This window comes from Poromitra crassiceps, assembly GCF_964638095.1.
Source record: "Poromitra crassiceps genome assembly, chromosome: 16".
NCBI classification, from domain to species: Eukaryota; Metazoa; Chordata; class Actinopteri; order Beryciformes; family Melamphaidae; genus Poromitra; species Poromitra crassiceps.
In genome coordinates, this window is record NC_139645.1 from 21,857 (window position 1) to 166,035 (window position 144,179).

The 144,179-nt window shown below is 43.6% G+C and overlaps 4 protein-coding genes and 1 long non-coding RNA gene across 5 annotated transcripts in view; 2 read left to right on the forward strand and 3 right to left on the reverse strand.

Annotated features, from left to right (window-relative positions):
- Positions 1-21,709: 21,709 nt before the first annotated feature.
- Positions 21,710-41,733, forward strand: LOC310791153 (uncharacterized protein; the record flags this gene model as incomplete). The annotated part of the gene is made up of 8 exons (XM_083652846.1): positions 21,710-21,820; positions 22,658-22,746; positions 24,077-24,212; positions 25,380-25,576; positions 25,931-26,021; positions 27,113-27,255; positions 29,328-29,476; positions 41,705-41,733. 8 exons carry the CDS (start codon positions 21,710-21,712, stop codon positions 41,731-41,733), a joined length of 945 nt encoding a protein of 314 aa, XP_083508972.1.
- On the reverse strand, positions 41,297-44,230 carry LOC310791054 (uncharacterized protein). The gene is made up of 2 exons (XM_083652769.1): positions 44,125-44,230; positions 41,297-42,328 (listed from the first exon to the last, which is right to left on the reverse strand). The coding sequence occupies exon 2, from the start codon at positions 42,265-42,267 to the stop codon at positions 41,830-41,832; it is 438 nt and encodes a 145-aa protein (XP_083508895.1). The 5' UTR covers positions 42,268-42,328; positions 44,125-44,230; the 3' UTR covers positions 41,297-41,829.
- Positions 44,231-52,381: 8,151 nt separating this feature from the next.
- Positions 52,382-53,352, reverse strand: LOC310790928. The gene is made up of 3 exons (XR_014553407.1): positions 53,243-53,352; positions 52,985-53,133; positions 52,382-52,481 (listed from the first exon to the last, which is right to left on the reverse strand). It is a non-coding gene; the product is annotated as an uncharacterized lncRNA (long non-coding RNA).
- A 9,719-nt stretch (positions 53,353-63,071) lies between these two features.
- On the reverse strand, positions 63,072-115,511 carry LOC310791154 (troponin T, fast skeletal muscle-like; the record flags this gene model as incomplete). The annotated part of the gene is made up of 15 exons (XM_083652847.1): positions 63,072-63,286; positions 65,880-65,920; positions 67,057-67,147; positions 72,310-72,422; positions 78,798-78,908; positions 84,799-84,876; positions 94,113-94,229; positions 94,695-94,740; positions 94,847-94,865; positions 99,330-99,350; positions 101,195-101,212; positions 104,569-104,682; positions 108,578-108,591; positions 109,544-109,583; positions 115,370-115,511. The coding sequence occupies 15 exons, from the start codon at positions 115,509-115,511 to the stop codon at positions 63,247-63,249; spliced, it is 1,005 nt and encodes a 334-aa protein (XP_083508973.1). The 3' UTR covers positions 63,072-63,246.
- A 28,134-nt stretch (positions 115,512-143,645) lies between these two features.
- LOC310791155 (proline-rich protein 33-like) overlaps positions 143,646-144,179 on the forward strand; it is a gene marked incomplete at both ends in the record, with an annotated part of 549 nt that continues 15 nt past the window's right edge. The window contains one exon of the mRNA XM_083652848.1: positions 143,646-144,179. This exon is cut by the window's right edge and continues 15 nt beyond it. Within this exon, the coding sequence (XP_083508974.1) occupies positions 143,646-144,179 (534 nt within the window).

The following is a 144,179-nucleotide window of genomic DNA, read 5'->3' on the forward strand; positions in this document are numbered from 1 at the left end:
CCGAGGACAGAGGCTTCCGGCACATCTCCGTCAACCCTCCAGACGGGATCTGAGGAACAGGACGGAGGAAAGACCATATTAAGTCCCCTTGCTGATGATGTCATGATGATATGGTTGGCGGCCATAGTGGAGGTACTCATACAACACAACTCAGAGCTGCAAACTCTCACTCAAATGAGCCTCTTCTCACTCTCACACCACACCTCCTATTTCTCACTCCAAAGTTCTCTTTTGGGTCCCTGGATCAAAAGGTTTGGGAACCCCGGCCCGTATAGCCTACAGGCTTGAACGTTTATTTCCTGACTTAATCCAAGAGATTAGGTGGTGTAGAAATGCCAGCTTCCAAGTTTTATCCCTAATTTTAAAACATAGCAGGACGCCAATGCTTGTTCATATTTTATTGTATACATTTTCAACCATCATTTTCTCTGGTTCTGGGTCTATAAGATGATAATTTATTCAGCTCTATTTGGATAGACCTGAGAGACTAAATTGGGGAGTGCCGGATGATGGGAGTGACTTGGTGAGGAGCATAGATCTTTCTTTTTCGAAGTTCGCAGACAAATGTGTAATATCTGGAGTATATCTAAAATGCTACCAAACAAACACACATCAAGGATGCTAACTCCTGAAGAGTGAAGAAGGTGGCAGATCAGGGCAGAAACAAAACCACTCAGAAATCATTTGCTAAAGTGCCTTATTTTGGGATCAAAAAGGCCACAGAGAGGTCGAGTAGGTCTATTTACCATGAATAATGCTAATTTTAATATGAACAAAAACACGCGTTGCCGTCCCCGTCATTGTTACGCCTATATATAACTCTGCATTCTCCACTGGACCTCCATGTTGGCGCCAGCGGTGGTTGCTAGGAGATTTGTGACACAACCGCAAAGCCTCTCTTTCCCAGCCTGCATTATGTTTTATGGGAAAGCCTCATTAAGCTCATAAAAGTCTGGCTCTATGATTTTATAATTATCACCGTTCATACAGAAGAAGTAGCTGTGTTCATTTACAGCCATGCGGTGTTGTTTGTGGAGCTCCTTGACACGGAGCTGGTCCATGGTGGAGGCCACGTCCTTGAAGGGCTGCACCAGGTCCTGAGAGTATCGCTGCACCAGAGGCTGGGGGATCCCTCAGCAGCCATGCTGGAGGACGGGACGGATGGAGAGAAGAGAGAAAGAGTGATATGTAACACAGGTGAATTGAACATTCTGCCATATACACACTCACCTATCCACAGTCCTGTATAATGATTGGACAAGCAAAACTGTCAACTCAAACACCTGAGCCAATCGGCTGCAGGCTTTTCAGCCCTGCACCCGCCCCCTTTTCTTGGTCTGGGAGGAGGAAATCACTGCCTCACTCTCTCACTCCATGGCACCACTCACACCTGCTGAGAGCAGACCCCACACCTTGATGCAAGCAGGCCACAAACCTTGATGCAAGCAGGCCACAAACCTTGACTCATGTTCACCTTGACTGACATCGGACATTTGGAACCTGAATATTGGAAACTGGATGCAACACTGCTTTTTACACCACATGGTGTCTGATCTGAGGAACTGATGTCCTGCTGCTGTTGTGGGGGAAACCGTGGATGCGAATACTGGATGGGCTTCATAGCTGGAGCTAATGGATGGCGAGCTAAACCAGAAGAACCTTGAACTCTGGGCAGGCCTCAAGCCTAACTCACTCCTACCATAGGCCCCATTCCCCTTGGGTGGTAGAACTTTACACACTAGTCTTTAATCATTTTTTCTCTCCCCTTCTCCCGCATTGCACTCTACAGGTCATATGGGTTGTGCAATTATTGTCATAACAATTGTCAAACTTAAAGCACTTTAGTCACAATAGTCACTTTACAGTGTGAACTGAATTGAAGGCTTTATGGGATTGTGCAATTGCATAGTATTTATGACGGGGAAGAAGATGGGAATGAAATGAATAGAAATGTGATTATTTGACTCTATGAATTGATTTGAACATTGATGGACTGAACGGAAATCACCACTAGTAGTGCTACTTTACAGAAGGTGTAAACCCACTCTTTTTGTTATCTAAAAGGCCTCTTTATATTTACTTTATTTGTTATTTTTCTTGATTTATTTCAAGTGTTTTTTGTTATGCATTTTCATTTTGTTGATCTAATACAAACCGGTTCTTGCAGTTCTGTGTCGGTGTGCTCATTACTCTTCCACCAGCTCCATAGTCAAACCTGGAACTAGTCCATACTCTACTGTATACTTGATTATATATGTCTCCTATTTACACTTATTCCAGCATAAGTGCTACAGATACATTGGACATGACTACACAGAAAGACCAGTACAGTTGCATAAAATAAAACTAGTAAAAAAACTGGATATATCCACATTAAGGGAGATTGAGATCAAATGTCACAATATCAACACTGACTTTACCCATCCAAGACTATGAAGCCACAGACGATAACACAAAATGGATTCAAGACCCCCATTTAATATGGTCACAGAGTTAGTGGAGTCTGAATGAGGACCGCATGTTCCCGGCAACATGGATTGGGTTGATGTAAAGGAGCGTTTTGACTTTATATGCTCATTGTGGACAATATGAGGATGGAGAAGCTCTGATCTGGTTGTTTATGGGTGAATGAAGCAGACTAACGATGTCACATCACAGGGCAGGAGGAGCTGTGCTGGCTGGCTAATAAGCACAATCTCAAAGGGAGCCAGGGAGATATGAAGACGGTCATTAAAATGTCTGATTTAAGTGTAGGAGGTAGAATGAGAGGAAGGAAGAACGAAAGAAAGAAAGACCACATGTGCAACAAGTCAAAACATGATTAAAGACCTTGTGAGCAGTAAGAAGGAAAACGCTTGGCAGAAAACCCATGAACTAACTTTCTTTCTTTCTCTCTCTCTCCACTTCCCTTCCTCTCATTCTCTCTCTCTCTAGACACCTGGAGCGGAGGCGGCTCTCCAGCAAAGCCCGGTCAGGTCGGCCAAACTGGACCGGAGGTGCGAGGGATGATGGAGGAGAGGAGAGGAGGGAGGGAGAGCTGGCCATACAGCCCGGCAGCATCCTGTCTGAAGTAGTGTACACACTGCCAGGTCAGCAGGGCTCACAGGCAGCCAGCAGCCACACAGGTTCGATCAGATCTTTAGCGGTCGTCTATTTGACCTTTGGCAGTATCGACAAATTGGAGTAGTGTGATGATTGCATTCATATTATTGGGTAAATGTTGCTACAGCGCGCAGTGTGCCGGTGGTGTCTGTGCCACTCCACTTCTGACTAATAGGAATCCAGCAGAGCTGTGGTCTTGCACACTGTTTCACACCTCATCCCCTGATGCCTCTGTGTGTGTGCGCGTGTGCGTGCACGCGTGCACGTGTGTTTATCCTGGCAGCATCAGGGGGCACCACCATGTTAAAGGGGCTCAGCCTGGGGTCTGGCGAGTGGCAGAGTATTTTATAGTGTTCAAACAAACTGGCATAAGCCAGCAGCGAGCACACTCACCGGTGTTTTCAAAGTTTCGGTGCACGGCACAGGAGGTACTTAGTAGGAGAAAGAGCCAGCACACAAAAATGTCCTTTCGTTGAGTTTATTCCAGCACACCAGGTACAGCACACGGACGTTTCAGCCTAACGGCCTTCTTCACGCTGAAGACCTGGTGTGCTGGAATAAACTCAACGAAAGGACATTTTTGTGCGCTGGCTCTCTATCTCCTACTGAGTATTTTATAGGCCCGTCTGCCTTCAGTGACATTCAGCCCGTAAACTTAACAGTCTGAACCGCATCACAGTAATACTCAGCCCGCCGCTATCCCCCCTCATAGGCAGCTTCTTTATTATTTCATGCGCGCGCACACACACACACACACACACACACACACACACACCTACCTCAGCATCCTGGGACCGAGCGATGCAGGGTGAACCACATCCAACATTAATCTGGATGGATGGCCATGGGGCTAAAATAAATGTTGATGTGAAATTACATTAAATTATATGATTTTATGACACTTTACATTCAAAACCTTATGTGTATGTATGTGTCACTTACATTGCACCCCTGTCAGTTATGTATGCCCTATGTATGCACAAATTTTTCTATTTCTTCCTTTTAAACCTTTTTGTACCTCACCTGTCGAGGGACTATGGATGGAAATTAGCTAAGGCTATAATCCGGCACATTTACATGCAAATGTTCATTAATGTTGCACTGTCCCTGAAATAAATAAATAAATAAAATAAAATAAATAAAATCTAAAATAGGTCTTAGATTAAAGGAGAACTTACCTCCAAAACACTTTTTTTCAGCTTTTAACCAATATATATGACTTTGGGGGTGATGTGTGAAGAATTCTGGTCAGAATTTCCACATTTGACACCAAACTGTTGCCATTTTACCATTTGTATCATTTTTCAGCAGCATAACTGGCATAAGCGCCCTCTAAGGGTCAAACACTGCTTCTTTTTTTTTCTCAAATGAATGGGAGATTAGGGGCACACTGACGTCACAGTGCCCCCAAAGACTATGGGATTTCAAGATAATTACTCCCCTACCCCCCCTGTACCCTTTCGGCTCCTCAGAACTCCAAGCCTATTCTTATTGAAGTTTGCTCTTAAAATACTGAACCAAACGTCGTCAAAGTTGGCACATGTCTTAATTATAGTTAGTTTCCCGCTGAATGTGTCACTACTTTATTAATATCTTACCTGGATAAGCTCGAATGATGATGTATATATTATCAGTCCGAGTTGGAAGCAGCTGTCTCCAGCCCAGGCATGCGGGAGAGAGTCGTACTGTAAACCTCATGCACTAGCTCCAAGCTCCGTGGGCGCGCGCAGCAGAGCAGAGCTCTCTGTGCTCTGAGAGCAGAGAGAGCAGTCTGATATTTCCGCAAACAAATATGGTCGCAGTTTAGCGCACATGTAAAATATAACGCTATACTACGACGTGACAACGTGACAAAGCTTCTCTAAACACATCGGCTACTATCATATTTCCCTGCATCCCTCCTACTGAGATTATATCGGTAATGATTTTGGACAAACTGAATGCGCGGAGGAGGAGGAGGAGAGATCTGCAGCCGTGCCCTGAGTAGCCCTGAGAGACACTCGCCTCGCTCCGACTACTGTGCCTGTCTGTGAAAAGCGTCCTGTCCAGTCGCACCTTCGCAAACAGATGCGGGATTCCCTCAATCCTGTACCCAATCTCAGACTGTATTCTCTAAATCGCACACCAGCTATTTTTGTCTGTGTTTGTTTGTTGCTCCGTGAGGTTAGAGCGCCCCATGCATGCAGCAGGCTGTTTCGCCAGCCGGGGTCTGGCAGGAGGGAGGAGGCGCAGGCAGCCTGCACTGCGCTGAGAGGAAAACTTTTGCACAACTTTTAACAAGAATCACGAAAAGCCCCCAAACTAAAATGAAAAAGGGACTATATGGCAACTTGGACGAGGGAATGACGTAGAGAAATCTCGCATTGTGTTACCCCAGAACGGGGGGTTTGTTGTATTGTGCGGTGTGCTGCTGTAACGAGCCCACGTCACTTTGCTCTCGTAACGTAGTTTAACACACTGCCATAGAGATACATGCAGAAAAATAATTAAATTTCTAGTTCGCCACTGAATTACCAAATTGATATAACTATCAACCATTTTGAGCAAAGCTCTTTCCAAACAGGCCACCAGCGTTGGCTAGTTGTTGATATTTATAAAGATATGGCCCCTCTCAAATAAATTATTTTTGAGGCAGTAGGCAAACTGTAATGGCGTCGATTTCCGAAAAAGACTTCAACACAGCCAAAGAGTCCAGTATAGACAAGAGCATATGTCATTTCTTGGTTTTTTCCATAGGTATTTTCAAATCACTGTTCTAATACATATCTAGGGGGTAAGTCCTCCTTTAAGCAGTAAACGCACATCTCACCTTTAAGAACAGGGTTTCCACGCTTCTGTGTGTTTTGTAGAGTCGTGCCACGCCCTCTTCATTGGCCACTGAAAGGACATTCTGAAGGCCCTTTGCTACAGACAGAGGAGAGGGAGTCAGTCAGTCAGACAGAACAACCCCCTGGCCTGATACTATATGATAATCTGCTCATGATCAGCTATATATGCCATATATGCCATAAAGCCAAATGATCTCTCCCAACTCAGACATTTAGAAGCATGTCTGTTAGATATAAAAAAACTGGATGGGTTCAAATTTTTTGTTATTAACTCATTGAGTGCCAGCCACTTTTGGAGAACGGACGCTCCCAGTGCCAGAGTTTCAGAGTGTTTTCAGTGATTTCTCGAGGCCCACAGAATATTGTGTGATATTACTATGTAAACACCGAACACGCACAAAGAACGACGAGACTCTATTGTATCAGCAGCAAAAAAAAGTTTATTGATATCTTTTTCCGTTCTTTAGTTATCAGCCGGAGAAGATAGGTCAAAAACAGCAAAAACACGCGTTTCCATCTAGAAGCTGAGATATTGAACCTTTTGTGAAATTAAGCATTTCAAGCAAATCACTGACTCTGAAACTAATATTTTCTGACCTGAAACATCTGAACAGTAATTTCCTTCAATATAACAGCACCCCCACCCCCCTCTACTGCAAACTCCTCCTCCGTGGGTGTGTCTCTGGTGGCTTTGCTCGCTCTGCTGCTTGTCAGGCGAGTCTCTGCTGCTTGCGGATCCACGTTCGGATGGCCGCCGCTCGTCGGGGGAGTCTGGATCGGGCTCGCCTCGCTCGTTTCTGGGGTTTCGGTTGTGAGCTGGGATGAAGCTGCGTCCGATTCTGGGCTTTCTGGGCTTTCTGCTGCGCGTTTCAAAGTGTGCTGCACCCAGAGTCTATTTTCGGAGCCCCCCACCGTTGTGCGCCGGGCTCCCAGCGCGACAGCGAAAAGCATGAGAATGGTTTCATCACGGCTTTTTCTGCTGTTTTTACTCAACTTTCTCTAATCTGGAGAGCACTGTCGCCACCTAATGGGTCGGTAAAATAGGTTATACACATTCAACATGCCCCAAAATTTTACAGGAGATGGATCTGGCTTTGATCCACGTCCCACCGTCAAAAAACGCAATTGACGAACATACTCGTCCTTGGCACTCTACGTTACTAAACGAAATGACGAACATACTCGTCCTTGGCACTCAATGAGTTAAATGCCTCTAAAACAGAGTTATTAGTTATTAGATCTACTAAACATGAGAAATTGTTCCAGAATTTTTGTGTAAATATTGATGGCTGTATTGTCCCTGAAAGTCCTACTGTTAAAAACCTCGGAGTGATTTTTGATTCTAATTTATCGTTCCAGTCTCATATAGCAGCTATTACCAAGACATCATTTTTTCATCTTCGTAATGTTGCCAAAATCCACTCTATTTTATCTCTGCGCGACGCCGAAACTGTAATTCATGCATTAGTTTCCTCTAGACTTGATTACTGTAATGTCTTCTCTCTGGCCTCCCTAGTTGTGCTACGAGAAGTCTTCAGCTGGTACAGAATGCTGCAGCTAGAATATTGACTAAGACTAGAAAATGTAATCATATCACTCCCATTCTGGCCTCGCTTCACTGGTTACCAGTATATGCTAGAGCTGATGTTAAGGTTCTTCTTTTAACATATAAGGCTGGCTGTGCACCACCGTATTTATTAGAACTTCTTACACTTTATGTACCGGCACGCCCCCTCCGCTCTCTCCATGCTGGTCTTCTAGCCATTCCCGTGGTTAAGAAATCGGTTGGTTCGAGAGCCTTTGCTTACCGCGCCCCCTATCTGTGGAACAAACTTCCACTATATGTTAGGGAATCTAGTTCAGTTGACATTTTTAAATCAAGACTGAAAACACACCTTTTTTCTCTGCACTACGGCCTTCCCTAAAACTACGGTTGGGTTTGTCACATTTTAAAACACCCCTTTTATTTGGGATGTTTTTTTAATGTGGCTGTTTTACTGTTTTACTAGTTTTATTCATTTATTTATTTTATTTGTATTCGAACACCCCTTTTAACTTGTTGTTTTTTAATGTGGCCCTCACTTGTGTTTGTTTTGTTTGTAAACATCCTTTTAACATACATTTTTAGAGCATTGTTTGTTATACTTTGTCCTATGCTCTTTTTTAAGTGTAAAGTGTACTGGGACCATGCTTCATGGTGATTTTGCACTTTAAATAAAAATTGATTGATTGATCTGATGTATAGTTTGATGTATGTATAGTTTGATGTATAGTTACCAGAGGAGAAAGCTCATCCGAATGGAGGCACTGTGTCACCCAGGTTTCAGGAGATGTGCTCGTCCTGCCGGGCAGTGGTACCCCCTCCAGCAGAGAGGTCAGAGAGTATCTGGAGCAGGGATCTGAGGTCGAAGGGAGCAGAAGATTAATTCATGCTCATCTAATGTTGGATAAGCAGCAGCAACATTCATCACCGCACAGCATAGCTATAAGCATGCATTCATCCCCATGTTTCTGAGATGACAGGTGGCTCTCTAGGTTAGACAATGGTTAGATAGCAAGCTACAATCTGCAATGTTGTACACATGCATTTGGGTTTCTCGGAAAATAGGACCATCCGAGGAGCACCTGAATGCAACTAGGGATGTCGATGGTTAACCGTTAACCGTTTAACCGCCGACAACGTCATTGGTCGGTTAAGCATGTCGGTCAAACGGTTAATTTGCATATTAAATTGGCATACAACGTGTTGTCAATATGGTGTTTTTTTCCTCCTTCGCGGTAAGCAACAATGTTAACGTAGCCTAAGTAGTTACTGTAGCCGCATTATATAGGAATTAAAAGCTCCTGCCACTGCCAGAACAACATTCATTTAGAGAAAGGCTTTTCCAAATGCAAACACTGCCCCTCTCACTGTTCGCCTCTCCCCCCGCGTGCGAGATGTGCTCTGTGATAAACTCAGCTCCACACATGCGCCACACCCCTGCCTCCCCTCTGCTTTGACCAGACGGGAGAAGACGCCCTGCCCTGTGCAGCCTACAGCGAGCCTGTCAGTCATGCTCCTTCTGTGTTCCAGCCGCTGTCATGAAACCATGAGGTTACTTTCAATGACGTGTTTCAAAACAAGCTGCGTCTTCCACATCGATTCACTGAGGAATCCACACTTTTACCGTAAATTGAGTTCTCCCCGGGTCTGTCTGTCTCTCAGGTGTAATAATCCCACAACGATTACAGCAAGAGTGAGAATGCTCTTCTAAACACATCGGCTATTAATATATAATTATTTATCTGCATCTCATATTAGATCGGTAAAAAGTTTGGACAGACTGCTTTATTTCATTTGTTCATCCTCCCGAGTCCCGCAATGCTGACAGCTGTCAGTGTGCGGACTTGCTGCACTCGTCATGACGTGCAGCCGGACACACAGAGAGCATAATAGCCACCTACAGCCCTCGTCGCAGATAAAGAGAGAGAGGGAGAAGGGTGGAGAGAGAAGCAAACTATTTTTTGCAGATCTCAAAAGCAGGTAAACCACTGTTGAATTAGTGAGAATGTCAGAAGGAGGAGAGAGCAATAAGCGCTTCGTCAGTGCGCCCTGCAGCGTGGAGGCTTGGGGCAGTGTCGATGTGCTCTTCAAAGTGGAAATTCGTTCAATTAGCGACACGTTTCGTTCTGAGCTTTTAAAATTAGTTTCTGCTGGTTTTATTAGACTATTTCTGACACCTGCAGTAAGATAATTCATTTGAGAATTGTAAGCGTGAGTATGGGGTTTTTCCTCCGTATTTCCCCCTTCTGCAATGCGTGCAGCTCCTATCATAGCCTATCTCATAGCCTATCGGAGGAATGTTTTTGTTTAGTGTGCTGGAGGATTCAACTTGTCTTCTCGTTTTGTTAATGTGTTTTTTTTCGGGTGTTCAGTGTTGGACTGAGTGTGAGTGACAGACAGTGCTGCTATGTTTCAGTGTTCGGCTGAGTGTGAGTGACAGACAGTGCTGCTATGTTTCAGTGTTCGGCTGAGTGTGAGTGACAGACAGTGCTGCTGTGTTTCAGTGTTGGACTGAGTGTGAGTGACAGACAGTGCTGCTGTGTTTCAGTGTTGGACTGAGTGTGAGTGACAGACAGTGCTGCTATGTTTCAGTGTTGGACTGAGTGTGAGTGACAGACAGTGCTGCTGTGTTTCAGTGTTGGACTGAGTGTGAGTGACAGACAGTGCTGCTGTGTTTCAGTGTTGGACTGAGTGTGAGTGACAGACAGTGCTGCTGTGTTTCAGTGTTGGACTGAGTGTGAGTGACAGACAGTGCTGCTGTGTTTCAGTGTTGGACTGAGTGTGAGTGACAGACAGTGCTGCTGTGTTTCAGTGTTGGACTGAGTGTGAGTGACAGACAGTGCTGCTGTGTTTCAGTGTTGGACTGAGTGTGAGTGACAGACAGTGCTGCTGTGTTTCAGTGTTGGACTGAGTGTGAGTGACAGACAGTGCTGCTGTGTTTCAGTGTTGGACTGAGTGTGAGTGACAGACAGTGCTGCTGTGTTTCAGTGTTGGACTGAGTGTGAGTGACAGACAGTGCTGCTGTGTTTCAGTGTTGGACTGAGTGTGAGTGACAGACAGTGCTGCTGTGTTTCAGTGTTGGACTGAGTGTGAGTGACAGACAGTGCTGCTATGTTTCAGTGTTGGACTGAGTGTGAGTGACAGACAGTGCTGCTGTGTTTCAGTGTTGGACTGAGTGTGAGTGACAGACAGTGCTGATATGTTTCAGTGTTCGGCTGAGCAATCAAAAGAATACTGTCACTCATTTCAATATATATTTCAATATATTTAGTCCTGTGCACTGTTGTGTGAATGATCATCCAATAGCACAGTCAGAAGCAATAATTTAAGGATAAAAATTACACATCAGTGTTGGGCAAGTTACTTTCAAAATTTAATATACTACATATTACTAGTTACTTTCATTTGAAAGTAATAAGTTACGTTACAATATTACTGTCTGTGTAGAGTAACTCATTACTTATTGCACTACCTTTGCATTACTTTCACAAAAATAACTGCAGTAGCAGAATGACATCGCATCCCTGGGACCATCCCAAAAAACAATTTAAACTGTCTTGAAGTCAGTGTAAAGTTTTGTAAACTGTCCAAAATTCTAAATGTTATCCTTTTCCTTCCTGTTATTGTCATCCATAGTGGTTATTTGCATAAAACACACAATTTGATTAGTAAATGATTGTATCTTTATTATTATTTATGTGCTTTGATTTAAAAAAAAAACTCAATTTGTAACTTGTGTTACTTGACAAAGTAACTGGTATAATAATACTGAAATCCTATTGGTAACAACTGTTATATTACTGAGTTACTGCTAAAAGTAATATATTACATGTAATATGTTACTTTTGTAATGAGTTACCCCAACACTGCACATTATCTACACACACCTACGAATACATAGGAATTCTGGGTTGCTGTTTGAATGGTATTTGAAGTAGACATATTTTTCCTCTTGCTCAACAAAATCAAGGTAGCGGGAAGACTTCCACCTGGGAAAAGCACGTTTCTGCCATTTTGCATCTAAGCTTCCTCAGTACATGCCCATGTCAACTGAGAGGAACATTAATTGCGATGAAAAAAGTGGTATATCGCTTTTTGAAAACTCAACTTCAATTTGATATGAGTAACCATTTTTTATTTGTAACCAATTTTCTTACTGAAGTCAAAATAATTAATGATACTACTTGTTACTAAGAAAATAAATATACAGAGTTGGTTTCCACTTTATGTACACCTCCCCTTTTATGCACAGCCTCGACAGTGTGTTACCTATATGAATACATCATTAGTATAAAGCATGTAGTCAAGAGGTTCAATTGAATGGAACAGTGTGCAAGACATGTGATTTAAATTATTTTGAATATGGTATTATAGTTGAGGCCAGATGCGCTGGTTACAGCATTTCAGAAACAGACCCTGGGATTTTTGTGCAAAATAACTGTCTCAGTGTCTAAGCAGAAGGACCAGTGATGAGAAGGGCATCTCAGAGCATAGAGACACTGCATGAAATAGGCCACGCCCATCACGGGGGAAAAGCTCCGTTCATTTCCACACACCAGCGTCATTTTCCTTGAATTAAACATAGCTAAAAGCTGTTGTGTGGTGGGCTGCGCAGACAACAAATGTAAAAAATCGCCAGTTATAGTTTTTTTGTACTCCTGAGCAAAACAAGGAAGCCATTGAGAATTGGCGAGAAGAAAAATGTGGATCTAGCTGTCAGGAAGTAAGTTGGAGTGTTCATCTTCCGTATATACGATCTTTTTGTGCAACACGCAACCATGCACGTGACATAGGAGAACGCCAGGATTGGAGGGGGGGTTTGTGTTTTCCCCCGTCTTGGGCGTGGCTTCTGAATGATGATGCGTTATGCAGTGTCTCTATGTGAGGAGGTTGTCTCTATAACTTGTCTCAGTGTCTCAGCAGAAGGACCAATGATGAGAAGGGCATCTCAGAGCATAACTTGTCTCAGTGTCTTAAGCAGACGGGCCGCAGCGGCAGACCAGGTTGCACTTCTGTTGGCTAGGAACAAGAATGGTGAAAGAATGGAAAAACACTGCCTGGTCCATTTTGTGTGTGTGTGTGTGTGTGTGTGTGTGAGAGACATGCCAATAACACGCTTTGCCAGGGGTTTTGTAAGCAACATGAACCCATGGAGCATCCTTCCTGGTGTCAATAGTACAGCTTCCTGAATCCATGCTTTCCCCCCCCCCCTTTTTTTTTCCCTTTTTAAAATATATCTGTTGAAATTGATATGGGGGAGGTACCTTTATCAGCCATTTTTGGCTTCCAACCTCTCCTGCATAATGAGCAATTTTTTAAATGATTACTGTATGTTATGTATCTATGTGCAAATAAACATAAACATGCTGGAAGAATGGAGACTGTTCTGGAGGCAGAAGATCCTGCCCAGCAGGAGGTCCTGCCCAGCAGGAGGTCCTGCCCAGCAGGGGGCAGGAGGTCCTGCCCAGCAGGAGGTCCTGCCCAGCAGGGCTGCAACTAACCATTATTTTCCTTATCGATTAATCTGTCGATTATTTTCTCGACTAATCGATTAGTCGTTTGGTCTATAAAATGTCACAAAATGATGAAAAATGTCCCCAAAGCCCGAGATGACATCTCCAATGTCTTCTTTGGTCCTGACCAACAGTCCACAACACAAAGACAATCAGTTTACTATCATAGACTAAAGAAACCAGAAAATATTATAGATATATAGATAATTGTATTTTTTTTCTTCTTAAAAATGTCAACGATTAATCGATTATAAAAATAGGTGGTCGACTAACTGTTGCACCTCCACTGCCCAGTACTAGATAGGTACAGCATAGTACTAGATAGGTACAGTACTAGATCGTACAGTATACTGTATATGTACCTAAGAAAGTGGGTACTGAGTGTGTACCTTAATCTAGTAAACAATAAGATTTATTCTGATGGTGTACAATCATGCTCTCTCACTTTTCTACACTTGTTTCCATCTGAGCACGTCCTGGTGTCAGGGTTCTGCACATGTGAGCACGCCCTGGTGTCAGGGTTCTGCACGTCCTGGTGTCAGGGTTCTGCACGCCCTGGTGTCAGGGTTCTGCACGTCCTGGTGTCAGGGTTCTGCACTTCTGAGCACGTCCTGGTGTCAGGGTTCTGCACATCTGAGCACGCCCTGCTGTCAGGGTTCTGCACAAAGCCATGTGTCATTGTGCCCAGAGGTGTCAGGAGCATGCATTATACAGTAGATACAATGTAAATGAACCTACTGTAGCTCGCTGGCTAGATTTAAATCTAGAAAAGCCACCATTTGTGCGCAGGTATTTGCTGTTAAGTCAACAATCGCAAAATATAGGTAACGGATACCTAAATAAATTAAATTATAAATTCTATATTTCAGTTTGATTCAGGTATACTATTACAGCAATCTCCAGAGCAGTGCAGATGCATTCCCATGCCAGTCCAGTTTAGGTCTTTACCGGCTTCTAACAGAGTACAGTTCCATTCAGTTTGGTTTGCAGACAGGATTTATAGTAAAAGCACATAAAAATAACATAATAAAAACACAGCACAATAAAACATAAAAACACAACATTATTCCATACAGACATCAGCTGATATGACTGGACAGCGAGTCAGCAGCTCAAAATAGTGAAAAAAAAGTGAAAAAAAAACAGTTAAAATAAGAAATAAACTTCATGTTTTTTCTCCCGTCTGTCCGTCTCAAACGGATTTTGACAAAACTTTGTAGAAAGGTAGATCATGGACCAACTTAGAATTGATGAACATACCACGCCCAGTGACCAAAAGGGGGCGTGGCATCCAACTGACACCTGTTTTTGTGTGTATTTATTTTCCACTAGGAGGGAGGCCATTAACATGAACCTGCCACTCATGACTGAAGAACAGCGGCGGGCGTTTGGACAGTGGTACGTCCAGGCTATAGGCCCCCTCAACATAACCAGAGGTGGTCCATCAGTCATCAGCGACACCGGTAACCTGATCGTCTACCTGCCCTTCCACAACTTCCAACACCTCTCACCTGCTCAGGTATCAGCCCTCTGAGCTCTCCAACACCTGGCTGGGAAACCTGAGAAGTGGGCGCTCTTGTCAGTGCGATTAGCCCCGGGGCACAGCAGAGCTACTGTCACACACTGGTCAAAAGCAGAGAGCAGCCACCTCCATTGTGTCTTATTATGCTTGAGCTTGTAACTGACGTTCAATAAGTAAAGATACCAACACATGAATTAAGAATGGCGCAGGGATACAATGGTAACTGACGTGCTCACATATGAATACAAAAGAAGCTTTGAATGCATCATTCATATGATAACGCTCACGGGCGTGAAGCCGCAAACAGACGCATTATTTCTTATCTCATACATTTTTGATATCTGATCTCATACATTTTTATAATCTTATCCGATACATTTTGACCACCAACAAAATGTGTTCAATGTCACATTATATTTGAGTCACAAATAGGATCTGTGCCTCAGGATGATCTGATGTGTTTTGTGTTGTCATGTATCTCCAGCTGTTGCAGGGGCTGGACGTGCTGCAGATCAGCTCCCTGACTCACCTCCAGCAGCAGTTTGTAGCTCACAGCCTCATAGGCACCTACAAGAACCTGACAGCTGAGCACTTCACCAGGTCAGCAGCTCTGCAGACACCCCAAACTCAACACTTATAACCCATTAGCTCAATAGTGGATTTAACATTTCTGAGTACATTCTCAGTGTATGAGTTGAAATTGTTGTTATATACTACATAACGTTAGCATTTAGCATTTTGGAAGGAAAGCTGTGATCTGCAGCCAGGTGTGTGTTGTTGAACCTTTAGGCTGGGTAAAGTGAGCTGCCTGGCAGAGCCAGAGGACCTGCTGGTTTACAAAGACACTGAGGCCTTCTCAGTCATCCAGGAGAACATCATGGCCTGTGTCCGCCAGGGCTACAGCCTGCCCAGCCACATGGTAGGAGCAGCCAAGTCAATATGTGGTGTGTGTGTGTGTGTGTGTGTGTGTGTGTGTGCGCGCGCGCGCGCGTGCGTGTGCGTGCATTAGGGATGGGACAATATTGAAATTAAATATATTCTAATACAAAAACAAACGAAAAAAGAAAGAAATCATTATATTAGTCACATTTTTATTGTTATACTTGCTCATCACAATTTTAGTTCTCCATCAAAATGTAGTTCTCCATCAAAATTATTTGCACTTTTTTAATGACATTTTAAATTGTACATCATAGCAAGCCAATGCCACTCCTAGAAAGGCTAAGAAATTAAAAATAATTCCGCACAGACAGACTTTGTTTTCAATGAGCTTTTATTTTTTTAACTTCGTATCGTGGTTGTATCGAATCGTGAACCCCGTATTGCGTATCGAATTGTGTCGCAAGATATCCATATCGACCCATCCGTGATATACTGTATGCGTGTCGATGTCTTACGTGCTCTTCTCTCCGTGCTTGTTCCTACTCTCCTATGCAGATCTTCAGTTTGTTCCTGAACAACACAGAGTTCAAAGTTCCAGCCTCTGGGCACACCTCGGACCGGCTGGCCGAGCTGGCCCCTTTCCTGCCCTGGCTGGGTGTGCCTTTTCTGCAGGGGCTCAACCAGGCCCAGCTGCGCCCCGCCCTCCACGCCCTCTCCTCGGTGTCCTTCAGCCCCGCACAGGTACAGCATGTGATGGACCTAGTAGCTACATCACATGTAGCTACATCACATGTAGCTACTACCTACATGCACAACATAGGAATTAGCAAGCGCTAGCATCACCTAGCTCTCAGTAGGACCAGGTCCCATTGCCGACAATCTTATTGTCTATAGAGAGCCGCAGGAACGAGTCCGGAAATCATCGATGCTAACAGTCCTGGTTCTTCACTGTTTTCGCCTATGGGAGTTTTGAATGGGTTTTTGGCGCGATGCTTCTAATAATCTCTCTGGGCAACGCTGGCTTAATCAAACGTGAACCAGTGTTTAGTAATATCATCTTCACACACGAGGACCACTTTTATGAGTTTTGAAGCTTTTACGTGCCGTTAAAAGGGCGGCTAGCTAGCAAACGGCTAAATGAGACTACACTGTTGAGTCGATACGTCAATAACATCACCACTTCAAAGGACGAACACGGAAATTCTCTTTCCCTCACCTGGTTCAGCCCCGTTCAGCCCGGGGTAATCAGTGCACACATCAACAACAGTCCAGGTTGAGTGCTGACGTGACGTGGAAGCCTATGCGACAGTGTGTAGTTCTGGATTAGCTTAGCTCGAGCTTTTTACTTCTAGGGCTCGCATTTACGCTACAAAACTCATGAAAGTGGTCCTCATGTGTGAAGATTATCCGACTGAACTCTGGTTCGCGTTTGATTAAGCTTGCGTTGCCCAGAGACCGTATTTGAAGCATCGCGGCAAAAACCCATTCAAAAATCCCATAGACGGAAACAGTGAAGAACCAGGAAGTCCGGGACTTCCGCATTCTGACTACAAAAATACGTCATCCCTGCGGCTCTCTATTAGACAAGTTCATTATTATGACTCGGATTAGAAATGTCTGGTGTTACTAAGCTGCTCTAGTAGTTCATCCCTTTCACTGCATAAGACCTCATTTGTCCTGCATGGCTGAGTTTGCTGGCAGCTGGTGGGGGTGGGTGGGGGGGGTCTGGTGGGGTTATAGGCTGGAGGAACAGCTGACAGGCAGCCAACCCTCAAGACACTGACCTGACCTCAGGTGGTGCCTGAGGCCACACTGACCTGACCTCAGGTGGTGCCTGAGGCCAGGACCTGTGCTTTACTTCACCCTCAGATAACATCTGAACTAGAGCCTCTGACATTAACGTCAGCCTCACAGCTGCTGCCTTGCCTTCATACAGGATGCCATAAGGCAGGGATACTCAATTTGCTTTGCCCGGGGGCCACCTTCGTGAAATGATAGAAGGCCAGGGGCCAGTTAATAAACAAACAATACACATTTCTCTGTAGCGGATTGTAGGTTTTTGGGGTGTCAGCCAGAGTTTAGTCTGACAATGTTGTGTGCACACATAGTTAGTTAGGTTAAGTTAGTTAGGTTAAGTACACATACATAAGTGCCTGGGTAGCAAGCAGACAGCGGTATTTGACAATTTAGCAGCTAAATCATAGATTATTGAAAGATATTCCATATTCCAGACTGAAATGCAATAACAGAAGTGGAGTATTGGCCAGAATGACATGAACATTTGTTCACATTTATGAACATTTATTCAGCGGGTATCTTGCATGTTGCCTTCAGGTGCACTGTTAAAAAAAATGCAATTCCATCGCGGGCCGCAAGTTGAGTATCACTGCCATAAGCCATAAGGAGTCTTGAGTAGATGAAACGAGAGGGCAGACAGCAGGATTGGAGAGGAACAGGAGACAACACCCCCCCCCCCCTCCCCTTTTTGTTGTTGTTTTGGAAATGTTAACCACAAGCATTTTTCCTCATTTGCTTTTATCCTTCTAAATGTTTTTCAGGCTGCAGTAATTGTAGACAAGTTGAATTCAGACATAGTAAGTACTTTTCTAAACATGTGAGAATGTGAATTCCGTGTGAAGGTGCTCCCTCCTGTACTTCTTTGCCCTTTTTTGTGCAACATCTAGCTCCTTTCTGTCAGCTGAGTGCTCCAGCTAACATCTAGCTCCTTTCTGTCAGCTGAGTGCTCCAGCTAACATCTAGCTCCTTTCTGTCAGCTCAGTGCTCCAGCTAACATCTAGCTCCTTTCTGTCAGCTGAGTGCTCCAGCTAACATCTAGCTCCTTTCTGTCAGCTGAGTGCTCCAGCTAACATCTAGCTCCTTTCTGTCAGCTGAGTGCTCCAGCTAACATCTAGCTCCTTTCTGTCAGCTGAGTGCTCCAGCTAACATCTAGCTCCTTTCTGTCAGCTGAGTGCTCCAGCTAACATCTAGCTCCTTTCTGCCAGCTGAGTGCTCCAGCTAACATCTAGCTCCTTTCTGCCAGCTGAGTGCACCAGCTAACATCTAGCTCCTTTCTGTCAGCTGAGTGCTCCAGCTAACATCTAGCTCCTTTCTGTCAGCTGAGTGCTCCAGCTAACATCTAGCTCCTTTCTGTCAGCTGAGTGCTCCAGCTAACATCTAGCTCCTTTCTGCCAGCTGAGTGCACCAGCTAACATCTAGCTCCTTTCTGTCAGCTGAGTGCTCCAGCTAACATCTAGCTCCTTTCTGTCAGCTGAGTGCTCCAGCTAACATCCAGCTCCTTTCTGCCAGCTGAGTGCACCAGCTAACATCTAGCTCCTTTCTGTCAGCTGAGTGCTCCAGGGGCGCTGAAGGGACTCGGCTCCCTCGTCCGTGGGGTGAAGGTGGAGGCCTTGTGGAAGCTGCCTGCTGACACCCTGCTGGCGGCTTTACCTGAGATGGTCCTACACAAAGCAGGCCTCAGCCCTCCACAAGCCAATGCTGTTGCCACCAAACTATGGGTACAAACACACACATGTACACACACATACACAGTGGTGGGAGTTAAATGCATGCATATATATCGATTCAAGGGTTTTTACACAGAAATATATCTTGTTTTGAAATGTTATTGGGATATGTAATGGGCTTTAAATGTACTCAAATGAATGAGAATTACAATATCTTATGATAAATTGCAATATTGAATACTTTATTATTATTATTACTAGAAATTGAGCCCGCTCCATTCTAGCGTCCCTCGCTGCCTTGCCCGCTGAACTGTCAGTGCTAATTTCTACTGTGCCTCTTCGTCGTCATCACCACGCCTCCTCTTCCTCCTCCTCAGCGCTAATTTCTACCGTGCCTCGTTGGTTTGCTCTCGAGGTCTCGCCTGCTTCGCGGGCTCGCAGACAGCTCTGCTGCTGCACGGCCTCGCCCGCTCCTGCGCTTTGCGTTTGAAACCGTTGAGCAATTGTGTGCCGCCGCGCCTACTGCCGCCCAATTATATTAGTACAATTATTATTATTATTGTTATTGTTGTTGTTGTTATTGTTGTTGTTCTTGGTGGTGCTGGTGGTAGTAGTAGTAGTAGTAGTAGTAGTGGTGGTATTGAGGCCAAAGTATCTTATTACTGTCATAACTCTTTATCTATATTAACTATTCTCACTACTAACACAAACCCACATACACACAAGGTGGGTTTCCATCCAACTGTTTGTATGAAAATTTTCGATTTGCGCATTAAAAACCTGGAGATGTGGCAAAATTTGAAAAAAAATAGCAAAAAAGTTTTTAGGCATGGGGGAGGTGGAAAAGTCGGTGTATCGATAAAAGATAAATGCAATTTAGTGCAGTTGAAACGGATTAAGTGAATCTTCCGCTGTGTCTGGTTAACCAAACCCTCAAGTAACCAAACTCAGTACACTACATATCTGCACACACTAAATACATCAGGTGAATATGATGCACGCTACATATCTGCACATACTAAATACATCGGGTAAATATGCAGCACATATTTAGGCACAATCTTAATTAAGGGGTTATTAATTAAGGTGTGCACGTCTGCCTGCAAGGCACATATCAACTCCCAATATTCGCATAATAGGAGTGGATGGAAACATGCATAATTTTGCATTGTCTCTTGCTGATTTTCTGAAAATTTGTCAAAATTGTACATACATTTGGAAACCCAACTACACACATACACACACACACACACACACACACACACTTTTCTTTTGGTAATTGAATTTGACAAATCTTCCCTTGTTGAAGCTGGTCGTGACAGGTTGTGTTGTCTTGTTCTGTGCAGCGTTCTCCATCTGTGATCGGCTGGTTGGATAACGTGGAGCCTCTCCTCTCCAGCACACCGCTGCTCAGTGTCATGTCCAGGACCCCTCAGCTGGTGGCCGACAGCACCTCTGTCTTCAGATGAGAGTGGAACACACAGCAGGTGGAAGCCCCCCCCCCCCACACACACACACACCCACACACACACACACACACACACACACACCAAACAGCTGTGAACCTACCTCCGCCCACAAAGGATGCAGGCACCCTTTGGGCCAAGCAGTAAGAAGATGCATGTTTCATCAAATTTGGAGCAGATTTGTCGGAGTTATGGCCTTTCAAAGTTTTACATTTTGACCTTCAACTAATAGCGCCCCCATAAAAAGGCAAATGCACAAATTAATTAAAACAAGAACAAATTAAAGTTTGCCCAGAAGTTTAATCAAACGTATTAAAACTTAATAAAACAAGTGATAGAGTCGTCCACTAGCAGAATACCTGTGCAGTGTATCGTGCTGCCTATAGCCATTGCGCAGCATCGCAAGTTCGCCCATTAATCTGCACGGGCCTTTGCTCACAGAGTTGGCATGCAGCCTTTCCTTTCTCTCCCCAGAGGGTTTTCATAGTCCACTTCCCTGGCTGATTCCAACAGGTGGGCTTCTCCACTCTGGAGCTCTGGAACATCTGCACATAAAGCGTACAGGAGACGAAAGCTCTGAAGCAGCAAGTTACAAACGACCGTTCGCACAACATCACACTTATTATAATGTAGAGGGGGGGGGGGGGGTGATAAATACATGTGTGTACATATGTTACATATACATACATGTTACAATACATATGTTACATATACATACATGTTACAATACATATGTTTTTCCTGTTTCCTTCCCAGGCTATAGCTATATTCAGAGAAGTGGATGATACGAAACTAAAAGTCATTAAAAAAGACTACCTGTAAGTGCAATAAGTTTCTGTGTGTGTGTGTGTGTGTGTGTGTGTGTGTGTGTGTGTGTGTGTGTGTGTGTGCGCGTGTGCGTGCGTGTGCGTGTGTGCGTGTGTGCGTGCGCGGTCTGTACATTTGAGATGAATGGGCATCCTTTCTGTACTCATTCCTGTCGTCCTCGATCCAGAGGCTCTGAACACTGTTAGTCTCACAGGGCTGTTGTCATGTGAAATCCCTGTAACTCCAATCAGAGTTATTTTCAATGTTCTACTTCAATTGGAGGATTTGGTGCTTCTCCACAGGATGAGAAGATCATCTGCGCTCTTTGTCTCATGAAACCTTCTAAACCCACTGAATAATGTCACAAATTCAGTCCCATCAGGCCAAAAACAAGGCTGTTTCTCTGAGTTCCTCAAAAGGGGATATTTTGGAGGTACAGGGCTTTTCAGAGTCTCCGTTCACTATGTTGCTCCTTCATGGTCTGTCAGTATTTTACAGATTGATGTGTACATGCTATTGACATGCTGTGACTATTGACTGACACTTTGTCTAAGCAGGACCCTGGGGACAGTGGGTCAGGGTATGAGCTGCAAGGTCTTAGAGAACCTCATCAAGGCCGATCGCTCGTTTGCAGCCGTGAAAAGAATCCTGGTCTTCCTCAGAAGGCAGCCTGTTCTCCTCCACACCTCACTGGTAAATAACACAACCTGTCCTCCACACCTCACTGGTAAATAACACAACCTGTCCTCCACACCTCACTGGTAAATAACACAGCTCGTTCTCCTCCACACGTCACTGGTAAATAACACAGCTCGTTCTCCTCCACACCTCACTGGTAAATAACACAGCTCGTTCTCCTCCACACCTCACTGGTAAATAACACAACCTGTTCTCCTCCACACGTCACTGGTAAATAACACAGCTCGTTCTCCTCCACACCTCACTGGTAAATAACACAGCTCGTTCTCCTCCACACCTCACTGGTAAATAACACAACCTGTTCTCCTCCACACCTCACTGGTAAATAACACAACCTGTTCTCCTCCACACCTCACTGGTAAATAACACAGCTCGTTCTCCTCCACACCTCACTGGTAAATAACACAGCTCGTTCTCCTCCACACCTCACTGGTAAATAACACAGCTCGTTCTCCTCCACACCTCACTGGTAAATAACACAACCTGTTCTCCTCCACACCTCACTGGTAAATAACACAACCTGTTCTCCTCCACACCTCACTGGTAAATAACACAACCTGTTCTCCACACCTCACTGGTAAATAACACAACCTGTTCTCCTCCACACCTCACTGGTAAATAACACAACCTGTTCTCCTCCACACCTCACTGGTAAATAACACAACCTGTTCTCCTCCACACCTCACTGGTAAATAACACAACCTGTCCTCCACACCTCACTGGTAAATAACACAACCTGTTCTCCTCCACACCTCACTGGTAAATAACACAACAATGATTTTGACTTCATTGACAGCATTTGTGTTTATTTGACTTTGTTCTTCTGGACAGAAAACCTGTGTGGTCAAGCAGCTGTATATGCTTCAGAGCTTCTCTCAACTGCTTGGAGAACTTGATGCTGAGATCGCCCTGGCCCTGCCGTGAGTCTGCAGCTATCATCCATTAGTCCACCTCACATATTCATGTTACACGCTTTTCAGGCACGTCATCTTGATCACACACAAAAAAACAACGAGGAAATGCTCATCTCAAATACTGATACAAACGGATTGCTTAGGTGCATCATGAAAAGAAGTAACCATCTCATTTTGAAGCGGTACAGCAGCTTCTATAGGTGGTGTGTGTGCGTCTGTCCGTATGGCTGAGATGTGAGCAGTGTGCAGATGTAGCCTAGGCCCCTACCTTCAGCTTACCTTTCCTAATTAAGGTTCAATCAATCCTAATCCTAATCAAGGAAAACGTTTAGAATACAGTAGCTGTGAAGTGGAGTGATATACACACAGTGAAGTGCTCGTGATGTTATACGAACTAGTAGGGCTGGCACGGATCAGAAAACCCACGGATCGGATCGCGTGACGGATTTTGAGCCACGGATCACGGATTTTTCGGATCAGCAAAAAAATATATATATCAGATTTTTTCTCTCAAAATTAGATTTTCGATTAGATTTTTTTAATACTATTATAATTCTCTAACCATTTGTTGCCCTGCACAGCTCAAAAAATATTTTTTTCTCATAAGTGACACAATGTATGCTTTTACTCTGAAGGCAGAACGACCCAACTTCCTGTTTTAGGTGGCACTGCTATGCCTAACTTCGTGGCTGTTGCTTGCACCAGTCACATGACACGGGTACAGACCTACAGACCAGACCAGGTCAGTCTGGAAATATAACGTTGATGCTACGTTAAGCTACTCAGTGGCCCCACGTGTTGTTTTGTTGTTATGTGTCCTAAGGCAACATTTCACCGTCCGGTGATAATGTGTTTGTGAAACGTGTGCGCGCGTGTGTGTGTGTGTGTGTGTGTGTGTGTGTTGTGGCTCTCGTTATCTTGTGCAGCGCGCAACACGCTGATCGCATTCCTGTGCTTTTTCAGAGGTGTTGAAATAAGTTTGTGTGACTCTGTCTTTAGTAGCCACTAGCCACAGCCTTCAGACATACTTTACAGCAGCGACAAGGGATGAGGAAGCTCAATTGTGCTTGCCATGATTATGCCTGTCTGTGTCTGGCTGTGCTGGGCGTTCTCATACACTAACATTAAACGTTAAATGAAACGAAGGGGGGGGGGGGGGGTGGAGGTCCGCGGACTATTGATGTTCCGAACCGCGTTCCGAACCGTGGGGGCTGATCCGTACGGGTCACGGATTATCCGTGATCCGTGCCAGCCCTACGAACTAGTATAAACATGTCTGAACATAAGTCTATTCTTGGTTTTCATGCGGTTGTTTTTTGTGTATGTTTGCTCACAGGGTGACCAACATCAAGAAGTTCCCCGTGAACATGATGGATACTCTAAGGAAGCTGATTGTCCATGACCCGCATCACTTCCTTTTGCTCTCTAGACTCAAACAGACGATCCTGGTGGACAAGATAGTGCAGAGGCTGGTCAGTGGAACTTACTACACTGCCTTCTGCTTTACTACACTGCTTCCTGCTTTACTACACTGCTGCCTGCTTTTATCAAGTTAAAAGCTATGGAAAGGAATGAGTGCAAATGAATGATGAAAGGTTGATCAATGTTCAGATGTTACTGGTTTGGTTTGTGGTGTTATGTGGTGGACAGTACTGGTTTGTGGAGTTATGTGGTGGACAGTACTGGTTTGTGGAGTTATGTGGTGGACAGTACTGGTTTGTGGAGTTATGTGGTGGACAGTACTGGTTTGTGGTGTTATGGGGTGGACAGTACTGGTTTGTGGAGTTATGTGGTGGACAGTACTGGTTTGTGGAGTTATGTGGTGGACAGTACTGGTTTGTGGAGTTATGTGGTGGACAGTACTGGTTTGTGGTGTTATGTGGTGGACAGTACTGGTTTGTGGAGTTATGTGGTGGACAGTACTGGTTTGTGGAGTTATGTGGTGGACAGTATTGGTTTGTGGTGTTATGTGGTGGACAGTACTGGTTTGTGGTGTTATGTGGTGGACGGTACTGGTTTGTGGTGTTATGTGGTGGACAGTACTGGTTTGTGGAGTTATGTGGTGGACAGTACTGGTTTGTGGAGTTATGTGGTGGACAGTACTGGTTTGTGGAGTTATGTGGTGGACAGTACTGGTTTGTGGTGTTATGTTGTGGACAGTACTGGTTTGTGGTGTTATGTGGTGGACAGTACTGGTTTGTGGAGTTATGTGGTGGACAGTACTGGTTTGTGGAGTTATGTGGTGGACAGTACTGGTTTGTGGTGTTATGTGGTGGACAGTACTGGTTTGTGGAGTTATGTGGTGGACAGTACTGGTTTGTGGAGTTATGTGGTGGACAGTACTGGTTTGTGGAGTTATGTGGTGGACAGTACTGGTTTGTGGTGTTATGTGGTGGACAGTACTGGTTTGTGGTGTTATGTGGTGGACAGTACTGGTTTGTGGTGTTATGTGGTGGACAGTACTGGTCTGTGGAGTTATGTGGTGGACAGTACTGGTTTGTGGTGTTATGTGGTGGACAGTACTGGTCTGTGGAGTTATGTGGTGGACAGTACTGGTCTGTGGTGTTATGTGGACAGTACTGGTTTGTGGTGTTATGTGGTGGACGGTACTGGTGTTGAAGCATCCCCTCTCCCCCCAGGGCATGTACACAGGCGAGTTCACAGAGGAGGAGTTCCGCTCGCTGGGCATTATGGCCACTTTTGTGGTGGACGAGGTGTTTGTGCAGCTGGACCAAAGCTTCTTTGTCTACAATCTGGACGTGCTCCGGGAGCTCTGCTACACCTCCACCAAGAGGGACCTGGTGGCTGACATGCTAGAAGAACCTGGCACCTTCGGGTAATGCACCTCTCCAAAGACAAAATTGTCTCTCCAAAATGACTTCTCAGGAACTCGCCGGATGCAAACTAGTCACCTTTAGGTGATAGTCACCTTTTTCACCCCAAAATAGGACACTTAGTGAATGATTTCTGAGTGGTTTATGTCTGCCCTGGTATCTGTCACCAGAGGTCGTAGAATCTTCTCAACCCATATAGAGGAACCATGTGACCCTTCAGTAGAAGTGACAACATGAAAATCTAAATGTTTGATTTTCACACGACAATGTACAGAGAGCAAATAGTTACTATTCACACACTATGGCTGTCTGTGTCTCTGCATGATGACCACATGTTATGTTTTGTTCCCTCACAGCCCAGTCAAGAATTGGGACCATGTGACACTCAGTCAGGTGGACCGCTTTCTCTTCTTCTTACCCAAAGACAAGCTGCAGCAGATTTCCCCAGTGAGTCTTTTGCACTTTTTCCCCTCCAGTCTACTCTAGCGTCATATATATATATATATATATATATATATGTATATATATATATATATATATATATATATATAGCCTCCAGTCTACTGTAGCATCATATATATATCCTATAGGCTATATATATGACGCTAGAGTAGACTGGAGGCTATATATATATATATATATATATATATATATATATATATATATATATAGAGGGTTAGGGTTAGGGTTAGGGTTAGGGTTGCAGGCTATATATATATATATATATATATATATATATATATATATATATATATATATATATATATGCTTGCTTTATGCAAGCTTGCTTGCTTTATGCGGATATATATATATATATATATATATATATATATATATATATATATATATATATATATATATATATATAGCCTCCAGTCTACTGTAGCGTCATATATATAACGGAACCAACGCCATGCACGGACACATATCGCCAAACCCGGACAGCTTAGTTTGGGGACCTCTTTGCGGGCTATTCAAGAGGTTAATTGTCCGCTGTCGCAAGTCCCTTTTATTTGCAGATATCTGACAGTCTATGTGTAAAGTTTCATATAAAAATGTGCATGATAAAAGGTCCAAATACCTTTTGAAAGTGCCTTTGATAAGAGAAAGTAGCAGTGAGCCGCTTGGGCGACGGTACCACAGAAGAAGAATATACCATGAAGAAGAAAGGCCCTGTAAAACTAGCCCAGGCTACTTAGCTTGCAGGTTTTTGTCAAAAAAGTGGTTGGGTTTGGCGTCGGTGACCTATATATATATATATATATATATATATATATATATATATATATATATATCGTTACAATGTACAACATCTTGATCACACACAAAAAAACAACGAGGAAATGCTCATCTCAAATACTGATACAAACGGATTGCTTAGGTGCATCATGAAAAGAAGTAACCATCTCATTTACATGGTACATTGTAACGCTATACAATACAGGGTGAAGGTACAAGTACGTTGCTAATACATCCACCTACAATCCTGTTTGAGGCTATTTTACGCTCACTCATTCTCTCCATGGCTTTCATCCTAGCTGGCTGTGCTGTTCAGCCGCTTGTTAAACGCCACCAAGCAGAAACCTTCACAGCTGGACTCCAGCACTTTTGTGGCGATGGGATACATCGTGTGTGGAGCTAAAACAACAGAGATGCGTTTTTTCAATGCTGTGGAGTTCAGGTGAGACGTGTGTGTGTGTGTTTATTAGGGGTGTCAAAAATAATCGATTATAAGATGCATCGTCGATGCGGACGTGCACGATTCTGCATCGATTCACAAATGTCAAGAATCGATTATTAATTATTTTTTATTTTTTTTAATAATCAAATAAAATATAATGGAAGTACATGCAGTTGTTTATTTTAATTATGGATCATAATACAATGCAATTCCAAATGCACTTTTATTTTAAAAGTAGTCACGCAGTGAGAAAAAAGAAAGTGAGAAAAAATAAATCATTGGGGAATATTGGGGAAAAAAAGTGATGCATCGAATCGAATCGAATCGAATCGTAGCCCTCTGAATCGTAATCGAATCGTGAGGCTAGTGAAGATTCACAGCCCTAGTGTTTATACGTGTATATTAGGGCTTTCACAGTCAACAAAAAAACACTAGTCGACACTATGCATCATAATCAACTAATCGTTCATCTGTGGTGAAGAATAAATACATAAATTGAACATAGATTTGTTTGAACACTCATTTTCCACATGACGCCATGTTAAATCAACAGAATTGAAGGTACTTATTCACCTTATTCTTTGCCCACACATGGACGCTTCCGCATTACGTCATTTCGTAATAGTATTTCCGTTTTAGACTTGCCAAAAACCTCGCAGGCAAGATGGCCGCCCACACTCCCCTCCTAAACTGGCAGAATTACTCCCCCATAAACTAACATATCTTGGCCAATAAGTATGTAACATACAAAATAAAACAACCCGTAATATCTTAATTTTATGTAGAATGCAGAGGACATGTAACTGTTTAGTTAAACTTGCATTCCAGGAATATTGTGCTCTAAAGATGACGTTAGTGGAGTCGAGACTGTTTTGTCCTGAAACCCACATAGGTTGCGCCAGGCGTAACCTATGTGGGATTCAAAATAACGCATCCGAGATAGAAACGTTATGAATATAGCCACGTTTATAAAAACAAACTAACGCTGGTGATCCGTATGGAAACAGTGTTACTCGAAATGGTTAAAAGTTATATCAATTTGGTCATTCAGTGGCATTTTACTGCCATATAACATAACTAACTAGCGGCTAATATTAGCCACAACTAGCGCTGAACCGGAAGAACAAATACGTTTGCGTTGAACGCGGAAGAGAGAAAAAGTGGGTGTGGTGAATAAGGTGAATAGACGGAAAGACTCGTCTATGTTGTTACTGAAGTCAAACAGTCGCTATCTCCAACTCAGACAAGCTGCTGGGGTGTAATGGCTCATTTGTAAACAGCCTCTCAGAGCCAATCAGGACTCTGCTATTTCACATATCTCCACATTGGTCCCGCCTACATTAAGTTAACCCTTTACTGGCTGTTTTTGAGACCCTTTTGATGAGAATTGATCATTTCTATTGTGTGAAAAAAATATATCTTCAGCGGTATTAATCGACTAGTCAACTATTATTTGGAAGTAGTCGATGACTACTAAAATTCAGTAGTCGTGAATACCCTAGTGTATGTGTATATATATCTATTATTATTATACTATTATATTGTATATTATTATACTATAATATTATTATCTATTTACTAGTATAATATTATTATACTAGTATTATATATAAATACTGCTGGTTTAAAAATGGGCTGTACATTCACAAAAAGATCTATATATAGTGTGTATACTGTATGTGTGTGTGTATATATATATATATATACACACACACACTATATGTACTGTATGTGTGTGTGTGTGTGTAGATATATGAGGACCGCTTTTATGACTGTTGAAGCATTTTCTGAAAATCTCATAAAAAAACGCATTTACACTGTATGCTTCATTTACACTGTAGCTTCATTTACACTGTAGCCTACGCTTCTGTACTGAAAATCATAAAAGTCATAAACTTTTGTTAACCACAGACCTTATTTCAAGCATTCAACCAAAATCCTCACACATAAATCCCATTGACTTTTACACATAAGAGGCGGAAGTGTTAACATCCAAGTCCGGACTCATTCCTGTGGTACTTCTGTCCCCTTTACTTACTGTGTGACCTGCTGTCTCCCCCTGGTGGCTGCAGTAAGGCTGTGCTGTGGCTGGGTCAGCTGAGGCTGTCCTGCTCACCAGACCAGTTGCTGGCTCTCGTCGACCTTCTGCAACACAGTCTTGCATTTGGACCCACAGGTAACTGGAAGACTGATGTCTTCATTGAAATTGGAGTTCTGGCAGGTAAGACACATCCACTCTCCTCATGTTGAGCACCCTGATATGAACAATCCTCTCTGTGATCATCTGCTAAATGTGATTTTTCACTCAGTTATGTTGGTGGCTGTTTAGCTCTGGGAGCATTGATGCTACTTCACTTTCTCGTTGTGCAGCTGGTCTTCCAGATATGTCCATGTCAGCTTTGGTGAGGGACCAAATTGAAGGAATCACACCTCTGGCTATCTCAATGATACCACCTGAGCAGTTTAGTGTAAGTCTTAAATGACTATTATTACTAGTTTACTGTACACTGACCTGACTTCCACAAAACAAGTCTATGGAGTTCTATTCAGCTTTTGTTCTGGGACCCGAAATGTCTTGTTATCTATGTTGGTGTGTTCATCTTGACAATTCGTGCCTCCCCTCATTTGGCTCATGTCACCTTCTGCAGGTGGTGTTTAACCCGAACCAGATCAGCATGTTCTCCTATGAGCAGGCTGTGGCAGTAACAGCTGAACAGGAAGCAGCCCTGTCAGGTAACCAGTGGAAAGCCCTGGGTATTGTGCTGTCACCCTGGGAGGACAGGCCTGCCGACTTCAGAGGTAAACCACTGCAACTTGGATCATTAAAAAAATAAATTAAAAAGCCCGTTGATAAATTAGAAACATGTACTTAAAGGCCCATTCCGTTGGTTCTGGCGAGAAATAAATGTGCACAAAGTGTTTATTATTGGCACTGAGTGAATGCGCCTTGACGTCACTTAAAAATGGCGACCAGGGGCGTTTCTCTCCGACCAGCCGTTCAGAAGATACATGGAAAACCGCAGTTTCGAAGTGGATAGCATCTCCCGCCACAGCTAGAGGATGTGACGTCTCGCGCGTTCACGTCGAGCTTGTCTCTTGTCTAGACGCTAACAGGAAATGGCTGAAGTAGCTTTTAACGTTACGCTCGTCGCTAGCTGCTAGCTAAAGGAAACAACAAACACAGACTCCAGAAAAAGTCCAGACTAAATAAATAAATATTTATCTAATGAAGCCCGTCTGGCCAGACAGCAGCAATGGGACCGACATCGGGGGGGAAACTAGAGTCAGGACTGTGTTTTCGGTTCATGAAGGGAACTTGCTGCTTGTAGCTACTGTAATGTGGTTTTGACCAGATAACGTTAGCTGCTTGCTAATGGATTTTCAAGATTTTTACTGTCACTCCGTAGTACAAGTATCTGACCACCTGGTCAGAAACTCTGCTAACATTACCGTCTTGTGTGAAGTAATGCAACCCTAACGTTAGTACCGTTATGCTTATGGTCATGGAACATTATTGTTTGACTGCATTTAGCTGCGGTGGTGAGTCGTTAGCTTCATGCGGGGGTCACCCCTATGTTCCCACAGCCCAATGTTCCCACAGCCCTATGTTCCCACATTTCTAAGATTTCAGCCCTATGTTCCCACAGCCCTATGTTCCCACATTTCTTAGATTTTTTTTTCTTCCAAAATAAGGCCCTGTGTTCCCACATTTCCCAACAATAGTCTTGTTGCACAACCACACCAGTCTCAAAGTTTTGTGTGCCTTTGATCATGCAAGAATACACATGATCATGAAAAAATACACAATATGACTAGCACTAGTTAGCAATTCATCCATATCAGATTTGGCCCCAGCCCCCTAAACTACAAGAAGTGGTTTGCACTAGTTCTCATAATGTTCCCACGTTTACTAAGATTTACTTACTCTTTGTCTGTGTGCATTTTAATTTTTAATTTTATTTTATTGTATTAATGAAGAATCAAAAAGGCATTCACAATCCAACTTACACAATGCATCACTACGAATGACTGAGTAAGGTCAAAGAGACAAAAAACCACAAAAAATAACAAAAAACAATGTGATCTAAACGTTTCGATGCAGAATGTTCCAATTTGCACCAAATTTGGTGAAGGCGTGTTGCGTGGAACACTTTTTTGTTGATCACGATCCGTCCATAGTTGTTTCTATTGCGACAGTTTGAAAAACCAAATGCACAATTTCGTAAATACTACAGCACGGATTTTCACGATATTTGGTGGAGAGGTGTAGTTCCGACGACCCCCTTATATTTTGATCGTAATTCGCGGCCATGCCCCATTGGTGCTGAGTGGTCCACAGTGTTTGCTCAGATGGCTGCTATTCATGGAAGCTTGATCCCTGGAAACCGTGGAGGAAAGGTTTTAGTTGTTCAGAATTTCTGTTTCCACCGTCACGAAACGAGAGGAGAAAAGATCCATTGGCGTTGCTGGCGCCAGAAATATAAATCTTGAAATAGTCTTCAAAGGACAGCACTTGCAGATTGCCTGTTCCTGGCACAAAAATGTTGAGTGAACTGCATAAATAGTGCAATAAAGGTTGAGTTAACTGCATAAATAGTGCAATATTTTTATTTATTTAAATAAATAAAAAATTAATCTTATTTTGATTGTTTGCTAGTAGCCCTGGCTTGTGGACATGTGCTGTTCTCTGGCATAATTTTGACACGTCCTTTGCTAAACTTAGCTCCTTAAGGCCAAAATACACCGAACATGTATGTCGCGCAAAAAAACGCGCCGTGCCTTTTAGATTCAATTATATTTAATGTAAAGTCTCACACCGGCCGTGGCTTGTCAGCATGCAACGCGCAGCACACGCGCTGCTCTATTTTACGCCACTGTTCTATTTTCAACGCGTTGCTGCTCTATAAAATAGTCAAGAAAGGGCTGTGGGAACATAGGGCTGTGGGAACATAGGCACGCTCCCCTTGATGCTAACTAATAGATTTAGCTATATTTATAGAAATTACCACCAGCCCCACTAATAACGTTACTGTCTTGTGTTGATAATGAATGAATCTAACAGTCGGAAATATGCCTAACGTTAGCCTACTGTCTGTTATGCTTACGGTACATTGTTTGACGGTACCGTACACACAGGGGGAGCAGGCTATTTCCTGGCTTGTGCAAACATGAGTATCCACTTCCCGCAGCCAGCAGGCTCTGACTGCAGTGGGACTGCACATACTAGTAGCATTAGCTTGATGCTAATCGCGGCTAACTAATATTCATTTACATTTATAGAAATTACCACCAGCCCCACTAATAACGTTACCGTCTTGTGTGGATAATGAATTTAACAGTCCTAAATATGCCTAACGTTACTGTTATGCTTATGAAACATTGTTTGATTGTTCAGTTTGGTCAACTCCAGGCATTACCATACATACAGGGGGAGCAGGCTATTTCCTGGCTTTTGCTAACATGAGTATCGACTTGCCCGCAGTCAACGCAAGCCAAAACACGACCAAACATGCCACAATAACGTCCCCTAATTCATCCAGAATCCTTCCTGGGCATCTCGAGGCTGATCTGACCGATAAATTGTCCAGGTTGCCGTTTTCAAGTGACTTTTATGAGTTAACGTTACAAAGCAACGAACAGCTCTGCTGTTGCCAGGCAACTGCTTGTGCGCGTGCGAGTATGGTGCCCGCGCGTCAGCTCGTTCACACGCTGCCTGCAGTTACACTAACGGCCACCGGCGTCAGTAATAGTGAGTTTTGACGGATTGGGCCTTTAAGTTCACAAAAATCACATCATTTGTATGATCTTGGGACAATCCACCAAAATGGGTAAACATGAACAAACCTCTCTCAAAGCTCAAAACATTCACTTAAATCGCATGATTTGACAGTGGCTTTTCTTTATTTGTAAGACGTTTATTTAAACTCTGTTAGGGAAATGTTCTTTGATTTTTCGAGCGCCTTCATTACATTACATTACATTACGTCATTTGGCAGACGCTTTTATCCAAAGCGACTTACAATAACACATTTTTTGTCAGCAATAGAGCAATCAACTATGGAGCACAGTCTATGACAACTACAACTTCTGAAGGAACAGTGGTACAAGTTTAGGTTAGTGGTACAAGGTTGGTTAGTTTTTTTTTTTTTTTTTTTTTAAGAAAGAGAGAGAACGAAGTTAGATCAAGAAGGGCCCAGATGGAGCCTGAACAACACTATCCAGCCACACATTCTAGCAAATAAACTGATTCAATATAAATTGCATAATTCAACCATCGCCTGGTGCATGAGATATCTTGTGCCTCGACCTCAGTTTGTTAGGCTGGACGACACTGTATCAGATATCATCTGGACAAAAACTGGAGCCCCTCAAGGAACAGTTTTAGCTCCTTTTTTCTTTATTCTTTATACTGCGGACTGCAGACATAGTGAGGCCATGTGTCATATGCAGAAATTCTCTGATGACACTGCTCTTATTGGTCTCATCAACAAAGGTGACGATCGGGCCTATAAAAAGGAGATTGATTTATTTGTTTCCTGGTGCGATGACAATTTTTTACTGCTCAATGTTGAAAAGACCAAAGAGCTAGTTATTGATTTTGGGAGGAAGAAGGCAGAAGTCTCCCCTGTCATTATTAAAGGGCTGGAGGTAGAAATAGTCCAGTCTTATAAGTATCTCGGTGTCCACCTGGACAGTAAGCTGGACTGGAAGAAGAACACAGATTCTGTGTTCAAGAAGGCCCAGTCTGGACTTTTCCACTTGAGGAAGCTTAGATCATTTGACATCAGCAGGTCACTTCTTCATGTGTTCTACCAAGGTATCCTAGCTAGTGTCCTTTTCTATGCTGTGCTCTGCTGGGGGGGCAGCCTCACTGTCATGGACAAAAATAGGATAAACAAAATGATTAAAAAGGCAGGCTCAGTGATTGGCCTTCCCCCTGATTCTTTGGAGATGATTATAGCCAAGAGAACAAGGAGAAAATTGAATTCTATTCTTTCTTATGAAGGCCATCCTTTGTTTAATGTATTTAATGCCCTGCGCAGTTCGTTTAGTAATAGGCTTTTGATGCCTCGGTGCTCTACTGAGCGATTTAGAAGATCTTTTGTTCCTGCTTCTGTAAAATTCTTTAATGAACACTGCTAGCCTTGCTTTGTGAGGCTCTCTCTCTCTCCACTGTATTATTGTTATTGTGCTGTATGTTACTGTTTCTTGTTTGTATCTGTTCTCGCTCTGGTGGCAAACCATGTTTCCCCTCGGGGATTAAGAATAAACACCATACCATACCAAAAGAGGCCTGAAACACAACATGTAGCTAACAGCTCTGAACACATGTAGCTAACAGCTCTGAAACACAACATGTAGCTAACAAACATGTAGCTAACAGCTCTGAAACACAACATGTAGCTAACAGCTCTGAAACACAACATGTAGCTAACAGCTCTGAAACACAACATGTAGCTAACAGCTCTGAAACACAACATGTAGCTAACAGCTCTGAAACACAACATGTAGCTAACAGCTCTGAAACACAACATGTACCCAGAATTGCTGGAATCAGGTGTTGCCACATTTACAAAGCAGCTCCTCCCATTCAGTCTTAATGGAGCAACAGAAACTAAGTGTGACGGCATCATCTAAACTGGAACTCTGTTTACTTTGCCTTTTGTTTGTGACACGCCCAAATACAGTGTGACCAATGGGCATTCTATTTTCCAGTTCTATTGGTTTGACCCCTGTGTGTGTGTGTGTGTGCGTGTGTGTGTGTGTGTGTGTGTGTGTGTGTGTGTGTGTGTGTGTGTGTGTGTGTGTGTGTGTGTGTGTGTGTGTGTGTGTGTGTGTGGGGAGAGACTCATCGGGGCTGGCACTGAGCCCCAGTCCTCTGTGTCTCATGCTGCTGCCCTGCCCCACCATGCCCTGATCTGCCCCCATCCACCCTGGCTCATGACCTCACTCACCCCTGGCAGATGACCTCGCTCACCCCTGGCTCATGACCTCACTCACCCCTGGCAGACGACCTCGCTCACCCCTGGCAGACGACCTCGCTCACCCCTGGCAGATGACCTCACTCACCCCTGGCAGACGACCTCGCTCACCCCTGGCAGATGACCTCACTCACCCCTGGCAGACGACCTCGCTCACCCCTGGCAGATGACCTCACTCACCCCTGGCAGATGACCTCACTCACCCCTGGCAGACGACCTCGCTCACCCCTGGCAGACGACCTCACTCACCCCTGGCAGACGACCTCACTCACCCCTGGCAGACGACCTCACTCACCCCTGGCAGATGACCTCACTCACCCCTGGCAGATGACCTCACTCACCCCTGGCTCATGACCTCGCTCACCCCTGGCAGACGACCTCGCTCACCCCTGGCAGACGACCTCACTCACCCCTGGCAGACGACCTCACTCACCCCTGGCAGACGACCTCGCTCACCCCTGGCAGACGACCTCACTCACCCCTGGCTCACAACCTTGTTTAACCCTGGCAGATGAGCTCACTCCTGCTCCAGCAGGAGAAACCTCTTCCACCGTGAAGATGATCTCATCTGTCTGTGCAATACGGTATCTCTCTGAAATGAGCAGCACTTCACCATTTCTGTTTGCTTATGAGTTTTGTCATTTATTTGTGTAACTATCTCTTTGACATATCAGCAAACCGCACTGAAGAAACCAAAGGAATATTATGTAATTTAAGAGATTAAAAAATATAGATTTGCACAGTATATCATATAAACACCCACTGTAGAATGAGTATCCTTACACATGAACCTGAATGAAACCCAGCTGTACCGATGTAGCCTTCTCAGGGATGCAATGCCATACCCAGAACAGCAACTAAAATACTTTAAAGATTTAAAAAGAGTTATTATGAGCAACTCCTTATGCAATACTATGTTGTGCGAACCTGAAAAATCTATTTTTTTAGAAATGACAAAACGTCTGCTATAACATAGCTATAACATTTGGTACATTTATATCTATCCTAAATTATCTTGTTTAAGTAGCCTTCATAAAGCTTAATAACAACTGATTCACTTGGACTTGTCTATTCATAGTATTCCCATGATGTCACATGCATTTCCGACCAATATGGCACTTTACACTACACACAGCTCATTGGCTGTGTGGTTAATCACCTGTTAATTGATTACAAGCAGACCAAGATGTCTGTGTGGTGATGTCACAGAATACTATCAATAAACCACTGGTCTACTTGTTGCTGTGAGTTTTGTATTGTTGTGCTAACATTCTGGTATGATAAACATGGACCTGGAACCATTCTGCCTATGTTTGAATCTGGTTTTCTATTTTGACACTTATGAGCACTCAGTGCAGACTCAGAGTAGTTAACTGTTTTAATACATGTCAGTTCGTGAATATATTAGTTAATCATTAGATAGTTGCTGATTAGTCGGTCAATTCCTGAATAGAGTGGTTAATGATTAGTAAATGTGAAAATAATATTAATAATTGAAAACAAAATATTCAAAAAAGACTTGAAAGGTTTTAGTGTCCGTACCGGGATTCAAACCACAAACCTTTGGGTTGGAAGGCATGGTCTTTCACCACTGGACTACAGCCCAGCTCAAACACACAGCACATGCAGCAAGTCAAATAGATGTGGTTAAGATCAGGGTTTTCTTAACCACGACCACCATATCAATTGGGTTAGGGTATGGTCGTGGTTAAGAAAACCCTGATCTTAACCACATCTATTTGACTTGATGCATGTGCTGTGTGTTTGAGCTGGGCTGTAGTCCAGTGGTGAAAGACCATGCCTTCCAACCCAAAGGTTTGTGGTTTGAATCCCGGTACGGACACTAAAACCTTTTCAAGTCTTTCATTGGGAAAGCCATAACAAAACTGCCTAGAGATCCATTGTAAGTTACCTAGCTGATGGTCTAGGGGTTAAGGCGATCACCTTAACAGCCGCATTGTATGCGGAGAAGTGCAGGTTTGATTCCTGCAGGGGATTTGAAGTCGTCTCCCCACCCCTCCCTCCTCCCCCCCCCTCCTCCCCCCCTCCCCACCCCTCCCTCCTCCTCCCCATCCTCCCCCCCCCCCATCTCCCACCCCTCCCTCCTCCTCCCCACCCCCCCCTCCCCATCCTCCCCCCCCCATCTCCCACCCCTCCCTCCTCCTCCCCACCCCCCCCCCCCCATCTCCCCATCCCTCCCTCCTCCTCCCCCCCCCCCCTCCCTCCTCTGCCATCTCCCGGCCTCCTTCCTTCACCGTGTTCTCACTCAACCACTCTCACCATCTCTGCAGGGACTGTGCCTGCTCCCCTCTCTCCTCTGCAGGCTCAGTCCCTGCGGAGATGGTAGAGTGGTTGAGTGCGAACAGGGTGAGAGGAAGGAAGCCGGGAGATACATAGATAGATGGCAGAGGAGGGGATTTTGTTGGAGACGGGAGGAGGAGATGGGGGGGGGGGGGGGAGAATGGTGGTGGACAGGTTGTAGGAGGGAGTGAAGGGGAGGGAGACAGGTGGGAGTGAAGGGAGGAGGTTGGGGGGGGAGGTGCCTCTCTTGCTATTCTCTACGCAGGTGCAACCTCCTGCATTGTTTGTCCTCTCCTGTCTATCCTATCCCTGCCTCCTGCCCTCATGCCTCTCTCCTGCCTCCTCTCTCTAGCCTCCCTACCTGTCTGTCCTCTCTCTCTCCTCCTGTCCTCTCCTGCCTCCTCTCTCTAGCCTCCCTACCTCCTGTCTGTCCTCTCTCTCTCCTCCTGTCCTCTCCTGCCTCCTCTCTCTAGCCTCCCTACCTCCTGTCTGTCCTCTCCTCCCTCCTGTCCTCTCCTGCCTCCTCTCTCCTCTCTCTAGCCTCCCTACCTCCTGTCTGTCCTCTCCTCCCTCCTGTCCTCTCCTGCCTCCTCTCTCTAGCTCCCTACCTCCTGTCTGTCCTCTCTCCTGCCTCCTCTCTAGCCTCCCTCCTGCCTCTGTCCTCTCTCTAGCCTCCCTACCTCCTCTGCCATCTATCTCCCCGCCTCCTTCCTCTCACCCTGTTCACTCTACCATCTCTGCAGGGATTGCGCCTGCAGAGGAGAGGTCCTCCGCCTTAACCCCTACAGCCTGGGTAACTTACAATGGATCTCTAGGCAGTTTTGTTATGGCTTTCCCCACAAAGGTTTTATTGTACTTTATAAATTCAACAGATCACTATTCAAAACTTGACAAGACAAAACTGAACTAAACCAGTAGGCTAAGCCCCTGCAAATGGGTCCAGTTACAGTATGTAGGCAGCAGTCCTGGTGCCTTCCCCTGTCAGAAGCAGGGACATGAATCCCCCATTGAAGGATGCAGCCCCTCCTATGCAGAGACAAACATAATTAGTTTTCAATTAACCACACAATACAACAAGAGTCCCCTTCAACACAACTATTATTACATTGACTTTCCCATACATCAAACCTAATCATTTATAATGACTCCAAGTAGTTTAACCCCTCAAAAATTGGTTTTACAGATTTTCACAATTGTTTAAACACATTAGACACAATGTGCACAACCTGAAACTGAACATGCAAAGGCATAATTCTACTGATAAAGCATTCATATAGTGTTTTCCATTCTGCACACCAGTGTTCAATGGGTGCTTAGAAATGTCTACTCATATGATGTATGTGTTTGTCATTTGAAAAGAAAATACCATTTAGTGAACAGTTAACACCGTTTTGAGGGCAAAGTGTGCTTTTGCAAGAGAAGTGTAGGATTTAGCATTTTGTGTGTGAGTTTTGAGATGGGTAGTGAGGTAGTCTATCAGGAAATGTGTTTAAGCAATTGTGAAAAACTGTAATCAATTAACCCCCCCCCCCCTACTCAACCACACTTGGCATGTTCCACTGCTCCCCGTCTACAAGTGAGGTTGGACCATGGGTTGGACCCATCTGCCTCCGTTTCGCCTCCTCAGTCCAGACCAGGACACTGAGAACTGAGAAGAGGTGAGAAAACACACGTTTTGCACAATGTTTCCCAATAAAGTCATTAGCTAATAAAATGTCTCTGTGTTGTTATTTAAATAGTTGATGATAATGAGTTGATAGTTGATGATAATGTATGAATGCTACTCTTGAAGATGACAATTTTGACATTTTATCATTGTGTACGTTTAACACAGAGGTTCTCAAATGTTTTTCAGCCAAGGAGCCCTTACAAGATTTAATTGTTTCCACGGTAACGTGCTTGACTTTTAAATTGATAGGTTTGTTAGATTAGAATGTAATCCATGAACCATTTTAGATTTAAAGCATACAATATTTTCGTGGAGGCCAGGGGGCCACGGACCGCTGGGGGTCCCCGGACCTCCATTTGAGAACCAATGGTTTAACAGAGCGATCACTCACAGGTAGGTAGAAGAGATCTTCCATGTGCTGGTGGGAGCTATTTGCATGGCGGTCAGGACTATCACTGGAACATGTCAAATCTGGCTTGATGAAGCACTAAGGGGGAGTAAAAGGATCAAAGGATTTGATTGACATACAGCCACTGGACAGCAGGCTTTGAAGTTTGCTATTTCAGCTATGAATTGCAGTACATCTATAAATAGCAGAGCATGTGATGGCATTCTACCAGCGGCTCAAAGTGGTGGAAGCGGAGTCGTCTTACCAGGATGAAAACAGCCAGGATGACGATGACCGCGGTGGTGATGGTGGCCAGAGGGAGGCGCACACACGGGCGCTTCACCACCTTGATTACTGCAGACACAGCTGGCAGCTCGACAGCTTCTCTGGAAACAGCCGCTGTGATCGTGTGTATTTTTATGCCCAATATTCCCTACTGAAATGTCATAATTTGTAACTGTGACTCTCAAAATACGATCAAGCTCGTGTCTAGTCCATCCAACCCTGCCACAACAACACAGAACGTCTTTGCACAGAAACATCAAACAAGAGGTCCCAAACTGAATGGGAGCAGCTCACCTGCTATCAGGCCGGGGCGTTCGACAGCTATAGACGGCCCCTCAGTCGGTGGTGTGGAGGCCAGATCCAAACAGCCTCAGCTCATAAGACACTTCTCAAAACAAAAGTCACACACACACTAACACCCACGGGGGGAACGGGGGGAAAACTACTAGGGAACAGGGGCTCCAGAGAATCAATCATATATCACCATGTAACACTAACCAATAAATAAAAACTTGAAGAGAAAGTAAAACTCAACACAGTTTATTGGCATCACACATCAAACCTTTTTTTCTTTCATATAAAGAGGGAATGTATCAAGTATAGACTATGAAAGTGCAAATCTCAATGCATTTCAAAATATGTTTGCCATTTAAAAATAAATCACCTTGACATTGGAAGTGAAATACAAAGGAAAATCCAAATCCCATTTAGATTTGTACCCATTTCATGCACAGCATACTGTTACAGAAAAAGGACAAAATGTGTTTACGCCTCTGCTTAACCCATGTCCAACAAAGTTAGCGCCACTAACCATATGGCACTCAGTTTCACAACTTCAAGACACATTTCAAAGCAATCAATACATTTAGATTTCAGTGGCTCTCAGTCGGCTAAAATATATAGCTGAGTAAAGAACAGTCAGACATAAGTCTGGAAAAGAAAATCTATAAGTGAGACGTAATTTCTAAAATACCAACCTTACTTATTATACTCCACACACTTTGTAAACAATCAATACATTTGAACTCATTGTCAAGGGCCGCTTTTTTTTTCTTTTTTCAAATAAATACCAACTTTATGTTGTGAGTGTCTTCCATTTAGTGTCTTCAGCTAAGATACATGGAACACATAAGTCAACTCAGTCAATACAATGTTTTTAGTTTCCAAACCACAGACAACTGTATCAAAAAGAGCAAATCCAAGAAGCTCACTGCACAAAATGAGAGATAAATAAAACGTGTGTGTGTGTGTGGGGGTTATCCATGAACACTACAGGCTACAAATATTTAGATGAAGAAAAAAAATTAACTTGATGTGAGAATTTTTTTTTTAAAGTAACAGGTGTTTTAATTTGTATACACCGTTATTAAAGGAGAATTTAGTTTTTTTTTAACCTGGACCCATCTCCTGGCAATAATTATGATTTGGCCACTCACCCAGCGATGTCCGCGGCGTTTCTGGCCGTCCTAGCGTTGTTTTGAGATCAATAGCATCCAAGTCAGTTGTAAAATGGAGCTGATTTGGGGCCAAGTGTGAGCCTGTCTTTCCTGCATCTAAATAGCTATTTTTATTCCCGTTTTCGCCACATATCGTCGTAATGTGATCCCTCAACAGCCACCAGAGTGATATTTCGCCCCAGGCCATTTCCTGGAGTCTCCCAGGGATCAAATTGCCTCAAACGTGATCTCGGTCACCAAGTCTCGTAAAGTCCCGCGATACTTTCCTGCCGACTGGCCAACTACAGGTAGGACGCTTTGCGGTGGTGGTTTTAGCGCAACCTATGTGGGGTTTGGCATAACCATCGTTATTTCGAATCCCACATAGGTTACGCCTCCTACTGGAGGAATAGGTAGAGACTATCCATATTCCTCACTTCTACTTTGCCATCCAGATTGGTTTTTGGCCTTCCAAAACAAAACAAAAGTTCCTTCCTGTCTCAACCAATCAGATCACACCAAGTGCACTTGGTCCTCCCACTCGGAGGAGCTGCTGCTGGGCAGGTTAGCGTTGCCCGCCGCCGCCGAGGACGGGTCGCGGCTGTCGCACGCGGTCCAGTCTGTGGTGTCACTGGAGGACGAGAAGAGGCCCGTGGACGAGTTGCTGCCGCCCGGGGCCACCGGGATGGGCACGGAGCCGCCGTAGCTCCGCCGGTGACTCTCCGAGTGCTGAGACGCCACGGAGACACTGGCCGAGTACTGGCTGTTGATGTTGCCCAGCCTGGCCAGGTTATCTCCCAGCTCCAGCAGCTTTGAGCTGCTCAGCAAAGCTCTGGGGAGGACCTCCACGCCCGGAGCGCTCCGCTCCAGCCAGGAGGGCAGCGAGGTGCCAATGGCGCCGAGCGACGCTTCGTTGGCGAGGAACTGGTGGCTGCTGGTCCCACACGCCATCGCAGAGTCCTGGAGTGACAGCTGGATGGCCAGGAGAATGTTAGGGTCATCGTCGTCTAGCCTGGAACAGGACAGAAAAAACTGTTTAGCATTTATGCAACCAGGTGAAAAACAATCAAAACATCTGGAAGACTGACCGCAAAGGCGAGACCCTTTTACTTGATTATCATAGTTGTCGTCGTCGTCGTCGTCGTGCTTAGAATTGCACCAGTTTGACAACTATAGTGTCACTACTTTTTCAACCATTTTTTGTAAGGGAGGATGCCCATGGAAATGGCACTGAAAGAAACTAGGAAAGTACCTGTGCCCACACACCTAACACCCACATTCAGAGGAATCCTGTTAAGTGAGAAATGAAATGCAGACGTTGCATAAAATAGGCACAGCTATGGCAACGTTTCACAGATGTTGCTCTTAAAAGCGGATTATACTCCATTAGCCCTTCTCCTAATGTCTCCCGCGGGTGGGGCTTGAGCAGAGCACACACATGCAGACGCACAAACACACACACGCAGACACACTGACAAACATACATTTGCATAATGTCCCAAGATGCATTGTGGCATTCACAAGTTGACAAGGAAGCAACCAGATGAAGCTAAATAAGTGGTAGATGTATTTAAGAGTATTGTTAACTGGTGAGATGATGCAATGCATGTACCTGCACCTCATTAAGGCAGTGTGTTCAGTTCACTTCAGTGTGCCCCACATTTTAGTTCAGCTTGACCATGTTGCCGTTTAAACCTCCTTAGTTCGTCCTGTGTGTTCCAGTTTGTGACATTGGTTCTAGGATTGAGTCCATGCTGTAAAGTGTCTGTTGTTGTTTTTATGTTAAATCTTGCCAGTTTCACCGTGTGTCTACGTGTGCTCAGCATGAGGAGAGATATTTCCGTTGCAATTGTCACAATGCTTATCTGGTAGCTAATTGACTGGAGTATTCAGTTTATTGTGATCTGTGCTTAAGTTGAAGTGTTTATTTCTGCTGCTGTAATTGTTAAGTAGATAGCATTCCTATGTATGGGGGGAATGTGTGCTCAACTCCATTGTGTGCGGACGCCATTAGCAGTACCTTGTTTGGCCACAGGGCGTCGACATTGCCCTCCGTGATCTTATTAACCATACATAAGGTTAAATTGGTTTATTTCTGTTAAGAGTCGACTATAGTAACTTACTCGGCTGTATGCAGCTTTATGTTATGGTTAAAGGAGCATTACAATGCTTATTGTTATATTTTATGTTTACTGTAAATGGGTCTTGGTTTAATTTCGTAATATGGGGAAATATATAGCTTTAATTTCACTGTATTTTATATTCTGTAGCCCTGAAGATCTAAGTGCCTAATTGTGGTTTATTTGTGTTATTTCAGACTAATGATAATACTACATGTCACAACAATAAATACTGGATCACAGTACTGTTCAACCAAGAAGTTATGTCTCCTCATCGTCATTCTGTGTCCTGACCGACACTCCATCCTGTTCACTGCTAAAACCTGAAAGAGCTAGCCCTACCTAATTAGCTCAGTAACAGTAGATAATAATGATATTTATTTTTACCACACCGTGCAATTGTGGAATATTTCAATGTTGGCCAAAATAAAAAAATACAATTTGACTATATGAATTAACACCCTAAGTCTAAAGCACATTTTTAGAAGGGGGGTATATATATATATCTCACAACTAGAACGAGTTGTAAGCAGCGTTTAATACATTTTTCAAAGGAAATCATTTAAAATATTGTTATGGTGCAGCATCTCTTATCATCAGTAAATTAAAAACCATTCTTCAACAAACATCGAGTTCATGAAAGGTTAAACACTGGTGGTGAGATGTGGTGAAAAATGCAGTGAAATACCTAAGGTGCTCTCGCTAGGGTCATCAGGGTCAGGAGTGTTGCTACGCAGACTCGCCATGTCACCTCGCCTCCTTTGCCTGTGTCTCTGCCTGTACTGGAACTCTGCATACTCCTTTAAGCAACAAAATACCAAATTAAAAACAGAATTCACCAAAAACACTGATAATGGCAACTTCATAATCCTTCACTGTTGTTTTCATTGCAACAGATGGTCTTATGTCCCTTTTATTCACATTGCATAGACTTTTTTTTCTCAGGTTCAAATCTGAGTGTGTGACTTGTGCTAGCTAGCTAGAATTACGGTATATATACATATATACCATATATATATATATATATCGTAATTCTTCCAATAAGCGCCTGTATTCTAATTGCCACCGGTCTTCCATTTCCCGCCGGGGGTCCAAGTTGATTTAGCATAATACGCAGACTTGTATGTGTGCGCGCACACACACACACAGAATTCTAATCCAACCTATGTGTTGCATAACGTAATTTTGTAATCGTCTTTCCGTTTTAGACCCGGAAGTCTACGTAATAATTTTTAGACTTTCCAAAAAGCTGTTTTCAAGCAAAAGAACAAACTGTTTTAAAGTTTTAATATTTTTTCAGATGACAACGTAACATTCCAAATATGTGACCAGTTTATCAGAATAACGCCTATTTGGAAATATTTAACGAGCAGCGAGGACAGAGCGCTGGCTGTGTGACCAGTCGGACTAGCTAGTATCTGTCAACCTACTGTAAGCTACAGTAGAAAACACTGTCGACGTGCTTTTGTAACTAACGTTAAATGCCGACCGGGTACAGCCATCGGCACCTCGCAGCAGTAACGCTATGAACATGTAACTGAAGTTGGCCGCAGTGTAGCTTCTGAATGTTACCAAACTTAATTCATAGTTACATTGTTTTGAAATTGGCCGCCAACTAGCGCTGAACCGGAAGAACAAATACAATTGCGTCCAACACGGAAGAGAGAAAAAGTGGGCGTGGTGAATAAGGTGAATAGTCGAGGACAGGGGTTTTCCAAGTGTGGGAGAGTGGGCCTCCCCCCAGAGAACATACAGACAGCTGCGCCTACCCCCCCCAACCCCAATTATTATTGCCATTATTGTTGTATGCTCCTCTCGGGCATAACGACGAGTTCCAAGAATGTTGTAAACATCTTTATCAATATATGATAAAGATTTAAGATTTTAAAACTTCCTTTTTTCAATATCTTCTTTTAAACATTTTAAACATCTTTATCAACTCTGAAGGATTTTTTTAACCACATCTTTATTATAACTAGCGGGAAACCTGCCCCATGCAGTGTATCGAGTGAAATGTTGCATTCTCTGCATGTTCAACCCATTGACTATGGACTGTGTGCTGCCGGCTGGCCAGGACGAATAGCAGGGCCGTGCAGAGACCCTTAGAGGGGCAGGGGGCTCAGAATTTTAAAAAGGGCACAACACCACGGTGCGGGGCGGTTTCACTGTTGCTGATCCGCCAGTCAGTCGGAGCTGGGCAGTGGGCAGGATGGCGAAAGAATGACCCGCCCATCTCTGCCTCTGATTGGCGCAGGAGACGAGGAGAGACGCAGGATAGGATAGCCAAGCGAATGTGATTAGATCAACGTTTGATGCTATAGGCCAATCAGAGGCAGAGAAGGGCGGGTCATGCATTCGCCATCCTGGGGAAAAAATATTGTGCACGTCACAGAGACGCAGACGATTACTTAACTTCCGGTTGAAAGGTCAACATGTGTAAACTGTCCAGACATTTTATTTATTGCTAAACTGTTATTTATTGTTATAAGTTCTTCTTGAAGGGTGCTGGGCATGCCTTCACTGTAAAAAATAAAAGGGGGGCCCTTTGGGCATAAGGGGGACAATGGGCAGGTGCTTGGGCACCCCTAGCACCTGCCTGGCGAATAGACAGTTCCCCAGTCCCATAAGGACAATCAGGCTCCATCTGGGTCCTTCTTGATCTAACTTCGTTCTCTCTCTTTCCTTATATTAAAAAAAAAAAAAACTAACCTTGTACCACTAACCTAAACTTGTACCACTGTTCCTTCAGAAGTTGTAGTTGTCATAGACTGTGCTCCATAGTTGATTGCTCTATTGCTGACAAAAAATGTGTTATTGTAAGTCGCTTTGGATAAAAGCGTCTGCCAAATGACGTAATGTAATGTAAATGTAAATAAATCTCGTAAAATTCATCGGAAAAAGCTCCCCAACAGATACAAAAACAAGAGCATGTGGTTGATGTACATACAAAGAACTGCCACGATCGGATTTGTGAAATACCCATTTAAATCTTGATTTCCTTCTCCCTGGTTTCTACTCTGACAGCATGAGCTCGCCTCAACAGAGGCAGCCAGACTGCGGGCAGTCCACCCCCAGTAGTCCAGTAGGAACAGGGCTCCCCATGCACCCCAAAGATATATTTTTCTAACAGGTTTTTGTACTCTTCAAGGTGTCTCTAATAAAACACATTTTGTTGTTACCCCGTTGAAATAGGGTCCCATGTTTGGCGGCCATCTTTGCGGGCATATTGAAATGTCTGATGAAAATGGATAAGGGGTCATAACTTTTGAACTAGACGGAGGTTGCCTGATTCCAGTAGAAGCTGGCCGGCAGCAGTGCCCAGTTGACATGCTGAATCAGTGCATCTTGGGTGGGAGGCAAGTTCTCGAGGGACTTGATACATTTGAAAAAAGCTGATGTCTGGCTTCATCTACTTGGCTGGAGCCACAGCTTTTGCTGTACATGACGACCCCAAGGTGAGGGCGATCAGGGTTTTGGGGTGAACTACTCCTTTCTACCAAGAAGGATGTAATACTCTCCACCAGATGTGAATATGACATATAGTAAGTAACATCTGCGCTTCAGCCTTGTAACCATCCTGAAGCAGACACTACAGTAGAATGATTTATAGCACCTGGCGCATGCTGCGGCCAGTAGCCATAGAAACTCAGGATCCATACGTCCGACAGTGATGTTGTAATACTTGCAATACGCTTCTTCTACACATTAGGCCTCACAGAGCACTGGATCGGCTTCACATGTGGAAAGTACATTTATGTTCACAAAATCTGCAATGTTCTTGGTCACTGTCATTACATGTCTTCCATGTGCTAAAATGATGTGATACTACATCAGCCTTCCAGGGCTATGGGAAAAGGAGTGCATGGGCAGCTTGGGAAGCAACATCGGATCTCACTGAGACCGTGGACGCCTTCACCTTGGAGTCTGAACAGATCAACTCAGATGTCCATGTCCAAAGACTGGAAGCATTATGGTCGTCATGTACAGCAAGAGCTGCGTCTCCAGCCAAGTAGATGAAGCCAGACATCAGCTTTTCTCAAATGTCCCTTGAGAACTTGCCTCCCACCCAAGATGCACTGATTCAGCATGTCAAATGGGCACTGCTGCAGACCAGCTTCTACTGGAATCAGGCAACCTCCGAGCAGCAAAAGATCCAGAGTTCAGTATGTGTTCACTACGGCTGTAGTGTGGCAATTTAGCCCCAACGAAGCAAAGGGGTTGAATACTAAATAGATTTCTCTGATCTTAGAATTTTTAAACTTCCACATCAATTTATAGAAATCATTTTTCACTTTGACATGATCAAATTATTTGCATAGAACTCAATACAAATCCTGTATATATGCATTCTAACTGGATAGCACAACAAAATATGCAGTATGAGTACTTTTCCAAGGCACTGTACATAGATACAGTATGTATTATGGCCCGACAGATAGAACGCGCAGCCGATATTATCTGTTGATGCAGATAATAGATGCACCATTATCGGCACAAGTGCCGTCAATGAGGCCTCGATAGAAGTACTCTTTAGAAACCGCTAAATTAACGCAGAAACAGCTGTGGCAGGTCGGCACAGTAAGAGGCTGCTGGTCACTGTCAGCACTAGGGATGTTAATGATTAACCCACCAATTGCCGTTAAGATCTTCACAGATTAAAAATGTATTAACTCATTGAGTGCCAGCCACTTTTGGAGAACGGACGCTCCCAGTGCCAGAGTTTCAGAGCGTTTTCAGTGATTTCTCGAGGCCCACAGAATATTGTGTGATATTACTATGTAAACACTGAACACGCACAAAGAACGATGAGACTCTATTCTATCATCTGCAAAAAAAAGTATATTGATCCCATTTTCCGTTCTTTAGTTATGAGCCGGAGAAAATAGCTTGATTCATCCAAAAACAGCAATTTTTTTCTAGAAGCTGAGATAATTGGCCTTTTGTGAAATTAAACATTTCAAGCACATCACTGACTCTGAAGCTTGCTGCTGGTGGGCATCGGATATTCTGGCTTGCGTTTGTCAATCCTGTCCTGCTGCCTGGGTCTGTCTGGGTGTTGCGTGCTGCTCTGCGTGCCCCCCCCCCCCCCGCCCCGCCCCGCCCCGCCTCGCCTCAACTGCACACTCCTCCTCCTGTCTGTGGTGGCTCTCTGCTGAGTTTGCTGTGCGCGACATCCAGCTTTTTTACAGCGTTCCGCGTGTGTTTGTCACTGGCAACGATGCTTCCAGTTGAGAATAATAACAACTCCACGGTGTGGATGTGCGGATGTGCTGTCGCAACCGACACGGAGCGGCTCAATTGTGGGAGCAGATTGGCTGCTGCAGGCACAGCTGCAGTAACGTGCTTCAGCATATCGATGCATACGGATGCGATGCGATTTCCGTTTCCATAACGACTTCTTCTTTGTTTTTTCCTTGCCTTTCTGTTATGTGGAGAGCACTGTCGCCACCTAAGGGTTCTGTAAAATAGGTTATAGACCTCCAATAGCTATAATATTTGTACAGGAGAGGCAGAAGGCTTTGATCGACGCCCCACCGTCAAAAAACGCAATTGACGAACATGTCCGTCCTTGGCACTCTACGTTACTATTTGAAATGACGAACATGTCCGTCCATGGCACTCAATGAGTTAATAACTGATTAAGCGAAAATGTGTTCTGTGCATCATTTCTGTGGCGGAGCTCACATACATGTAGTAGGCTATATTAACATTTATACCAGCAGAGGGCGTAATGTTACTTCACCCAAACTAGCGCTCACCATCCAATCCAACTTTATTTATAAAGTGCTTTCAGTGTTTCCCCTACCATTCTACAGGCATGGTGGGCCCGCCAGCCGGCGCCAGGCCAATGGCGCCCCCGGCAGGCCAGAAAAAAGATTGTTTTGTTTTTTTAGATTTTTTTTCTGCTTCCCCCAAAATTTCAATAAACCTTTATGGCATATTATTACAATACAACAATACTGGTGTTGACAGGGGACAGTAATAGAAGATGCCAAATCATTCAAAACAATAAGCATTTTGCTTTTAGGAGCATTGTGCCAGCGTGCAGCGCTGTTCCAAAACGTGTCAACGGGTGTAATTCACATCGCATCCCATAATAGTATGAGGATACTTGGGATGCCATTGCGAACATAGATGTGAACAGGTTAGCTAAAAGTGTAGTGTCGCCAGTGAGCAGTGTTGGGCAGTAACGCGTTACTTAGTAACGCGTTACTGTAATTAGTTACTTTTTTAGTAACTAAGTAATATAAGGCGTTACAATTTCCAAAACAGTAATTAGATTACAGTTACTAATCCAAGTAACGCATGCGTTACTGCGTTACATCATTGCCTGCCAGAATGCAGTGTTTTCTATGTAAAAGAAGAAAATAAAACATTTTATCCTCACGGACTCAGGTAGACCTGTCGCGCGCACATATACGTCATAGTGTGTGTGCGCGATACAGCGTCAGAGCGTGCACGCCGGCTTTCAAAACAAACCGAGTCAGAAGAAGGAGACGACGAGCAAGAGAAATATGCGTTCAAAAGCTGGAACATTATTGTCCTTTGTAAACTATGTGCGAGCAGCTTGGCAGATGCTACCTATTTGCACTGTTGACTCGCCCTCATATCGATGCATCATAGAGAAAATAGCCACGAAGAACAATATCAAGCTGCCGCAGCCACACAGAGGAAGACGTTTGCTGGCTACCTCAGAGAGAATATGCGGGATAGGGATGGAGGCTAAATTGAAGGCGATGCTGGGTGAGGTAGACTTGGGTGGTGTAACAGTTCACTGGATTAACAGATACACTTTGGGTAAGTGTTGTACACTTTGTTACTTCCTAACCTTCTCGTCAAAGCCTTTCTCACCGTAGTCAGACGGCCCAGGGAATGTTGACAGATCATCACTTTTCTTTCAGCAACGAAGCTTGAAACGTTTGCATTGAGGCTGTGATGTTTTATTGATGAGAGATGAGATATACTTTATTGTCCCGGGAGGGAAATTTGTCTTGGGCAAAAGTGCTTTTATACAACAACAGGTGTAACAGACAAGTAATACAAAACAGAACGGTCACAGTCACATTATTACCACTCCGACAGTAACAGCATCTTTCTTCCACTCACGTTATCTGTCTATCATTTCACGTCTTTTCCAGTGTGACGCTAGCCAGTCTTAACACACCACTTCCTGTTCTTTCTAACCGAATTTCAAAGTAAAATGCCTTTCGCGTTTCTTTTAACATAGCTTCTTTTGTGTGTTTTTTACTGAGATGTACTGACATTGGCTTCTGCTGTAACACAATAATTTCCACCAGGGGATTAATAAAGTACTTTATCTATCTATCTATCTATCTATCATAATACCAAAGCAAAAATAATTAATACAGTGACATGCTAGACATGTAACAACTTAAGTGTAAGGTATTTGGGGTAAAAAAGAAAAGAAAAAGTAACTAGTAACGTAACTAGTAACGTACCTAGTTACTTTTTGAAAAAGTAATCAGTAAAGTAACTTTTATTACTTTTTTAAGGAGTAATCAGTAATCAGTAACTAATTACTTTTCCAGAGTAACTTGCCCAACACTGTCATTGAATCACTTCATATTACATATTACAACTGGCGGTTGAGCAATGGTAGTTTGAACTGCAAGTGTTCCCCTCAGCCTTCCAGGTGGCCTCTGTGTGACATATGCTGTTACGTTATACGAAGGGGCTGAGGGGAAGCGAATCAGGGGAAGTGCAACTACTAATGAAACACAGTAACAGAGTAGAAAAGTGTTTTGGCAGTGGGCACATGGCATTATTAAAGTCGAGCTGAACCCAAAAATGACTTTTCTTTTCTTTTAGTTCAAATACCTGGGTATGCAGTGCACCTATTTAATAATGTATGCAAAACAAATCACAACAATCTAATTTCTTTAGTTTTTCACATCAAAAGTTCATTTTTCAAGATTTCATTGATAACAGTAATGTACAGTTTGCTGACGTCACCTAGTACTATCAAATTTCTACCCCATTTCAACCAATCATATCATGACATGGCAGCTGTCAATCAAATCTTAATTTCAGGATAATTTTCTCTTCCAAATGAAGGGGAAAATGGCGCCTAGTGCCTGTCATCTGGCAGAATTTCTAGCCCATAAACTAACTACTAACTTGAGCAATTATGCAAACTAAATCAAGCGGTAATGTCTAAGAATGCAAAGAAATGTAACTGGCTTAAAAGTCGCATTCCAGGAATATTATTTAATGCAATGGCGATATTGGCGCGCGTCTCGCCTGGTTGTCAGGGGTCGCACCTTGGAGATTCCAGGCCGACAGGCTGCACTCTCTGCTCGCCAACACAAAGGCAGCTGGCTGCCTGCAGCTCGCTGAGCTCCACTCAGCCAGTAACCTCGCGTCAGCAGGCTCTTCCCGAGGGGAGCGCCACAACACGCCGAATCCCACTGGATTTGGAGGCGGAACACGCCAGGATTGGCTTAAGCCCAATCCAGTCCCCAGAATTGTCAAATAAAAACATCGACATGATACTATGACCCGCCTCTCAACTTGTCATCACATTTATAAAGATACAATTGGGAGTGCTGCATTGGGTCAAGGAGACATCAATATAAAATGGCAGAGTAAAAATCAGGTGCTCTTCCAGGATCGGCATGCATAGATATAAGATTAAAAAGAGGTAGCTGTCCAGTGTGGTTGCAGGAAGTTCCCCAGGTGTTGAATGGAGCAGAGAAAGACATCCGAGGCACTGTCATCACATTTGTTTTGTCAGACAAATTATGTTTTCAGTCTGAAACGGACTCAGACGCACGTGACGAATGGGTTCAGCTCGACTTTAACAGCACATTTAAAATTGGACTAACAATTCTACATTGCATGTGTGCATCTGCATACAGTGAGACTGTGTTACCGGATTAGTAAGTAAGTAAGTAAGTAAAGTAAGTAAGTAAGTGTGCTGGTAAGATTAGTGGGCTGGTATTCCCGACAGCGGCCTTCACACCAGCTGCACTCTGGATTCTTTAGGCACATGCTTTCATCCGGTGCCTCGGCACAAACTGCATCCTGACAAAAGCAACACACACAATATTGCAAGGTGCACTTCAACTGATGTCTAGTACAGTGTTTCTCAAATGGGGGTCCGGGAAGCGGCAGGGACCCCCAGGGGTCCTTGAGAGGGTTCCAGGGGGTCCCCAGCCAAAAGGGGGGTGATTTATTTTTGCTATACTTCCATTCATAAGTAACACAATTACTATTTTGGTCATGGGTTTTATACACTTTCTGTAATAAAACATCTAAAAGCATCAATCTTATTATCACATGGGGGACCGTGGGACAAAATCCTATCAAATGGGGGTCCATGGTCTAATTTTTGTCAGTTTAGGGGTCCTTCATGTGAAGAAAATTGAGAACCACTGGTCTAGTAGTCCTTATTTATTCTTCCCAATCACAACATTTTCATTATCCCGTCTCCCACTAGTCCTTACACACTGTGAACCATTTTGCCAAACTCTCCCGATGACAGGACTTCCCGTGCCCTTGACTCCATGACTCTTTTCTTCACTCACCCGGTCTCCTGGGTCGCTGCTGATGAACAGAGGAACTTTGTAAGCCACCAAGTCTCCACGGGCGACGCCACTGTAACCCCCGGCAACCAGCAGCACTCCACCCTCCATCACCGCGGCCACGTGCGAGTAACGGCCCCTCACAGCCTCCCCTGCTGAGACAAATGGAGACCATTTTGGATGAAGTGTATGTGTGCGAGCAAGTGACAAAAAGTGCAACGCAGAGTGGTTATAGAAGTCACCGTCTGCACAGGAACTTACTGTGTGACAAGCTCTCCCCAGCAGATACCCACTCGTGACAACCCAGATGGTAGAAGAAGATCTCCTCATCATAGCACTTCTCCTCTTGGTAGTGAATATGTACATTCCCCCTGGGAGAGAGAGGCAGGAAGCAAAGAGAGACGGAGAGAAAGAGAGAAATGTAAATGGAGGCTGGATCGATTGAATTTCGCAGATTTCTCTACGATCGCTCTTGCTCACCGTAGACCACCATGTAATTTCCAATGACGGTGGCCGAGTGGAAGGCTCTCTCTCTGGGCCCGGTGGCTGGGAAACGCGAGCGGAAGGACGTCCAGAAGCGCCGATCCACATGGAATACGTCAGTGTTGTTCACCCTCACACTGCTGAGCCTTAGATGAAGTGGAGGGACAAAGTAAGTAAGAACAGCAGGTGCACTTTTAGTCAAATCTGTCAGTGAAGATGCTGCATCTTTATTTCAATCAATCAATCATTTAATTATTAATAACCACACAACCAAGGTTGGTGGAATTTGCTTTCAGTACAGCCCGAACCAGGCCCTCCCCCCCTCCCCTGAACCTTATGTGTTTGATCAATTTCGAATAGCCTAAGCCTATCAAATAAACACTATACAAGAAAAATACATTAAAACACTTTGAACCCCACAATGTGTCAATTCAAATGTCAAAAATGGGGGTACGGTGGCGCAGTCGCCTCACAGTTAGAAGGTCCTGAGTTCGATTCTCGCCTGGGACACTGTGACCACTGTGGTTGTGTTCCCCCCCATATCTTCAATGCCTACTGCCCAGGTGGGTTATCTCGTCGTAAGGGCCTTTCTCTCTGTGTGGAGTTTGCATGTTCTCCCCGTACCCCCCAGGGGGTTCCTCCGTATATAACCCCCCCACTAAAAACATGCAGAAGATCAGATCGTCATCGTCATCCGACCAGTGACGACAACATCCGAAGTTGGTCCCCGGGCGCTGTACGAGAAAGCGACCACTGCTCCTGGCCTGCCCCTCGGAGGAAAGGACATGCCTGGATGGGTTAAATGCAGAGGACACTTTTCACCGGCCACCGTCAGCATGAGTGTGTTGTGGCCGCATGCATGTGTTGTGGTGTTCGTGTGACAATAAAAGACGGGCTTGTCCGTTACAAGAGTTTTTAAAAAACAAACAAACAAAGGGTTGGGCCGGGCCTCAGGCTCAGGCTAGAATGCAGGGCTCTAGTGGACAGGGGCATCAAGGGGACAGTGGTGAGCAGTGTGAGAGGGCTCAGAGTTTTGATTTGCCTTTTTGATTGTGAGTTTGAGATATAATAATAATAATAATAATAATAAATTTTATTTATAAGGGCCTTTCTGGACACCCAAGGTCACTTTACAAAGTGACCTTACACACATCATGAGATGTAGCTATGCTCCAAAATGCACTGGAGATGATCTCGCCGAGCCGAATGCCGCTGCACTCGCCTGCGCCAACCACTGGAAAGACGTGATATAAAGGATGGCCGGACACGAGGAAGAAGAAGAACTTTACAAAGTAAAAACAAGTGCAATAATCAACAATAGAGACAACAACACAAATACAGTAACAGATAAAGTCGATGTGATGGATGTCAGGTGGGAGTAGGGCTGCACGATATTGGAAAAAACTGACATTACAATATTTTTTTATTCTGCGATATATATTGCGATATGAAAAAAAACAGGAATTTTCACCAAAAGTCTTAAATAGGTCTATCAAGCCTTGCCTGTTTAAGAAGATGGCCTGGCTAGTGGGTAACGTGCACGGTTGACGTAGTAGGAAGTGAGTGTGTTTTTAGCCGCAGCCAGGGTGAGTTGCAGGATCCTAAGTGAGTAAAGGTACTATAGTTAGTAGGAAAAGAGCTTAGAACGTCACAGAGAGCATTACTGTATGTTATGAGTTAATTTGCCTTACTTGACATTGCATGCTCTGCGATGTGACTATTGCGCATGTGCACATTGCGATGACAATGCTGAAACGATATATTGTGCAGCCCTAGGTGGGAGTGAGTTCCAAAGTTGAGGAGCAGAGCGGCTGAAAGCTATGCTGACCATGGTGCTGAGGCTGAGACGGGCAGAGGGCACAGTAAGGTGAATGGAGGAGGAAGATCTGAGGGAGCGAGTGGAGGAGACAGTATGGAGGAGATCAGACAGATAAGGAGGGGCGAGCTTGTGAATAGACTTGAATGCATACAGGATCCATTATGAATCATGTGTCAGTTGTTACCTTTCCCGATTTGGCTTCCATGGGTTGCGGCAGAGTGTTGCCACTCAGACTGGCCAGGAGGGGGCTATGGTAGGAGTCGCCATCATACACAAACAGGTAATCATAGGTACACTCGGTGTCCATAAAGGTGAAATTCAGGACAATGCGATGATTGTTGCTGGGAGCTGGGAGATAAAGAATGAGAGGGAAATAGCAATGTGATTAGGCTTGAGCCACATCAGTTTAGCATTCACTCTACAGGTAAAATGGCAAATAGTGTGTGGGTTGAAAGGTATCTGATTTAACAAGCAATTATATTGTACACACAACAATATATTCACTCATTATATACCTTTGATGAGCCACTCGCAGTTCCCATTGACTGAGTAGTTCCCTGGTCCATCTGTGACGTAGCCTGGTGGTCCCCGCAACACCTGCCTGTGGCCCTTACAGTCCCCTGCCTGGCACCGAGGGGCCTCGGCCAGCAGGAGAACCATAAGCACCAGGGAGACAGGGAGGAGGGAGATCATCCTTCCCACCACCTGGAAGAGGGGAGACACAAGTGGAAGATATTATCAACAAGGGCATTGCAGCTATGCCCTGCAACATAGATATTGGCGAACTGAGAAACAACACACACAATTTCAATCTGTCAAGGATCTGTGGAAATCTGTGACAGACAGGAACTACTGACTGGTCACAAAATGACCAAACAGGGCAGATTAATTGTGCCAGCATGCAACAGCGTATAGGTGCTTCTTTCTTGTGTTTGTGGATCAGTGACAGAACTGTTGCATGGCAATCCAAGAATCAGCTTAATAGAGGCCTGGCTGAATTTGGCTGAAGTTTCAGCTCACGTGAATGACATATTTTCTTTTACATTTTTGACAAGATAGCAAACGTTTCTGAATCTCATGAGGATCAAGACTAGAGCAAGATCAAATATGCAGCTAGATTCAGAAGCACTTAATTTATTAGTGTTGTGGCGCATTGATTTACCACTGTGAACTTGTGTGGTATGTAGCGTTAAAGCTGGACACGTCTTGTACGAACTGCAATGCCTATTTAGCCCGATTAACTTTGTCCACCACCACCAATGACTGGTGACAGCTCAATTAGGTTGCATAGGTAGCTGGTAGGTGCCTAGTTAACACTGCGACGCATTTACCCAAATTATATGGCCTTGGGTATTTACTGCATTCATTATAGCGTTATCTAACGTTAGCTAGCTAGCGTAACTGATCCGCTTCTTCTTCTTCGAGTCCGTAGCAATCTCAGATGTCAGCTAAGCTAGCTAATAACAACCAGCAACCAGGTCTCCGCAGGCTATCAAAACAAGGCTAACGTGAGTGCGAAACGTTATCCAGCTAATAACGTTCAAAGCCAATGGCCGTTAGCTGGTTATTTAGCAAGCTTGTATCACCATACTCACCAGTTCCCGTCTCTTCGGCCCCATTGTCATTTACATTTTCAGTGAGCAGCTTAGTACAGAAGCTAACTTGCCGTTAGCTAGTCACTAGTGACAGTAGCGCTACCACACACTACTCCACTAGCTTGTTCGCTAGCTAGCTAGCTAGCCAGCCTAGCACAGGTCTAGCTAGTAGCTAGTAGCTAGTAGCCAGCTTTGCAAAATCCAGATGCGCAGCCGTCAATCGGCAACAAAAACCATCATCAGTCATTCTTGCGAATAGTGCAAATTCTCCATAGTATAATTATGGAATCATGTGTTAAATAAGCTATGGCAATGCACAATGAAATGCAGCCAGTTAAATGCACCTAGCGTTATCGAGATCTTCTTCTTCTGTTTGGTTTTACGGCGGTTGGCATCCAAAATGTTGCATTACTGCCATCTACTGAACTAAACCTAAACTGCTCTTAATTGAACTAAAATAAACAAAATAACACCATATCCACCCAAAGTACTCCGATTCATAATTACTTTCCATATCACTTAGATGCAGACGCCTGAGTTTGCACAAATGCATCTCTCAGTATTTTATCTATCTCTGCTCCAGATACATCAACCACATCCAGAAATCTCTGCAGCGTCAACCACCATTTCAGTCCTCTCCGTCTTCCCAGTCATACTAGCAGCACAGTTTAACACCATGGCGATGAATGCCAGGAATCGCTTCTTGTCCATACAGATAACATTACTGTGACTTGCTCTTTCCTTTTCCGGCTCCCTTTGTACAATCACCTGCCTGTTGTTTTGGTGTTTGTAGCTGGCTAGCAGTAACCGGGTCGTTACTGTTACCAACACAAAAGACAGCGCTGGTTTCTATCCTCTACACTGCCCTCCAGTGGACGAGTGAAACATTTAACAGATAGTAGCCTAATGCTGACAACAAATATTGTAAATTGGTGGTTTTAAATGTGTGATTTTGTTATATTTGACAACAATTTCTCAAGTCAAACTTCTCAAAACTGTATATCCAGATAATCTCTAGATGTTTGTGTCACACCTGTAATAATATAGGCCTACATAATTTGTGCCACACTTGGCCTTTGCAAGAAGGGCTGTGGCTGAGGATCGGAGACTACACACTGGCAATATGGGGTTAAAGGTCACGTGATTTGGCTTGGGATCTGACCTACCTCTGTTTTAGAAATGAGCAGTGGCATTTTTCAATGCAATTCTAAACCCAACAGGTAGCCTAACCAGTGAAACGAGGCCAGCATTCAGGAGATGTGATTTTCTCTGCCAGTTAAAATTCGACCTGCTGGATTTTAGTAGCCACACGATACACACATTTACTGATGCCAGAATAAACACATAGTGGTCTAGGATCGTGATTCTCAACCGTTTTCATATCAAAGACCCTCATTTAGCCCATTAAGGTCACAGACCCCCACTGATGAGATTTTGTCTCTTGGACCCAAATCAGATTTTTTCTTTTCTTTTAGAGGTTATTCTGTTCAGATTCAATGACTCTTTGTGTTGTAGGTTCAGAACTTCAGAGGTAACAGTGTAACATCAAAGCAGTCATGCCTCTATATTTTCTAATTGTGTGAATTTGATGTAGGAATTGTAATGGTGAAGTCTAGCAATTCATCAATTTGCTGGAGACCTCTGGAATCCCTTCAAAGACCCCTGGGTGGTCCCCGGACCCTACATTGAGAACCACTGGCCTAGGAGATAAAAGCATGAATTAGTTAGGTGAGAGGTTATTAAGAAAGAGCCTGGGCCCAGTTGCACAAAGCACCTTAGGTTAAGATTTCCCTTAGTCAGAGTTAAGGTGTCCATAAAATAGAATCAGCTGCACAAAACACCCTTAAATCTTCTCCATAAGGTTAAACATTTTAAGGAAAACATATTTAAGGGTTAGGGTTATTTAACTATTTATTAATTTTGATTTAGCCTATTTATTTAACTATTTAGGCTATTATTTAACTATTTATTAGTCAATTTAACTAAGGGTTATTTAACTACTAGCAATATCTGCTAATAGTTACTGCACAGTGGACTGCACAGGGTATTCAGCCATTTTAAGTAATATGGCTCAATACCCTGTGCAGTCCACTTCACAGGGAACTGCTAGCCGATCGGAACGCAGTGAAAGTAGTTCCAATAGACCCTTCTCACGGGGGCCATTTTGTGTCAAAAAGGCAAGGTAAAACACAAGTGGAAGCAAAACACTAATGAGGGTTTCCAATTTCCATGCGCTTCAGTCATATATAACATTTTGTGTCAATCATGTTTTTCTAATCACTTGTGGAGGTTCAAGGAAAAATATATTTTGGTCAGTGGTCACAGCTTTTTAATTCAGACCCCCCCCCCCCCCCCCTTTCTAAATAACGAACAGTCCCTAACCACACAGCGACATTAAGCGCTTGCATCTAGACACATGTACTGTAGGTGTTCAAGCGCTTGCATCTAGACACATGTACTGTAGGTGTTCAAGTGCTTGCATCTAGACACATGTACTGTAGGTGTTCAGGCGCTTGCATCTAGACACATGTACTGTAGGTGTTCAGGCGCTTGCATCTACACACATGTACTGTAGGTGTTCAGGCGCTTGCATCTAGACACATGTACTGTAGGTGTTCAGGCGCTTGCATCTACACACATGTACTGTAGGTGTTCAAGTGCTTACATCTAGACACATGTACTGTAGGTGTTCAAGTGCTTGCATCTAGACACATGTACTGTAGGTGTTCAGGCGCTTGCATCTAGACACATGTACTGTAGGTGTTCAAGTGCTTGCATCTAGACACATGTACTGTAGGTGTTCAGGCGCTTGCATCTAGACACATGTACTGTAGGTGTTCAAGTGCTTGCATCTAGACACATGTACTGTAGGTGTTCAGGCGCTTGCATCTAGACACATGTACTGTAGGTGTTCAGGCGCTTACATCTAGACACATGTACTGTAGGTGTTCAAGTGCTTGCATCTAGACACATGTACTGTAGGTGTTCAAGTGCTTGCATCTAGACACATGTACTGTAGGTGTTCAGGCGCTTACATCTACACACATGTACTGTAGGTGTTCAAGCTCTTGCATCTAGACCATATCTAGTGGGTGAGATTTTACATTGTAGAGGAGGTGATATACTGACCTGTGAGGAGCAGGAGGAAGGTCAGTCTCCTCTTCATAGCTGGACGGCTTCCTTCACACCTTTCCAGTGGCTGTTTGTCATTTTGAACATTGCATTTTACTTACAGAATTCATCACTAATGACTATAAGGCTCATTAGAGAACAGCATTGTCCTACATTTAGACTTGTGCTGTAAATTGAGAGGATCCCCGTCCTCAGAGCATGTCATCATTTGAAGATCCAATAAGCCTACTTTACTGTCACCAGTGTTGGGCAAGTTACTTTCAAAATGTAATATACTACATATCAGTAGTTACTTTCATTTGAGAGTAATAAGTTACTTTACAATATTACTGTCTGTGTAGAGTAACTCATTACTTATTACAGTAGTTTTACATTACTTTCACCAAAATAACAGCAGTAGCAACAGAATGACATCACCACCTGGAACCATCCTGAATTTCAACCGTCTTGAAGTCAGTGTAAACTGTCCAAATTTCTAAATGTTATCCTTTTCCTTTGCTATTGTCATCTATAGTGGTTATTTGCATACGGACACAATTTGATTAGGAAATGGATGTATCTTTATTTAAATGTGCTTTGATAAAAAGTATGTAACTCAATTTGTAACTTGTGTTACTTGACAAAGTAACTGGTATAATATTACTCAAACCTTATTGGTAATAAGTTATATTACTGAGTTACTGCTAACAGTAATATATTACATGTAATATGTTACTTTTGTAATGAGTTACGACAGTTACCACATTGAGTTGCTGGGAACTGGTCTGTGCTAGAAAATGAACAATTTCTCTAGAGCAGGGTTTTCAAAGTGTGAGACTGTGGGCCTCCCCCAGACAAAGCCCCCCGCACCCCCCCCCCCCCCAGTTTACTTGCTTAACATAGTTTCCATAGATTCATGGATGCCTATAGGATTTGATCCCATAGACACTCCACAATTGAGACAATATTATATTATACAGTATATGATATTGCTGTTTGACATACTTCAGACTACACAGGTCTGTCTGAAGGCATTTATTTATTTCTGATTCTGGGAAAGTAGGAACAACAGTAAAAAACCCTCAAACTACTGTATCTTTGAACCATCTCTTTAACCAAATCACACACATTTAGGCCATTCTATGTGATCTCATTTTGATAACTAAAGTAATATATTTTCACTTCCATTCACTGAGCCTCCCCTGAAACGGTTCGGAGCCCCCCTGGGGAGACACTATTCTGCATGTGAGGGGTCACTGCAGTGTCATTCTGCATGTGAGGGGTCACTGCAGTGTCATTCTGCCAGCATGTGAGGGGTCACTGCAGTGTCATTCTGCATGTGAGGGGTCACTGCAGTGTCATTCTGCATGTGAGGGGTCACTGCAGTGTCATTCTGCCAGCATGTGAGGGGTCACTACAGTGTCATTCTGCATGTGAGGGGTCACTGCAGTGTCATTCTGCATGTGAGGGGTCACTGCAGTGTCATTCTGTCAGCATGTGAGGGGTCACTGCAGTGTGATTCTGCATGTGAGGGGTCACTGCAGTGTCATTCTGCCAGCATGTGAGGGGTCACTGCAGTGTCATTCTGCCAGCATGTGAGGGGTCACTGCAGTGTCATTCTGCATGTGAGGGGTCACTGCAGTGTCATTCTGCCAGCATGTGAGGGGTCACTGCAGTGTCATTCTGCCAGCATGTGAGGGGTCACTGCAGTGTCATTCTGTCAGCATGTGAGGGGTCACTGCAGTGTGATTCTGCATGTGAGGGGTCACTGCAGTGTCATTCTGCCAGCATGTGAGGGGTCACTGCAGTGTCATTCTGCCAGCATGTGAGGGGTCACTGCAGTGTCATTCTGCCAGCATGTGAGGGGTCACTGCAGTGTCATTCTGCCAGCATGTGAGGGGTCACTGCAGTGTCATTCTGCATCTGAGGGGTCACTGCAGTGTCATTCTGCATGTGAGGGGTCACTGCAGTGTCATTCTGTCAGCATGTGAGGGGTCACTGCAGTGTGATTCTGCATGTGAGGGGTCACTGCAGTGTCATTCTGTCAGCATGTGAGGGGTCACTGCAGTGTGATTCTGCATGTGAGGGGTCACTGCAGTGTCATTCTGCCAGGGCATTGATTTGAATCGTTATGCTCTATTTGTATTGTTAGTCCCTGGCTGCTCGAGTGAAGTCAATCAATTATGCTATAAGTGCATTGAAATATATAATTATAATATATATATAATTATAATATATATATAATAATTATAATATATATCTAATTATAATGACGCTATAATACATTGAAAGTTCATGTTAGTAGTATCGTGTTTGAAGCACTATATTTATAGCAGTAGCCCCACCGTGCCCCCCATATTTTAGATTTTTTTTTACAGTTCAATCTTGGATTTTGGGGGGGGGGGGTTACAGGTTTTAATTGGTAAATGTTTTACAGCAACATCTTGTATTCTGGGAAATTTACAGGTCTTTATTAGCAACTCGAGTTGCCAGGTAATTACTGTAATTCATATGACAGGAAATAACTGTAAACTGGTTTACAATATCAATATAGTTACTGTAGAAAAACATTGTGCTTTTTTTCCACAACAATTTGCTGTAAATTGATATACAGATATTTCCTGTAATCCTCTTTTACAGCAAATTATAACAAATGAGTGGTAACTCTTAGTTATTTACTGTAAATTTTACAGGAAGTTTTTTTTACAGTGTGCCTAATTCAGCTTCCCAGTGCTGTGAAACTGCAGGAAACATCTTTTCAGATCATTTCAAGGCATTTGGAGCCATAATAATGTGTTTGCCTTCATTGTACAGTAACTGCCTAATTCTTCCTCCCACCCATTTCATGACGATGATGATAAGGTTGTTGTTGCAAGCCTACAGTATATGTTACACTATGATACTGACTTTTGCATGAATTAATGGTATCTTGTAAGATAGGGTTAGGGTTAGCCATTCACAATGTCATTCACAATTACTAATAATATGTAGATAGATAGATAGATAGAGAGAGAGAGAGAGTGAGAGATAGCATACCATTCAAAGTGAACATAAAGGCACAGAACATGGATTTTATTGTACTTTTATTAGCATGTCATTGATATATATTTTGTATTGTCTTGAGACAGCTGCTGCATCACATCATATTTACAGAAACCTCCAGTGTTGGAGCTGAATCGATCCGGACTCTGGCTGTGGGTCACCCTGTGGCTCGCGGCCTGGCGCCTCGTGGCCAGCTGCCCCTCGCTGGCCCCTGCTCACTTCCTGCGGCGAGCGGTGCGCGCTCCTTTCTTGCTGCTGCAGAGCACAAAGAGTGGGAGCAGAGTCAGATCTGTATAGTAATCCTATAGTAATTTTAGAAGAATACTATAGGACAAAATATTAGGCTACAGGAATATTAATGTGGAATCATAGGAGATCAAACTTAACGGTAAAGCCCCAATATATGTGATCTTTACCTTAAGAAGAACTGATTTATTTTGCACATGATCTCAGATATATCAGAAAACTGTTAACAGTTTTGCAGACATTCTACTATTAAGAGTTGATTTGAGTTAAATGTGGACCAGTAATGCCAGTAATGACATTAATGGTCCACAGGTCCACTTAACTCAAATCAACTCTCATTAACTGTCACCCTCTATAGAGTACAAGAGGTGGTGACATCACAGAGGAAAGAGATCAGCCAATAAGAGAAGTTGTCCAATAATCGCTTTGGATCAAAAAGGTTGGTAGTTCGATCTCCACCTCCTCCAGTCTGCATGTCAAAGTGTCCTTGGGCAAGATACTGAACCCCAAACTACTTCTGTCATGGTTGTGCCAGCACCCTATGTGGAAGCTTGCCACAATCGATTTATGAATGTGTGAATGTACACAATGCATTCATTGGAAAGTGCTTTGGATAAAAGCGTTAGATAAATGCAGGCCATTTACCTCGCGAGACTCGCTCGCCAGTCCGGTAGCCCCCCCCCAGTGGGAACTTAAAGAGGCATATGACTCTAGTTCATTTGCATTTCACCTCAGACAAGACAGGACACTGCTTTCAAATTTAGCCAGATTTGCTAGAAAGAAACCTTTTTGCTGCTAGATGATGCCACTACGTTGACGGCACAGTATAGTAGTAAGAATTGTGAATGTTTTGAATCAAGACAACCACAATCCAAGTCAGAAACACAACAGCATATGTGAGCCTGTTAAAAGACATAATACCAACACTTAACTAGCCTGTACTATACTGTACTGTACTGTCAACCGTGACATCATCAAGAAGCGTTGGCGAGAAGGTGAAATGTTGTTAATCTTTCTAGCAAATCTAGGTAAATTTCAGACTTGAAAACAGTGTCCTATGTCTTGTTTGAGGTGACATGCAAATTAACTAGAGTCATCTTTAAAGTGTAACTGTCTAAACCCAAATGTTTGGTGAAGCCTGACACCTATGGTGAAAAATAGGGTACTGAACTTGCCTTCTCTCATTATAGCTGAGATATTAACAACCGGAGAACAGACTCCAAACCAAAGCTGATGAGCTTATTGGAAAGAGCGTGACCGGAAATAAGGAGCTAATATTTTGGTCACTCAGTGGCATTTTGAGCCCGACAGACGTTGTTACAACCAGCAGGCAGCGGGCTTAGCTAAAATAGTTAACACATTCACTGCCAGCCGTTTTTCAAAACTGTAGTTAGCTTCTGCCAGAGGGTTTTTTTGAGGATTCTGGCTCATCTTTCAAGAGCCGAGGATTCGTTTCTGTTAGGATTTTGTGAACACACAATATCTCAAAAGAACTAATAGAATGTGTGCTTTCTCTGTCTAAAAGAGTTCGTTTGTAGAGTTAGTAGTTATGTAAGCATTAGCAGTTGAATACAGCATGGTTTCAGCGTCTGTAAATTTATTCTGAGATAAACGGCTTTTTGTGAAATTCGATAGAACAGTCACTTTAACCATTCATTTTTGGCATCAGTAAGACGTCAGACATCTAAACAATAGTTTTGAACAGTAATTTCCTCCATAACAGCAGGAAACACCCCTCTCCTTCAAACTCCTCCCTCCGTGTGTGTTCTTCTTGGCTGCAGCGGGCGTGTCACAAGCTCGTTGCTGCTGCTGCTGTAACCTCGCGTCACCAGGCTCACTGCTTTGCTGCTGCTGTGCCTGTCTGCCTGTCTGCCTGGCGGCCGCTGGGCAAGTCTGGATGGATGGGCTCGCTCGTTTCTTGGGGTTCTGAGAGCTTTGATGAAGCTTTTGCGATTCTGGTCTTATTTATGCTGCGTGTTTCAAAGTGTGTTCCACCCGTAATCTATTATGCAAATTTGCAAAACCCCACCGCCAGCTCCCAAGCGCGAAAGCGTTTTCGCCAATCCATTTTCATGAGAATGGCTTCCTCACACTGCTTTTTGCTTGCCTTCCTCTAGAATGGAGAGCACTGTCGCCACTTAGTGGGTCGGTGGAATGGGTTGTACACGTTCGGTCGCTCCAATATTTTTTATAGGAGACGTGGGGGGCATTGATCCACGTAGCACAATTTTTTTTTGACGTCTCAACTCGTCATTGGCAGTCAACCGTTGGAATGTTTTTGACGAGTCAACTCGCCATTGGCAGTGAACGTGTTAACATGCCAGCTCGTCCTCAGTCAGAATCAAATTGTCATTACGTACTATAGCGTAGCGTTAACTATAGCGTTCCATTGAGTTGTACCGTATGTTATCTTCCCATTTTAGCAACTAACTTAACTTTTTGAACTTGAACACAAAATTAAGTTACTTGGTGGGGGAGTGGATGTAGCAAACAGTGGAGCTAATCAACACTGTCAGGACATGACTCAGAAACATATGAAATATCAAGAAAATTACAAATGACTGGAGGAGGACTTTAACACCTCAAGCTGTCTGGGACTTACTGTTTCTGCAGCTCGTCAATGCGGTTTCTGAGTGAGATCACCTGAAAGATGGGACAGACAGACAGTTGTTGGACCCCATCCACTTCAATTGTTTTGGAGAATCGTGTAACTCAGTTTCCCTAAAAAACTCCATGAAAGTTTTATGGACAAAAAAAACAAATGTAAGCGACGACGTAATATTTTCTACATCAACGGCATGCGTATGGGCCACCAACTTGAGAGCCAGGTCCACAACAGAAGATACCCATTGTTCCAAAGGCAGAGTATCAGCTACCACTTTTTTGCAACAGTAAGGCCCAGCAACAGCCAATGCCTCTGCCTCAAAGATAAATTCAACCCAGTAAAATAATTTAACAACAAAACAGGAAAAGTTTATTACAATGATACAAACTCTATATTCCTCTCCCATGGCAATGGTGATAACTGGCATGTCCGCCCAATTTCCCATTTCTAGATACTCTAGACAAGGCTGCGTCCTCTCTCCATTATTATTCACCCTTTCTCTGGAGCCTCTGGCCCAAGCTATTCTTCAATCTCCTCATACTGCGATTACTTCACATAATTTTTGTTATTGTCTATTTTTGATAATTTTGGTAATTTATCTGGTTATAAAATCAACTGGGCTAAATTGGCTCTTCTTCCGTTGAACAATGCTATGAGATCAGCCACACCATCGGCAAACCCTGTGGTCCAGATATTCAAATACTTGGGTATTGATATTTTTCCATCTCTACAAGCAATTGTTACAAATCACTTTAACTCTATCTCTAGGCAGGTGGAGTCAGACTTGGAGCATTGGTCACTTCTCTACAATACACTTCACGCTCGAGCTTCCATTATAAAGATGAACATCCTGCCTCACATACATTTTTTTAGCTCTATGCAGGTCAGTGGGATAGGGCTCTTACCTAAATGTCGGTAATTGATGAGTTGGGAGTGAGAATGGGTTGAAGTAATTTACACAAAAACATTTAGAAACCTTGTCAAGTAATGAAAGTACAAATCAGAATCATGTCCCAGAAGCAAGTCTCAAGTATTTTCTTCATGTACAAAGTCTCAAACTATTAAAACTGTGGCTTGGGTCTGACTTGAGTCCAAGTGATGTGACAATTTGAACAATTCTAACATGTTCTACTACAGACCTTCTCATTCTGTAGATTCCCAGTGGGTTCCTCACCTCATATTTCTGCCGGTTGAGTTTCTCCATGTGGTCAAACTTGTGTGACTCCAGGTTGTGAAGGGCATTCCAAAGCTCCTTGGCCATCTCCCTGAAACACACAGGAACAAACAATCCATGGATAAAACAGACAGCAATTCCAAGAACCTTCATGTATCTTGCAATCAGGGAACCCATCATGACTATTGGTCTGATGGCAATTAGCCTCTGAGGGTGACGGCAGATATTTGGGGGTTTCCGGTATAGCCAGCGAACATCCGGGCCAAGACTTCCTCTTCCGAGCGCCAGTCATTGTTTAGAGTCCCACTGCAACTTGAGCCGCCAGAATGGAGTTGTATCTGGCAACCCTGGTGTGAAGTGCAGCCCGTCTGCAATGGTCTGCATGAAATCAGCACCTCGTCCAGGCTCCTCGGGAGCGCTCTCTTAGCGCTTTCAGACAGACACGGTTCTGGTTCTGGCTCTGGCTCCGTTCTGGATTCTCAGAACCTTGGTGCTTTCTGGCGAACCAGCCCGTGTTCACACCAGTTTAAGCGGAACCAAAATGGGAGGACATTATTCGGTAGTCCTTCTTCAGTTTTTTATTTTTTTAAGTTTATTAATTATTTGGTCTGGCGTTCGAGTGAACCCAGCCTTGGACCTCTCTTCTGCAAGTTCGGCATATGATTTGCTCTTTCTTGTACTGCTTTCTAGCTTTTCTTGAGATTCGGTAGATGCCCAAATCGCCACTAAACATTTGGTTTCCTCAGGAGACCACTGCAAATTATTTTTCTCTGTGTTGTCACTGCCTTCTTCTCCTTCCTGCTCGTTTTCACAGCCTAGAATGAGACACGCCCACTGATGATGTCACGGTTCCCAAGGAAAACCAACTATTTTTTGGTTCTGCTGAGAACCAACTTTTCAGGTTCCGAACCAATTATTTTTTCGGTCTGAACGCTCCGGCCAGTTCAGATTAGGGTTCTGGAACCGGAACCGGCACGGAGCCCTGCCGGTGTGAAAGCCCTATGAGTGTATCAGCACCTCGTCCAGGCTCCTCGGGAACGCTCTCTGTGTTTTACAACGAGCGGAGGTGCGGGCCTGGTTTCACTATAACGTGATATCAAGTGGCAAGTTAGGGGCCGTGTCTGGCCCGGTTTGAGACCTCTGGTGTAAACCATTGCGGGATTACTCCCCCTTTATAAATTGAAAATATGCAGGAATTTCCAAAAAGATGCGCGAATCTCGCAATCCAGCGCTGAATTTTAAGCCCTGGTTTAACTTCCTGTCAGCCTCAGCCTAGCCTACCGTTTAACTTCCTGTCAGTCTCAGCCTACGGTTTAACTTCCTGTCAGTCTCAGCCTAGCCTACCATTTAACTTCCTGTCAGTCTCAACCTAGCATAATAGTAGCAGCTTTTATTTTAGCACAGAGGTGCGCCAACAAGCAACTAAAAAAGTTGGACTCAAAAGCAGCATCCTAGCTCCTGTTTATTCTGCTTTTCTTTCTGGGTTAGGGTTTGATCACAACAGACCCCCATATAGAGTCAGAACACCACCTTTTGTTTTTCCCACCAATGATTGGCTTCATTTGTCATTTTCAACAACGTACACCGAAACCGGGTTGGGCTGATCACTTAATATAAAAATAGGCTGCATCAAACCCAAGAACTGCCATAGATGTACAGTTCTTGGGCAGCTTTGTGTGCATTTTGGCGGGTTTTGAACTCTTTGTGCTGGAAACCGTCAACAGTATCTGACAACACAGCTTCACACTCCAGGCCTGGTGATTCGGTTCACCCGAGTGAAAAACCAAGTGGAAAGAAAAACATTTGCACGCTAAAATGTTGTCTTTTGTTGAGAAGTGAACATGTTGCTGTCAAAAGGCAAAAGAAAGGTTGATGACGAGCACAGACAGTTTCAGGAGAAGTGGGAGAGTGATAATTTTTTCGTCGAGTTCAAAGGGAATGCCGCCTGCCTCATTTGCAAAGAGAAAATCGCCATACTAAAAGAATATAACCTGAAGCGAATAAGAATATGAGAATAAGCAGGGATGCAAACTAGTCACCTTTAGGTAACAGTGAGTCGCCTTTTTCATCCCAAAATAGGGCACTTAAAATCGAGCTGAACGCAAAAATGACTTTTCTTTTATTTTAGTTCAAATACCTGGGTATGCAGTGCACCTATATAATGATGTATGCAAAAAAAATCACAAAAATCAAATTTCTTTAGTTTTTCACACTTTTTCACATCAAAAGTTATTTTTCAAGATTTCATTGATAACACTAATCTACAGTTTGCTGATGTCACCTAGTACTATCAAATTTCTACCCCATTTCAACCAATCATATCACGACATGCAGCTGTCAATCAAATCTTCATTTCAGGATCATTTTCTCTCCCAAATTAAGTAGAAAACGGCGCCTAGTGCCTGTCATCTGGCAGAATTCCTATCCCATAAACTAACTACCGTAAATTCCGGACTATAAGGCGCACCGGTGTATAAGCCGCACCTTCAAAGTTGACTATTTTTTTCTTATATAAGCCGCACCGGACTATAAGCCGCGGGTGTTTTAATGGTATTTTTTGTTTTTTTTTACAGTGCACACAGTGTCCGCGGTGTGGTGAAAAGAGGGCAAGAGAGGAAATTAAAACAGAAGTGGATTTATAGTTAGAAAGAGTGCTAAAGAAGAGAGAATTCCGTTTTTTATTTTTTTATTTTAGTTACTCACAGTACTATTGACCAGCCCAACTCAAAAGATATTCGGCAGTTTCACTTTGAGCTCTTGTTCCGCCGCTGTCCATCAATGGTTATGACGAGTCTCGCTGGGTACAGTACGCCAAAGCGATATCCATTGACTTTAACCTTTTCGATGATGCTGTTGTATGTTGCGCGTTTCTGTTGCACCAACGCGGAGAGGTCCTGCCGGACGAAAAAGCGCGTACCCTCCCAGGTGAGGGGCTTCTTCCCCGCAGCCTGGAGGATGAGTTGACGGTCGGGCCAGCGGAGTAGGCAGATGAAGATGGCCCTCGGTGGCAGGCCGGGGTCTGGACGTGGCCGAGGCGCCCGGTGTGCCCTGTCCACCTCTGGTGGTTTCTCGCCTTCCTTCAGGTCCAGGATGTAACACAGGATTTTGCCACGAAAGCGTCCATGTCACCAATCTCAGCTCCCTCTTTTACATTGATCAGGCGAATGTTATTTCTTTTACTCCTGCTGATTAAGTCATCAACCTGCGTGTGCAGGGTTTCGATTTGTTTTTGCATTTTATCCACTTTCGGACTCACTGTGTTGTTTTTGTCCTCCAGTGCGCTGATGCGCTTTTCCGCATTAGAAACTCTGTTCGCTTATTTTCTTTAGTGAGTGAGTGGATGGACTTCTGCACGTTTTCAAACTTGTTTTCAAGCTGCTCAAACCTCTGAGCGATGTCGGACTTAATCGATAGTGTTTCACGGAGTAAAAGTTTAGCCCAAGCCGTGTATCTCCAGCCTCCAGCAGGTGAGTCATTTCCTCATTCATGGCGGTGATTGCTTCGTCTTTTTCTTTCTGCTTACCTGTGTTGTGTTATGTTATGTTATGTTATGTTGTTAAAAGAGGGCAAGAGAGGAAATTAAAACAGAAGTGGATTTATAGTTAGAAAGAGTGCTAAAAAAAGAGATATTTTTATTTTATTTTTGAAAAAATCCATAGATAAGCCGCACCGTTATATAAGCCGCAGGGGCCAAAAAAGGCCAAAAAACGGGAAAAAAGCCGCGGCTTATAGTCCGGAATTTACGGTACTAACTTGGCCAATTGCATGAAACATGAACAAAAACCAAAAACTAATCTCTAAGAATGCAAAGAAATGTAACTGGCTCGTTAAAACGCGCATTCCAGGAATATCGTATTTACAGAAATAGCGTAAAAGGCACACACTTGAGAGTGTGGTATAGTCAGGGGTCTCCCCTCGGAGATTCCAGGCGGGCGGGCAGCACCCATGCATCGGATTGCCGGCTCACTCCGCACGAAGCAAGTGGCTGCCTGGTACTCTGCGGATCCCACTCACGTAGCACAACAACACGCTGAATCCCACTCGATTTGGGGGTGGAACACGCCAATGCCAAAGCCAGCCGACAGAATTGTCAAATCATCATACAATAACTGTACATTACTTCTTTATTAAAACCTTCTGTAAGCATCAAGAAGCTCCTCCTTTTTTCTATTTACTGTTTATATTGGCCTGCTGAGCTATCTTGTCGCCACTTTTTTGACTTTTCCAAATCAAATCATCGACATGCATATGGTCCACCTCTCAATTTGTTTTCAGTCTCCGACGCTCGTGCTATTGCATTTGCCTCCGGTTCACTTTGACTTTAAGTGAATGATTTTGTGTCTGCCCTGGTATCTGTCACCTTTTTAACTATCCATGACTTTTCATCCCTGAATAAGAGTCTAATAATTACTATGTCTTTTGTCATTGTGTTTTATCTGGAGACTAAGCAGCCATAGGCTTTCGGTTGTATTAAAGCCTTTATGTTTTGTATTGACTTTACTAAAACACTCATATCATATTATAATACCCCAGGTGTGCATAAAATACAGGTTAAGTAAAGACAAAAATGTGAAATTATTATTATCGTATCTGTTAGTTAGTTAGTTAGTTAGTTTATTTCGGTCCATTCAACAAAACATGACAATACACACATACAATGAGTTGTGGCAAGAAGGGCCGAAAAGGTGTAGGCTGAAGCCACAGCTTATTTTGCCTACCCTATGTAAATAAAAGAAAATTACAAAAACAAAACATGTTAACGCAGTTTCAATCATGGTATTTAACTAAACTGCAGAAAGAATTTTAGAAAGAAATTTACAAGTGATCGTGCTCGTATATAATACATACATATATACATTTATTTTAACATATGTAAAATAAATACATATACTTCAATATACCATATATACACCATATTAGACAAGTCAATGCAGTTGTTTCAATCTGTTATTGGACAAGCAGATATTTACCGGTTATCGTATCGGCTGAAAAAATCCCCGCCAAAGTCTATAAATCCCCCCTATCTGAAGAACATAAGGGGGGAATCCCCCCCCCCCCCCAGTTTGCAAAGTAAATTTTAAGCCCTGGTCTCAGCCTACTGAGACTAACAGGAAGTTGAGGTGAAAAAGTTCACTAGCCTACAGTATTAGGTCATCCAAAGCTGAATCTCCCCCACTGAAAAACACTCATTCCGGCGCCCCTGTGTCAGTGTATCAGTGTGTGTTACAGTGAGTGTATCTCAGGGTGTGTTACTTCAGCTTGTCGTCGCTGAGGTTCTCGATGTTGAGGAGAGGTTTGCATCTCTCTGACAGGACCTTCTTCTTCTTCTCTCTCTCCGTCTGCTTCCTGCCTCTCCTCTGGTCAGCCTAGAACAGTCCAGACAGGAAGTTAGCATCATGACCAGTCCAGAAAGGAAGTTGCCGTCATGAACGAGTAGGGTTGCAAAATTCTGGCAGGATGGGAAGGGGGGGGGGGGGGGGTAGGATAATGTCCGTGGGGGTGACCCCGGCCCGTTACTAAGCCCACTGTGCTCATGGGTGACAAAGTCCTGATTTGTGAGGGCTTTGGGGTATCGTTGAAGAGGCCGATGGCAGTTGGGGAGAAACTGTCCTTGTGACGAGAGGTTCTGGTACTGCCAGACATCAGTCTTCTGCCAGTAAAGCAAAAAAAAATCTGCTTTTTTATTTTTGCTCCAAGTTAACACGTTCACTGCCATTGACGAGATATCTCGGCTTACAAAATCCAACGGTTGACTGCCAATGACGAGATATCTCGGCTTTAAAAAAAAAGAAAAGATTTTTGACGGTGGGATGTGGATCAACGCCCCCCACGTCTCCTATAAAATTATTGGAGCCACCGAACGTGTACAACCCATTCCACCGACCCACTAAGTGGCGACAGTGCTCTCCATTCTAGAAAAAGCCGAGCCAAAACTGCAGGGGAACGCGCGATGAAACCATTCTCATACAGTAAAATGGATTGGCGAAAACGCTTTCGCTTTCGCGCTGATTGCTGGCGGTGGGGAATTGCAAATTTGCCTAATAGATTATGGGTGCAACACACTGCATAAATAAGACCAGAATCGCAAAAGAAACCCCGTTTCTTGGGGTTTCTCAACCGAAACCCCAAGAAACGAGCGAGCCCATCCAGACTTGCCCAGCGGCCGCCAGCAGACAGGAGCAGCAGCAGCAGCAGCAGCAACTCGCTTGTGACACGCCCGCTGCAGCCAAGAAGAACACACACGGAGGGAGGAGTTTGAAGTAGAGGGGTGTTTCCTGCTGTTATGGAGGAAATTACTGTTCAAAACTATTGTTTAGATGTCTGACGTCTTACTGATGCCAAAAATGAATGGTTAAAGTGACTGTTCTATCGAATTTCACAAAAAGCTATTTATCTCAGCTTAAATTTTCAGACGCTGAAACCATGCTGTATTCAAGTGCTAATGCCTACATAACTACTAACTCTACAAACTAACTATTTTAGACAGAGAAAGCACACATTCTATTAGTTCTTTTGAGATATTTTGTGTTCACAAAATCTTAGCAGAAAAGAATCCTCAGGTCTTGAAAGATGAGCCAGAATCCTCAAAAAAAACCTCTGGCAGAAGCTACCTACAGTAAAAAAAAAAATGGCTGGCAGTGAATGTGTTAAATGATTTCTGGTCACTCACAATTCAGTAGGCTATGCCACTGGTTGGTTTGGTTCCAGGCTTAAAACTCATTATATAAGGATTTTTCTAAATGTCTAGAAAATGAATGAGGAATTCTCTTCCAGACCAGGGTCCCTACTAAGGATTCCTAGACTGTGTGGAAAAGAATGACTAACCTATCAGTGACGACGTGCACACCTGTACGCCGTTACCAGCAGCTGCCACAGTGATTACGCACGGGGATCAATGATAAATCACAACATGAAGTTACAGCTCATATAAACGAGCCTGATTATCAATTCAAAAGAAAATGAGGGGCAACATGTTGCTGGCTGTGGTGAATGCAGTGAGCGCAACAGAGGAAAACAGGGAAATAAGAATGGTCCGATTTAGAGATGGAGGGAGAAGGGGATATTTGGTGCATAATCATAATGTTGTCATTTTTTGACATTTTATTCCTTTTTTACTATTTTACTATTTACTAAGCCCATTTTTATTCTACCGGTCCCGATACTTTTGCCATCTAGAGTCAGCCCTATTTTTGACTACCTGCCCTAACCACTCAGGCCACTGTGTGTCCCTTGAGTGCTATGTTCCCTAGTATACTCCCTAATCTAAACAGAGTGCAGTGATTTGCATGAAAGCTTAATACCTGCGGGTTCCGGAGTAGAGAAATGGACGATTTTCACGTTATCGGCCTCGATCGGTGATCTGCGCCGGTCACTCTAAATAGCCGATTCTGTGAGCCGATTTTCATGTGACGTGCGCGCACCCCAAAGCACCGAGATAGGCACCCAGCCACCACACCACACACGCCAGCATACCTTCCTCGTGGTGGAATTTTTTCACTGTCAGTGAAGTAGACAAAGCTCGCAGTTTGTCACAAATGCAAGTCGAAAATAAGCCGTGGAGACAGAGGTGCGGCCGAGTCCCGCTCGGCTGGAGTCCAGTCTGAGCGGCTCGCTTCACCTCACTGGCCCCTCTCTCTCTGCTCTCTCTCCCTGGGAAGCAGTGCTGCTGCACCTGGCCACAGCGCACAGCCGGCTTGGCGAGGTGAACGTGAGCATTGTGTCCAGTATAACCATTCCCCGACCTGCCTTCTCCATTCCACATCAGCGCTGCTGCCTCAGCCTGTCAGTCATGTTGTAACGTGGATACAGGAGAGACTATTTGTTTCGTATTGCAAATAGAACGACGGACATAATAATAAAAATGCATCGGACTCACAAGTGTGCAAGGTTTTCTGTGCGTGACGATCTTTTTTTGGATGGCAGATAAAAAAAACGCATACGAAATTTCGGACTGTGTGTAAACTCCGCCTGATATTCAGACTGAAGATTGTTACTGTAACTCATAAACTCATTTCCCCTCTACTCAAGAGGACTGGTCTGGAGCCATAAACTCCTTGTCCATGGATCATTTTGATGTTCTGTTGCATCTGTTTTCTTTTGGAAAAGTAAATGCATGATAGCTGTGGGATATAGGCTATTGGATTTTATTTAATTTTTGTATTAATTGTATTTGCACAAAAAAGCTCTGTCCAGTAACCTGGAACACTTTCATTTTGAGATGTGTTTGAGTGAGATGGTCCTACTTCATGCAAATGATAAGAATTGTTGGATATGAATCTTAATTTTCAAACAAAGTTACAAAAACGTTTGTGTAAGCTGTCAATTGTTGTTCTTAGAAAGAATATCGGAATCGGCAAAAATCGGTATCGGCAAGTCAGACTATTCAAAAATCGGAAATGGCCAAGAAAATGGCAATCGGTGCATCTCTACTTTCAAGTTGTAGGCCTACGGGCCCTGGCAGTTTGACATCTGACTACCGACCTGAGTGCTCTGGGGCATTGGTGGTTGACTCCTGTGTTCTGGTCCCCGTAAGGAAAGCGGTGGACCGGAGTGGGAAATAGGACTACCTCAGACCGGTGGACACAAGGACGTGGATGGACTTTGGGCTGGGTTTGGGGCACATTTTTTATCAATAAACATTGTTACTTTTTCTACCCTTGGTTTTAGTATTTTAATTCTGCTCAACCCTGGTGGGTATAAAGAACCTGTGTAGCCTTTTATCAGAGTCCTCGGCTCTTGGCAAATCCTAGGTGGCGTTGTCGGACAACACTTTCAAAAGATTGAGAATCCATTCCAAAGTGGTAATTTTGGGCCAAGTGACACATTCATTCCAAACAACCATTATCTCCGCTTGTCACAAGAGAGGGAAACCGCACACTTCAGTTGGACGGTGGTCTGGCATTTCGGCTTTGGAAATAATTTGTGTGGGATAAGGTGCGTATGTGTGCAGCAACTGGGGGTGCTGGACTTAAAGATGGGTCAGAATTTGCTTAGATTATTTGCGTAAGTTGTCTTGTTTACTTTTTAACCGTTTTGTTGTTTTGTTTTTACATCTATACGTCTGTGTAGGATACCTTTGCAAGACGATACTGGGTCGTGAAACACGGATTGGATCGAGTCGCTGGACAGGTTAGTCATGGTTTTAGTAGGGATTCTACGCCAGGTTTGATAGATATCTATCACCCCAGGAGATGTCACAGAACATCACGTGACTGTTGAGCTCAATGGGGGCGAGCCTTAAAGCGTTTATGACCTGGGTGGGAGGGATCAGCCATGATTTTCCGAGAGAATCCATTAAAGTTATACTCGCATAAAGTAAAACATGACATTTTTTAATAATAATAATAATAATGCATTTCTGTGTATGCATGTCTTATCTTTAGTTCTCACTCATTACTTATGTTTACAAAATCAGAATACAAACCGTCAATGACAAATAAAGAATCTATCCCTCTAAAGGGAGCATGTGGGCAATGTTTGTTCTGTTTGTATCCATTTTTATCCCACTGATGATGTCATAGGAGGTATTATGACATCACTGATGATGTCATCAGTTATTTACATGCATGTAAACTTAAGGGCAATAACATTTTGTGAGCACACACATACTCGCGCCAATAGAGCAGGTGAGGCCACGCAGCACCTGAGCTGCGTATATGCGAGCTGCAGGGCCAGCGGGCCTAAACGAAAATGCCACCAGACAAACTTTTTATTTTCCCCCGAAGCAATTAAACTTCATTTAACACATTCACTGCCAGCCGTTTTTCAATACTGTAGTTAGCTTCTGCCAAGGTTTTTTTTTGAGGATTCTGGCTCATCTTTCAAGAGCCGAGGATTAGTTTCTGTTAGGATTTTGTGAACACACAATATCTCAAAAGAACTAATAGAATGTGTGCTTTCTCTGTCTAAAAGAGTTAGTTTGTAGAGTTAGTAGTTATGTAAGCATTAGCAGTTGAATACAGCATGGTTTCACCGTCTGAAAATTTATTCTGAGATAAACGGCTTTTTGTGAAATTCGATAGAACAGTCACTTTAACCATTCATTTTTGGCATCAGTAAGACGTCAGACATCTAAACAATAGTTTTGAACAGTAATTTCCTCCATAACAGCAGGAAACACCCCTCTCCTTCAAACTCCTCCCTCCGTGTGTGTTCTTCTTGGCTGCAGCGGGCGTGTCACAAGCTCGTTTCTGCTGCTGTTGTAACCTCGCGTCACCAGGCTCACTGCTTTGCTGCTGCTCCTGCCTGCTGGCGGCCGCTCGGCAAGTCTGGATATGGGCTCGCTCGTTTCTTGCGGTTTCGGTTGAGAGCTTTGATGAAGCTTTTGCGATTCTGGTCTTATTTATGCTGCGTGTTTCAAAGTGTCTTGCACCCATAATCTATTATGCAAATTTGCAATCCCCCCCCCCGCCAGCTCCCAAACGCGAAAGCGAAAGTGTTTTCGCCAATCCATTTTCATGAGAATGGCTTCCTCACACTGCTTTTTGCTTGCCTTCCTCTAGTTTGGAGAGCACTGTCGCCACTTAGTGGGTCGGTGGAATGGGTTGTACACGTTCGGTTGCTCCAATATTTTTATAGGAGACGTGGGGAGCGTTGATCCACGTCCCACCGTCAAAAAAAATAAAAATAAATTTAAGCCGAGATATCTCGTCATTGGCAGTCAACCGTTGGATTCTGTAAGCCGAGATATCTCGTCAATGGCAGTGAACGTGTTAAATGTCTTACACACAGTAATACAGTGTTGGGTTTGTATTACATGCTACATGTTTCCCCGATTGTGTGTTGTTGTTGTTTTTTTCATCTATGGTCATGAAAATCAACGTGCTATGTTTTGGCTCAAGCTAACACATAGGAATAGAATACACTCACTGGACAAATATCAAAACACATCAAACCCTATAAGGTTCAATGTGAACAACAAGATGCCAAAAGACAGTACCTTGGTCCTGAAAATACTTTGAACATAAAAGTTTAACTAACAAGTATTTTTGGCCAGCGATAGCGGGCCATATATCTGGCTTTGTCCAGGGCCAATTTGTGTGACACTTCTGTTGAGTGACGTGAGCTGCACGCCAATCCGAGGACACGCTGCAAGCCTTTGGGTGGGACGCTGCGGTACTCTAAGCCAAGCAGAAAGCGCTGCATGGCGGACCAACTTCCGCTTGGCTAGCTGCTTGTCACACAACAAAGGGACAGTGCGATCTCTCCTCTCTCAACAATGCTAAAACTTTTAGCATAAAAGCCTCTGCTGATTTGCAATACATGTCCCATAAGGCTTTCCTAGAGAAGAGGAAACGTCTGGCATTACGTTAAACCAAACCTGGCGAGGAGGCAGCAGATTTGTTTAGCGTTAACGTTAGCTGTTGTGGCTAACGAACATCCTGTGGGCTGGATCGGGCTCTTTGGGGGGCCGGTCGTGGCCCGTGGGCCGTATGTTTGACATCCCTGCTCTAAGGTGAACGTGCAGCTAGGAGAGCATGCATGGTGGCAGCAGGTTCAAAGCCCTCCGGTACCTTCTGTAGCCAGATGTAGCTGCCCGCCCCTTATGTGTTACAGTGTGTATCTCTACGTGTGTTACAGTGTGTGTACCTTCTGTAGCCCGCTGTAGCTGCCCGCCCCCCATGTGTTACAGTGTGTATCTCTACGTGTGTTACAGTGTGTGTACCTTCTGTAGCCCGCTGTAGCTGCCCGCCCCCCATGTGTTACAGTGTGTATCTCTATGTGTGTTACAGTGTGTGTACCTTCTGCAGACCGCTATAGCTGCCCCCCATGTTGGTCAGCGCAGACTTCTTCTTGGCATCGTCTTCTGCCTTCCTGTGGAGGTCGGCATCCTCCTTCCTCTGCCGCTCCGCCTGCCAACCACAGAGGAGGAAGTTCAACATTTCAGCCAATCACAAAGGAGAAAGTTCAACATGTCAGCCAATCACAGAGTAGGAAGTTCAACATTTCAGCGAATCACAAAGGAGAAAGTTCAACATGTCAGCCAATCACAGAGTAGGAAGTTCAACATTTCAGCCAATTACAGAGGAGAGAGTTCAACATGTCAGCCAATTAAATACACGCATTACACATACCCAATATTCCTAGTTTCCAGGCCGCAGCTCGGGGCATAATAATGTTGTGCATCCAGTAAAAAAAGAAAAAAACTTTTCAGGGCGAGTTAAAAATCTGAATTAAAGCTGAAAATAAGGTCCAGGTTGTAAAGAAAAATGAATTATCCTTTAAGACGTTTCTCAAGTAATATTCTAATTGGTGACTTTGAATTTTATCACAGTCTTTTTCTGCTAAGATATCTGTGCTTTTACTCAAGAGTGGCTTTCGAGTACTTTATACACCACTGATGTCAGCCAACCACAGAGGAGAGAGTTCAACATGTCAGCAAATCACAGAGGAGAGAGTTCAACATGTCAGCCAATCACAGAGGAGAGAGTTCAACATGTCAGCCAATCACAGAGGAGGAAGTTCAACATGTCAGCCAATCACAGAGGAGAGAGTTCAACATGTCAGCCAATCACAGAGGAGGAAGTTCAACATGTCAGCCAATCACAGAGGAGGAAGTTCAACATGTCAGCCAATCACAGAGGAGGAAGTTCAAACATGCAGCCCTGGGACTCTGTGATCATCTTATTCCAACTTCGAGGCAGAAATAAAAATCTGCAAAGCGTGTGGTCAAAACAGTGAAGAGGTGGACCAGCGAGGCTTTAACTATACTGATTGGAATGTCTGCTGCTACGGACCTGGATGACCTTACTAACACTGTGACATTGTACATTATACACATTGTACACATTATATTCTTTTACCTACGGGTATGTATGATTTAATCAAATTGTGCAATAGGGCTGTGCAATTTAATGTCTCAGTTGGCATCTCCCCACTGTGTCCTAGTGCAATGCTGTGTCTGTCCTGTTTGTGTTTACTTGTGTTTTTGTAACGCCGGATGTGGCTATGCGCACTTTTTGCCCAAGACAAATTTCCCTTCTGGGACAATAAAGTTTATCTCATCATCTCATCTCACATCAGTTTTTGTCAGGTCATACGTATGCCGATCAACACCCTCCAAAAATTCCCCAACAACAAACCCTGGTTCTAAACGCAGGCAGCTTCGCCAAGTCAAAGAAGATGCCTACAGGAGTGGAGACTGGTCCCTGTTATTTATTTATTTTATCCTTTTATTTTTTTTATTCTTTTATCTTACTTATTCTTAGGGGTACAGTACAGTATATCTGTATTATATACTTTGTCTGCCCTTTGGTCTGGACTGAGGTTTTTTCTCTTGTGCTTTAATACAATGATACATTGTAGCTCTTTCTTGTGATATAAATGTGCTGCTGTGAGTGAACTGCACTTTGCTACTATGCACTTTATATCTCTACTGTGCACTTTAGATCGTTGCTACTGTTGTCATTTGCACTTTAACTATTGTGTTGCACTTTAAACTGCTGCTCTAGACTGTTTTTACAATGTTTTTTTTGTCTTATTTGTTTTTATGTATGTACTTCGTACTACGCTTTCTGCAATCCAATTTGCCCTTTTGGGACACTTAATAAATCTTGAATCTTGAATCTTGAATCTTGAATCTTGTATAGCCAGCCCAGAAACACGCTGATGAAAGAGGTCAAGGTTACGGAAGCCAGGAACGGCCACGTGTTTATTTATTATTTTATTACCGTTTTATCGCGATAACAACTAGGGGTCGACCGATTATCGGTTTGGCCGATTATTATGGCCGATATTCAACATTTTGCCGATTATCTGTATCGGCATTTTCATTGGCTGTTTGCCGATATAATAATTCAATAAAAAAATGCGCTAATTTGCAGCTGCTGCGGCTGGAAGGAGCCTCTCCTACAGTACCGTAAATTCCGGACTATAAGGCGCACCGGTCTATAAGCCGCACCTTCAAAGGTGACTATTTTTTTCTTATATAAGCCGCACCGGACTATAAGCCGCGGGTGTTTTAATGGTATTTTTTGTTTTTTTTACAGTGCACACAGTGTCCGCGGTGTGGTGAAAAGAGGGCAAGAGAGGAAATTAAAACAGAAGTGGATTTATAGTTAGAAAGAGTGCTAAAGAAGAGAGAATTCCGTTTTTTATTTTTTTATTTTAGTTACTCACAGTACTATTGACCAGTCCAACTCAAAAGATATTCGGCAGTTTCACTTTGAGCTCTTGTTCCGCCGCTGTCCATCAATGGTTATGACGAGTCTCGCTGGGTACAGTACGCCAAAGCGATATCCATTGACTTTAACCTTTTCGATGATGCTGTTGTATGTTGCGCGTTTCTGTTGCACCAACGCGGAGAGGTCCTGCCGGACGAAAAAGCGCGTACCCTCCCAGGTGAGGGGCTTCTTCCCCGCAGCCTGGAGGATGAGTTGACGGTCGGGCCAGCGGAGTAGGCAGATGAAGATGGCCCTCGGTGGCAGGCCGGGGTCTGGACGTGGCCGAGGCGCCCGGTGTGCCCTGTCCACCTCTGGTGGTTTCTCGCCTTCCTTCAGGTCCAGGATGTAACACAGGATTTTGCCACGAAAGCGTCCATGTCACCAATCTCAGCTCCCTCTTTTACATTGATCAGGCGAATGTTATTTCTTTTACTCCTGCTGATTAAGTCATCAACCTGCGTGTGCAGCGTTTCGATGTTTTTGCATTTCATCCACTTTCGGACTCACTGTGTTGTTTTTGTCCTCCAGTGCGCTGATGCGCTTTTCCGCATTAGAAACTCTTCACGGTTGCATTATTTTCTTTAGTGAGTGAGTGGATGGACTTCTGCACGTTTTCAAACTTGTTTTCAAGCTGCTCAAACCTCTGAGCGATGTCGGACTTAATCGATAGTGTTTCACGGAGTAAAAGTTTAGCCCAAGCCGTGTATCTCCAGCCTCCAGCAGGTGAGTCATTTCCTCATTCATGGCGATGATTGCTTCGTCTTTTTCTTTCTGCTTACCTGTGTTGTGTTATGTTATGTTATGTTATGTTGTTAAAAGAGGGCAAGAGAGGAAATTAAAACAGACGTGGATTTATAGTTAGAAAGAGTGCTAAAAAAGAGAGATTTTTTTTTTTTTTTTGGAAAAAATCCATAGATAAGCCGCACCGTTATATAAGCCGCAGGGGCCAAAAAAGGCCAAAAAACGGGAAAAAAGCCGCGGCTTATAGTCCGGAATTTACGGTACTGTAGTTCCCTCTGTGTGATCTGGAGCAATGTCCCTCCCACAGCGCTATCTGATTGGTTACACATCGAGCAATAGCCTATCAGAGAGCTGCTCAGAGATGAAATCGGACACCTCAGTGCTCCAGCCTGCACAGAGGCAGGCCGTGGCCGTCTGAGCTGTGCTGCCTCTGTGGAGCGGACAGCGGACTTGACTAGTTGGCTGTTGCGACTGTGTGACAGTCACAGTGTTAAGGTAAAGCTGCAGATATTGCCATGCCGAAGTTGTACTAAAGTTAATATACATAATAATTACCTACGCTGACATTTCAAAAACACCACGATCTTATGAGCGATTCGTATGAAGCGCAGCCTCGCACAGTGCAAAGTGTGTGGAGATAGGTCTGTCTATAAGTGAGAGAGATGATTGTTGCAGTGATAACGATAAGATAACAGAGATTATTTGTGTACTGATAGCATATATCTTTGAGTAACGTTGGTGCCTGCTGTGCAAGTGCAACTCAAACTTATCACCGTCCACCGCTGTTGAAGAGGGCAAAATAGCCTAGTAACCTCACAAAGCAGTGTATGGGGCACTAGTTTTTAATTCCATAGTAGCGTGCGTGTCCACGGTGTAGCGTCGCTCTTTTTGAATCAAATGGCCATGGTTGTCAGTAGTAGCGAAGCTGTTTTATTGATCCAGTCGCGCTGCGTGTCCGAAAAATACATTGGCAGGCAGGCATGTCTGGGCAAGCTGCAGCTGACTTTTTTTCTGCTCTCTCTGACTCTCTCTCTGCTTGGAACAAGGAACCGAATAAACTAGGACGAGACATTTCGTCAGCGGACTCTAGAATGAAACAAGGAACCGAATAAACGAGGATGAGACATTACATCAGCGGATGCACGGATGAACGTGTTTGTTTCAGTATTCTCCTTTGAGAGCCTGGGGGTGAGGTTAGTGTCAGGTGTAAGCGGAGGGAAACCCTCTATTATTTTGTTACTGTAGTGAGTCGGTGTTAGTTTGTTAAAAGTATAAGTCCACAGCTTTATCTTGATAATGTGCCCAAGTCTCCACTAGATTGAACAAACACACACACACACACACACACACACACACACACACACACACACACACACACACACACACACACACACACTTTGATTCATATCAATATTAATAGAGTGAATATTTTCAAATAATATTGTAGTTGGATAAACTGAAGAAAATGAATTTCAACAACGGGTCGTGTTATTCTAAATTTTGACACCAAGATTTAAATTTTTACTGCAAACATATATTGGTTCCAAAATATCGGTTATCGGTGTCTTTCATTGCCGATAATCGATATCGATATCGGCCCTGAAAAACCCATATCGGTCGATCCCTAATAACAACTTATTATTTCGTTATCTCGAGATAACAAAGTCTGTTTTCTCGCGATAACTTATTATTAATTATTCAGTCAGGTTTCTCGCTTTTTTTCTTTTAATGCTTGGGAAGTGGCCTAGCCTGTGCACTCTTTCAGCACTATGAAGCTGTCCTGCTAGTGGTTACTGATTTGATTGGGGGCAATCACCAACTAACTAGTGTTAATATGAGTGTTCTTCCTGTAAGCTATGTTATCTTTTGATCTAAAGCCATAGTAGGCTACTTAATTCATAATTTCTTTAATTTCAAACACACCGGAATATCACCCATGTATCCTTTCAGCACAGAGCTAGCCTGGTGTTACACTGCTTTGATTAAGATTGATTGATTGAAGTCGTAAGACAGCAATGGGCAGGATAGCAATATACTGTAAAAAGCAATACATCAGTGTAATGGAAGATCACAAAGAGGCGCTTTTACAAATCATCTGTTTGCTAGCTCTTTCTTCGAAGTAATTTTTTTTTAGATTAGCGCTTTGCTAGCGCGCTAACTAGCAGTGCCTCTTCTTCCGGCGGCGTCATGCATCACATAACAAGTTTGGCAAAAGCATACACGCAGCCTGGCTAGCTATGCTAGCCTACTCTTTACAAACACGGACCTTGGGAATAGACCGTTTTATTCTTGGAATATCGCTATTTCATCTTGACTGTGAGGCATCGTTCCAGACTTCCTCCACAGTGGGGAAGATTCAGTACAGGAACTTTAATAGCATAGCAACGGAACACAGCTCAGCTGCTACTGCTCCTAGCTAGCCATCACAAACTATCCATGCTCTTCTCCTGCCTTGGGCAGATTCAGACTAAAGGCAGCCGGTGTGCAGAGGAATACTGCACCAGCTTTACCCTGAGAGGAACCACCACCTGTGACCAGCTCTCTTCGTAACGTAACAGCCTGTCCTAAAACCACATAACAGCCTGGCCCAAAATCAGGTAACAGCCAAACTTAAAAGCATGTACGGTAACTGCATAGCATAAACCAGATAACAACCAGACCTGAATTGTTCGGGATATATGAGAAAAACTACAAACATTTGAACCCCTTTTCAACCCCCTTGAAATAATTTTGATGTAAAAGGGGTTGTGTGAAATAAAAGAAAACAATGAAAGATAAATAAATACATTAAAAAAAAAAGAAAAGAAAAAAAAAGAGCAGTAGGACCCAGGAGCTGTACCTCACGCCGGGCCTGTCGATCTTTGTCCTTCTCGGCTCGGATCCTCTGCTGGTCAGATCGCTCGTTGCGGCGCTTCTCCTGAACGAGTAAACACAGGACCAGATACAGCTTCATTAAATCACTTTATTTGTTCCTAAGATTGCAGAACAGTGAGTAGTGAAATCTACAAGAAACAATAGACAGCCAAAGTCCCGCCCCTTCTGGTCAGACCTGCGTCTTAAAGAAATATGAATGGCGGTGAACGGCGAGGGATGATGCTTTTCTTGATCCTGTTTGAATTGTGCCACAGTTTACACATATGGGGCTCTATTCTCCCCCTGGCCTTAGGCGCTAAACTGGCGTTAAATGCAAAAAAAAAATGGCTTTGCGCCTGCCTACCCGTGACTCGGGAAGATAGCGTCATGTTTTTACGCCCCAAAATGCGCTTTACGCTGAAGAGGCGTGGCGCAGTGCCAGAATAGGGCAGAATGGGCGTTTCGGCCTTAAATACCAGCCTAAAGCGATCTTCCCAACTGCCGTTAATTTTGCGGTTAGCACTTTTCAAAACCAGGCCATATTCAGTGCGCCGGCTCCCCTACCAAATGCCACACACAGACACATGTGCATCTCTCCCAGCATGCATTGAGGCTTAATACATTTTGACAAGAAAAAGCAACCAAATCAGCCTAAGTAGGCTAAGTGGTAGATAGAAATAATATTTATGTTAACACAACATGCAATTGGTAAATGGCCTGCATTTATATAGCGCTTTTATCCAAAGCGCTTTACAGTCAGTAGGTACATTCACCCATTCACACACCAATGGCGGCAGGTTACCACTCAGGGTGCTGGCACACCAACGGGAGCAATTTGGGGTTCAGTGTCTTGCCCAAGGACTAACCCTAACCCTGGACTACAGGAGAGGGGGGGGCACACACCCCCCAATCACCATCAACGGCACAGTGGTGGAAAGGGTGGACAGCTTCAAGTACCTGGGAGTCAACATCCACCAGGACCTGACCTGGGCCGGCCACACCGCCACTGTTGTCAAAAAGGCCCAACAGCGAATACACGGACTCAGGCGCCTGAAGAAGTTTGGGCTAAGGAAAGAAATCCTCAGGGACTTCTACAGAGGCACCATTGAAAGCCTGCTGACTGGCTGCTTCACCGCCTGGTACGGGAACTGTACCACCATGGACCGCAGGGCGCTACGGAGGGTGAGGCGCGCGGCCCAGCACGTAACAGGAGACGAGTTGCCAGAACTGCACGAACTGTATAACCAGCGGTGCCTCAGGAGGTCCCTGAAGATCATCAAAGACACAAACCATCCCCACAACAGCCTGTTCTCCCGGCTACCCTCAGGGAGGAGATACAGGGTTCCAAAAACACGCACAAATCGCTTGAGGAACAGTTTCTTCCCGCAGGCCACGAGACTCCTAAATATGCACAAATAGTGCAGTAGTCGTACCGCAGTACCGTACTGCAGCTGCTACTATTACGGATGCCTAACGTTTAATTGTAAATTTAAGTGTATGTTTAATAAGGTGCCTAACGTTTAATTGTAAATTTAAGTGTATGTTTAATAAGGTACATGCTATTTGCACATGTATGTATAAAACGTCGAATTTGGAATGTCTGAACACGTCTAACGTATGCACATGACATGTGCACCTATGTGCAATGAATATGCCACTGTCGTATAAGCCACCGACTTGTCTTATTGCTTATAAGATGCCTATTTCTTATTGCCTTATTGCTGTCTTATTGCTTATTGATGCCTATTTCTTATTGCCTATTACTTATTGCTGTTGCCTATTTGTACTATGTCGTAAACGGAGTCCACTGCACAAGAATTTCACACGTGGTACTTGTACCATGGAGTGACAATAAAAATCTTGAATCTTGAATCTTGAATCTTGAATCTTGAACTTCGACATGCAGACTGGAGGAGCCGGGAATCGAACCACCGACCTCTTTTATCCAAAGCGATTAGTGGACGACCCGCTCTACCTCCTGAGCTACAGCCACAATTCTAGAGCATTTCAATATTGGACAAAATAAAACATAAAAATCAAAACACAGCCCTATGTGAAACATACATGTAATCCAGGTCATATATGTATCCGTCGCAAATACGTGTTATAGTCGAGTGACAACCATAACACGGCTGTACGGTGATGTCCGCTCCAACAAGACTTAGCTAACTTTTCAACCAAAACACATTTATGCCATGACTTTACATAATGTATATTTATGTCGCATCATTTAGCCTGTGCTGTGATGTGCAGGAGGAGCAGCAGATAGCCTACTATAAAACTAAGCCTGCCCTGAATGAGCAGAGTGGGGGTGCTTGTTCACTATTGTGAAAGTTATGTGTTTACAACATATAAAGATCATGGAAGTGGATGGTATCAGGAATGTCACCAATGTTAACGTTCTATATTGTACAGGGAGACCATCAACCCTGCTGAACAGATCAGAACAGATATTTGCCTGGCTGTAGGTTGAATCGTTTTATTCAGGCTATGATCTGTGATGCGCTGAGATATCCAAATTGGCATGAAGAGATGACAGCATGCAGAACTTGGAAGGGAAGAATGTGATTGCTTTACTGCAGATCACAAATGGCCACAATTGTGAATAATTCTACGCTTAAAAAGGCGTGGTTAAATGGTTAGCGCCGGCTTTAGCACAGAGGAAAAATTTGGGAATGCGCCTGACCACGCCACGCCCACTAATAGCGCTGCGCCAGGCCAGAAACGCTCATTTAAGGCCAGGGGGTAGATAGAGCCCATGATGTTTGTCAATTTAAAAGATAACTTTGCAAGTCAAGAAAGAAGCACTTTGTGGTAAGACAGTGGCACTATAAGCTATAAATCAGAAAGACTACGCACAAGTGACGTCTCTCCCGCCAGGCCATGTTGGTGTTGCTGTGAGGTATACTGTATCGTGCGACACGAGAGATGTAGTTGATTGAGTTGTTTCATACAAAACGTATTGTTACTTACGTTTCAATTTCACAACAAACTGAAACATGCATACTTATCTTTTAAATTGACAAAAATTACATGTGGACCTCATGGCACAATTCAAATGGGTTAAAAAATATCGTCTCTCGCCATTCCCCACCATCCATACTTTTCCTACGACCTTGGTACACATGGTGAGGCAGGAAGTTACGTCCACTTTGTCTCTCTATTATCAATTAACAAAAAACAAACAAAAAAGATGTAAATAAATAAGCCTCCCCCTAACCCTAATAACAATGATAATAGAGAACATATTGCAAGTAAAATACATTTGTGCTTAAAAATGTATTAATGTGAGTCCAAAGGTTTTGATTGCGAAAAGTTTTGTTTATAAATCCAAAAGTTGTGTTTGCTACACTGAAAGATGTAGGGCTCTATCGTTGCAAGGGCAGTAATTTTGTGTTAGCGCCCATTTTCGCAGGGCTATAATTGTGGGTGTGCCCCGCCGCGCTCTGCGTCAACTCGTTGCAAACCTATAGGCGTGTTTAAAGTGATAATACAGAAGATTTTCATGTGAATGAATGTCTGGGAAGTCACTATATATCCTCAAGTGAGTTACCACAATGGTGATTGAACCCTTCGCGCATTGATAAAAGCCCTTGCATCTCTCTGTATTGCAACATTTATGAACTTGTGTCTGTGGCAACACTTCCCCTCCCCGAAACAAAAAAACAAAAAGATATCATAAGCGGTGCACAATTCTTGACGTGCTTTATCATCACCCAGCACCCGCCAGAGAGGGTAGGCGGAGTCGAACAGCAAGTTGCTGTTGTCCACGTTATTATTATCCCACTGGAGATTTGGGCAGAACACACCCTGCGCCCACCTACGCAGCAGTCAAGCGCCAGGATTGGCCAGGAGTGAGCCTTTTGTTCCCTTTTGACAGCTCAAATCTCCGACACACACACACACACACACACCGCCACCGCCCAGCCGCCCACATGTCATATCGATCTCCAGTGGGATCCATGAGCAACGCTGACCAACTTCTTCTTTTGAGATGTGTGCGCGGTTGGGGTCCCACTGGCCAATTTGAATGTATAAAGAAGAATAACCTGACATTGCCAGATGGGGGCAGTATTGTTTGTTTTCACAAACCAAACCGCACATTAGAGGTCTTCACGGGTCCAAAATCACGGACCCGGACCTTAATGGACCCGGGGAATTTGTGCCCGAAGAAATCTAAGACCCGGCCCAGTTCAGAACCGATAAATGTCGGACCCGGACCCGGAGTGGACCCGTCTATTATTAGAAATCTGAGACCCGGCCCAGTTCAGATCCGAGAAATACCGAGGCAGAGACTAGTGGTGTCGACGTCAAAGTTGCTTGTTAACTGCTACAAGTTGTATATAAAAAGAAAGTACGTCGCCAACATCTTCACTGTGCATGCATTAGAAAGTGCGTTTCACAGTGAAACATGGGGGCTGTATACCTGTTAACGCTAGTTAGCTAGTACAGCGGCAGTCTCTATGCTACCGCCATTCCTTCGCCCAAAAACACACACAACAGCGCTTGAAACAATCACATACATGTTGTGACTTGTGTACTCACCATGCGATCATCAAATAATAATCCAAAGTACGGGAAACATCATCTTCAATTAAATCCATAGCGAGAGGAACCAGCAAGAGGGTTACCTCTCTGCAACGAAAATCACTTCCTCGTTTGCCTGAGGCGCATGTGTCCGCATGTGGTCACATGCGCCTCATGTAAACGAGGAAGTAATTTTCATTGCAGATGGGAACACTCTTTGCTAGTTATTTTCGCTATGGATTTACTTGCAGTTTGTGACAAGCGTCACGTGTGCTGTTTTGATGCGTTTCTCTCGTGATCAGCGCTGATCACGGGTCTTCTCGGATCCATGCGGTATTACACGCCCTCGGCTCGCACAGACTCGGGAGGGGAGGGGGGATGGAAAAGAAAAGTGGGGCGGGGTGATTTACAGCTCTGCCAGCTACTCGCTGGGTCCACTCGGGTCTTATTGGACCCGGCATTTCACTGTCAGAGCCCCGAGACCCGTGACAATCGCTACCGTAACCAACCCAGACCCGGAGTCACTTCTTTTGAATGGACCCAGACCCGGCCGGGTCCGGGTCGGATCCTCGGGTATTCGGGGGGTCGGGCATATCCGAAGACCTCTACCGCACATCCATCTGGGTATAGCCTGCCCAGAGCCGATATCACTTGGGAAAAAAACTACTTGGCAGGTGATTGGATGAAGTGTCTGTCTATCACCGTCTGGGATATGATGTAGTAGCTCAGATCCGAAGCAGGCTAGCTAACATGCTAACAACAAATCCAGCTTTTGGGTGCAATCATTGACTGTTCAATTGGTCATTCAAAATGGTAAATGGTAAATGGCCTGCATTTATATAGGGCTTTTATCTAAAGCGCTTTACAGCCCCCATCAAAAGAATGAAGAACTGCTGATGTCTGAGCATGAACGCTTTTGTTAACATGGAGGTAGGCGATTTTTGTTGTCTTTGCACCTTAAATGTAATCCGCAACTGTAAATAAATAAATGTGGACATGTGATGAGTAATGTTGACATTAACAGTGATTAATAACATGTATCGTTGTTCGTTTCTTCAAGGGACTGATGACACCCGACTGATCTGATGTAGTGATGTGACGTTCGTGAACGATCCGAATCTATTGAACGGCTCTTTGCTATGAACGAAGGGAACCGAGTCCTACTTGAGAGCCGTTCATTTGAATGTTGTGCCTAAATTTCACTGCCTGCCGCTCACCACCACACACACAGGTTAGACCTCCCTGCCTCCCTCTGCTAGCCCGCTGAGCAGGGAGGATAGGTGCACTCGTTAATTGCTACCGGGGCATGCTGTAACTGGCCTGGGTGGGCGGACTCAGCTTAATATCAAAAACGGGCTTAGCTGAGAAGCTAACTGCTAGGAGCTGCCTGAGCCTGTTAATAAAGAAGCCTGTACCAACTGCAAGTCTCCGTTCCTTGACATTATTACATTGGTGTCAGCAAGTGAAGCGGTAGCGCCTCTGGTTCGGTCGAGAGGGGAGAGAGTGAGGAGGAACGGTGGAGGAAAAGTTGGAATCGACGGCTGACGGCTCGAGCGACCTAGCGGTAGCAGGCTAGCTGCGTGTGCTAACTGTTACAAAGACCACGGGCGATGGTGCGCGACGGAGAATGGCCGTTGCCGAACGGGGAGAAGGAGCTTGTGCTGGCTCCCCTTATACTGACGTTCGGCTCGATGCTGGCGGGCATGGAAGCCCGGGTGTTGAAGGAGGTCAGACGGCTGTTGGAGGCGACGCCGGCCTGGGCAGAGGGGCTTATGGAGCTGCTACGGGAGGCCGCGCAGCGTGGAGAGAAGCGGACGGAGGAGCCGCAAAGAGAGTGTTGGACCTGTGGAGAACCGGGCCACGTAGCGAGGTGGTGCCGAAGCGGTCCCGGGAGACGGACCGGGTATGCGGGACAATGACATGGACAGCAGGGAGCCTGCTGGGCATGCGGCGCGATCGGACATTTAGCCAGAGAATGTCAAGAAGCTGTCGGAGACTGGAGAACAGCGGGAGAGGAGAGACGTGCAGGCGGCGGACAGAGGAGACTTTGTTGGACGTGCCGTTCACCTCAGCATTTAGCCAGAGACTGCACTAGGAGTGTGAACGCTGGAAGAGTCACACAGCCGGGGGAGCAGCCGGAGCAACAGGCAGAGGAGTAGCGGAGCAGTGGAGCAGCCTGAGCAACAAGCGGCGGAGCAGTGCAGAGCCGGGCATTCAGGTCAGGAGAGTGTGGACTGCTTGTCCAGATGGACGGGTGTTGCCAACGCCGGAGGAGCCTAGTCGCTCTGCACCCCCCACGGTGGAGAGAGACATCTGCAGCGCTGTTACAGTCGGGAGAGTAACGCTCGTGTCTCCGGGTGAGCGAGAGGGGTTACCACCGGAGGAGCCGGCCCAGCCTAGCGGCTACACACCCCCCCACGGTTGCTGAGCAGAAAGCGGAGGCGGAGATCGCTGCCGGTGGGGTTCTCCCTGCTGCCCTGAACACGCCGCCCCCTGGGGAAGGAGGACGGGAGGACGAGCGAGTGCAAGAGTCGGAGAATACGAGGAAGCCGACTGGATGTGTGTGTAGCTAGGAGCTGCGGAGCTAGGAGAAGCTAGCTGGGTTTGGGTGCGTGTTGTGGGGTGTTGTTTTGGCGTGGACCACGGCTGACAGTGGTCCCCGGTTGTAGCGATCCACAATAAAGTGCGGTGACAAGAACCTGACTGTTTGACTGCTTTGTGGGATCATTACAATACTATGAGTAATTTAATGCTGCTGCAGTCCACAGATGCAAAATGAAATAGTGGTGGGACTAAGATCAAATCTGATCCAAATCGTACCATATCATTATCCTAGTGATTTCGCAGATAAACAGTAGGCTAGTGCCCACCCCCTAAAAAAAAAAAAAAAAAAGTGGGAACGAGGAGCCGCTATTTTGAACGGCTCTCAGAAAGGAAAGATCCAGCTCCCTTCAGAGAGCTGTAATTCCCATCACTAATCTGATGACACCGAGCAGCAAGCACCATGGATGGCTAACGTCGTGGAGACGCAACCGGCACAATGCTCTCATGAAAGGGTTTGTGAAAATAAGTACTGTTTAAAGTGTTGTAACGTTAATCTTCACGTACATGGCTTATTATACATTACTCTTATTATTATTATTCTCCGTTTACCGCCATTCATATTTCTTTCAGCGCTGGTACAGGGAGAAAGCAGGAAGTGACGTTACACTTTGGCTCTCTATATACAGTGAGCTACAGTCATCAAGTTAGCGAGTATCGCCATAGAATGGAGACTATGGTACAGCCATTCAAAATGACAAAAAACACATCTCACAGCGCCAAAATACATGTTTGCGTATCCCTTTGAATAAATACATGGTTTCTATTGGTGTGCACGGACAGGGCTTGAGTGAGAGCAGGCGGCATGATGAGCCACTTAAAAAGTGGCTCAGAGGTTAGTCATACCAGGGCCTATGTGTGTACGTGTACTGTATATATGAGTATAGATTTTTGTGATTACATAGCCTACATGCACACGCGTGTATGTATGTATATATTTATAGCCTAGATATAGTTTATTTTTATTTTTACATGCTTAGTTTGATGCACCCAGCAAGCATTTTTCGGTTGAAAAGACATTTGAAAAACATTTAGGGTCAACGTTGAAAAAACGTGCAAGAAAGGTTTAAAAGTGAACGTTTTTTCACCCACTATTTGCAGACGTTGATTGAACATTCACATTTAGACCATATTTCACTAGGATCTTAAATTAAAAATGCAACGCCTCACACGGGATTCTAACCGCCGATCTCCCGCAGTCTGATCACTGTGCTCTACCATATCCATTCACTGAAAATATATGGGGCGCCAGGCACATATATACTCCATCTCTATCTCTATCTCGTACACAACTTGTACATTGTACGGTACCACAGGCTAAACGATCATGGGACAGGTGTATTTTATATCATGTTTATCAGGCTATTATATTATGTAACACTAAAATTATGTTGACTGTGTGTGTGTGTCTATGTAGACCTAGTCTGTAGGCTGTACGGTTAAATTCATTTAACACCGGCAACTCAGGGGGTACACAGAGCCTCGTATACAGTCTGTTACAATAACATAGCATGCCCAGAGCACCTCGTTCCACATCCAGTATTGCTTTGGATTAAACTGGGCAGTCTAGTCAGTCACAGCTAGCGTACAAAGTACTTGTGCATGCGCGTTACTGCAGGAACTCAATTCATTATTTTATAGTATTGTATTAACCATAGTTGTGTCCTGGAAGCTTTTTGCTGGGAGCACATAGAGCACATAGTTCCATATTTATGATATTTCATGTGACATAAAATGCATTGAAATGTAGTGTTTGTGTAGACCAGATTTCAACTCTCAGTTACACAATGAATTGGACAAATACCAATTCACACAGTATCAATATTGCCTCTATTTCAAGCTACAATGAACGTTTTAGCAATATGATTAACCAAATTGTGTTTTTTGACACGTTGATGTTGTAACTGCATTTTTGTTGCTTGAAAAGAGGGTGCAATTAGGTCTTAGACGTTGAAACCCAATATCACCCAGATTTAAACTAAAAATCATGTTGACAAAACATTTTGTGCTCGCTGGGCAGGTTATTTATTGTGGACAGAGGTAGATTTGCTCACGATTCTCTCTTTGAGACCGATGGGCTCATCCTATTCCTTTCTCCTGCACTCAAAGTGTGTGTGTGTGTGTGTGTGTGTGTGTGTGTGTGTGTGTGTGTGTGTGTGTGTGTGTAGTTACAATTCTCTCTTTGAGAGCAATGAGCTCCTCCTCTTCCTTCTTCCTGCACTCAAAATGAGCTTCGATCAGCCCCTGCAGCTCAGACAGGTCTTTGTTCTGGCGCTTCTTCTGAATGTCCTGCACACACACACACACACACACACACACAGACACACACAAACACACACACACACACACACACACACACACACAACACACACACACACACACACACACACACACACACACACAGACATGCACACACACACACACACGTGCGCACACACAGAGGCACACACGCATACACAAAGGCACACACACAGAGGCATATACACACATACACACACACAGATAGGCAGACACACACACGCACGAACGTGCACACGTCCACGCAAAGACACAAAAAATAACATTTGAGAACAACTTGAGAGTGAAATGAGTGTACACACTGTCCGCCATTTTTTTGTACATGAAAACCTATGGAAAGTGACCGCACGGTGGGGGAAAAGCCCAAATAGCTAAAATAGGCATGAAGTTTTTCAGCCAGACATAAACATAAACAACATGGAGACACCTGATAAACATGTAAACATCTGAACTTACATCAAAGTCCACCTTCTCTCCATCAGGGATCTTGGGGGCAGCCGGTCTGGTGAAGGAAGGCAGAGAATTATTTCCCCAGGAGGATTAATAAAGTTACATCTTATCTTATCTTATGTTGCCCCTGCAGATGTTTGGAATGGAAACACACTCACTTGAACTTGGGCTTCTCCTCTAAAGAGACAGACAGATAGACCGACCGAGATAGAGAGACACAGAGAGAGAGATAGACAGACATAGAGAGAGACCGATAGAGAGAGAAACACAGAGAGACAGGTGGGGAGTTAGACAGAAGGTCAGACAGTTGTGTAGAGAGCAGCTGTTACCTCAGGGCTGCACGTTGTTTATCACAGTGACATCATAGTGAGCTATTTTCAGCTAAATTTACATTACAGCCGCCTTATTTCAGTGTATTAAGTACACAATAACACTGGAATGTGTAATATAAAAAACATATTTGTTAATTATACATATTTCCTATGAGTTTTTGAGACCTCTACATCATCAATGAGATATTTCTTCCCCTGAAAAACCTGATGCATACAGTCAGATACATGCAGTGCCTACCCCTAACCACCGGAGGGCGGAAGGCATGTACCAGAGGACCTTAAATTGAGACATCCAAAATGGACGTTGTCAATCATGTGACCCATGTGGTTTTGCAACCCTAACAATAGGAAAAATATTACAATTGTTATTGATAGTTCAAGAGGAACATACTGGATTGATGCAACATGTAATTACCAGTGTTGGGCAAGTTACTCAGGAAGTGTGATTACGTAATATTGAATCCTCCTTTAAAAAGTGATACAATTACTGTACTTATTACTTGATATCAATATATATTATTATTATATTGAATACTCCTTTAAAAAGTGATACAATTACTTTACTTATTACCTGATATCAATATATATTATTATTATTGTATATTATTATTATATGGAATACTCCTTTAAAAAGTGATCAAATTACTTTACTTATTACTTGATATCAATATATATTATTATTATTATATATTATTATTATATTGAATACTCCTTTAAAAAGTGATACAATTACTTTACTTATTACTTGATATCAATATATATTATTATTATTATATATTATTATTATATTGAATACTCCTTTAAAAAGTGATCAAATTACTTTACTTATTACTTGATATCAAAAGTAATTACCGTAAATTCCGGACTATAAGCCGCACCGGTGTATAAGCCGCACCTGCAAAGTTGACTATTTTTTTCTTATATAAGCCGCACCGGACTATAAGCCGCGGGTGTTTTAATGGTATTTTTTTTTATTGTGTTTTAATGTTTAATTACCATATGTAAGGGTTCATGCACAGAGGGGATTGTCGGGAAAGAGATGGCTGTTTGAGGAAGCTCCCATTTATTAACATTTCAACAAAACAACATAACACAACACCACCTGTGTTGTTATTTACAGTGCACACAGTGTCATACAGTGTCATACAGTGTGGTGAAAAGAGGGCAAGAGAGGAAATTAAAACAGAAGTGGATTTATAGTTAGAAAGAGTGCTAAAAAAGAGAGATTTTTTATTTATTTTTTTATTTATTTTTGAAAAAATCCATAGATAAGCCGCACCGTTATATAAGCCGCAGGGGGCAAAAAAGGCCAAAAAACGGGAAAAAACGGTAGTCACTTCTCCGTAAAGTGAGGTACAACCTGTTCAATCCACTTTGTTGGAACAATAATTAACCTTGCAGGAGGAGTCAACTAGCAGCCAAACTGCATACTTATTTTATATATTTGACTCAGCTTAATATCAAAACGGGCTACGCCGCGGAGTGCATCTGCCGACTTTCTGAGCAGCGAAGTGTTGCATGAACTGCATTCAAGGAAAGCCAACTTTATTTACACAACACATTTCATAGAAGAAGTAAATTCACTGACTAAGCGCAGATGGATATGGTGTCACCTTGTGTCATGTTTACAATGCAGATCATTGACATTAGGTCTGGACATACTATGAGTAATTGAATGCTGCTGCAGTCCACAGATGCAAAATGAAATAGTGGTGGGTCAGAGATTATGGTGCCCTCAAGTGCAGCGGATATTTTTGCGCATAAGAGGTGCTTTTCAAAGCTCTTATTGCAAAGTAATTGCATGCATGCTGACGATAGGAGAATGCAATCTGTCCCCACATTTTTGCGCCGAAACGCCTAGTTTGGCATGTGGCACGCCTACCCCATGCATGTCCAGTACAATTATAACAGGCATGCGCTTGTGCACGCCCCCAATTTGCATTGCACATGGCATTAAATGAGCGCAAAACCAGCGCAAAGGAGATCGCAAAAGTAGCAGCAACATTCGCTGTCATTACAGCTGTCAAGTTTTCGAGTCACAAAATTGCCCCTGTTGGTTTCCCCACGAGGTCTCGCCCACTTTATTAATGTTACATTGTGACTGCCGCGGTCACATAGGCCATGCGTCCATTACATGCAACGTTACTGCACTTGTGTGAACACTTTAGTGTAACATTAAAGCTATCGGGCCCTATCTTCCCAAAAGCGCTAATTTAGCGTTTGCACTTGTTTAACGCCGTGCGCAATGCAAATTGGGGGCAGACACAAGCGCATGCCTGTGATAATTGTACTGGGCATTGGCTGCCCCCAAAGCAGGCGTGTCAGCGCTAAAATGTGGGATAGATGGCATTACCCTATCGTGAGCAGCACGCAATTACTTTGCACTAAGAGCTTTGAAAAGGACCTCTTACGCGTTAAATACCTCTCTGCGCTGGGAGCGCAGCCGTAATCTCCGTGCAGCGCAGCACAGTGGAAAGTGGAATTCCTTTTGGATATGTCATTACGCACAGCCTTGCCACGCCAAGACATCAAATTATGCTGCTAAAATTGGGTATTAGCAGATAATTCAGTGAGGCAATCAACTATAACTCACTGAGAAACTTTTATCACATCGCAAAGAGGGAAATGAATTGAGAAAACTTGTTGGACAATGAACATAGGCTATTTACCTTCATAACACGGAGGGTCGTTGGCACCACAGACGATCTGTCAATAAGCTCTCTCTGTCCTCGCATGAGTGAGTACAACAAGAATTAGAGCATATTGCATGCCTCGGCGAGGCAGCCTCGCGCAAACAGCCATTGCGAGACGCGAATCTGATTGGTTTTGATTGACGTAATGCCCAGCATTGCCTGGCCACGCCTGTGAATAATTCTGGTAGTTAAGACCGCCCAAATCCCGCAGGCATTTTGGGGCGCAGATGATTTTGGCACGGCTCTAATTTGCATCTGCGAGTCGTGCCGTGAACGTTTTCGCATCGTATATTTGCTTTTAATAACATTGAAAATTAGACAAACTTTGCAAATTAGCTTATAGGCTATAAATGTTATGATATATGACATCAGGCCATTTCTAGTTTAAATGTTCTATGTATGTATCTGTCCCTACTTAAATAAACATTAAATTAAATTAAAATAATAGAGTTACTGTTTTGGAAATTCTAATCCCTTACATTACTAGTTGTGGGGAAGGTAATACAATAGAGTGTTATTGCCCAACACTGATAATTACTTAATCGTTTTTTGTAGTAAGGTAAATTGTGTTGAAAATGTGGCTATCAAATTAGATATAACAGTAGGCTATATAAGGTAATTTATCTGCAAATCCAATCAATCTTTCTTAACCTCTTTTCTGGGGGTCGAAAGGTCCAATAAACACTCACAGAATTAGATTTTTCTGGTTTTGATTGGATGGTTCAGGCTTTCCAGGGTTAAGTTGTGTTGTTACATCTTAAGTACTGACAGAGTATTGCTGTGTACACACACAGTACCTTACTTTTCCATTACTTGATATACAGCTTAGTGCACTGCAATAAGGGCTCTGTAAAATAAAGTGTTACCATTTCCGCATTGTTAATTGGGTGTGCGTTAGTGTGCCAATCAAACCAATATAACACCAGATTTAAAGTCCTACTAAGGATCAGTACACTATGCCATATATATCACATAAAATATATGCTAAATAGTAGGGATGCACGATATATCAGCAATCATATCGGTATCGACAGATGTTAGTAGTTTTTTAACATATCGGTATCGGTTTGATGTTAATCAGCCAAAATGTTCACATTGAGAGGAAACATTGCGGTAAATCTATGATTTCTGGGCTTTTCCAAATGTTTTGGAAATAAGGAAAGACATTACTTTTACAAATTCACAGTGTTTACATGTGTTTTTCAGTACATACAACATTTTATTATCACAGAAATGTGTTTTTATACAGATCATATTGACATCGGTAAATATCGGTTATCGGCCATAAAAGCAATGTTAACGGTTATCGTATCGGCCAAAATTTTCACATCGGTGCATCCCTACTAAATAGCTACTGTGAGTTTAATATTTTAAAACATACTTCAATGCACACTAACAAATTGGCACTACTGGATCATCACAAGTGGAATGTATGTCGAATTACTGTTAATAATGTGTCATTCCAAAAACAACTGGGATTCAAAAAGAAACAAATAAGTAAGGTTGTGATTAACGGTTTTTGACCCTCACACAAAACAAAACTTAACACCCCAAAAAATCAAAGGGAGGAAAAATGCAGGCAAAGCAACAGCGACTCAGCTGGAAATACAAACTACCATCTTGATCGCCCTCCTCCACTGCCAGGACGCATTCATGCAAAAAAGAGAAGAAGCAGAGATGAGTGCTCGGCCAAAACCACGACTCAGCATTTCTGAATTCTTCACCCCTTTTCTGTTGGCTGATGCAGAAACTTAGCTAAACCTAGTTCTGTCTGTGACACTGACGCCAGGCATTTCTGCATCCTTTATAGAGTACCCAAGTGATTACGTATTTTGTAGGCCAACCCAGAAGTCAGTGCACTTCCTGGTTCCCTCCGCTCAAAGTCAATGGGGTTTTATGCATGGGGATTTTGCTTAAATTACTTAAATAAGTCTGTGGTTAACAAAAGTTTATGAAATGGTGAACTTTGTGTTCAGCAAGATAATCTTTGCAAATGAGGACCACTTTTTATTACTTTTGAAGAGTAAATGTAAATGTTTCTTTTTTTTATCGAGATTTTCTGAAAACGCTTCAAATATCATAAAAGTGGTCTTCATTTGGGAACATCCTGCTGAACATAAAGTTTGCCGTTTCATAAACTTTTGTTAACCACCAAAAAACCCATGCAAAAATCCCATTGACTTTGAGACGAAAGAACCGGAATTGAGTTGGCCTACAAAAATATCTCAATCCTAAATCCCTCCCCTTCCAGTGGACAACCAGTTGACCTTACTTCGAGAGAGAGAAAAAAAGTTTGAATTGTGCCATGAATTACACATTATGATGTTTGTCAATTTAAAACAGTAGTTAAGCAGTGGTAGCTAACATTAACGCAATGTCCGTGTTTCACACCAGGATGCAATGGGTCTTGCTAATTTTTTGCGTCCCGGCTGATACGTAATAGGAGGGTTAGGGTTACGTTATTACGTTATTTCACCAAGGTATGTTTGCACATATATATGTGACACTGCCCGGGCAGAGAGAGCAACTTGTCTGATTCTAAGTTTCAGGAAACGCGAAAAAAGTTTCTTTTTTGAAAGAAAGAAAAAGGACCTAAATGCAGCCATTTTTGGATCAGTAGGTGTATTTTGTAAGACTAGTGCAGTGCCCGTTCCCCCATGCACCACCCCGTGGGCGCTCCCCCCCGCACACACACTGCACTCTGTCAGGTCCCCCTAAGCGCAAGTTTGAAGTCGATCCAACAAAAAGTTGAGATATGTATGTTTTTGTCTGTCTTTGTCTGAGCCTGTTCTGTTTTGAAAACTGTAAAATAAAATATTGGAAGAAATTTGAGAAACATTTAATAGTGAATAAGACTTATTTTTTTGTCAAGTGCTTGCTCATGTGGAGAGACACATCAGGAGAGCAACTGAGAGACATACCAGGAGACAGAGAGACACTCCAGGAGAGAAAGACACACCAGGTGAGTGAGTGAGAGAGTGAACGGGCACTGCACTATAGTACAAGGAAATTGACTTAGGGTAGTATGTGTTTTGTGCGTGCATAGCTAAGCTACCTAGCAATGCTGGTGACTGTGCGAGACAAGAGATGTAGTTCACTGAGCAGTCGGGACCTCACAGAGCGCACTCCCGAATTTCATGCAATTTGGTATAGCACCACCTACTGGCAACACAAAAAGTGGTTTATCTCGAGAACCCTCTGTCCGATCGACTTCAAACTTGACGTGTGCGCTGTTTGGGACCTGGGAAAGTGCAGTGTCGAAGGGAAGGGAGGGGAACGGGCACTGCACTAGTCTTTTAAATTGACAAACATCATTATGGGTAATTCATAACAATTGAAACGGGATAAAACAATTATGTGTCTCTCGCCGTTGACTAACCAGTACACATTTTCCAAAATAAGGTCATTGGGGATCTGAGGCTCTCAATAGGAAGACAGCTAAGGTCCAATCAGAAGAACAGAAGGATTCAAGTCAACGTACCTTCCTCTTCATAGGCCTCTGCATGCAGCAAGCGAGCGTCCAGAGCCAGAGCAGAACAGAGACGATTAGCAGTCAGACAGAGGCTGTGTCTGCATCATGATACAGCTTACAGATGTTACTCATTTTGTTTGACCACCTCACTGCTAGGTGGTAAAAGTGGGGGCTTTTTGTTTTCTTTGTTCTTTACAAAATACCCCCCTCACTGCTGCCACGCTGCTGCCATGACATTAAGGCAGTACTGCAGCAAAGTGACCAAACTAAATGAGTAAAAACTGTATCAAGCACATTTACCAGAGAGTGCATGGGCCACCAGATGTTGGTACCACTCAAGGTGGAAAAATCATGTTGTTAAAAGTTTAGAAAGGGTATATGTCAGTGCATGTGAGAATTGGTTCAATTGTTGGGTCTAAAATAAAGAGCCTGGTCTTCTATTTGTAAAGCGCCTTGAGATAACCGAGTTATGATTTGTTGCTATATAAATATAAAATTGATTGATTGATTGATTGATTGATGTCTGCAGATTATATTTTGGTATTATAACCATTGCCAAATGCCAGCTTTGTCACAGTAATCAGCTCATGAAGTTAACCATCCCTACAATAAATTGGATTGTAGGTGCTGATGGATAGCCTATTTGTTTAGGCTATGTTTAATAGCATTTTAAAGGGTAGTTTCTGAGCTTTCATTCAAGCCAGTCTGTCTGACGAAATGAAGAGGTCACATATGCTATTCAAAGTGTCAGCGGCATTCATATTTTCCACAATTTTTACCTGAACTATAGTCTTTATTTGAGCACTGTGATTTGGTCCACCACACCCCATCCAGAGCCTTAAGGTCTGCTGACCAGTTGCTGCTGGTGGTACCCAGGACCAAACTTAAGACCAGAGGAGATCGAGCATTTGCAGCAGCTGCCCGCAGGCTCTGGAACGCCCTCCCCCTCCCTATCCGATCAGCCCAGAGCCTAGAGGCCTTCAAGTCCCTGCTCAAGACCCACCTCTTCTCCCTGGCCTTCAACTCGTTAGCTGCTATTCTGCGCCTTTTATTTATCTTATTACTTTTATCTATTTTATTACTTACTGCTATTCTGGTCTATTTTCTCTATTTTTATCTTTTTATTATTTGTTCTGCTGCACTTTATTGCACCTTGCTCCATAGTGTATTGTTTCTATACCTGCCTTTATATTTGTGTTTTTACTTGTAAAGCACTTTGGTCGGCTGCCTGTCGTTGTAAATGTGCTCTATAAATAAAGTTGACTTGACTTGACTTGACTTATCAGCCAATCTGGGAACCCATTGGTCCGTTAAACCATTGTTTTTTTTCTCTAACTTCTGAGGGCAGCTCCGTTTCAATGTGGTGCAACAGGAACTCAAGAGGCGCGGTCGGCAGCGGAAGAAAATCCTTTTCCGCTCCCTGCGTGTCGCTCTCAAATCCGTCCGCCGCTATGAAACAACAATAACAACTCTAGCTCGTTGCTATTAGCAAAATGGTAAGTTTTGACTACACACCGGTCACGTTCACTTCATTTTGATCGGATAAATGCATGCGTGCGAGCGCTGTTACACCTCTTTTGACAGAACCTACCGACAGATTTTCGATGCAAGTCAAAAGTCTGTCTCGAGAGATTACTTATCAGCTAACATTGATGGTGATATATGATAATTGTGGATATTTCATATAAAGCATCACCCAACTGTTCGGTCTACTCTAAAAACAGCCCGATCTCCCAAAAATTGTAAAATAGCAACGGTTTGGGCCAACATTGCTATGTTAGAATTTCGGCTCCAAAATTGTAAAATGGTAACGTTTCTTTCGAGGTCTCCGACCCCACGGACCCCTCTGACCTCTCCCAGACCCTAACCCTAAACCTAACCTCTCCCCAGACCCTAAACCTAACCTCTCCCCAGACCCTATCCCTAAATCTAACCTCTCCCACCACTCAACTGTGTTACCAATTTACAATTTTGGAGCCGAAGTTGTAACATAGCAATGTTGGTCCAAAACGTTGCTATTTAAAAAGAAAATTGGAGACTATGTTGCTAAACACTAAAAACTAAAGTTTCACTGAGGGTTCTAGAAAGAGGAAGCTAGTAATCATCTTAGGGTCCACCGTCCTTCATTAGAGAAATGGGTTCCCTGAAGGGTTCCTTGGAGAACCTCTTCAAGGAAACTTTGGTGGTTCTCTCATGGCCATAATCTGGAGAAGACCAGTTAATCTATGGTGGCTCCTGGTATGATGCTAGAGTTGAGCTATATTGGTTCATTTTTTGTTTATTATTGGTTCATTGTTGGTTTATTATTGGTTCTCAAACCTGGCTTGAGAGAGCCAAAATCATGCCCACTTCTGGCTTAGGCATAATAACCAAAGAACTTCATCCACCATTTATTCATTATTTATTTATTTATTTATTGTATTTTCTTTTAGTTTTACTTGGTCAAACCAAGCGATTAAGCTATATTTAGAAACAGGAGAGACCATATAACATTTCACTCAGACCAAAACATTAAAAAAAACGACATAAACAAAAGTTTTAATCCAAGTGAAATGTTCTATGATCTCTCCTGATTCTAAATATAGCTGAATCGCTTGGTTTGACCAAGTAAAACTATTTTTATAAACATTTTACAAAGAAAATGGTGGGAGGTGGATGTGCGTCTCACAGACAGACTGGTGAAGAATGGAGACGTCCCCTCAAAAATGTCCCATTGTCCGACAGCCCGTTATCCCAAAAATGAAAAGCCCGAAGGCCCATATGCTTCGATTTCTTTGAGAAACGATGGAAGAGTGTGTATTTCTGAGCAATGGGCTTCCAATTTTCGGGATAACGGGCTGTCGGACAAATGGACACATTTTCAGCAGCATGTCGACTAGACTACTGACTGACTACCCTACAGAGCAAAGAGCTGAGTGTCCTGCGGGGGAAGCTAGTAGATATGTGGAAGCACAAATCTATCTGTTTAACAACTAAATTATCTGTATCCTATCTGTACTCAGTGGAGGCATGGCTTAAATCAAAAGTGGGCAGGGTTTAGACTGAAAGTGGGTGTGGCTTAAGTTTGTTTGCTTGGTTGTTGATGTTGTTGGTGGTGGTCGTGGCAGTTCAGCATGCCGAGATGCCACCAAAACGTTCAAAGTATGGCTAAAAAAGGATATAGAATGAAGACTATTTATATCAATATCACTTTAAGGGTATTGGTACTGGTATCATCATTTTCAAAACAATCCCCAGCCCTAATCATGAGTACAAATGACACATTGTACTCGGATGATACTCGTTCTCGTAAGAAGTACCTTATCTGTACCGGATACTCATTTCATCCGAGTATTGGGCTCAACCCTAGAAGCTAGGATGAACGAGCCGCCCATGCCACGTACCTTCCTCCTCACGGACCACCTCCTCTGGCTCTGGTTCTGGTTCTGGTTCGGGTTCTACCTCTGGTTCTACCTCCGCCTCAGGGGCTACTTCTACTTCAACTACCTCCTCTTGGGCTACGAGACGCAGCATGCAGCAAGCCACGGCCGGCCGGAAGGATGAGGGCATCGGAGAAGACGTTAATCAAAGACAAGAAATGACAGTGTGAGAAACAACAACGTAAAGGCTTTTGCACATCATGTCCATATTTTTCATTTGAAATTGTCACACTATGACCTCATATTGTATCCCTCATGTTTACACACTGACTCCGAAACTATGGTCTGCCATTAAAGTGTTTGGAACAGGTTTCTGCGTTTTTCGCATCAGTCAATAGTCTTTTGCGAGCTGTTTGACCCCTCGTGTGTCTTCGGATGATGGATTAAAAAAAGGCATACGGAAGACAAAAACGGACTGTGTGCAAAGACCTTGAGAGAAAGATTACTTCAGTTACAGAAACGAAGGTGAGCAAGCTGCTGGAGAGAAGAGAGAGAGACAATGGCAATGAAACAGATGACGAGAGAGAAAACAGTCCATTGACCTTACTTCATCATGTGGTGGCCATTTTGAACTCTCAGTGAACTGTCCTGTCCAGTTCAGTTCAGTATACTGTTGTGAACCAAGATGATTGTACAAAACATTTATTGTTTCAGACATTCCCAATGGAAAACACATTACAAAAATAATGGATTTCTAGAATATACATTTTGCTATTTGGTCTATAGAGTGCCAAAGTCACACCCTCTTCCGGGTTCGGCATATTTCATTACGCATAAATCTCCCCATAGACGTTTTGAAAAATCTATATAAATAGAGTTTTACTTGGCCAAACCAAGTGATCAGAATCTAAAAATAAATACATAGTGGATTTTAAAAAGTGGAATGTTCGATGTTCTGTCCTGATTCTAAAGCAGCAGAATCAAATAGTTTTTTACAAAGTAAATCTATTTTTATAAAACTGTTTTTATACACATTTTACGAAATGTCTATGGAAAGATAAAGGGCGGATGAAATCCCTAACGCAGAAATGTGCGTGACTTTGGCTCTGTATTAAAGTCATTGTGGCTGTTTCTGCTGATCTGAAAGTTTTGTATAGCCTATGCTAATCATCCACGTAGTTTCCCCACACCAAGTGTTCAAAATGGCCGCTGTGTGAATAAGGTCAATGACAATCACATTGACAGATGATGGCTGATAGACAATGATGTAATTTCCTAGACCAGGACAATGGAACATGGAAAGGAAAAGAGGTGTAGGAGCTAAAGCTCGGCCACATTCTGTTCCTTCGCCATGTCTTCTGAAACAAGTCACTCATCAGCAGAGTCACTCTTAACTCTGGCATGTTTGACAGACAGCTAGGCAGGCTTAAGGCTGCCTAGCTTAAGCCTGGCTTAAGACAGGCTTAAGTTCACTTCTGCCTTAACAGGAAACTAATGTGCTGAACGCAGATTTTTAGGGTGCATTCTAATCCGCAAGTAGTTCCTAGCAAAGTGCACTGCACAGGGTATTCAGCCATATTACTTGACATGGCTGAAAATACCCTGTGCAGTCCACTTCACTGAGAACTACTAGCCGATCGGAACGCACTCTGGGTCCTGCATTCATATGCTCCTTATTCTTGTAGTCCTGAAACATCATGCAAAGTCACAACTTGGGAACTCCGGTATCATCAAAATTTCCCAGTTTCCCACTCATAAATATGACATTGGAAGGCTGTTCATGTCTTCGCAACTCATAAATACGATATATCCGAGGATGCAGCATAAGGCAAGACAAATACAGCTACAGATAAGTGAGGTATGTATTCACATACCTCACTTATCAGGTGGAAAAGTTTAGGAAAAAAGTTTTAATGATACAGTTGCTTGAGGTTTCCTTGCGGAAGCCCTGAGCGGTGAGGTGGGGGCTGATCTATTAAACAGCTGTTACCATCTATTAAACAAGAAGGTATGTTATGGCTGCACATTGCTGTTACAGCTCCTGTTAGCATCTGCTGAGTAAGGCTGGTGTCAAACACGTCGGGTTAAGGAATTCAGACCATTCATGCTGAAATAGAAAGTCCACTCAGTGATTTTTTTTACCTTCCTCGTCTTCAGTTTGGGGAGAAAAAGAGTCAAACAACATAAAGACAACAAGATGTCACTCAAACAAGACTATTGCTACTGCTAGTTAGATAGCACTACAATGGCAGTCTATGCTACCGCCGTTCAGTCGCCCAAAATAGATATTCCAACAGCGCTAGAAACTGTCACATGTACATGTGACTCGTGTACTCACCATGTGATGAAATAATAATCCAAAGTTACGGTAATTTTTGGAGTAAATCCATATCGAGAAGAACTAGCCAGAGGGCAGGCAGGCAGGCAGACAGACAGATAAAGATGTACTACAATGAACCCTAGTCTGGACCCGACCCGGACCCTACCAGAATAAATATTAACCCGACCCCGTATAGGTTTCAGGTCGGGTCCCTCTGCAATGAAAATCACTTCCTCGTTTGCCTGAGGCGCATGTGTGCGTGCACATGCGCACACATGCGCCTCAGGTAATCGAGGAAGTAATTTTCGTTGCAGAGGGAACCCTCTTTGCTAGTTATTTTCTCTATGGATTTACTTGCCGTTTGTGAGTGACAACAAGCCTCACGTGCGGCGCGCTATGTGTTTTTATGCGTTTCTCTCGTGATCGTGGTGATAGAATTGGACCCAATCCGGACCCTATTTGACCATAATAAATATGAACCCGACCCCCTACAGCCGGGTATTAGGGTCCGAGTAGACCCACGAAGACCTCTAGTCCAGAGTTAATGTCTGAAAGTGGCTTGTGTGTGCAAGTTAAGTGTGACTTGAGTCCAAGTTGCAAGTCCAAGTCCCCATCTCTGCCCATCGTTTCAGGAGTTTTGTAGAAGCAAGTGTCAGTCTGTTGATGCCAATCAGAATAAAACCGATCGCTGCACTGCTGTCAAGACAATGACTCGTGACTACTGAACACTGCTGTCAAGACAATGACTCGTGACTACTGAACACTGCTGTCAAGACTATGACTTGTGACGACTGAATCCTTCAAACAAGTTGATTTGCATTGGAAACAAGCGAAACTATCAAACCCCACTGGCAGATCCTTCCACTTATTTTGACTCGATAAAAGACTCAATGATTCAATGACTTGTTAGGGGAGGAAAGAGGTTTGTTGCAGTGTGCATTTATCCAGGTCACCACTAGGAGGCGACACAGCCTTAAGAAACAAGACTAGATGTTGCCTGTAACTGTGTGAGTAGTGTGAGACTGATGGCTTAAAGGTGAGACATGGCAGGTGAAAAGGGTAAAAAGGTTGTTTTCCCTTTCTCATACTCTGAGCCAGAAATCTCCACTTCAGTAGCACTTTACACCAAACGTTCCACTTTCTACTGAGGGGTTTGTTCATATATCATTCATAGCCTGATTTATATAACATTTTATTCATTAAAAAATATATCAAAACTATTTTTTTAATGACTGTTTACAGTTTTTTTCTGATTTATGGAGTGATAAAAATAGATATCCAAAATTCCCTCTGTAAAATCCTTTGGCTCTAACATGTCAACATGAAACAATAATGTTGAACCTGGCTTTATCCATTGTTCAGATTTCTGTTCTGGAAATGTATGCAAATTAGCACATATTTAAGTAGATAATGCGCCATTTGCATTTTTAAACATAATATTTCAGAACTTGTAATAAATGTTTGTGTCTTCATCAAATACGGAACTTCCATGGTGATATCTAATTAGTTTAAAAAAAACATATTCACCTGAAATGTGTCTCACCTTAACTTGTATTAAAAGCATCACTGGTGCGTTGTGTGTGTGTGTGTGTGTGTGTGTGTGTGTGTGTGTGTGTGTGGGGTACATCATCATTTAAAGGTGGCTTGCCTTCATTTGACAGTCTAATTGACATAATGTACAGAATCAACTTGGCTGGATGTGTGCTCACTTACCCTCCAGCTGATCCCTGAAAGAGGAAACAGAAGATATTTAGAACTTCTCTTCAACACCTTATTTCATCACATAAAACTCAAGATGGAAGAGTTTTTAATGGGTTGCATAGCGTTGCTGTCGGGCGGAAACCTTTAATCGCCAAAAAAGCTATTTTTCACAAGGAGAAAAAAAAATCCTATTTTAACAACTTTCACTATTCATTTCAAATTTCACTATATGTAGTGTTTACCATATATGTAGTGTTTATCATATAGTGAACTATATGTAGTGTTTACCATATAGTGAACTATATGTAGTGTTTATCTTATAGTGAACTATATGTAGTTTATTATATAGTGAACTATATGTAGTTTATTATATAGTGAATTATATGTAGTGTTTATAATATAGTGAACTATATGTAGTGTTTATCATATAGTGAACGTTATGTAGTGTTTATAATATAGTGAACTATATGTATTATATAGTGAACTATATGTAGTGTTTATCATATAGTGAACTATGTAGTGTTTATCATATACGGTAGTGAACTATATGTAGTGTTTATCATATAGTGAACTTTATGTAATGTTTATCATATGTGAACTACATGTAGTGTTTATCATAGTGAACTATATGGGAAACGATCAAACAAGTTTACACTACTCACTCTTCTTCTGCTTAGGTAAACATGACCGCATTGCATTGTGGTATACAGCAGGGGTCCCCAACCTTTTTTGCACCGCGGACCGGTTTAATACTGACAATCTTGCAGATTGTTATAGATCTATACAGATCTATACAGTATGGGAGAAAATGTAGGGTACATTCGCTGTTCACTAGAAATTGCAGTGCATTGTGGGTATTTTATAGTGGACTACTAGAGTCAATCAAATTAACAGTTAAGAATTTGGATACTACTGGGGAGCGGTTTGGAAAAGGGCTAAGGTTTCCGCCTGACAGCGACCATCGTATGGTTCACTTACACTTCCTCAGTATCGGACATGGTGACAGTCAACTTCACACCTGGAAGGAAAGAAGAGAAGGATGATGAGTTGGCAACAGGCAGATAGAGAGTGAGACAGGGAGAGAGGGAGGGAGAGAGACAGAGAAAGTGACAGGGAGAGAGAGACAGTGAGGGAGAGGGAGAGAGAAAGAGAGAGACAGAGAAAGAGACACTGTGAGAGAGAGAAAAGGTCATGGGTTCGACTCCCGCAGAGCCGTCAACGCTCCTGATCACCTGTTGCTCTGGATAAATGTTGTCCAGTTCTTACTCACAACTTGTCAACACTAGTGGAATTCTCGTGCTGCAAATCCATTGTTAGCTCACTCACTCACTCACTCACCCACCCACCCACCCACCCACCCACTCACTGACTTACAATCTCAGTGACTCATTCCCTCACTCACTCACTCACCCACAGAGACTTTGCATTCCTATTACAGTTCTGATACCTGTTGGAGCACACAATCACTGCCCCTTTAGTCAGGCCTCGCTCACAGAGTTAGCATGACCCCCCCCCCCCTTCAAACACACACTCTCTCTCTCTCTCACACACACACACACACACACACACACACACACACACACACACACACACACACACACGTCCTTCGCGTGGCTGACCGGGGTTCAAATCCGACTCGGGGGCCTTTGCCACATGTTATCTGTCTATCTATATATGTATATATATGTTATCTGTCATATCCAATAACAAAAAGCACAACATCAAACAACACAGTTGTAACAAGTTCTGTATAGATCAGTTTCAGGTTTATTGTCATATACTTGATCGCGGCCTCGCCTGCTCTATGACATCACTGATGACATCATCATGAATGACATCACTGATGACAATTAGGGCAATCACCTAATTAACCATGGCTTCATCCTGGACCCCACCCTCTCATCCCCATGTCAGCTCCATCATTAACTCATTCTCTGCCAGGGTCATTTCAGTCTGTGTGCTCCCAGTGCCAGGATTTTGAGCATATTTCCTGATCTTCCAGGACCCACAGAATATTCTGTGCTAGGAATAAAATTACACAACATATCTCACAATAAAGCAGAGACGCTCTTCTTAACCCTTGTAAAAACTGAAACTCTCCCATGTTTCCTTGTTCAGTTACAAGCAGTGGAAGTTAGCTTGTTTTCACTAAAAATGCCCTCCTTTGGACAGAAATATGAGAAAAAGAGGTTTTTAGTGAAGGACACCGTTTCAAGCAGAACTCTCTTTTGAGCCTTTTATTTTTTGCCTCAGTGACACATCAGACATATACAGTATTTGTTTTCCCAAATAAATAAATAAAAAATAAAAAATAAGAGAATGTATTTTACAGTTGCCATGTTGATTTTTAGCTTAGCTTGATAAAAGCATAAACAAATGGAACGAACCCTTATGTGGTCACACTCACACACTCTCTCTCTCTCTCACACACACACACAGGAATAACGAGTGCTGTAACGTTACCTCTCATAACTAACGTTAGCACAGAAGATCACACAATAGCTACGTTAGTGCTGTAAACTTTGAAATGTTTATGTGACACATGTTTCGCCTTGGTTGCTGGGGACGGGTGTGTGAGGCGGTTTGACGCGTTTGACGTATCCATGTGATTCCCCCTCCCTTGAGTGTGATAGAGCTCTCCCTTGAGAGGGAGAGCTGGCAAGAGGAAACGTGAAGCGAGTCATGCCGGCGGCATAAGTTATAAACAATGCGTGACAATTATACTCGAATGTTGTGTGTGTGATCATTTCATCTCAAACGCGATACAAAAAATAGGCTACTTTTTACCATCGTCATTGCTTTCTCCAAGTGGCACCCATTTCTCCTCCTCCGATTCATCTGTCAGAACGCTGTGAAGGGGAGCCTTCGTCGCCATGGCGCTCCGTCGTGGAGCAATAACAAAAATGCTGGCGTCTTCCTCGCCAGCCGAGAACTCTGGATCGGACTCTGTTTCGACCACAGGCTCCACCCATAAATACTAAACTAGCGGGTTCCTTTTATCAGTTTGACTTGAAACAATGTCACAGGCTGGGAAAGTGTCTGATGTAATGTAAACAGCCAAAACATGAAAGTACGTCCGAGTACGTCTTTGGCACAGAACGCCATTGTTAAAAGTACGTCCGGGTACGTCTTTGGCAGAGAATGAGTTAAAGGGATAGTTCGGATTATTGGACATAAAGTTGTATGAACTCCATACCAGTTGTAGAGCGTATGGGGAGCTGACATGCCGATCCATGAGTCCCGTGGGCGGAGCTCTAGCTTGATCTGAGTGGAAAAAAACGAGTCCCGGTGGACATTCTAGGGTCACAGAGTTATCAAGTGTTACTCCTAAAGAAAGCATGCATGTGTTATGACATCTTATTTCAACAATAAAACCACAGTCTTGCTGTTGATCAGACCGCGCTATTTATTGGCAGTACTTTCTGGCTCCACGCACTGCATCCATGGCAGTCACTAACAGTGTACAGGTGTTTCAGACACAGTGCGCTCTGATAACAGGCTACTAAAACATACTAAACATGTCTGACTATGAAAGCGATGAAGATAAAAAAAAGTTTAAGATTAAAAAAAAGGGGCACTTCATACTGAGTGCCCCTGGGCCTGCCGAGGTTGCCGATATGGTAGATCCGGCCTTGCACGCCGGAGAATTGTAATCCTGTTCATCTGTGTAAATATAACGTGTCTTTTGTTGACTCTGCTCTGTGCTCGGCTTGTGCTGTTTGATATGTGAAATATAAAGTGTCTTTGGATGATTCTGCTCTGTGCTCGGCTTGTAAGGCTGTTTGATATATGTGTAAATATAAAGTGTCTTTGGATGATTCTGCTCTGTGCTCGGCTTGTAAGGCTGTTTGATATATGTGTAAATATAAAGTGTCTTTGGATGATTCTGCTCTGTGCTCGGCTTGTAAGGCTGTTTGATATATGTGTAAATATAAAGTGTCTTTGGATGATTCTGCTCTGTGCTCGGCTTGTAAGGCTGTTTTATATATGTGTAAATATAAAGTGTCTTTGGATGATTCTGCTCTGTGCTCGGCTTGTAAGCTGTTTGATATATGTGTAAATATAAAGTGTCTTTGGATGATTCTGCTCTGTGCTCGGCTTGTAAGGCTGTTTGATATATGTGTAAATATAAAGTGTCTTCGGATGATTCTGCTCTGTGCTCGGCTTGTAAGGCTGTTTGATATATGTGTAAATATATAAAGTGTCTTTGGATGATTCTGCTCTGTGCTCGGCTTGTAAGGCTGTTTGATATATGTGTAAATATATAAAGTGTCTTTGGATGATTCTGCTCTGTGCTCGGCTTGTAAGGCTGTTTGATATATGTGTAAATATAAAGTGTCTTTGGATGAGTCTTTCACACTTGTTGGTGGGGCACAGCTGCAGAGGACTTGCGGGGATTAGAGCACAGATCGTGTTTCTGGCCATCAGCTTGGAGCTCTAAGCCCCGGGGGGTTCAGGGGGGATGCTCCGAGCTCTGAGCCCCGTACCCACGACCTTCACACCCGCTCTCCAAGCAAATCAATTTCACACAAATCAGCTTCGATCGACTTACAGCTGACAGCAGTTTGTTTGATCGACTTACAGTTTTCCCTGCCCGCTATTCACTGGGGCTCTTTAGCATGCTGGTTATGTCTATGATGCCTCCATATGTTGGCAGCTGATTGGATGACAGGGGAACCTGCTCTGTGGCTGTCTTTCTGCATCTGTCACCACATTCACTACAGTGACTTTACCTAACTACTGCCCAAGTCCTCCCCCATACTGCCCAGACAACGAGCGCTCATTTCTAGTGTGCATCGCATGTTGGCGCACGCAGCTTGCAGGCTTGACCTGCTCGCCCACTTCACCTTCGCTCAACCGGCAGCGCGCCTCTAGCATGCCTCACTGTGTCGCCCTCGCAGAACCCCTCGTCTCACTATAATAGTGAGATATTATTTAATACTCTTATACTAACTCAATCATTTTACGATCATTTTTGAGAAGTGTCCGTGTGTGCGTCAGCAGAATTTCGCCCGGCCACAGCTATGCCATTTTACGTGCGATCGGGCTGAAAATTTCAGGGGGTGTAAAGAGCACCCGTGTGGGTGAGCATCAGTGATGATGTCATCAGTGATGTCCTAAGTTCAGTGATGATGTCATCAGTGATGTCATCCATGATGATGTCAACAGTCATGATGTCATCAGTGATGTCACCTGTGATGATGTCATCAGTGATGTCACCCTTCCTGGGTGAGGCTATTGCAGGCCAAGCAGCAGCGAGGCTATGAATCGAGCGTGCAAGGTTGCTAAATAGTATGTGGGCGATGTTTGTTTGTTTCAAGTTCTGTGTCCGGCCACAGCCGTTTTACATGCGATTGGGCTGAAACTTTCAGGGTGTGTAAAGGGCACCCGTGCGGGTGACCTGACGGAGCTGCATTTTTAAAATTAGGCTAATTAGCTAATGATGTGTGATGTCATCAGTGATGTAATCAGTGATGATGTCATAAGGCGCACACACACAAGGAGGCATTGTGACACACAATGAGGCATTGTGACAAGACTAGTCTCGCTAGCCAGCCTCTCTTCCTTTCCGTCAGAGAGTATGGCGCCTTGGAAACAGGCAACAGGGATAAGTCCTCCCCTGCTCTAAAGCTGCTCTCCCATTAGAGCGGCTGTTTCGGTGGCAGCAGGATATCCGCTCCCCTGCTTGCAAGCTCTGTCACACGCTCTGTCATTGGCTCCGACCATGTCAATCAGCTCCCACGTGTGTCGCTGTAATGCTCCCGGCCGCCGAATGTGAAAACAACGACGCTAACTAGCTAGCGTAGAAAGCTAACGGCAGAAACCTACAGGCTAACTCGTTCCTACACGCTGAAAATGGCAAGTTTTGAAGAAAATTTGGATTGTGCAATAAAGAAGTTCCACCCCAAAACTATTTTCCAAGGGCACTAACGCTAAGCACCGCCCAAGACGAGGATGATTGGTTAACCCAAACAGAGCATTTTTTTCGCAATCCCACAATGGAAACCTGCGGTGCCAGACTCTGACGGAAAGGAAGAGAGGCTGGCTAGCGAGACTATGACAAGACTGACAGTGATGTCATACACACACACACACTGATGATGTCATAAGTGATATCATAATGAGGCACACAGACACACACAAGGATGCATTGTGACATTACTGATGCCATAACATTTAGTGAGCAACACACACACACACACACCATTAGGGCAGGTGAGGCCGAGCCTAGGCATTGAGCGCGTGAGACAGAGACCAAGACCGAGACCAATGTGAGACCATTTTCAAGACCATCTCTAATGATGGCTTAATCTTTACACCATTGCTCTGCTAACGAAAGACATCATTATGTAGGAATTTTAGTAAAATACAAATGGCTGTACTGTGACAGAAGGCAATCCTTTGATGTGAAACACTGCAATTCCATAACACCGACCCCCGGAAAGGCTCAACGCAACGGGCAGAATGAAGTATAAAAACACCTTACTGCTGCTAAGTTTTGACTCCCCCAAATGGTTAGCCACTGATTAGTAAATTATGACTATGTACCGTAATAACCTGTAAATTATGACAATGTAACATACAGGTTATGATGATACAGTAATTAACAGAAGCATTAGTCTATAGTGGTTATGTTGAAACAAACATTTATTTGAAATGTAAACATGTTGGTCTACAGTAGAAAATAATTTCACTATGGAAAACAAGGTTTTTTCCTGGCTAAGAATGGGCCGTTGGGGGCTTACTACGCACAGGCATGATTGTGCACATTTGACTTTTGGGTTAGTGTAAATCAGACAATACACAGGTAGATAATGATGTCACACAGGTAGATAATGATGTCGCTGCAGTTGTGGTCTCGACTGCTCTTGAAATAAAATCCTGAGTCCGGCTTGTCCGAGAGCGGGTCAAGATAAAGACAGAGTGAGGGCGAGTCCGAGACCATCAAAGGTCTTGAGTACTATAAGGTACAGTGATGGGTGGAGCTAGATTTAGGGCTGAGTGATACAGGGGGTCGAGATTGGACAAGATGGTCGATGAAGCAACACTCGACAACATTTCAGCTTTTTCCCAACTAGGGTGCCGCTACATGATGCCACTACTGAACTGTACAGTAATAAGGATTTTGAACATTTTCATGAATCAAGTGAGCCTATTAGAATTCAAAATCCTTACTACCAACACTTAACCAGCCTGTACTCCACTACTGTACTCTACTGTACTGTACTGTCAACTTAGTGGCATCATCTAGCAGCGCCCTAGTTGGCAAAAAACTGAAATGTTCATCTTTCTAGCAAATCCAGGTACATTTCAGACTTGAAAGTAGTGTCCTGTTTGGTCTGAGGTGAAATGCGAATTAAGTATTTATATGATCAAATGTTTCATGTCCTCAGTACCATCTCTAAACACAAATCCATTGACAAATCCATTAAATTGATCAAAGTATGAGGCCACAATGAGTCATTTGTGCACAAATGACATCACTGGTCCACAACTTAACTCTCAAAACTGTCAAACTAAAACATTGTCTTCAAAAGGGTTTAGTTTTCTGATATACTACTGATTTTGTAATGATACAAAGCTGGTTGAAAATCAGCGGAGTGTTCCTTAATACGTGAAATACATTTTTTGTTTAGTCAGAGTGTAGTCACAGAAAAGAATGTGGAGCTTTTCCTTAACATACAGTACTAAATATAGTCGTTAGTCGTTATCCATGTTCACACCATGTTCACATGGAGGACTGGAACCACTGTCAGCCTGCTCCCCATCTGTCTGTCTGTTTCTGCCTGCTTACCTCAGAGAAGAAGCGCTGCTCCTCTGCCGATGGTTCTGTTTGTTCTGTGTGGAGTGAGATCTCGGCTCAGAGAATACGTCCTTGTTATAGTGACACTGGAGCTGCCAGCTTCTTATTGGCTGTGTGAGGTGGGAAGAAAGGAGAGAAGAAGAGGGAGAGAGAGAGTGAGAGTGTGTGTGTGTGTGTGTGTGTGTGTGTGTGTGTGTGTGTGTGTGCGTGCGTATGTGTACGTGGGTGCGTGTGTGTGTTTGTCTGCAGGAGGAGATAGATGGAATGGTGTGGAGAGAAGAAGAGGCTCAAGTTGTGGAAAGGAGCAGCTGAGAAGCTTCTGATGCTAAATTTACTGTGCCAGAGGCTTAACCAGCAGCCTGGCATCCAGACAATGGACAGGCTGATTACAGTCAGACAGAGCAGAGGTTTTCAAAGTGGGAGGCGGGGCCCCGGTGGGGTGGGTGGAGGGGATGGGTACATCCAAGCAGTTTCAGGGGAGGCTCAATGAATGGAAGTGAAAAAAGTACCGGTAGTCCTCAAAATGAGATCAGATGGATGAGAGAGAGACACACACACACACACACACACACACACACACACAAAATTGGGTGGCAATATTATAACAATGCATAATATTATCCTCCTGAGACCCAGCAATGCATTTTTGTGCACTGTAGTGCACAACAGTTTTTGCTTAATTCCTCTAATACTATATGTGACTCTATTGAGTCCTGATGTCCCTTACAGAGGACAACCGTAGCTTTCCAATGATATATCATGTGTGGGGGTGTGGACATGCCAACTAGCCTTTACCTGTCTTTTGAAAATGGCTGCCTTCACAACAAGAACATTTTATGGAAGAAGGAAAGGTAAGCATGATATTCATGTTTAAAATGTTTTTCAATGTTATATTTTGTTTGTTTTTAGTAAGTAAACATCTAAGGAGCATTTTGAGTGAGTTTTCAGACCTGAACTTATTTATTTTCAGGGGGGATTCAATACAACCAATACATTTTTGAGATTGTGTCCCAATGATGACATCAGTGATGTCATCATTCCCTAGATGATGATGTCATCAGTGATGTTGTCAGTCTTTTCATAATTCCAATTTCAAAAGTGGTTCCAGTGGAGCTTTTCATAGCTGGCTTTATTTTGTTAATGTTTTATGCTCGACATAAGTCCGGTTGTGTACTACAGTGCACATGTTGTAACATTTTAATAAAGTTAAAGGGACACTCTGCCAATTTTCAACCAGCTTTGTTATCATTAGAACATCAGTAGTATATCAGAAAACTGTAAACCGTTTTGAAGTAATTCATTTAGTTTGACAGTTATTGAGTTGATTTGAGTAAAGTTGTGGACCTGTGATCTCATTCATGCACAAATTACAACACTGGTCCACAACTTTACTCACATCAACTCTCAATAACTGTCAAACTAAATGAATGACTTCAAAACGGTTTACAGCTTTCTAATATACTACTGATGTTCTAATGATACAAAGCTGGTTGAAAATCGGCAGAGTGTCCCTTTAAGTTAAAAAAACAACAACTTTGAAATGTGTTCTTTACCACCTGTTAAAGGAGCCCAGTCTAATACTGTAGGCTACTGAGGTGCTTAAAGGATGGGTTTTCCGTGGGGAATATGAATATATATTAAATCTCACGCCCCTAAGGTTTTCGAATCCGTTGAAATTTTTGAAATTGGATATTCACTGCCAGAGATATCAAGCATCTCTCACATATTTTTTGGGCCAGCCGACGCGTTTCGCGTCATCTGGCCTAAGTCCGCCTTGCGGAAGTCGTGCACCTATGAACTACAACTGTTGTTGGCCATGGTCCCGCCTCTAGAGGTCCTCCACGCCCCTTCAGAGGCCTTGACCAAAACAAAAACGCAGCCATCTTTTCAACCGCCTAGCCTGCTGTAGCTAATATTAGCTTCCCATAGTTCCTTGCAAAGAGACCATTATCTCGGGAACGGAAGCACTAATCGACACGGGACTGGCGGCATTGGAAAGCTCGTCAAATTTTACATCTAGTAGTAGGTGGGTTGAAGTAACGAAATCAACGCTGAGCAATGTACCCGTTTTTACACATTTTTACAGAAAATAGTTACAACATCAGATGCGCGTAACTCCTACGAAAATGCCTTAAAATGCATGAAATTTTTTTTATGAAGACATCTCCCGACATATATACTACCGTTTACATTTGGTGCAATTTGGAGGCAATTTTATTTTCGATTTATTTCTTGTTCTTTGTATATTTTATTGTCGAAGCCTTCTTCTTCTTCTTCTTTGAGTTTTATGGCGGTTGGCAAACATATATGTGCATTACCGCCACCTACTGGAGTTTGATATCAGCCAAATGCCTGAGGGGTGGGCATAAAAACGAAGGCCACGCGAGCCCAGTGCATTGTGGGAAATGTAGTATTTCGAGTCCCCGCACCCGCACCTCCCCCCCACCACCCCCCCCCACACACAGAGTGGATTTCGGTTGATATCTCTGTGAGTAAACCTCCAATTTCAAAAATTTCAACGGATTCGAAAACCTTAGGGGCGTGAGATTTAATATATATTCATATTCCCCACGGAAAACCCATCCTTTAAACCGCGGATGACCTGGCTGACGCGCTCGCTACAGCTGATGTAATACATACGATAACATTTGCATTGAGTGCTGCATAAGAACGACGAAGAAGGTGTTCGGAACCCATTAATTTATTCCATTTTCACCGATGTGAATACAGCAAAGTTCTTTTACACAGAAAGTAAAGGCAGAAACAGCGCACCAAACAAATGTTCCTGCTGCTGGTAGCGACACGGTCAAAAACCAGTTGCCCTTCCGGGTCAAACACCTAGTGAGCAGAGGTGAAGGCAGCACCTAGAATACCTGAGCCCAGGTAACATGGCACAGCGACACCCCATGGACAAATAAAAATATGACAGCACAGAAACACATTTGGCACTTACACCACCCCAACACTTAATTTATCCAAAGAAATTCAAAATGACAATACTACCCCCCGATTTTTTATCCCATTTTTATCCCCCATTAGTGCTAATTTAAGTAATACAACATTGATTTTATTTTGAAGGTAAAAACATCTAGCTTCCTGTATTCTGTATAATTCTAGTAGGTTTGATGCATTTTAGGACTGAACATAGCAAAGACCTGTTTTCTTGTAGCACTTGAGACTCGAGGAAATCGATGCATCTGGGCGTGAGTTGTAGGGTTGTTTAATTAATTACTAACGTTATGCGCGAAGCGATTATATGCCGTGAGCGTTAGGCAGTTATCGCCCATTATGTATTTTTAGTTTTCACAACTCCCCATTGTGTGGTCATGTCCAAATTACCCCACCCCCGCCCCTTCTCCCTCTCTACTTTACAAACTCTGCGGAGGTGCTACTCATGTGAGAATGCAACATGCCTCATGTGTGAAAGGGTACACTTCACGTATCATCCGGGGCAGGTTCAGTGGGGAGCAACCCTCACCTGATCCGGAGTTCATGTGTGAAAGTAGCTTTAGTGTCCTGTGAAGGAGGAGAGGAGAGAGAGAGATGGGAAGAGAGAAGGGGGGAGGGGTGCTGAATGCGGAAGCCAAGAGGGAGTAAAGGGTTAGGTCAGTATAAAAAGGTCAATTAGATTGGTCGTGCCTGTAAGAGGCATGGCTGAGGTGTGGCCCTGCTCCTGAAACCCGCTTAATAAGATACATTATACCACTTGTGTGTGATTTTCTGGGATGAAGCACGTTTCTGACAAAGTAATATTCGACAGACAAACATTTAGCGTGGATCCTGTAACCCATGGGTTACACTGGTTCGCGTGGCAGAGGCAGACGCAGCCAGCTCGACCGGAACATTTTTATAGTGGGCCTGAATGAGGGCTTGGAGACACACTCCCTCACACATCCTCTCACCTCCTGAAGCTCTGCTCCTCTGTCACAGGCTGGAAGGCAGACATCAACACACTAGTCTGACTGCCTGGAAGCAGGCTGCGGGACTAAGCTCTGCCCTCTATGCCAGATGTAGCCACTACAGAGCTAACGTTAGCTGTAATGATCTGAATCTGTAAATTAGTTACAGATTAGCTGACAATCAGAATCTGAGAAAAGCTAAATGCTTTTGGTACTTTCGGTGAGTCAAATAGTTTGCAAGTGTTTCCAGTAGAGTTGATAGCAGATGGACACCAGCTACCAGAAGTAAACAAACAGACATACACAATTTACATATTTCGTTCTCTTGTTTTGATTAACTCAAAAGCACGATTTATTTAAGTCAGGTAAAACAGGGTGTAAATTATGTCTTTTCAAGTCACCTTGGCATCTCAGGGCTTGTGGAGACTAAGATTACACCAGGTGAGCTGTGTTGTTGTTGTTGTTGTTGTTGACGTCGTCTTCAATTGTTTAGGAGAATGCGGCAATGATGTTTTGCTGCGAAACTCCAGGGCTGTTTTGTGGACTAAAAAACCTCCACCATCCTTCCATCAGCATGGGGGTGAATAGATAATGACTGAATCTTCAACTTGGAGTGAACTCATCCTTTAAAGCAGCTACGAGCAACTTTTTCGATTGTTATTAAACAGTATAAATTTAATATCAATGCATCACATCTTACCTCTAATAGTCGACGAGACCAACGCAGAGTAGTCTCGCTTGAACCCCGAGTGAATCGGCCAGTGTTAGTCCGTCTGTAGCCAGGGCAGATCAGGAAGTGAAATTGAACAGTTTGCAGCAGCCACTTCGGCCATAACCACAAAATAACTTCCAAAAAACCTGTTAGAATATAACGAGAGATGTTCCCGAGAGTATGCATGGCGTTCACATTGTTTATGTTATGTTGCTAGGCAGCGCAAACGGCGTAGGCAGGCAGCTACGTTTCACTTCCGGGTTACCCGGTCCGGTCTCTCTAGAGAGCCCCCTGTTGACGCGAGTTTAGACAGACACAGAGTTAATAATCACCTAAGGGAGCAATCTCAGATACACACGGCTTTGGTCTCAGCTACTATTATAGGTAAGATGTGATGCATCAATATTGTAATTATACTGTTTAATAACAATCTAAAAAGTTGCTCGTAGCTGCTTTAAGTACAGCCAATATTAGATATTCTAATATGTAACTTTAACTTCTACCAAAGTCATTTCCTGGTAAGATATCTGTACTTTCCTGCCTGTAGGGGCTGCCTCTGGCCTGTCTCTCTCAGGAGGCTGGAAACCCCCTGGGCTCGGGTCACAGGCTCAGGGTTATTTCTGGAGCAGGGGTGGGGGGTTGGGGCTCGCTCCCCGTCCCGTCCCGTCCCAGACTGTGGTTCACTTCAGGATGAGACGGCCCTGTGGATTAACAACAAGCAGACAGACACTCAGCCAAGGTAAACCAACCAAACTCTGTTGATTGACAAGCCATGGCATGCTTTAAGACAAGGGTGTCAAACATATGGCTCGGGGGCCAGAATCGGCCTGCCAAAGGGTCCAATCTGGCCCACAGGATGACTTTGCAAAGTGTGAAAATTGCACTGAGAAGTCCTTCAATCCAACTTTTCAACCTCAGGATTTGACACCTACAATTTAGGTTTAAGGAGCCCGTTGCAATATTAAGTTCATGTTATTTATATTATAGTTCATCTTATTCATGTTTTCTGTATCCATCACTAAATGAGAAGGTATTTTCATTACGCTTGGTAATAGAGAAGACAGGCAGTAGATATATGATGGGCCTATGGTAGCTGAGATAACCCTATGTGAAACAGTGTTCTTTAAATGTACCTGTAATTCTTTACACTAAAATAAACCGTTATTTCTAGGTTATGCATGATTTTCTTTGTTTGGCCCACTTGAAACCAAATTTGTTTGCATGTGATCCGTGAACTAAAGGGCGTTTGACCCTAACCCTCGTTTAAGATTTCACATCCTGCAATTGTCCTGTGCAAAGCATGATGCACATTAAACATGACGTAGATTAAGATAATCCTTAACTATGTCGTGTGTTTCTGCACAATTTTACACCATGATAGAAACATGTATGGAAGACTGAATGACTACCAAAACCTAAACGGCAACATATTGATTGTAATTTTATATTCTTGGAGTTATTGTTGACTTTTAGTGCAGCAGCATTGACGTGAACAGTATACAAACACATTTTCTCTGTTTACCGTTTGCTTTCCAGCCCGTTCTGCAAAAAAACGATCAAACTCTGTATCCACCTCCAGGTAAGTTCAGTGAACAGGGTCGACCACACAGCCAGTAGAGAGCCAAAGCCACTCCCTCTTCTGGGTTAGGCTTATGAACCAAGGGATTTCATCAGTGGCCACCATTCCATAGACGTTTCGTTAAATGCTTACAAAAATAGTGTTAGATGGTTAAACCAAGCAATCCAGCTATACTTAGAATCAGGAGAGACCATAGAACATTTCACTCAGAACTATATAGGTCTGAGTGTATATACCTCCGACCTATATATATATATATCTATATATATATATGTGTGTGTGTGTGTATATACTGTATATATATATATATATATATATATATATATATATGCGTGTTGTGTGTGTGTGTGTTGTTGTTTTTGTCCGAGTGAAAAGTTCGATGGTCTCTCCTGATTCTAAATATAGCTGAATCGCTTGGTTTGACCTATAAAACACATTTTTTATAAACATTTTACAAAATGTCTATGGAAAAATAAATAGAGGATGAAATCCCTTGGTTCATAGGCCTAACCCGGAAGCGGGCGTGACGTTGGCTCTCTATTAACAGCTTGTCCTGCGTATTGTTGCTTCATTGAGTTGTGTAAAGCCGTCCGTTGAGGTCATGGCACAGTTTTATTGCTAAGCTAATCTTATACTTTCCTCTTTTGAGCCGCTCCAGTGGAAGCGCCCCAGATATCTGACCCAGGGCCTTAAAAGGTGGAGGTCTCATGTGTCTGTCCCACTGACTGCAGAGTCAGGCCTGGCAGTGTTTTCATTTCAACACAAAGAGCCCAGCTTACAAGACATATTTCTATTCAGCAGAACTCCCAGTAACATTTAATGCTGACCCTCCATCAAAAGACTGTTCAAGGACTTTCAAAGTCACAGACAAATTGCCAATGTCGGGATAAAATCATGAGAGTTTTGTGAGAGTTGTGGCGCGCTCCCATCATCTCAGTCATTTGGTGTAATGCCTACCATACAACTTTGAAAAGAGTTTTGGAAAGATAAGTCTCACACCCTAACCCATCCAGCTCACATCTAAGGATAACGTTTGGGAAACACTAGAAGACTTATAAAATCTTTTTTTATTAGTTAAAATTGGCTAAGTGGTGTCTGTGCTGGGGTCGGTCACAATTTGTGATGTCATCAGTGATGTCACTTGAGCAATTGTGATGTCATTTGAGCAATTGTGTTGTCATTAGTGATGTCACTCGAGCAATTGTGATGTAATCAGTGATGGAATAAATCCTTCCTGGCTGACACTAAGTAAAAAGGTAGTTTTGAACTTGACGGGTGCAATAACGTCAACAGAGAAGAACACGAACGGGGTGAGTATGACGCTCGAGAGTTCAACATGGTATAACTGCATTTATTGGTGTCCTTTTGGTGCTGGAGAAAGTGCAATTATTGGTTGTTGGCAATGTTCACGTCATTGAACTACACTATTTGCATGAGCAAGGCTAAAGACTCACGATAATATTAAACTGGTTTGATTTTATCGGAACATCAAGACGAGAAGACGACTGAATTCAGAGAGCTCGGACGTCGGACATTGACATTGTCAACTAATAGTGGCGCTCTCTCCAGCACCAAAACGGGACACAAATAAATACAGTTATACCATGTTGTATACCATGTTGGCCTCTTGAGTGGAGCTAAACTCACAAACTCTCCCCATCTGTGTGTTACAAGTCCCAAGGCATTGGGCTCTGTATTCAGATAATAATAATTGTAGGGTGACCTGTATTTAACAGGGAAAACGGGGGGAAACACGAGACAGGGAGATTAGGTGATGTTGTCCTCTGAGTCTGCTCAGTCAAGTCTTTATTTTCACAATAATCTTAATTATGTTCTTTTTCTTCTTCATATAAAAAATAAACAATATTCCAGTCACCAACATTGGTTTCCATTTTCCCATTTCTTTTCACAGCTATATTTCAAATATAGTTCAGTGGGTTTACTTTATCAGTAAATTACATTTGCACACAATCAGTGTTGCAACCAGCAGTCACTGTGTGAATTACAGTAAACACCATTGGCTTTAGACATAAAATGCATTAAACTAAAACGTAAAAATAAATATCTGAGTACTCTGAGTGACTTGCCATATCCGAGAAAACCTTATTTATAAATCATCTTAACCTTATAAACTGTTCAACATTCATACAACTATATGTTCACATAGCACATGCACCAGTAGGCTATTAGCTTAACAGGCTAACTCTTAGCACATCATCAATGGCTTCATTAGCATTCACCCATTCCCAAAACGACTTGACACTTGGTACAATGGACAATAGTTTACACCTTCACTTAGCTCCTTCCCCCCACCCCACAATGACAATTACAATCCCCCAAACACAATAGGACAAAATTCAGTTCACTAAAGCAACGAAAATAATGTTAAATAAATGCGGTCGGCCATCTTGTCCCATGCGCCGTCATTATAAAGCGGTTAGCTATGTTAGCCAGCTATGTTAGCCTTTAGCTACCAAACGTAACTTGTAAACTAATTGTTACTTATTTTTAACCCACGCATTTTACATGTTATATGACACCTTAGATTCGTTATCTAGCAGTGTTTTGATACTAACCTGTATTTAACAGGGAAAACGGGGGGAAACACGAGACAGGGAGATTAGGTGATGTTGTCCTCTGAGTCTGCTCAGTCATAACCTCGCGTCATCAGGCTCTTAGCTCAGTCAAGTCTGAGGTGACGTCAGGTTCCGTTTCCTACATCACGCTGTGGACGCGACAGCGCCTCCCTGTGGTGTAAACTAGAAACACTGTATTAACCCAAGTGTTCAAAGCGTTCAAAGCAACTACATAGGTGTAAAATTAAATTAATTTAGCCTATACCATAAAACAAAATGTGACTGCTTTTATGGGTGTCACATGTGCTCCTTGTTCTCTGTGTTGAGGTTTACAGCACCCTTCAAGTTCCATCCGTTACCTATGGCCAGATGCAGATGGCTCTGCCTATGCCTACTGTCTTTTCAAAATAAAATCACTTCTGTGTGTTCATGGGAAATAACAAAATAAAAGCAATATAACAAAGGCATTAGAAACGAGCCTACCTACACATGTGAAGTGCACTGTGCATTGGGGTCATTTACAGTGGCAGTTCATTTAATGAGAGGGTGTCAGACTTTCAAAGTCTTCTAGTGTATGGTAGGTATAAGCAGTCTTTGAAAAATCTTAGTTTTTGCCTTAAAACTCAGTGACCTATTGTCTTTAGATGAGCTGGATGTGAGGGTGTTAGATTTTAGTATTTTAAAAGCATTTTCGGAGTCTTTTCAAAGTTTTCTAGTGTATGGTACACATTAGTTGAGTCCTACAGAGCTTATTAGTTGAGATTCAACAGATTGCTTCCCGTTCCACACACCTGCACTATAGGTATGTTCATGAATTGCCACATAGACTCTATAGATACTCAGTCCCTCCTGGATTTCACAGACTTTTTGTGTGATTGTTTTCATCAGAAATGCTTGATTTTGCAGCGGCTTTTCTCTAAAATTGCAATGCAATTTGCAAAGTTTTATATATTTTTTTGCTGTAAAATTGTGGGAACTGGCAAAAATTGCAAGTTGAGGAACCTGTTTTGTCATTTTTGTGGAGAAATCGTGGGAATTCTGAAAAATTGCAAGCCCCCGCAAATATTGCAGAGATTGGTTGAGTTTGCATTAATAATTGTGATCGCAGAATCGCAATTTCCTGGAGGGACTAATATAATCTGTTAAGCATCTGTTAAACAGTTGAATTGTTCAATGTTAACTAATAAGCTGCTGAAATTTACAAATACCCTGACTCTCTGTAGGCTGACTATCCAAATAAAGTGTTACTGTTACCAAACTTCCAATGTTCAAGTCAAAGTTTGAGAAACGTCCTGAAAACAACTATTCTCCTCAAAACAAGTTGGTATGGGACTGAAATTCAGCCTGGGAATTTGAAATGGAGAGGACTTTTTTACAAGTGACAAGCCACAATTTTCAGTAATTTTAACACTAATACAGTTTTTTGTGGTATCATAAGAATCTGATGATGCCTCTTCAGTTTGTATAGGCACATCACCACTGCACTGAATCCAGTGTTCCCCACAGGATTTGGAGGGCTTGTGGTGGCTGGACCTTGGACTTCAAAGAAAAATTGTAAATTTGAAGTAATTTTAGGTAAAATGCATCAATCTGGTGAACTTTGAAACACAGAAGAATGGCGAGATTTCAGGAAGGACTAAAAGAGGAGTATAAATCTTTGTGTTTAACTTTTGAAGGAGAATTGCCATCGAGAGTGTTCGTTGGCTATATGTCATAAGAGTGGGGCCCTTTGAGATAGCTCCTTTCAGGTGCTTCTGCTGTCAGTAAAATATGTAGGAGATGTGGGAAGACTGACTGTGAGGTAGCTAAGTGGGATGACGGTGAGATAGAAATGTGCAATGAAAAGAAGGAGCAAGTCAAGTACCTAAACTGTGAGGGGAATCATGATACGGGGTCTGCTCAGTGTCCACGAAGAAAGAAGGAAGGTGAAGATCAGAGAAGAACGGTTGCTGAGGCTGTCCCCATCTCTGACAGGGTGAGGTGTAACGAGGTGAGAGGGTGAACAGGGTGAGGTGTAATGGAGGTGAGATGGTGAACGAGGTGAGAGGGTGAACAGGGTGAGGTGTAACTGAGGTGAGATGGTGAACAGGGTGAGGTGTAACGGAGGTGAGATGGTGAACAGGGTGACGTGTAGCAAAGTGAGATGGTGAACACGGTGAGGTGTAATGAGGTGAGATGTGAACAGGGTAAGGTGTAACGGAGGTGAGAGAATGAACAGGGTGAGGTAACGAGTTGAGAGGGTGAAGAGGGTGAGGTGCAACAAGGTGAAAGGATGAACAGGGTGACGTGTAACGGAGGTGAGATGGTGAACAGGGTGAGGTGTACTGACGTGAGATGGTGAACAGGATGAGGTGTAACAGAGATGAGAGGGTGAACATGGTGAGGTGTAATGGAGGTGAGAGGGTGAACAGGGCGAGGTGTAACTACAGGTAGGTGAGATAGTGAACAGGGACAGGTGTAACGAGCTGAGAAGGTGAACAAGGTGAAGTGTAAAGAGGTGAAAGGGTGAACAGGGTGACGTGTAACGGAGGCGAGATGGTGAACAGGGTGCAGCCAGTTTAGGTGAAACGCATGACGCACCCGGAAGAATCACTCTCTGCTAGCTTAGCAAGCTAGCAAAATGCTCACTTAAAAGTTATTTATTAACGGAATCTTTGCCCTAACAAGATTAAACCTTCAGAAAACTTCACGCCCATTGTAACTTCAACCAGGTATGATTTGTTATTTTTGTGATCATCCATTTACGCATAGATTTTTAATGTCCTAGTGCAGACTATCTGCAATCCGACTGTGGTCAAGCCAGCCTCCACTCCAAAATACATGGTCAAACTAGCCGCCGCGTTAAGTCTGCGGTGCGTTGATATGATAGTCGATTGTTGCAAAATCCAAATGCAGCATCATGTTATGGTCATTGACTTATTTTTCTCAGATCACCATCACCGTTTAAAATGTGTAATTGCATTGCATTCATAGTAACGTGGGTGACACTCTGCAGTCCCCAATATACAACTATAGAATCAGAGATGATTACTTTTAAAAGGCAAGAAAAAAAAATGTTAATATCTGTTTTACTACTTAAATGTCATATTATATGCATAAAGTGATATATCTCTGTGTAATTAATGTGTCATGTTATGCATAAAGTGTTTATATCCGCTCTGCTGCATAGCGGGCGATCTTCATCTTTCCCAAGTACTTTCCAAGCTTGCGTCTTTGGTGCGAGCGAGGGGAAGTGACGTCACCTAAACTGGGTTGCGAAAAGTATACACGGTGCCCACCCAGTACATCAGTGTTAGATCTCAGGGTGCTTATAGATCCCCAAATCATTTTTGGATAATGAGTGTAACTTTGTAGTGTCAGTGTCTCGCATTCAACCAGTCAGTCCTGCAGGTTTATTTTGTTGTCACACAAGCTACTGCCTTTCAAAACGCTCACAGAATCCACCTGATGTCCTTGGTGGAGATACTTGCTTTTAACTCTGTGTGCATGTGATGGCTGCAGCGTGATGGCTGCAGGCTTGAAATACTTTTCCTGTGTCCGTTTGGAGCGTATGCATAGATAGAAGATACATGCATGGATAGAACATTCACGCCGGACGCTCAAAATGGATGCAGGATACGCACGCCAACGAGTAGCCAACAGCACTCTGGACATAGCCTGGGTAAACCCAGCCTCCACGTGACCTCTATGTGCTATCAGGCATAGCCTGTGACGTCACATTGAAGGCTGGGTTTACCCAGGCTACTCTGGACAACCTTTCAGTGAATGGCTCCGCATAATTGCGCGACACAGGTAGATATTGTGCTGTTAAAAATGTAAAGTAGATGTGAAGTGTAAAAACCTTGGGCAGCCCTGCTCTGGAGGATTTGGCGGTGGCTCAGAAGGTTCAGCAGAGCCGGGCAGTTTCTGAGCTGTGGGCAGCAGCTGTTTGCTCTCATTTCCCTTCGCTAAAATTAGACCTCAGACCTTTACTGTCGCCCGGGCGCACTGCAATACTCATAAACGGAACAATTCAAGAGAAGCCAAGCAAGCAACAAAGCCAATAGCCAATCAAAACACTGTGTCACACTTTTCACATCAATGTAGCTTTTACTCTACAGTATGCCTTCAGTGTGTGGCTGAATGCTTTCCTTATATTTTCTTATTTTATTTAGTTCTTAATTCTCTCTTGTGCACACATACATTATAACACTAAAAGGTTGTGATTTCATTTTTTTATTTACTCTAGAGACCAGTGTCTGTTACACTTCCTGTCAGCTCACTCTGACCGTGGCCTTCGACCTTAGCGCGGGTTGCTAGTTCAGGCCTCTAGTTCACCACCACCTCGCTGTACAGTTCTCTAGATAAGAGCAGCAGCATGCAGTGTTGGGGGAGCTACTTTGAAAGCATCACTTTTTCTTCACCAATGATTTCACACAGGAAGTAATTGGACTACAATACAGCAAAGCAAAGGGAGAAATTTAGTTTGGTTAACTTAAAGGTCCCATTCCGTACAAAAGCTGTTTTTACTTCTAAATGCATATATGCTGTTGTCATCCCTCCCTGTGAGTGCTCAGAACTGCCAGAGTTGGATTTGTCCCTATCCAGCTCTCTCCTGCGGTCTCCTTCAAGCCACGCCCCCTTACACTCTGTTCCCACAGAGGGATAGGTGTTACGTCACAACGCGCCTTTAGCATACAGCGCGCAATCTCTCTCACACAAGCTACCTGCGCCATTTTGTCTATTCTGTTTCAGCGCGAGATTCATCATGACCTGTTGGTCTGTGCTAACCATTTCAGCCGAGAATGTTTCAACAATCTGGGGCAGTACAATCAAGGTTTAGCCACAAAATTAACACTTCTAGCTGGAGCGACGCCAACTGTACGTGATCCAGCATTTTGAGATGTCCTGTTTAGCGTAGCAACCGCTAAGTTAGCGATAGCTCGTTGCTAACGTTAGTTGTGGACACAACCTAGCATGCTGGTCCACGGACGCTAATCTGTTTGGCCACTGGGAGCCTGGGGCAGGCTTTCCCCCAGCGGCCAATGGGAACTGTTAGTTCTGAATATATTATAGAAACAGACCATTCCTGGGAAGCGACGAGATGAGGAAGTGAGAACTCCGTCAGAACGAACAGGGTTGATATATTTTCGACAAATTAATCCAGAATCATGTTTTATGGACCAGATACACAAGTTTTTAAGAGGTTACAGCTGCACGAATTGGGACCTTTAAGCTACTTAGAAAAAGTAGTTCAAACTATGTTGTTTAAATAATAATAATATGTATTATTGTTATTATTATTCCTACGCGGCCCCGCCCGCCCTGCAGCTCACATACGCACCCTGCAGCTCAACCGCTCTTATAACGTCACTGATGATCACTAGTCACAACTTTGCATCACTGATGACGTCACCTTTGCTCTTATGACATCACTGATGATGTAGCAATGCCACGGCCGAGCCCGCCCTGCAGCTCGACCGCTGTGCGGGCACACTTGCTCTTATAACATCACTGATGGTATAGGGATGCACACAATTAATCGAAGATCGATTACTCGCTCGTTAAGGATTTACTCGAGCATGTGAAAATGTATTCGATCAAAACAAAACAAAAAGTAACGTGCTTCTGTCAGTAGAACAGTGTTTTCAAATAATAATAATAATTCAATGATCCTCCAGAGGGTGCAATGATATCACTGTAATAGACTGTTCAGTGTGTATGCGAGGCTCTGTGTTTGTCCCCTCGAGAGTTGCCGTAGAACAGGAAGTGTGGGGAAGAAGAGTGAAGCCTGTTGTTGACGCGTTATTTCGAATCGCACATAGGCTCCGCAATAACCACGCCCTGTGCCCGCCTACGCAGCATTCAAGCGCCGGGATTGGCCAGGCGCCCATGCTCACGTGAGCCAATGGGACGATGATTTATTGACAACCTCCAGGTGCGCTAGAAGCACACTGACAAGGCCTCAGCCTGCATGCAGCTCGGCGTGCTGCTGCCAACATGATTTCGGTAAAAGGGTAAATTAACAATGTTTTAACACATTTTTCTCCATCAAATCTTCTTAGCAAAACTAACGGTTAGATTGTTTAATTTGATAGGTTTGTTATTAGAATGTAATCCATGAACCATTTTAGATTTAAAGCATAAACTATTTCCGTTGAACTATGAAGATTTTGCAAAAAAAATACTTCAAAAAACTTTTCGCAGACCCCCTGGCAAAGTGCCGCGGACCCCATTTGAGAACCACTGGGTTAATGAAATCGCTGTCCGCTCTCAAGAGCAATTCAGTTGGTTAATGAAATCGCTGTCCGCTCTCAAGAGCTATTCAGTTGGTTAATGAAATTGCTGGGCTGCGAGCCCTGCACGCGTTGTTGACGAGTGTACTAGCCAAAACCAGATTGCTAGGTGACCTGTCTTTACAGCTAGCGTTAGCTGTCTGAGAATAAATGTGTTATAACTAGGGGTGTCACGATACACTCAGTTCACGATACGATACGATACACGATATTAGGTTCCCGATAACGATACGATATTTTAACAATATTTTTTTGCAATCGATTTGTAAGTTGAGGGGGCATCCTCCACGCTAATTTGAGTAATTTCACGATTTTCATCCTCCGTGTCTAACGTCCCTCGTCTGTTCAAACAAAGCAATGAAAAGGAGAGCGAGCATGCAATCAGACGCAGATCAGTACCACCATGTTCAGCTTCTTTTTCTCACGATATGAGATTTCATCTCAACGATGCATATTGTCACGTTTTGATATCGCGATATATTGTGACATCCCTAGTTATAACGTTACAGCCTGACTATCGTTTATTGTTTTATTAACAAAGTGTAAGTAATAGGCGGACCCGAACACTACATCACTATAGCCCTTTTCAGACAAGTCATAAGAAAGGAGGAGATACTGTTGTATGTAAATACTGTTAATTGTGTACAGCTACAACACGACGACATCACTGTATGTAAGCCAAGCCTAACGTTATATATATATATTGTCTGATCCCCCTCCAGTTCAGATAAATTTCCACTCCACCCGACGTGATGGTCAGGCGATTCAAAACAGTGGCAGACACAGACTAAACAGAATATGATTTGCCATTTCTGATCTGAATGTCAATGATGATTAAATCCATAAAAATTGAGTCACAGGGCTGTATGCTTACTTTAGTACAGTAGGTGGTAGCACTGGTGCTAGTAAGCAAAAAAAACAGTAGCACAAAGACAAATGTAGTAGCACACACAGCATGCTTGCTGTTAACATGTTAATGGTAGCCTACTACTAGTTACCGATACCGCTTATTGATCTGGTACTTTAACCATATTCTTATTGGTTATTTTTGTTAAATTAAGAATAGAAACAGTCACAAAATCTTTAAATGGGTGTGTTCATTATGTTCATAAATTCAATCTGAACATTTGATCTAGATCAGAGCACTCTGGACAGAGCGTCAACAGCTTTACTCACAAAATATAACAACTAAAATATGAAACAGAAGGTTTAATGTTTATGTAGCAATAATAAAAAGGAAATATATTAGTAGCACCTGCAATAAAGCTGCGTTTTCTTGTTTTTTACATACATTTATTGGGGGGGGGGGACACATTGTATCAGGCTTAAATATTGGGGGGATTTGGGGGAGCAGTTGCCATGAGCCTTAAATATGACTACCATGGGTTTACATTGGAGTTTAATTTAAAGCCTAACTTGTTTCATTTGTCGCTTAAGGGTACCGTGTTAGTAACAAACGCATGGGGCATGACAAAGCGTCAATATGCTACGCGCTCTGAGTGAGAACGTGTTGCAACGCCAGTTAGCTACTGCAAAATGTAGTTCCAGCACTATAGTTGAAACATGTAGTTCACTCCTCCACAACACTGGCTGAATGCCTGAAATGTAAATTTAAGCTGAGCAGTTAAACTCCTGTGATGTCAGTGAGCTTCCCCTGGGCTTAGTTTATTTCCTACATAGGTCGTTTTTAAATTAGACATTCTCCTTGAGACTATTTTCATGACTATCTCGTCATCATTTCAAAGTAGCCTGGCCATAAGAAACAGCTTTACATGCCTTTCGCACGCACGCGCGCGCGCACGCACACACACACACACACACACACACACACACACACACACACACACGCATCAGGAGAGCTCACAGACTTGTAAAGTATGAAGTCACTTTTGCGTCATCATGAAATAAGCACCCCGTAAGGCATAATATAGTGCTGTCTAGGGTATCGGTATCTGGGTATCGTTCAAAAAAATTTGGTACTGATACCAATACGATACCTTGACTTTGATACTGGTTCCTGAACGATACTTTTTTTTATACCAATTTTTGAAAAATCCATTTGAACTCAAATAAAACTACATTATACATTGAAATTACGATACAAATCTTTAGTTTTATTTTTTGAAAGCAGTTTTACAGCATAAAGAAAATAAAACCTACTGTATTTAACACAACTTGAAGTTGTCTAAACTTAGGAAAGTATGTAAAAAAAATTAAATAATAAAATCAGTTCAAATAGTTTTCAGTGCAAAAGGGGAGTTGCAAGTCAGTGTTTAATGCGCACTGCTGCATACTAGGCTTGACTCAGTTCTTCTTGAGGGAACAGACAGCCTGATCCTGGCTGATGTGTGAAGAGACAGCCTGCTCCTGGCTGATGTGTGAACAGACAGCCTGCTCCTGGCTGATATGTGAACAGACAGCCTGCTCCTGGCTGATGTGTGAACAGACAGCCTGCTGCTCCTGGCTGATATGTGAACAGACAGCCTGCTCCTGGCTGATGTGTGAACAGACAGCCTGCTGCTCCTGGCTGATATGTGAACAGACAGCCTGCTCCTAGCTGATGTGTGAACAGACAGCCTGCTCCTGGCTGATGTGTGAACAGACAGCCTGCTCCTAGCTGATGTGTGAACAGACAGGCTGCTCCTGGCTGATGTGTGAAGAGACAGCCTGCTCCTGGCTGATGTGTGAACAGACAGCCTGATCCTGGCTGATGTGTGAAGAGACAGCCTGCTCCTGGCTGATGTGTGAACAGACAGCCTGATCCTGGCTGATGTGTGAACAGACAGCCTGCTCCTAGCTGATGTGTGAACATACAGCCTGCTCCTGGCTGATATGTGAACAGACAGCCTGCTCCTAGCTGATGTGTGAACAGACAGCCTGCTCCTGGCTGATGTGTGAACATACAGCCTGCTCCTGGCTGATATGTGAACATACAGCCTGCTCCTGGCTGATATGTGAACAGACAGCCTGCTCCTAGCTGATGTGTGAACATACAGCCTGCTCCTGGCTGATGTGTGAACATACAGCCTGCTCCTAGCTGATGTGTGAACATACAGCCTGCTCCTAGCTGATATGTGAACAGACAGGCTGCTCCTAGCTGATGTGTGAACATACAGCCTGCTCCTAGCTGATATGTGAACAGACAGCCTGCTCCTAGCTGATATGTGAACAGACAGGCTGCTCCTAGCTGATATGTGAACAGACAGGCTGCTCCTAGCTGATGTGTGAACATACAGCCTGCTCCTGGCTGATGTGTGAACAGACAGCCTGCTCCTAGCTGATATGTGAACAGACAGGCTGCTCCTAGCTGATATGTGAACAGACAGCCTGCTCCTGGCTGATGTGTGAAGAGACAGCCTGCTCCTGGCTGATGTGTGAACAGACAGGCTGCTCCTGGCTGATATGTGAACAGACAGCCTGCTCCTGGCTGATGTGTGAACAGACAGGCTGCTCCTGGCTGATGTGTGAATGGATTGACCCCCTCTGTCATTGTACCCTCAGCAGGATGGAGTGAGAGAGAAATATATAGCTGAGCATGGGGGCCAGATTATCACCGCACCTATGGTATTAAAAGAGTAGCCTAACATTAACTACAACCATGTAAACAACCATGTATGAGTTGCTACTTGCTAAATGCTAAGTGCTACTACTTGTTAAATTTAGTTACCTGCTAAAATCAGGGCCAGTCGTATCGATCGTCATCCTCAGATGTGGAAGGAGCTTTAATACGATGACGGTCCGCCTCGCTCTTCTTGCATTCAAACACGGTTCAACTAGTTATCAATACTGTACACATTCTGGAGTCACTGATACTGTACTAGCATCAAGCCAGGTTTCTGAAAGACAGAAAACTCCTACTTGAGCTGTATTAACTACGACTCAGATCTCATCAATCTTCGGCAGCAAACTTCTAACAATGTCAATGTAACCCATCATTGTATCCCACATGGAAAGAATCTATATGTACCCTATATGTTTTAATATAGGGCCACATATAGTTTTCCCATATATGGTGCATACATAAAATTGGCCGTTTTCCTATATTATATGTACATATATGTACCTATATGTATAGGTACATATATGTACCTATATGTACATATAATATAGGAAATCGGCCAATTTTATGTATGCACCATATATGGGAAACCTATATGTACATATATGTACCTATATGTAGGATTTTAAATAAAGTAAAATAGCAGCGCACACGGGATTCGAACCCCGTTCTCCAAGGTTCAAGCCGTGCGCTCTAGTGCTGAGCTATACATTTTCTTATACTAACCAGAGAGCCGGGCACATTATATACTCTCTCGCACACAACGTAGACCACAATTGTCAGCGATCGGGAAGTTATTTTATGTGATGCGTACGATCGTAACAGACTAAAATGATGTTGTGTGTGTGTGTGCATCTATAGTCTGTAGGCTGTACGGCTTCAGAGATTAACTTCATTTAACACCAGAGACTCAGGAGGTAGGCCTACACAGAGCCTCGTATAGTCTGTTACAATAACATAGTGTGCCCAGAGCACCTCGTTCCGCACTTGGTGCAGACCGGTGCAGACTTGCTTTGGTCTAGTCAGTCACAGCTAGTAAGTACTTGCGCATGCTCGTTGCTGCAGGAACTGAATTCATTATTTTATAGTATTGCGCTAAACTATTAACCATAGTTGTGTCCTGGAAGCTTTTTGCTGGCACCACATAGCCTATAGTCCCATATTTATGATATTTCATGTGACATAAAATGCGTTGAAATGTAGTTTTCGTGTAGATCAGATTTCAACTCTCAGTTACACAATAAAAGACAATAAAATGCCAATTCACACACTATCAATATTGTCTCTATTCCAAACTACAACAAATGTTTTAACAATATGATGAACCAAATTGTGTTTTTTTACACGTTTACGTTGTAACCGCATTTTAGCCGGTTGAAAAGAGGGTGAAATTAGGTCTTAGACGTTCAAACCCAATATCACCCAGATTTAAACTAAAAATCAACGTTGAAAAAACGTTTTGTGCTCGCTGGGTATATATGGATTATGACACAGTGTATACAAACAGATTTGTAAATGACCTATATAGGAGGCATATACCTTGTATTGTGTACATATATGGCCTATATGTGGATATAAAGAAGTGAGACCTATATGACCTGTATTATGAACATATAGGGCCTTTATGTGTATATAAAGAAGCTATATAGGAGACATATATGCCCTGTATGTGCACATATAGTACCTATATGTGGATATAAAGAAGCTATAGGAGACCTATATGCCCGGTATATGCACTTATATGCACCTGAATCTGGCCTATATGCAACCTATATGCGGCATAAATGTGGCCTATATGCGCATATATGCACCTAAATCTGGCCTATATGCAACCTATATGCGGCATATATATGGCCTATATGCTCCTATATGCGCATATATGGACCTAAATCTAGCCTATATGCAACCTATATGCGGCATATATATGGCCTATATGCTCCTATATGCGCATATATGCACCTAAATCTGGCCTATATGCAACCTATATGCGGCATATATATGGCCTATATGCTCCTATATGCGCATATATGCACCTAAATCTGGCCTATATGCAACCTATATGCGGCATATATATGGCCTATATGCTCATATATGCTGCATATAGGTTGCATATAGGCTGCATATAGTTGCATATATGTTCATATAGATTCTTTCCATGTGGGATGACAAGCTCCTATTTAGCAACGCTTAGTGAAGTTATTATATTGTTTTATGTTTGTGCCCAGGCAGAGATGGGGACTTGGACTTGCGACTTGGACTCAAGTCCCACTTAAGCCTTCACACCTGGCGCTTAACATAAGCAGAACTGAAGCTTGAGGCAGGCTCAAGCTGAGCTGATGCTTAACCGGTCACATAGCACGGCAGCTTCACGTGTCACGCTTGGAAAATAGGACTGAATCCTGAACGATCGCTTGAGCGTGCCTTGAGCAAGGCACATGCTCGGCTGGTGTGAACGGCTTCGCCTGTTAACAAGGATACAGAAATGAAACTTGTGGGTTCAGCTTAGGTTGAGCGTTGCTTCGGCGTATGGTGTGAATGGGCTGTAAGTCGCACACAGTGACTTGAGACTTGACTTCTTCTGATACTTGAGACTCATCCTTGAGACTTGACCCGGACTCGAGATTTGGGACTTGTGAACAATCTTTATTTTATTAAGGAAGTGTGTACTAATAATAATGTAAACTTATCAATGCTGATACTGTATGCTAATAGATAAAGGAGTGAGGATAACACAGTACATGCTTTGAATTCCTGAGTTTTAGATATGCAGTGTTCTAAGCAGACTGGCTGGCACCCAGCAAATGATAGCCATAAGAGACTTGAGACTTGACTTGGATTGTGACCAAAGACTTGAGACTTGACTTGGACCCTAGCTCAAAGACTTAAGACATGACTTCGCCTCTAGCTCAAAGACTTGAGACTTGACTTGGACTTGCGAAAAAAAAGTATTGTGACCATCTCTGTGTCTAGGTGATTTTTGGTCAGAGGTTAGCAGTAGACTGATGTGTCTCTGTCTTCCAGGTGTTGGAGATGCTGATGGAAGTTGGCTACAGTAACGGGCTGGAGCCCGACCTCTCCCAACAGTATCCTCCTCCCTTACTACCGAAACCAGGCAAAGACAATGCGAGGCTCCAGAAACTTAAGAAGAAGAGAGCTAAGAAAAAAGTTGGCCCCTCCCAGACACCTATCCCCTTTCGCTCCTGTTTGTCACCCGTCAACGAAGCGAGCACAGACCTGGAGCACAGCGACCAGTCCAGCCCACCTGGCACACCAGATCCTGCCTTTGTCATGGACTCTCCAGTCCAGTTCAGTTTCCCCTTTGACTCCGTCTATAACCACTCCACTTCTCCCTTCCCCCAGCTTCGGAGCAGCCCCTATGGTTTCCCCCAGCCTCAGAGCAACCCCTATGCCCACACTGACAGCTTCCCCCCACAGTCCTATGCTCCTCAGATCAGAGAGCAGGTGGCTCCACTGTATGAGTGCTCCTCTTTTTTATTTGATGATCCAACTCCTTTCATGATGCCACCTTCGGCCTCACCCCCACCTGAGCAGCTACCGGCAATACCTCTGCCTCCACCTTTTAATTTGACCATGACACCAAACTCCCATTGGTCAGTCACTACAGTACCGGTCGCTGTGCTGCAGTCCAGTCCAAAAATATCAACTCACTCCCTGACTTTGTCCCCAGCCGCCCCCAGCAGCAGCTCAGGACTGGCACCTCCTCCTGCTGTAGCATTGCTATCAGTGTCAAACTCTCAGATGCCTTTTATTCCAAGGGAGGCAAACACTGAGTCAAAGGACAAGGCTCCAAGCCAGACCAGATTGTCTTTGACTGCCATGACTGCTGATAATGGCAGTTCCATTGCAAGTCAGATGTCTCCTGAGATGATAGGCTCACAGATATCACTGGTTGAAGCGGGGAGAGAGAAAAGACTTGATGCCCAACAAACAAGGATTTATACATCCAAGGCAACATTCTACGAGATCTCTAAGCCTCCCTCGATTCAGGACCTCACAGCAATAAATGCTTCCTACCAGGGGGCATCACTATCTACCATACACAGGGAGAAAACGGCTGTGTCAGTGGTGAAAACCGAGCAGAAATCTCCAATGTCCAGAACCCCATCTGGGAGACCTAAGACCCCGTCCTGCACACCCTTCCGAGGATCCACGCCTATTTTTGAAATATCAAAACCTAACCCACTCTTATTTGCTGCGAGTCCTGCATTCACCTCACCCCAAGAGTTGGAAGTCCTTGCTGTTAGCAAGGAGGCTCCAAGATACAAACCAGCGAAGCAAGATAACAGTATGAGTAAACCTCCCCCCGCTGCAGAGGAACTGATTTGGACTGGAATTGATACCACCAGCAAACAGTGTCCAGAACAACCTAGTGATTATAATGGGAGTGAGATTCAACATCTTGGAAGTAGTATAATAAACTCAAGCCGTGCCAATGCTAATTCACCCAGAGAGAATGTAACACCTAGTATGGCACACGACCTGACCGTGGTCAAACCACCACTGACAGAAACCTTCACCCCAAAACTAAAAGCAGATCCAGTTTCAGAACCTGGAGCTTCACATGTGCCGCCAAAGCCTCCATCCTTTCTCTCTACAACACCAACGACTTCAAATCTCAACTCTCGACCAGTGATGTTAATGCAAACACCATCAAGTCCAACACCCTTATCATTCAGTTATCAACCACCTGGCTCTCCTGTGGTCGAGGCACGCAAGTCTTTAACATCATTATTAGGATCTCAAATGTCATTAGCATCCTCAAAGCCCAGATCACGGTCAACATATTATGGGCTTACTCCAGCTGAATATGTTGCCTACGGTGGGATCAGGACTAAAGCAACATATGTCAGCCCTTTAGAGCCTGTGGTTAACGAATCACCTTCAAACAAAGCACCGTCTGACAGATCCCATGTCTCCAACTCTGAAGCAACTAAACATCTTCATGAACATCAAGGTGTTGCCTCGTCGATGGAGGCCTCACAACCACCTTCAGCATCAAGGGACTCTGACCTTCCAACTACACAGACGGCCACACTTAAATACACGTTTGGAGAAAGTCAGTCCGAAGCTCACAGTAATGGAATACAAACAATTAAAACATCTAATGTGGACACATTAAAGCCTGAGTTTCCACTTGGCTTGGCACAGAACAGTACGCAACAGTCCACAAGTGAAGTATCCACACCAAAAGCCTCATACTCTGAGGCTCCAATACCAATACCTAAAGCAGGTGAGGTACACACACAAAGCGTGGCACTATTTCCAATAGACGGATTGGTAAAAACCAATCCATGTCTGACTGAAGGCAGCGATCTGTCAAATTCTCCCTCCCTCCCAGTGAAAGTAGATAAGCAAAATTCAAATGCAAAAAGTCAGCATAGTGCAAATGTAATAAATGTCATTGAGAAAGTTGACAATCTTGAGAAAACACCCACAATACCTCAAGCTGATCAAGATAGTAGAATAAAACCTAAGGTGGTAAATGCACCACAACAGTCAGGGAAAATGGAGTCGGCTGACAAAGTGTGTCCTCCTGTCCGATGTAACCAAACTCCCGGTGGAATTAATCCATCTGCAGAGCACGTTTCTGATGTTCAACTCACTGCCAAGCCTGTTAGACAGCTCGCTGACCACGCAAACCCTATTGTTGAATCTCCTACCATAAAGTTAATAGATGCCAAACTCTGTGGGAAGGCCACTGTAGATGGTCCGCTCATCTTAGGAAAGCAACAGTCTACCAAACCAGTTTTCGAGGCACTGCTGCCCAGTGAAGCAGCGGCTGATACCGTCTTACCCCAACAAAGGGGAGACATAAAGCCACACATAAACGCTAGCACAGAGGTTGTTCAACGTAACAAGATGGACATGAAAAGCAATTTGCCTTGCAAGGCTGCTAATGCAGAATATGTCCCAGGCAAAACAGACTCTGAGCCCCAGTTTTCAAATATGTTTTGTACAGAAGCAGGCCTCTCTACCACAGCATCCGTCTTTCCACATGGGCCTGTCACAGCAGCTGTATGCTCCGTATTTGTATTTGGAGCCAAGCAAAACACAGAAATCCTACAACAGCAGCCCACTTTAGAAACTCAAATTCGCAGGAATGCTTCAATAGAAAATAACATTTCCAACAAACGTTTGCATGGGCCAAGTTCTTCAAACAAACCTTCTCACGTACCAAGTGTAGATACTGCAGATAGTAGCTTACAGGGCAAACCAACCACAGAAACCAACCTCCCCGGGCTAACCATCACTGCAACCAAATCACCCAACATTTTGGACATTACATTTCCTTTAGAGAAGACCTTACCTAATATACCTGCCCAAGAGCCCAAAAAGCCCAACAAAACTAGCAGTGAGAATGTAGTTCCAAGCAGCGTAGAATCCAATTCCAATTACCACAATAAAGTGGTTAGAGGGAGTGGTCTCTCCACAAGCAGACCCACAATAGAAGCTACAGCTGGCAAATCCGCAACTGAGGCCAGACTTAACATCGCTGCTAAAGACAAAATACTGCCCAGCCAAGCAATCATAGACTCCGTGCTCTCCAGTCATAATGCTGTTGAAGCAAACAGAGCCCACAACTCAACAGCAGAAACTGAACTGCAACAAGGGAGAGCAGGTTTACTGCCCAGGAGAACACCCACAGGGCATCTTCCCAGCAAATTTAGTATGCCTGAAGATGTTCAAAGTAAATTTATTATTCAACCAAAACTAGTTTCTAATCCTTCAAAAGAAAACACAGTACCTACCATAGATGCTAGTTCACCTGGACAACCAGGAAGTGTAGAGACTCTTCTACCTGGTAGGTCTACTACAGAAACACCACAGTCAAACAAATCCAATCTAAGCAGCAGTCTTCCTGCTGCCGAAACCAAACTCCCCAACAAGCTTCATACAGAGACTATCATGCATCTGAAGTATAGCACAGAAACAGGAGTGAGCAACAAACCAACATTAGAAACTATGCAGGTCGGTAAACCTTCTGTACCGTCTAGCCCTACCATGAGGCACGTCCCACCAAAAAGCCCTCAGTTAAGATCAGACCCTCGATCAGCTAGAACACAGATCATCGATCCAAAACCGTCCGGCTGTATCGCTCAAACAAGATCCTACACAAACTCCAAAGCAGAGGGTAAACGACTTGTTGAGCACAGAGCATATCTTACACCCGAGCCTAGACTTAATAATCAAAACAATGTGAATGATCAATCCTCTTTTACCCAGCCCAGTAGAGAGAATAGACCTTTGGTAAACCCTACTGTAGGACGTAAACACTCTGTCAAAGCTATGACTGAGAAAATAATCACTCCCTCCCCTGCCAACACACCTAGTATCAAAGTAAACCCTATTACATGGCCTGGTCAAATCATGCCTGCTGATAACGTCCAACCGACCATAAATGGGTCAGTGAGTCCTCATGTTGAAGTGAAACAGTTGAAGCAATCTGTGATTGAAACAAACAAATCTCTAAAGATGAACACAAAAACTGTAAATGCACAGCCCCTCACACAGCACACTGACAATAATAACCCTGCTATAAATAGCCATCCCCCTGGTGAAGCCACCAGATATGCTAAAGTCCCACTTAGCCCTCCTATAGAAACTAAACACTTCACTAAACCCAGGGCTGGAACCAGAGCTTCCCCTTTCGCAGAGCCTGTGGCATGTAACACCGCTATAATAAATGCTCCAAGCTTGATTCAGTCCTCTCAGATTCCAAACTGTCTATGCCATAATCCAGAAACGAACCCCTCTCCAGTCATTATGAAGAACCTTACAAACATCCCCTGTGTACCTCTGAGAACTAACACACCTACTGTTCACAGTTCTTCAAAGTCGACTATAGGGAGCATCTCAAATCCAGAAATAGACACCGCCATAACACTACCCACAGCTAAAGCCACTTCGATCCCGACTAGCAGTCCTGTGGTAAAAGAACATTCTCCAACAAAACAGACAGAAACAAAGCCAGCATCAGGAAACCCCTCCTCACTGACAGTTGAAACTCGAGCTTCTGATCCTATTTTGACTAACAAACCTGCTCTAAAAATACAACCTCCCACTAAGCAGACAACAGTGACACCTCTGTCTGCCTCCCTAGAAACTAAATCCGCTGTGGTATCAGTTGTAGAAACTAATGGCACTGCGCAGCCTCACCCCGCTCCTGTCCAGACTAACCCGCATAGCGGTACCTCAGAGCCACCTCCCCCCTCACAACCAGAACCAGCAGATTCTGTAGTTAAAGCCGCTGTCATTGACTCTGCCACTCCTGCCCCTCTGACCCAGGCCTCAGTCTCAATCACAACTCCGTCATCTCCAAACAGAGGAACATCAAACAGAGGAACGTCACCGCCATCTCAGCCAAATGCTGGACTGAAAGACAAGGAGACCACAGCCACTCCAACGGAAGCCCTCCCAGACTCACCCTCTACGAGGTCAGCGACATCAACTGCATCTTCAACTTCTGACGGGACATCATCGTCATCTCGCGGCCTTGGCCGAGAGTCCTCGCACAACAGCTTTCCAGCACTTGGAATAGTCCATGACAGTTCCCAGGTTTTGAAGATCGACACCAGTGTCTCTGGTGATCACGTCAGTGTAGGTGAGACTGACGGGAAGGCTGTTACGCCTGCCCCCCCCACTGAGGAGCCCAAGATGGTGCAGAAACCAAAAGGCCTCAAGGCTAAGCTCAGCGGATGGTCAAGGCTCAAAAAACACATGGTGGTCGAGCCCGAGGAGCCCGCTTTTCCAGAGCCGGAGGCCACATCATCTCAGCTCGATTCCAGCAACAAGAAACCTGATCCGGGCAGTATCGAGAATAAATCAGCCGCCTCTCTGGAGGTGGTGAAGGAAAAGGAGAGTCCTCGGGCGCTGAAGATGTGGGACGCTGTCCTCTTCCAAATGTTCTCCACCAAAGAGAAAATCATACAGCAGATCAAAGCCGCCAAGAACGAGTCAGACGAGAAGAAGGGGCCCAAAGAAAGCCATGGGGACGTCCCGTCGTTTGTGAACCGCTTGCCGATCCTCCTGTACAGCCCCCGCTTCGACGCCCGCAAGCTGAAGGAAGCTGCAGAGAAGCCGCTAACTAAGATAGCCGCCGTGTTCGAACGGGGGCTGATGAACCGCAAGTCTCAGGACGACGAACGCAAGGACTTCAACAGGAAAGCCAGAGGGTTCGGTTCATTGAAA

What these genes read in the sequence shown, in the direction of transcription:
- LOC310791054 (XM_083652769.1), bottom strand. Translation starts at nt 42,267, where the DNA reads ATGGCGTGTGGGACCAGCAGCCACCAGTTCCTCGCCAACGAAGCGTCG.